Source organism: Miscanthus floridulus, chromosome 9, assembly GCF_019320115.1.
Source record: "Miscanthus floridulus cultivar M001 chromosome 9, ASM1932011v1, whole genome shotgun sequence".
NCBI lineage: Eukaryota > Viridiplantae > Streptophyta > Magnoliopsida > Poales > Poaceae > Miscanthus > Miscanthus floridulus.
The window spans coordinates 106,691,518-106,835,696 of record NC_089588.1 but is presented as its reverse complement, the minus strand read 5'-3'; the positions used below and the strand labels follow the sequence as shown (position 1 = coordinate 106,835,696).

At 45.9% G+C, this 144,179-nt stretch overlaps 3 protein-coding genes and 2 pseudogenes across 3 annotated transcripts; 4 read left to right on the top strand and 1 right to left on the bottom strand.

Moving 5' to 3' along the window:
• Positions 1 to 5,872: 5,872 nt before the first annotated feature.
• On the top strand, positions 5,873 to 9,360 carry LOC136480513 (uncharacterized). Its single transcript, XM_066478036.1, has 7 exons — positions 5,873 to 7,551; positions 7,807 to 8,126; positions 8,205 to 8,468; positions 8,559 to 8,669; positions 8,776 to 8,860; positions 8,944 to 9,036; positions 9,118 to 9,360. The coding sequence occupies exons 1-7, from the start codon at positions 6,169 to 6,171 to the stop codon at positions 9,313 to 9,315; spliced, it is 2,454 nt and encodes an 817-aa protein (XP_066334133.1). The 5' UTR covers positions 5,873 to 6,168; the 3' UTR covers positions 9,316 to 9,360.
• A 19,274-nt stretch (positions 9,361 to 28,634) lies between these two features.
• Positions 28,635 to 41,262, top strand: LOC136483908 (uncharacterized). The gene is made up of 5 exons (XM_066481086.1): positions 28,635 to 31,727; positions 31,849 to 33,555; positions 33,789 to 34,137; positions 34,224 to 35,376; positions 38,389 to 41,262. The coding sequence occupies exons 1-5, from the start codon at positions 31,220 to 31,222 to the stop codon at positions 40,033 to 40,035; spliced, it is 5,364 nt and encodes a 1,787-aa protein (XP_066337183.1). The 5' UTR covers positions 28,635 to 31,219; the 3' UTR covers positions 40,036 to 41,262.
• Positions 41,263 to 60,865: 19,603 nt separating this feature from the next.
• On the top strand, positions 60,866 to 70,994 carry LOC136480512 (uncharacterized; annotated as a pseudogene).
• Positions 70,995 to 81,616: 10,622 nt separating this feature from the next.
• LOC136482559 (mannose-6-phosphate isomerase 2-like) lies at positions 81,617 to 82,603 on the bottom strand. The gene is made up of 2 exons (XM_066479774.1): positions 82,271 to 82,603; positions 81,617 to 81,976 (listed from the first exon to the last, which is right to left on the bottom strand). The coding sequence occupies exons 1-2, from the start codon at positions 82,556 to 82,558 to the stop codon at positions 81,656 to 81,658; spliced, it is 609 nt and encodes a 202-aa protein (XP_066335871.1). The 5' UTR covers positions 82,559 to 82,603; the 3' UTR covers positions 81,617 to 81,655.
• A 996-nt stretch (positions 82,604 to 83,599) lies between these two features.
• Positions 83,600 to 124,483, top strand: LOC136482558 (cysteine-rich receptor-like protein kinase 15; annotated as a pseudogene).
• Positions 124,484 to 144,179: the final 19,696 nt, after the last annotated feature.

Below are 144,179 nucleotides of genomic sequence, written 5' to 3'. Positions count from 1 at the left end.
TGGCTGGTCGGACTGCAGTTTCGATGATCTGTTGTGCCTCATGTCACGGTTGCTCCCACGGCCAAACACAGTTCCCGCCAACACATACCAAGCGAAGAAGGTTATAAGTCCACTCACATTAGGGGTTGAAAAAATCCATGCATGCCCCAACCACTGTATCCTTTTTCAACGTGGCACATCGTTCGAGACTTTAGATACATGTCCTAGGTGTGGGGCTAGTCGGTACAAGAACAATGACCTTCAAAGTGGGGTGGAAGCCTCCACAGGAAAGAGGAAGAAGGGTGGGAAGAAGGTGGTGCAAGAATCTCAGCCCCCAGAGGAAACTCCATTAGGCAACGATACAAATAAGAGAAGAATTCCTGCCTTGGTTATGTGGTACTTGCCAGTGATCGACCGCTTAAGGCGTATGTTCCTAAACCCTAAGGAAGCCGCACTGATGACATGGTGGGATGATGAGCGCAAGGTGGATGATGATATGATCGCACACCCGGCCGATTGTAGCCAGTGGCAAGCGTTCGATGCCAAGTACAAAGCAGAATTTAGTGATGACCCACGGAATGTACGATTCGGCTTGAGCACCGATGGAATGAATCCCTTCAATGAGAGGATGACCGACCACAGCACATGGCCAGTCATCTTGACCATGTACAACCTCCCAACATATTTGTGTCAGAAGAGGAACTACCTTCTCCTCACCATTCTTATCTCCGGCCCCAAACAACCAGGCATTGATATAGACGTGTTCTTGGAGCCTCTGATGCAAGAAATGGAGAGGCTATGGAGGTATGGGGAGCCGATGTACGATGCGTTCCGGCGGGAGGACTTCATATGCAAAGCAATAATATTTGTTACTACCAATGATTACCCCGCGTTGTTTGCCCTGTCTGGACAGTTCAAAGGCAAGACTAGATGCTTAGTCTGTTTGGATGGTACTAAATGGGTGTTCCTAGATGGATCCAGGAAGATAGTTTACATAAGGAACCGGCGCTTCTTAAAGACAGGTCACAAGTACCGCAGCAAATTATACCTAAGATACTATGGCAACATCCCGGAGGATGAACCCCCTCCTGAGAGACGTCATAATGGAGAACATGTGTTCAGAATGGTCCAAAACATACATGTCGTCTATGGAAAGAAGAATCCGGATGGAACGATCAGAGATAGAAGCACACCTCCCATCGAAGGTGTACCATTCAAGAAGCAATCGATCTTCTTTCAGTACCTACCTTATTGGCCAGACTTGGAGGTCCCACATGCCATTGATGCGATGCACGTGCAGAAGAATGTCTTTGAGAGTCTCATGGCTACCTTGATGGAAACGGGCAAGTCAAAGGATGGTCTCAGATCACGGAAAGACATGGTGCAGCTGAACGTGATGCGGGAGCTTTGGCCGGTACAGCAGGATAATGGCAAGTACAGTCTTCCCGCGGCTAGCTTCAACCTAACCCTAGAAGAGAGGAGAGCTATATGCAATTTCCTTAGGGGGGTCAGAGTGCCGACTGGGTTTTCGGCGAACCCGAAGAAGCTAGTGTCGATGAAGGACCTATCATTAACATACTGTAAGGCTCACGATTGTCATGTGATGCTGACAGTGTTCCTACCAATTGCAATCAGGGCTATAAAGCCAGAGTTCCTAAAGATGGCCATCACCCGCATGTGCTACTTCTTTTCGAAGATCTCACAGAAGACGATTCGCAGGCAAGAGCTGAGTGACCTACATGAATTCATGGTGGAGACCCAGAACCAGCTAGAGATGTGTTTACCTCCCGCTTTTTTTGATATAATGGTACATCTCATGATTCACCTGGTACATCAGATCGAGGCGCTGGGCCCTAGCTTCTTGCATGAAATGTGGTCCTACGAGCGGTTCATGTCGGTTCTAAGCCGATACGTGCATAACCGAACACACCCAGAGGGCTCCATGATAGAGGGTTACAATTCCGAAGAAGTCGTCGAGTGCTGCCAAGAGTGGCTAAAAGTACAGAGAGGGATTGGTAATCCCGATTCTCGTCACAAGGGAAGGCTAGCTGGGAAGGGCACAAGTGGTAGGAAAGTGTTCCTTGACAATGATTACAGAGAGGTGAGTCGAGCGCATTACAGTGTCTTACAGAGTATGGCAGTGATGCAACCGTACATTGATGAACACATGGCTATCATTATGGCCGAGAGGAATGGCCGTTCAGATGATTGGGTCATGAAACAACATAAGCAACGCCTGACATCATGGTTGAAGGACCAGAACATACAGCCTGGAGAAACCATAGATTCTATTACCATCAGTCGGTTGGCGGCCGGGCCATCGAAACAGGTGACGTCTTGGAATGCTTATGACATCAATGGGTACACATACTATACCGACACAAAGGACAGGAAATCTGTGAATCAGAACAGCGGCGTCCGAATAGAGGCTCTCGATGGAGTGGGGCGAAAGGTCCTGTACTTTGGCATAATTGAAGATATATGGGAACTTGACTATGGAAGGGATATAAAGGTGGCCCTATTTCGATGCCGCTGGATCAAGCAACATCAATTCAATGAGATCGGACAGAGAGTCGTCGACCTCCAGAATGTAGGCTACCAGGATGACCCTTGGGTGCTCGCTGAACGTGTCGCGCAAGTCTTCTATATGCCTGACCCGCAAAGTAACCTCCCCCCAAAGAAGAAGACAAAGCACGTGGTGGCCTCCGGGAAACAACATATCATCGGAGTTGATGGCGTGGACGATGTTGAAGCTTACAATAAGTGCAATGAGATGCCGCTATTCACAAACTTTTGTAAGAAGATCGAGGCTGTGGAAAAGAACCTGCCCAAAGATGTATTGCCATGGGAACGAAAAGGTGTCAAGGGGAAAGTTATCACGGTGGGCTAGCTAGTTTATGTAAGTGTGTCTGTGTTCATAAGACTATATTCATGTATGTGTATGTGAGACTACATTCATGTATGTAAGACTACATTTATGTATGTGTGTTTGAAACTATATTTATGTGTGTGTTTGAGACTACATTCACGTATGTTTGTGTGAACAATGTGTACTAAGAATTTATCAAATTATGAAATTACCAAAATAAAAGTTGTCAATATATACATATGAAAAGTTTGAGCAATTTAAATTTTTAATTAAAAAAAATGCAACTTCAGACAAGATTTTGGTACCCCAAATGATTTCAGCTGAAAAGGTAATAAATACCAAAGTTGAATAACTCATCAAGATCTACAACTTTTGTATTAGTCATTTCTTCATATGACAAAGTGGTAATGATATTGTTCACAAATGTGACACATCTCTCGTAAGGTTTTATAAACTATGTGAGACATGCGTAAGATTAGTGAACAATGTGTGCTAAGAATTTATCAAATAAATAAATGACCAAAATAAAAGTTGTAGATATTCATGAGTTGAACAACTTTGGTATTCATCACTTTTTATGTTGAAATCAATTTGGATCTCAAATTTTGGTTCGAACTTGTTGCTTTTCAAAATTTCAAATTTGAAAGGTCCAAATTTTGTGAAATGACAAGATGACTAAAATAAGAGTTGTATATATTAATGAGTTGAACAACTTTGGTATTCATCATTTTTTATGTTGAAATCATTTTGGGTCTCAAATTTTGGTTCGAACTTGTCATTTTTCAAATTTAAAAATTTAAAAGGTTCAAATTTAGTCAAATGACAAGAGGACCAAAATAAAAGTTGTAGATCTTGATGAGTTGAACAACTTTTGTATTGATCACTTTTACATCTGAAATCATTTAGGGTTTGAAAATTTGGTTTGAACTTGTCAAATTTCAAATTTTAAATTTTAAAACGTGTAAAACATTATCACATCCAAGTTTGATCATACTTAAATGCTGAAGCATGATTTTAGAAATTTTTAGGAAAAAAATCATCACATTTGGAGATAGTATGAGGGAGAACAACTAGTTACAAAGTTTACCCACAGATTAAAAAGAGAAATCACACTGTTCTAGATGATCCTTACATGATCATAGTGAACAGTGTGATTTCTTTTTTTAATTTGTGGGTCAACTTTGTAACTAGTTTTTCTTCCTCATACTAACTCCAAATCTGATGATTTTTTTCCTAAAATTTTCTAAAATCATGCTCTATCAATTTATTTTGTTGGTTTTGTCAATATATACATATGAAAAGTTTGAGCAATTTAAATTTTGAATTTAAAAAAAATGCAACTTCAGACAAGATTTTGGTACCCCAAATGATTTCAGCTGAAAAAGTGATAAATACCAAAGTTGAATAACTCATCAAGATCTACAACTTTTGTATTGGTCATTTCTTCATATGACAAAGTGGTAATGACATTGTTCACAAATGTGACACATCTCTCGTAAGGTTTTATAAACTATATGAGACATGTGTAAGATTAGTGAACAATGTGTGCTAAGAATTTATCAAATGAATAAATGACCAAAATAAAAGTTGTAGATATTCATGAGTTGAACAACTTTGGTATTCATCACTTTTTATGTTGAAATCAATTTGGGTCTCAAATTTTGGTTCGAACTTGTCGTTTTTCACAATTTCAAATTTGAAAGGTCCAAATTTTGTCAAATGACAAGATGACTAAAATAAAAGTTGTAGATATTAATGAGTTGAACAACTTTGGTATTCATCACTTTTTATGTTGAAATCATTTTGGGTCTCAAATTTTGGTTCGAACTTGTTGCTTTTCAAAATTTCAAAATCGAAAGGTTCAAATTTTGTAAAATGACAAGATGACCAAAATAAAAGTTGTAGATCTTCATGACCTCTACAACTTTGATGTTTATCAAATTTTTATTTGAGATCATTTGTTGTCTCAAAATTATTTTAGTAGTTTTGATTTTAATTTTTAAAATTTAATTTTTTTTTTCAAATTTTTAAATGTTCAATTTTGCAATTTTAAACTGTTGTAGTTGTTTTAGTTATTGTATATGTAAATATATCTATAAAAAAATAAATATAAAATTTTGTATTGTATTACTTATTATTTACATATGAATAATTCATTTTAATTTAGAATTTTGAAAAAAAAATTAACTGTAGGGGCGGCTTATAACCTCAGCCGCCCCTATAGTGGCTAATTCAACTGTAGGGGCGGCTTATAAGGTCAGCCGCCCCTACCGTGGTCTGAGATATATCAAACTCCGCTGGGCACTAGAAGCTGAATTTGGGCGAAATCAGTTACAGACGCCGTCAGGCTGCTCGCCCGCTCCGCCCGCACTCGCCCGCTCCGCGCCGCCACCCGCTCGCCGGCGCTCGCCCCACCACGCCGCTCGCCCGCTCCGCGCCGCCACCCGCTCTCCCCTTCCCCTCCGACCACCACACCACTCTCTCCTCCGCGTAGCTACGAGGTTAGGGTTTGGGACCTCGACCTTCTGAGAACCAAAGCCCGTCCATCCCTCCGGCGCGCGACGCTCGTCAAGAGCTTCTCCACGGCGGAGGCCGACGAGGACCAGCTCACGAGCTTCCTCGCGGAGGTCAGCGAAGCCGAGCGGGACAACGAAGTGCTCAGGTCTTCGTCCCCTCTCTCCCTTTCTCATCTTCTCCACGGCGGTTCCCTTTCGTTGCGAATCACCGTTGCGCGTCATGTAGCTTCAGATCCCATTCGTTTCGGGTTCTTCGTCTCTATTGTGCGGCCTAGTGGATGTAGCAATTGGCTGGGCGCCAAGTCTCGCGGAGGCCAACAGAGGACGAGTTGGACAAGGATTTTGATCCGAACGATGAGGTACGGATAAAGCCTTACAAGCTTGTAAATTTGGCTAATGCTATGGCTATATGTTACCTCTGCTAACACTTTTGACCTGCCGTAAACACAGGTCGTCCCTACTCAACCTCAGAAAAGGCGACGTCGGCCTCCGGCTCATCTTGCCGGACAATACGTAGCGGGGCAAAGGAGATCAGAGGAAGGAGCCATAGATACTCACAATGAGGCCTCCGCTCCACAACCTCAGGACACAACCACGACTGAGACTGCCCAGCCAAAGAGGAAACGAGGGGGGATTAGAAAGCCAAACCAATATCACGACAAGGCATACTATGTGATAACAGAGGTCGGGCCAGACGGGCAGATCCTTGAGCCATATACATATAGGGCGAAATTCCGTAATCACATCGGGTTTGTAGTTAGAGATAAGTTGAACCCAGCTATCCGTGGCTGGAATCTTGTACCTATGAGCCAAAAGGTAGACCTATGGGAGAAGCTGAAGCAGAACTTTAGGTTTCCGGAGGGAACGCACGAGTTGGTACAAGAAAATGCTTTTAAGATAATGGGGCAGAGCTTCCGACGTTGGCGGTCGGATCTGAACAAGAACTTTATCCAACAGAAGTTAACTCCTTTCCACGAGTATGGCAACATAACTCCTAGTCAATGGGAGGAGCTCGTGGCTGAGAAGACTTCAGAGGCATCATTGGCCCTCAGTGCCCGTAACAGCGAGCAGGCGAAGAAGAACCAACATTACCCTCGTCTAGGCCCCGGTGGCTACGCTGGCAAGCAAGAGGTCTTTAGGAAGATGGACGCAGAGGCCGAAGCTGCCGGGAATACGGAAGTGCCGAAGTTGAAGCCACGCCTCAAACAGTGGATATACGCGAGGAGTGTGGATTCATCCGGTAGTAGCCTCCAGTTTGCTAAGCCGGAGACCGGAGAGGTGGTATCAAAGATACTGAAACTTGCTAAAGACAAGGAGAAGGGCGCATTCAACCCTTCCAGAGAGAGGGATGAGCTTACCGTTGCCTTAGGAAACCCCAAGCACACAGGACGCACCAGGGGGCTAGGGAAGAGGATGTCCTGGAAGCACGGATTCGTAGAGGAGAGGCACATGTACAAGAAACATGGCAGAGACCGAGAGTCTAATCTTGAGCGCCAAGTGAAGGCTCTATTTGAAAAGATGTTGGTGGAGAAAGGACTGTCTACGATGGAGCCACAGACACTAATGGGGCCGCCCGGAGAACTGGCGGTAGTTGGCAGCCCTCCGGATGTTCCCAGCAGTCAAGGTTCCAATGCAACCGAAACCCCCGTCGATCGCATACGGGCACCAACCAGTTGCAAATTGGTGGTTCCGATGGGCAGGCAAAACATGATCATTGAGGTGGCAACGGGCGTGGCACATCCTCCAGGAGGCACGTGGCACAATAGGGACATCCCGCAAGACTACACTCGGGTCGAGGTGCATACCGTGAAGCCCGAGTTCATGACTTGGAAGATAGAACACCCTACTCCCGAGGGGCTCGTGTTACTCGGAGACGTCATGAACCAGTTCATCCTCTGGCACAGACGGGACATTGTATTGACCGAGTCTTCACCAACTCCGACTGAAGTTCATCCTCTGGAGCGACCCGTCGAGGACGGGGAGGTATACTCACTGGCCCATGACCATGACCACCACACGCTAGATACTTCTCCACCTCGTACCGATCAAGGGCATGATGACATGCCACATCCTTCTCCACCTCGTACCGAGCATGGGCATGATGACATGCCACGTCCTTCTCCAGCTCGTACCGAGCAAAGGCATGATGAGATGCAACATCCTTCTCAACAAGCGCAGCCGATACATGAACAAGTGTCTCATGAACAACAATTGTCTCGTGAACAGCCGATACGTGAAGAACAAGTGGCCCCTGGAGCAGGTGATGCACAAGTTGACAAGGACGTGCCCAAATGGGAAGCTCGAAACAAAATCCCAATTAAGATAAGGCCATCGTATGTGGGCATTAATGACGTCTCGTCGGTGCACAAGTGGATGGCCCATGACCAGTTAAAGCCTAAGAACCAAGTAAAAGAATTCAGAGCAACAGCTTCTGAGGAGGGCACCACTAGCAAACTGCACAAAGGGTTTAAAAAGTATCCAGCTGTTGATAACCTCAAATGGTCAAATGATTGCCCGGATAAATATGAAAAAGGCAAGAACTTCCTACCAAACCGAGTCATACAGTGCTTGCCACGTGGAATGAGAAAGTTCCACGATTGGTACTTGCGTGCTCAGATAACAGAATTAGAAATCTTACAAGCATGGATCCCTGCCGGCACATTTGGAGCCCCAGGTGGGCAAATTGCCGTTGAGTTTAAGGATATCCAGGCATGCTTCCACCTCGGACGAATGGAAATGAATCTAATTCGCATGTGGTGCCTGTAAGTCCTTGCCCTCTCTATATGATATGAATGTAATCTTTTGATTTTGTTGTAACTAACCCGCGCCGTGATTTATAGAATGCAAGCGGACTTTGTGAGAAAGAGGCCAGCTCTGAAACACGGGTATATAGACCCTTCACCTATAGCATCAACAAATTTTAATTACCCTAAAGAGTGGAAACTAGATTGCAAAGAACTAGGAGGTGGAAAGACACTTAAGGAAAAAGAGGATATCAGGAACAAGAAAATATTGGAAGAGTCCCTCAAGGTTGCGGCATACATTGCCCTATGTTTTAAAAATCTCCAACAACACGATAATATATGGATACCATACCACTTCAAGTAAGTTCGACTGTATACTTAGCTTTGTTCAATATACTTTGTTCGATGCAAAAGAGCTTATGTGTTCTTTCTATGACTAAATTCATGCAGCGATCACTGGATTTGCATAGGCGTCTGGCTCTCACATAGCATGGCATGGGTCTTTGATTCAGCGGATTCCCCAGTCGAGACTTACAAAGACTTCATAGCGATTGTCAAGACGTATACATATCGACAATCCTTATTTTAGCTACTATGTTTGTATACATACTTGTAAGGTTCAATATGGGATACTAACAAGTTGTATTTGCTAAAACCATTGGAACAGGGCATTCAGGCACTATGTCCAGGAACATAAGGGGAGGCATCATCCAAATAGGAAGGAAAAGTTATATGTCAAAACTCTATGTGCGGTAAGTGTCATTTACTTTGGTACTCCATATATTACGTGTCTGTCAATAGCATTACTTAACGTCCCCATATGCAAAACACACAGTGCCCCAAGCAGAAGCCTGGGAGTCTACATTGTGGATACTACACATGTATTATGATGAGTACCATCGGTGGCTACAACAGAAATCCCAATCTGGTAAGTTTGAACCTCTTCGCTCGTAGTATGAAAAGTTCGCATATGTTGTGATATAGTAAACCTAAACTTGTTTTCTTGTAGTTGGAGAAAGATAAAGACACGAGAAGGAACCCATACAAGGATGACGAGCTCTTAGAGATGGTCGGCGACCTTTGCAACTTCATAATGGACCAGATTGTGTACCATAAAGGCACTTACCATCATCTTCTTTCCGACTTAGGTAGTAATCCTCTATACCAACACCTTCGTGAGACTGATAGGCTAGCCCTAGGCCGTTGATGACAATGTGGACTTGTGGTATGTATTGGATCAGACTTTGGAACGGTTTGGACTTTGTTTTGCATGTGGACTTATGGATTTCTTAATGGACTATGTTATAATGATGGACTTCATAATGGACTATGTTGTAATGATGGACTTTTGTGAATTATGACTTGTGATGATGTTCTAAATAATGGTCTTGTGTTTGTGGATGTATATATGTATATTTGTGGCGGCCAGATTCGAATTTGAATTATATATATATGGTCAGATTTAAATTTGAATTATTTTTTTTTGCCTGAAAATCAACTGTAGGGGCGGTTCTTGATTGAACCGCCCTTACAAATACACACAGCAGGGGCGGCTGGTGATACAGCCGCCCTTACAGAAGTACACTACAGGGACGGCTGATATTACCAGCCGCCCCTACAGAGGTCACTGTGGGGGCGGCTGAAAACACAAGCCGCCCCTACAGAGGCACTGCAGGGGCGGCTGAAAACACCAGCCGCCCCTACAGAGTGCACTTCAGGGGCGGCTGAAAACACCAGCCGCCCCTACAGAGGAACTGCAGGGGCGGTCAGGGAACCGCCCCTACAGAGGCAGCCTCTGTAGGAACACCCTGGGAAGGGCGGCTGGCGTAGCCGCCCCTACAGAGGCTCTAGAGCCGCCCCTACAGTTAAATTCTGTAGTAGTGACTCATCGCTGGAGCTCTTTATCCATGAAGACACGCCGCCACTACCGCCACCGGCACCACCAGCTACTTCACCGCCGTTCGCTACACCGCTGCCGAGGTGATGAATCCGTTGACGCTTCCCTTCCTTCTTCTTTTTACCCCGTAGCTCACACAACACACGCGTTGCAGCCGAACTCCCATGGCCAAGCCAGCCGGCGTACATCTACCATCTCAATGAAGCCAGAATCAGTAGAATCAGCGCCATAAGTCTCATCTTGCCTTGGCTCGATCGAGTGTCAAACTATTCATCGAACATACCCTGCTGCTCATCACGTTGCTATGCAAGCACACCTACATGCTCCCAACTCAAGCACCGTGCATACCTGAAAATCTACGTAAGGTACAACACATCTATCCTTCACGTTTTGTTTATAATCCATTCTATCTACCGTATGGTCTTCTCTTTAAATAATTAGCTACAGCTTTAAAATTCGGTAGTTTCAATATCCTAGCTCTGATTTAGTGGCGTTAGTCTCATAATTTAAATGTTAGAAGCGACCATGCCAAATATTTTTGAATTTTATAATTTAAAATATTACTGTTATTGATTCTTCTGTGCAACTAGTTTTCTAATCTAAAAGCAATATAGGTGTTACACTACTGTATTTGATATATAAATAAATGTTAAATATGATTAATTGCTACATGAATATATTTCCTTTATTTATAACTTGATTAGTTAAACCACTTTGCATATACTAAACTCAAAAATAGGTGTTCTCGCATGTCATTTTATTTTGTAAAGTTAAAGTTTAAATAGCTTAATTTATACGGCAACATTTATGAATAAAATGTGACTAGGTTAACCGCTTTTGAATCAAAATATAACTTGAATTAATAACCTTCACATGGTTTTATCTAATTAAAATAAATGAAGCTTATAGGTTTTCTTTTATGTACATATTAGACCATTCGATAGTTGTTTCTTTTATACGTAGCTCTGTTTTTTGCGTTTCTTGCATTTTTCGAAACCATAGCAACGAGCCATCCCTCCTAGTACGTTGTTTTAAAGCTTTTGCTATGTTTGGTGTATTGTTTATAGTTTACTTTGCTTGCTTGCTTGTATGTTTCTCAGTGCTTGGTGTTTGCCATGAGTAGAAGAGAACCGTACGTAAGCAGTGCAGATCAGAAGTTGAGTGCACGAAGCTACAGAATGGAAGATAAAGTTGAAACTTCTCTGAGCAAGTTGCTTTGGGTGTAAAGCAAGTTTAAGGCAAGTATAGCATGGGATATTTCTTGTTGTCCTATACACCATTAATCATTTAATTCATACTACATGTGTCTACCTTGACTGCCACTAAGATTTCTTAGTACTTTGTTACCCTGTACCTTGATATCTTTGGGGTACTGCATTGGGTAGTATGATGCTAGTGCTCAACTAAAGCCATGATCTTGTAACTTGACTAATGGAATATACAATAAACACTAAAATATGCTTTTTAGCAACATGGAACAAGGGGGCGATAGCATTGGGCTATTTTTATGGTGCTCTAGATTCCTCTCCCTAAGGACTTATCTGTAAGTGATCATCCGGGACTTACAGTACAGCTGTGAGGGCTACATGGCTCTGGCTTTAGCTTAGTATGAGAACTTTTTCTAGCTTGTTAGAGGTTACCTTTATGGTGCAAGAGGGGTGTGTTCCGGGTTGGATATAGTGCGGCCTCTGTCCGTCAGTGTATAGGCTACGTGTCATTGTGCCTATCGGAAGGGGAGCCCTACATTCGCAGGCCACAGAAACCTAGCGGCCCCAACTTGTTAGACGAATCTTTGAAAGGATTCATAGTGAACCCTACCGACCTTCCTTGGTAGTGGGTCAAGAGGCTGATCACCTCGGATGAAAGGGTAAATCACGACTCACAGTGAAAGTGTACAACCTCTTCAGAGTGTAAAACTGGTATATTAGCCGTGCTCATAGTCACGAGCGGCCTTGGAACCCTTACGGAATAGATGATGAACACTAATGATACTGATGATAAAGATGCTCACTAATGATTACTGTTTATGCTATTCATTATTCATGTTTACCTGATCATGTATTTTTATGGGCTTATGATAAATTTGTTGCTACTCCTATGCTAAAATTGTGACCATTAAAAGCTAAACGCAGTTAAACCAGTGTCAGCCTTTTGAGCCTCATGAACCCCATGTTATGTTTGTTGAGTATGACATATACTTACGCTTGCTTTACTTTTCAAATATTTGGATGAAAACCCCGGATGGGTACCAGATTGCTAGAGTTTGGAGGAATTAGGCTTGTGATCAACCAGTCAGTTGTCCCTGTTGATTTGGAGTCTTCACCCGAAGATCGGAGTTGTCTTTCCGCTGTTTGCTATCTAAGGTTATGCTCTTTATACTAAGTATGTTATCTATTGAGCATTGTCTATTGATATTACCCTTATTTATAGCTATATGTGAGATTTGACTTCCTGGACTCACATATGGTGTATATCTGGTTTTGTTCTTAAAACCGGGTGCTACAAAACAAATCATATTTATACTTAAAAACTGAGTTGAAGCTAATCATATTTTATTTATAAATATTTTGATATCATTTAGGTCAATACAACTTTAACTTGTAAATACAAACCGACATGTGAGAACATCTAATCAAATTTGATATGTGTGTTTAGACTAAACATATTATAATTTAGAAACATATTTATGTTAGCAACTAATCATGTTAAAACTTATTTGCAAAAGGGCATTGTATATAATTATGTTGCTTTTATTTATAAAAAACTAGTTGCGTGCATATTAATCAAATTAATATTTAAGCATATATATATAAAAGTCACTAGACATGAAAAACGATGACACTAGCATGTAGATCACATCGATATGAATCTAACGCAATTGGAACGACTCAAAACGGACTTAAAACGAAAAACGGTGGAGCTCGATCGTTGATTATTGGTGGTGTATTTCTATAGTATTTCTGGATTTGTTTTTCTATAAGAAAATGGCCATAATGTGTGGGTGACGTGACGATGATGCCATCAAGCTAGCAAGAACAAAACTAGGCACGCATGGCTGCTCTGCTGGCTCTGCCTGCTCGAGCGATATAGCGCGTTTGCGCGCGGGTGTGCATGCCGGAAGGCGGGATGCAAGGGCTGGTGCACTGGTTCAGCAGACTTGGGTCCTAGTGCAGGTGGTGGCGCCATGAACGGGAGCTCGGAGGACATCGTCAAAAGCATGGGGAGAGATGAGGAAGCACGGAGAACTCACCTAGGTCATTCTTGGCGGCTGAGAGGAAACAGGGACGTCCTGGTGCTCGACAGGGTGGCTCTATTGTCCTGCTAACAACGGCGACGTCGGCGCGTGAGAATCAGAGAACAAGAGAGAGGAAGAACAGTGCATGTGGCTTTGTTACCTAGATGCTGGACTCGGCAACGGTCTAGGCACGATGGTGAAGCAGCAGAAGGCGTCCGCGATGGTAGCTCGAGCGAAGGGCTGCTGTCGATGGGAAAAACGGGTACGGTAGGGGGCTCGGGTCGGCTTTTATGGGGCAGTTAGCTTGGAGAACACGGCAAGGCGATGCGGCATGGAGGCAGCGGGCTCCCTAGCGGTGATGCCCGATGTGGTTACGACGTGAGGAGGATTAAGACTGTTCAAAGGACCCCACCTGTCAGCGGCTGCGCGTAGGTCAAGAGGAGGTGTGGTGCGGCGCGGCCTGTGCAGGCTTCGATCTGGGCCGTGATGGCGCTCTGGGCCTGCGGCTTGGCGAGCTACAGCGGGATGAAAGAGAGGGCGTGGGAGAGAAGGCTAGAGCGGAACGGGCTAGGCCAGGAGAAGGCGGCGGGGAGAAGTAAACAGGCCGCTGCTGGGCTAAAACAGAGAGGGAGAGGTTTTCTATTTTTTTCATTTTCAAATATAAATTCTAATCAAATTCCAATTCTTTTAAAATTTTGATCAACCCAAGCATCACAAAAAATAAATATGCATCAGCATGAATGCACAAACATGTTTCTACTCCTTATGATGAATTTTAATAAAATAAAAAATATTCTTTTTCCTATATTTCATGTGCACAAAAATTTGAAATTAAATCGATTTAACTACATTTTCAAAGTAGCAAATTTTAGGGTGTTACAACATTGCATCTAAATTACCCACCATTGCTATTATGTAAGATAACTTAAAATAACCCTCTAGTTTTGTTTCTAGATTATTCACATCTATCATTATGAGAGATAACTTAAAATATAACCTACTAATTTTGTATATAGATTACTCACATACGAAAGATAATTTAAAATAAATAATAATGATTTTGTAAATTATCCACCTTTGTAATTATGAAGGATCATGAAAAATAACCTCCTAAACTTACATTCAAACCTACCCATTATATTTGTATCTATCAGGCATTATAAAAAATATTTCTCAAATGTATGCATGAATAGTAATATGTGCTATTACAAAAAATAAATCCATATCCATAAACTACGAGACCTACATATTTCTAAATTATAAACTTCTCAAGCATGCAATTAGATAACCATAATTTTATACTTCACCATTTATACTAAGAAAACATATATACGTTAGGATATATATTTATTTTAATAGCTTATGAAACATGGAAAAATGTTGACAAACCGCACAAAATTTTTATAAGTTATTATTTTAAATAAGTTTATATATTTTAATTAAAATATTATGTCATATCAGTATTAGTAATTTAATTTTAAACACTATATGATATATAAAACAATACTAGACACATATAAGTCTGTGATATAACAAATTAATTTGTGGAAGACAATACTACTAAGACTTCAGCTCTTTTTAATAAAAAAATATTTTTTGAATAAAAGATGGAAAACACTAGAGTTTCTATCTAATATGTGAAAAAATTACACAACTCGATTGAAAGTCAAAAGCTAAGCTATGATTTATGAAGTCATAGAAAAGGATGCAACTAGAGTTTATATGTATCTTAATATCATGCTTCAACTAAATACATATCATGCTAGAAAAAAAAAAGATAAATACTAGAAATTCTAACTAGAGGTCTTTAAAGGAGCCTCCATGTTAATCCTCATGAGACATGTTAATCCTCATGAGTCACGATTGGAAAAAAAAAGATAGATCCTAGAAATTCTCATAAACTTTAAAATATTTGACTATCAATTTGGTATAACCTAATTACCATTGACAATTACAACTATTGGATCTATTCTATAAATAATTACCCACCTCTACTATTGCATAAAACAACTTAAGGAAACACATGACTCTATATTCAAACTACCCACGTATGCCATTAAGAAACATGATCTAAACTATGTCTAAACTTGCATCTAATTACCCATGTACTCTTATTATCATAGATAATTTATGTAACCCAATCTTTATATTTTTATTTGAAAAATAAATATCCTCTAAAATCTACATCTAAAAATTACCAACATATTTTATTAAAAATATTAAATATCATAGAGCATGTATATATTTATACATTACCCATTTATATTAATATTACCATATTAAGATTTGATCAAAGCAAGCATGCGTGAGCGATAAACAAAGATGTTATGTTTCATCAAAAAAAATATTTTCTTAACAACTCATATCCAATGATACTAACGAATTGATTAAAACCACATTAGTAATCATAACGTATAATTCATATAGGTTGTTGCTTTAGATATATTGATGTATTTTAACTAAATATTTGACATGTCTATTGATATTATAATCATATTTGCACATATAACTCCTTGACAAGAAAATTCAATCATTGTGAGAAGTATGAGAGACTAATAACAGCTATATTTTCTCAACCCTTTAAGTTGGCTTTTGAGTAAAATGTCGATCATTATATAGCTTAACTACTAAAATTCTCTTAAGGTTAGCACTGCTACCCCCATCTGAGATCTCACTTCAAGCTTATCACTTATATGAAATGACATGCTGCAGGTTTCAATGATTGCTTTGCTATTGTAGTATTTAAGAACGTACTCTAAGACCAAAAATCTTTATTGTTAGAAAGTACAAAAAGAAGAGTTAATAAAAAATACAATAATCACAAGAGTTTAAACTTGACCACAAAAAAATTATAGCAGTCGACAAGGATAAAATTTGAAAAATTAAATTGAGATTCATGACTTCATAATATATGTGATGTAGCAAGCCATAGCAACATTTCAAACTAATCACATATTTAAAATAAAAAAGATGTCATGTAATGTAAAAATATGAATATAGATAAAAAATCATATAAATCAGTCCCTTGCAAAAAAATAGTTAGTAAGTTTATGATAATTGGATATAGACTATAAGAAATATCTATTATGTCTATTTTCTAGAAATAAACAAAGATAAAAACATTCAATTTAATACAAACAATTCTTTATTAGTTAGATGTATTAAACAATATATGTCTCAAAAATTCTAGCACGGGTTGATGGACTAGTTTTACAAATTGGGTGTACAAATAGAAAAAAAAATTGACACGGGGAGAAGCCCACCAGCCAAACCCTCGCTGCCACGCATCGCAAGTCACATGCCACACCTCTAGAATTGCAATTCCTACGGGGGTGTTATAGACCACGTCTATTAATAGATACATTTCTATATATGGTTGGAAAAAGATTTTCCGCCCTAGTTTGTAATTTCACCAGCAGTTGTTGGCTTTTCCATTTTAATTTTTTTATGTTCCAAAAATAAGTTTAAAATTCTCATATTTTGATATTAAAATTTTTTATTCTTTTCCAAATGACCACACATGGGGAGACACGCTATAACAAAGTTTATTGCTTAATGAGATCCAAAACTTTTTCTTGAAACATTTTCATTTGAAATTATCTTGGGACCAAAATAATGATTAAAAGATTCAGAGAAGTCAATACAAATGGATAGCGTTCCATGTTTTGTTATATATATAAGTGACCACGTAGCATAGTGTTAGAAGTAGACACGCAGACTTCACATAAAAAAACGCATCACTTATTTGTTTCTTCCAGATTTAAAAGAAATTGCTAATTTACTGCTGGTTTTAATTTTTTTGGGAACATGTTTTTTTAGTGGGAGCCACTTTATAACAATCGTATGGCGGTAGCATACCCATATCCACAAATCAGGCATTCCAGTAGATCTATTTGAAAAACAACGTAACTCAATAATACTTTCGATTCCATCTAATTATTGACCTAATTGCACACGCCACAATGACCAGTTGCGGATGTTTCCAGCATTACCTACAAATTTCTAACGATGAACGTGGCAGTATCTACCTCCCTATCGGTGTTGAACAGATATAGTGGCATACTACTCATGTTTGTTTTGCTGTTTGTTCACGCTAAATCAACGCATCATGTACTTTGGCTGGAGATGTAGTTGTCACGATGGGCAATTAGGATCATCATGTATTCAATCGGACGGAGCTGACAGGAAGCAGAGGATGCAGGCACACCTTGCCAGCATACATACTTAGAAGCGACTCATAAAAGGTAGCTTGATCCGCATGACTTTGCATTGGCAGCTATAAGACACGCCAAACAAATCATGTAACTAAAATACGAGGCCGGACTGTATATATGTGTTCCCAAAACTTGCAGTTCTATTACTAATACTACCAACTAAAGCATAGAGTATCCCATCTGACAAAATTGAACTCTGAACAAGACATTTTCTGCTTGATTCCTTCCATTTTTTCTAGTGATTAGGTTTGGTTCATTTAGAGCTGTGCCAGGGCAATATGTACTAGCCACTACTGCCCGCGCTTCGCTGTGGGTGATGTGCTTGGTATAGGAAAAATATTGAAAAATATGGCTCATATGTCTAATATGTTTTCTCATCGCGTTGCTACGAAAGGTTGGTCTATTTGGTACATTAAATGGGAAAATATGGGAAGGAAAGGTAACACGGATTTTTTCATTACAATATTGTAAACGAACATAAATGTTGGTTGTCATTACATGGTGCCTATTCTAGGCCAGCAAATCAATGACATGTTAGTGGAAAGAAGTATTTGGTGGAGTTGGGCTCAAGCAGCTAACACACTTAGATTCAAAGCACAACATTGGCTAGGATTACATTATAGGTGGAAAGAGCAAAAACTACAACACAAGTACGTCTCGTAACGCGAGGGTTTACAAAAGAGTGAATTAGGATCCACTCCTCTTAGACGAAGCTACAACACATTTCGTAAATCCAGAATTACATGAAAGATTACATGGCGTCGAACACTAAATTACACCGGGATTAAAAGTTACATGGTTAAGAGCAACCTAGTACAACCAAGGCTTACTCCAGAAGTCGGGATAGACAAGGGCAATGGAGAAACAACAAGATAATGATTATCCAAAACATAGCGTATGACCAACAGATCCAGAAACAGGAGACTGAGAAGTCAAACATCGTGAACCCTAAGACCAAACTAACCAACAGTACACTTGAACTTATTCAAAAACTAGATCCTTTCTCAGATTATACCATCACCTCTATCAGACGAACCTAGTTCCACAACGATGACTGGATCTCGTAGCTCTGCTTCGGATTCGAGAGGGATGGGGATGAAGAAGAAGAGCAAGGACCAAGGGCATCTTATAGTGGCGAACGGAGATGTGGCGCAGCGCACCAGAAGTGGAGACGACATGGATGGGATACAGTGCCGGTTCACGCTGTGGGGATACAGTCGGCCATGGTGCGCTCCCTGCGCAAGCGAGCGGAGGGGGGAATAAAGGAGAGGAGAGAGGGTTCGCTCGACGAGGGAGGCATGCGGGCGGCCGTGTCCCCAAAAGAAGAAAGAAGGGAGGGGGTCTGGTACGGGGACGAGGGTGAGGATCAAGAGCGGACCAGAGGGCAGAAAAAGGAGAAGCACATAGTGCACAAGGACGGCGAGTGTGGAAAAGTTACTATTCGAGTAGCCTGGAGTGATTGGAACGCTTAAATTGCCGCACTCGCCTTGTTCACTCGCACAATTTGTTTTCTCTCCTTTTCCCACACCTTGTCGGCTCTCGACTCTCGCCCTCGCCCCCGTACCAGGCCCCTCCTTTTTCTTCTTTTGGGGCACGGCCGCTCGCACGCGCAGGGAGCGCACCATGGCCGATGCTCTCCCCACCTCATGACCCGCCAGTGTTTTCCTTCCACGCCGCCTCCACTTCCCGGATGCTTGGGTGCGCCTGAGTTAGTTACATTTACTCCACACCCATGCAACCAGCAAAGCGCACAACAGACCGCATGCAAATTAAAGCCGCACACACCACCGGTGGCCACTCACCCGCGCTCCTTTCCCCGCACACTGGTGTTGTCCTCTCAGATTCACGCCGCTGTCTCTTCTGCACCGCCACCCACCGCACGTCGCACCACCGCCCCACGACACTGCTAGTGATGTCACCTCCATTGGCCCAATGCTACCGCTGTTGTCCCCCACAAACCTGATTCCCTCGGCCCTTAATGCTGCTCAGTGCCGCCGATAATGGTGTGCACCCACCCTCTAAACCCGCATTCAATCGCCTATATCCCCCTTCACAACAAGACACTCCACACTCAACACTAATCACCAGCATGAGCCCCCTATTCAAATGCCAACCTATTTCAACATTTTAAGAAAAAGCCTGAGATAAGTGTTGCAAGCTGGAGACTATCGAAGAAAACATTAAGCAGGAGCCGGGGTACATTGTCAGAAGCAAGAAGCTAACACTCTCAAGATGTGCTTAGATGAAGATGAGCTCACCATGACCATCTTTGCTATTCTAATTCCTCACTTTTCAATCTGTCAGACAATTTTAAATTTAATCAATGAGATAGAGGGTGTGATTTTAAAGACGTGGCCAGAGATAGCGTGATGTGAACCTCAGGAATTGCCTTCTACTTTGTCAGGACCATACAAAATCTTACAAACACGGTTTACACTTCCAAGGCGTTGAAAAAGTTAGTTCAAATTTGGTCACCTCCATTCTTTTTAGGTTCATACTTCGCTACTTGCGGCCGGGGAGGAGATGTGCCACTGGTGCTCAGATTCTCACCATTAATGGTGTCGCTGTGGCGCCATGGCTGCACAGGACGATGGGACGACGCTGCAGGTGAGCGGTGCGGCGTGTAGCGGGGGTGGATGCTCGGCATGCATGGCCGGTGGCTCGTAGCGCGATGGTCGGCACACATGTGAGTACGAACCGCGTACATGCTGCTGAGGCCTTTGCTTGTGCCTACATGCTAACTTTGCATGGTGTATGTAAATGGACGGCGGCTAGTTAGCGTGATTAAAGGTAACAAGGTGTTGCTGGTGCGTGTGTGGTAAATGTGGTGGTTGTCTGTGTGCGTGCTTGCCTTGCTCTATTTGCTGCGCATATACGGTTGTGCTGCTCGTGTTGCTGCCATGCATGGACAAGGGAGAGGGAGGGAAGGTGGGAGGTGGGACCCGTTGTCGTGGCAGCATGCGAGCTGCCGTAGTCGGCGAGGGGCGTCCGGGTGCTGGTGCGCGGTTAAAGGTAACAAGGTGCGTGGGTGGTAAATGTGGTGGTTGTTTGTCCTCTGGAGCCGAAATCATTAGTAGTAAGATTCTTAAGTTTTTTTGTCCGTCCTCTAGAGCCAAAAGTATTCATCTCTGTGGCTTATAAACCGGCCGATGCTGTTTTGTTGTGAGAGAAAACACTGTATCATGACTTATAAGCATGATTAATATGATCGAGCGAACACGCTAATTAGTAGTAAGATTTTTTTTCTTTTGTCTGCACTCTGGAGGCGCAACCATAAGACTCCCACGTCTATAAGTCTATTCCTGCCTTCCCTTCTCTCAAACGTAAAAATACTACGGCCAACGCTATCCTCACCGGTCTGCCAATATCTGGAAACAGTAGCTATTCCCGTTCATAGTAGCTATTCCTGTTCATAGTAGTGAGCACCTGATTTTAACCGTAAAGGCTGGTTTTCACTTTGCATGCTGCAAAAGCACTGCCACCATGCAATACTATGCATGACAAATCAAATCAATCAAATGCAATGTCAAATCACCTCCTATAAAATTCGTGTGTATCTACTTTATTTACTCCTCTGTTAATTCATTTTTATTCGAGTTACTCATTTTAAATGTTTCTTACCATACTATTAAATTAAATGAGTAATACTAAGTACTAATGGGATCAGTAGCAATAGGGGTAAAGATGATTTTTATAGGAGTAATCCTATAGACGATGCTCGGTACTAATTATTTGACTTTTGCAAACCGTAAAACAGAACAAAAAATAGCTAATCAAATATTTTCAACAAGTAAATTTTACGAATCAATATTTCTATATGCAAACTGATATTACAAAATTCGTTTCTCGACAGTAATTAAAAAAAAGGGAAACGTAGCATCTAAAAGACTCATCAATATATACAAAATCTGGCAAAATCGAAGGATCCTTCACTTTGTACCAAAAAACAATCAAAATCATCTACTGTAAATAATCTCAAATCCAAGAAACCAGTAGGCACAGTTCCTGAACGAAAGAGGTGAGATCCATCACATTTGCACAAAAAATCAATCAGATTCATCGTGAAAAGAAAATTTCTGAAATCAAGCACATCAGTAGCAGTTGAGAGAGAGACAGAGAAAGAGAGAGAGCCGATGCTCTTCAGATCCAGGATGGGAGATGCTATTCGCAAAAAGAAAAGACAGAATCTGCTCCTCCGTTGGCCACCAGAGACCCAGGACGCCGGATCTTGCTACCGGGGGAGAACTAGGACGCCACCGCCATCGTTGTTGTGGTGCAGCCATGCAGGGCCACTGCCGGTCGCCGGGGAGCCATGCCGTCCTGGTTGAGAACAAGATTCGATGACACCGCCGCCGGAGGAGACCACGCCACCAGGGAACGCCGAGCGCGTGGGCCTAGGCACGCCATCGGAGAAGAGGAGGAGCAGCTTCGGAGCGCTGGCCACCCAACGCCGATGCGTCCGGCCTCCTGCGGGGAAAGCCGGGGGATCCACCCGTCAGTGCCGCCACCAACCACGGCACGTAGATGTAGAGACGCCACCGGCAGCATGAGGGCCGCTGACGCCATCGATGGGGTGGAGGATGAAGGCCGGAGCTCGAAGGGGATCAATCCACGGCGGCCCTGCACGGATCCTCCTCATCACCGGAGGGAGGGACGGGGAGGGTGGCCACCACCGGATGCAGGGGGCCCTCGTCGGCGCCAGTACCGGAAGGAGGGGAGGGGGCAGTGCCGCCGGTGGGGTGGGGGCAGAGCCGCTGGCGGCGTTGCAGCCGGGGAAGTCCGTAGCGTGAAGAATATAAAAGGCACCGGCGATTGAATGATGGCGAGGTTTGGGGATGGGATTCCCGGGGCTAGAACGTGGAAAGGACGAAACAAAAACGATGGATGCATGTGTAAGTGCATGGTCGGTGAATCGTACTCGCATGCGTGCCGACCACCATGCTAATTAGGCACCGGCCATACATGTCGAGAATCCACCGTCCCCTGCTACGCGCCACCGTCCATTTGCGTGCCACGTACAATCACCAGGGAAGCCCTGCTTCATTGAATGCATCCATGCACGGAGTAAGGCTGGTTGTAACGCGCCTCATCTGAGCCGTGGAATCTCTATCTAACGCACCAAATAAACAGAACGTACGTGGACACCCTGGGAGGCCGCCGATTCGGCGCGCCATATATCTTTAATCTGCCAACTGTGGTACCAGAAAATAAGGGACTAGGAGTACGTGAGATATTTGACGCAGCTGAAATAAAAGATATTTTGTGGAAGTGGAGAAATTTTATGTCAGAACCGTGCTAATTTTATTCACCAGTCCTTTAAATATATAATTGAATAAACTTGGTTTGCACCCTTTGTATTTACTCAATTTCTTTGTGAAAGCAGTGTAATTGAGTTTTCTAAATGGTACATCGTAGTGAATGGATAGCTCCATAAAGTAATTGAGTTTTCGGTTCCAAAAATACTCAGGGAGATATTTTGCTTCACTAATGGAGACGTGAATTGCCCTATGTGTTAATAGTCGTTAACATGTTGGTTCCAAAAATCCAAACAGAAAAATACGAAAACCCACATGAAAATTGCACATTTTCTATTTGTGATTACCTTGTGGGTATAGTGGAGATGCACAGGGAAATAGAGTGTAATTGTCATGTCGGTTTTCATATTACACACAGGATAGATGTCTTCAGTATGACTCCTATGAACAGCAGATGTGGATATTTCATCACGTAAAAAATGTGTCATTTGTTTGCTTCTTCCAGAATTAAAGGAAATTCCTATTTTCTTCTGCCAAATTTTAATTTCTAGAATATGTTTTTTAAGGTGGCCCAGATTACCTATCGTCTTGTGGATGCATACCTGCGTAGAGAAATCAGTCGTTTGAGCAGAGATGGTAAAAACACTTTCTTTACACAAACATAATCATGCTATCTCTAAAAAACAACTCTTTTATAGTGTGCTGTACCAAAGTTTATTGCTCAATAAGATCTAAAACTTTTTTTTCTTGAAACATTTTTGTTTGAAATTTTTTTTGACCAAAATATTGGGAAAAGATCCATATAAGTTAATACAAAAGGATAGCATTCCATGTTTAATCATATAAGTGACCACATAGCACAGTGTTAGAAGTAGGCACGCAGATTTCACATAAAGAATGAATCACCTGTTTGTATCTTCCCGAATTAAAAGAAATTGCTAATTTCTAAGGCTGTTTTATATTTTTGGGAACATATTTTTTTAAAAGGTGGGCCACCCTCTTGCATGAATTATATATATCGAAGACTTAGCGCAGTAGTGTGCTGGTCTCGGCAAAGCATGTGCCGGTTTGGAGTTAGAGTTTCGACTCATGTACCTCATGTACCTGGCGGAGCATGTACGTTAGGATTAGTGTCCAAGTTGGACACATTTTGGTGTTGTGCCATGGAGTAGGAAAAGGCCCATGACCTGATTTAGAACTGTTCATGGGCTTCTTTGGTGGTTTCTGGTCCGGATGCCCGTGCAGCCAGCCCCGTCCGCCTTCGCCCTGCCCCGTCCGACTCCGCCCCGCCCCGCGCGCGCACTCCGCCCCCGTCTGTGCGCCCACCAGTCCTTCCCCGGACCCCCCTCCTTTCTCTCCGCGCGGGTGGCGAGATGAGTGGCTGAGGACGAGCCCACCCCTGGCGCAACCCGACCGCATCACCCCCGTCCACCGGCCCCCGGCGCGGCGTGCGCCCCAGGCTTTGCCCCTAGCCAAACAACATAAAACACTTGCAACATGAAAAAACATTTGAAAGCAACGTATGTTTGAAAACAGATGAAACATTTAGAACATGCACCTGCAACATGTGTGTGAAACATATCAAACATTGAATTGTAGCACCCAGTTTTAAGAATAAAACCAGATACGCACCATATGTGAGCCCAGAAAGTCAAATCTCATATATAGCTACAAATAAGGGTAACATCAATAGACAATGTTCAATATATAACGTACTTAGTATAAAGAATATAACCTTAGATAGCAAACAGCGGAAAGACAACTCCGAACATCAGGTGAAGATTCCAATTTCACAGGGACAACTGACTGGTTGATCACAAGCCTATTCCCTCCAAACTCTAGCAATCTGTTACCCATCTGGGATTTTTCCAAAGATTTAAAAAGTAAAGCAAGTGTAAGTACATGTCTTACTCAACAAATATAATATGAGGTTCATGAGGCTCAAAATATTGACAATGGTTTAACTGCGATTAGCTTTTAATAAGTTATCTTTTAGCAATTGGGTGGCAACAAGTTTAATGAGCATCTTTATCATCAGTATCATCAGTGTTCATCATCTATTCCGTAAGGGTCCAAGGCCGCTCGTGACCGTGAGCACGGCTGATATACCAATTTTACACTCTACAGAGGTTGTACACTTTCACTGTGAGTCATGATTTACCCTTTCGTCCGAGGCGGCCAACCTCTTGACCCACTATCAAGGAAGGTCGGTAGGGTTCACTATGAAGCATTTCAAAGGTTCATCTAACAAGTTAGGGCCGCTAGGTTCCCCCATCAATAAGCATGAACTCCCTTCCAAGGCGTGACTGACAAAAGACCAAGAAACCAAAATGCACTCAACCTGGCAGGCAAAGGTCATACCTATCGGAGCCCCTCTTGCGCCATAAAGGTAACCACTAACAAGCTAGAAAAGGTCCTCATACTAAGCTAAAGCCAGAGTCATGTTGCCCTCATAGCTGTACTATAAGTCCTGGATGTTCGCTTACAGATAAGTCCTTAGAAAGAGGAATCTAGAGCACCATAAAATAATCCAATGCTCTAACCCCCTTGTTCCATGTTGCTAAAAAGCATCTTTTAGTGTTTATTGCATAATCCATTAGTCAAGTTACAAGATCATGGCTTTAGTTTGAGCACTAGCATCATACTACCCAATGCAATACCCCATAGGTAACAAGGAATCCAGGATATCAAATAGCAAGGAAACTTACTATAGTTGCCAAGGTAGACACATGCATATGATTAAAATGATATTAAGGAGAATAGGACAACAAAGAAGATCACATGCTATACTTGCCTTAAACTCATATCCTTCTTCTATTGAATTGTAACCTCCAAAGGACTTCTTCTGGATCACCAACTTCTTTTATATCACCAACGCAAAGCTCACCGACTGGATATGATCATAAAGCACCACACAAGCATCCATGCAATCATACACGAAGCAAACAATAGATCTAAATTAGAACAGTACACCAAACATAAAATCAAGATGAAAAGTTTGTAAAACGAATCTACATCTCGCTATGAACACACAGACGCGAAAAACACTCTAATCGGAGCTATAATGAAGAAGTTATGTATTAAACAATATTTTCTTTAATAAAATAATAGATTAAATCTAACCTTGAATTTCAAAAGTTTGAAAATATATTTATCAGTAGCTTGAACATGTAGATTACTCAATTACGAATCTAACGCAACTTGAACGGGTCAAATTGGAATTAAAACGAAGAAATTATGGCCAAAATAAGATCAGTGGCACTTCTGTAAATAGCTAGAACTTGATTTTAGAATTTAAATTAATAAAATCGGATTTTAAACTGAGCCAGGGATGGCGGGCATGATAAAGAAGAAGTACAGGGGTTCTTTAGAAAAAGTGCAGGGACGACAGGTTCTATTACGCGAACTGCAGGAGTTCTTTTGAAAGATTGTCGGCCGAAGGGGTACCGACCAATCTCAGCAGTTCGATCGTAGATGGGCAGCGAAGACTAGAAGACCAGGAGGGAGAAGAGATGCTGGCGCCAGAAACGGAGCCGAGGGCGGCGGTGGACATGGCCGGCGGCGAGACACCTCGCCGGCGCGCTTGCAATCGACCCTAGAGGTCACGGGAGAGCAAACCGAAAGCACGGGGAGAAGGAGAAGGAGATGGTGAATTCACCACGAACAAAATCGAAGGCAGGAACAGAACGAGGTTGGCGGGCGGCTCGGCGGGGCGACGGCGACGCCGACGCTAGGGTTTTACGGCGTTGGCTCGGTAGCTTGGGCACGCGGCAGCCGCGGACGGAGCTGGATGGAGGCGGCGGGTGCTCGGGTTTGGCTTTTATGGGGCAGGAAGACGTGGAGTGCACGGCAAGGCGTGGCGTGGGACAACGTCAGACTCTCACGGCGGACAGAGTCTGGGTCGGCTGCTGCGCGAGGAAGAAGAAGGCGGTGTCACTGACGCGTGAGGTCGGGCTAACAGTGACACAGGGCGCGGAGAGAGGGGAACACGGTGATGCGGCTAGATAGGCCCAAGTGAAACTGGGCCGCGGAGAGGGAGCGAAGCGGGGAAGTGGGGAAATAGGCCGGCGGAGAAGGTGGGCCACGCGGGAGGAAAGCTGGTGCTGGGCCGCGGCTCTGATGAGGAGAGGGGAGAGCGGAAGAGCAAGAGCGGCCCGGCTGGCCTTGTTGGGCTGCGCGGGATGGGCTTCCAGCAGGGAGAGGGGAGAGAGGGAGAGTTAAGTTTTCTTTTTTTTCAAATGTTTTTCAAATCCATTTGAATCATTTTGAATTTTAGACAAGGCCACACATTCCAATAATTCCAATTCACCAGCATGTATGCACAAACAAGTTGTTAAACCTTATATTTGATTTTAATTTTAACAAAAAATTTCTAGGTTTAAATGCTCACAAAATACCAAATTAAATCAAATTTACCTATTTTAAAATATTGCAAATTTTAGGGTGTTACAAATGAAACACTTGCAACTTGCACATGAAACCACTTGCTGCAACATAAGACTGAAACAGCTAAAATATTTGGAACATACTGATGCAACATATGTGTAAAACATATGCAACATCCAGATAAAAACAATTGCAACATAGTCTGAAACACAGATGAAACGTCGAACAAATGCTTCCAACATGCCTCTGAAACACTTGCAACATGTGCAACGTCCTTGATCTACTTTTGCAACATCAAGATGAAACAATTACAACATACATCTGAAATGTTAGAAACACTTGAAACATACATATGCAATATAGGGGAGAGGAAGGCCAGGGTCGATCGATTCCGGACGTCAGCGTGGGAGCCAGCAACGAGCCACAACGCGTGACACCACCAGCACTGGCCATGCTCGTGGGTGCCCTTGGCTCGACCGAGGAGGACCTGAGGTGCCACGGCACATGCGCCCTAGCGGCCATGGCGGGGTTAGCAGTGCGAGCGACAATGGGGACGAATGGATGGCGAGGGAGTGAGCAGCGCAGGTGACTAGGATGGGGTGCGGCGTGGCCGGCGATGGGGGCATGGGGTGGTGGCGGGAAGGGCACGGCGCGATAGCCGATGAGCGTGCGGTGCTGGAAGGCGGCGTGGTAGGGCAGAGTGGGGTGGATGGATGTGCGTCCACGCACTCACGCGAGACGGACGGATGAGCGGATAAGAACGGTGGATATATTTGTTTCCGAGAGAGCAGATGATTGGAGGATGAGCGGCCCCGCGCTTACAAAACAACCCAAGATCAGTGCGGTGCAGGCTGATTTTCGTCGGATTGCTATGGTCTCGATTAGGGTATTAGGTTGGGTTGGTTATCCGGTTTGAATGGTTAACACGGGTTGATAGCTCAATCAAAAGGAATTCTCTGGCTCTGTAACGTACAACTGTCCTTTTGTATACATGTAATTTCTTTGGAATCGTGACAAGGGCACAAAAATACTACTCATTTGTAGTTAAAAAAAAAGTAATAACGTTATGGCCGGCTAATAAATTATGGAGTATGTTGCTGGCATTGTGCTAATAAAATATTTTTGGCTTCAAATAAAAATACAGTTCGTTATCGTTATGGCCGGCTCACAACATACTCACTGAAACTGACAGGACGTAGAACATTTTTTTTTTGAAGAGCACGTAGAACATAATATTGAGTATTGAGTATTGACATGCCATGACTACCAAATGTATCCGATTACTAGATCTCAGATTGTCCAGCCATATATACTGTAGTGCTACTAGAAAAACGTCTTTTTCATATTATGTCTAAAATATACTTTCATACTCTAGATCAAAAAATTGATTTCTCCCTAAATAGTAAATCAACTAATCAAAACATGAAGGAACTCCAAAGACATCAGTAACTTTTGGACCAGCAGCACAATGATTTTTCCGAACTTCAGCTAAATCTGCCAAAAAAAAGATAAAATACATAAGTTTGTTCATAATAGAATTTCAAAACAAGTTTATGGGATGTTCACAGACTAATATGCATATTCAGAGTGTACTACTACTGAGAAGATGGTGCCAATTAATAAGATAGTAAATACCATGAAGGCATGTTGGAGTTCAAAGTCTCCTTTTATCACGGATATCGCTAAAACTTAATATTTCAAGAAGTAAACTTTTGTTGTGCAACTACACTGGCATAAAAATTCATGCTCTCACACAAACATAAAACATTCAATTAGGGGTGTGTCTATCATGGAGCAGCCTAAAACTGGTGGTGTCATTGCAAAATATCAAGATCAAGATGAAAGAATCAGAAGTTATTACACCACTACTCGAAACATATAAATTAAAATCTAAGTTCCACAAAGGGATCATCCAAGATCACCTAATATTATATGGTTTTGATCACACCAATTTTATATGGTTTTGATCACCTAAATAGTAATCAGAAGTTTGGCAATGAATAAAACCAAGATCAGATGTGAAGGAAAAGCGACATACCAATGTGATTTTCGCGATCAGTGTTATCCTTAGAGAGAAACTCTTCTCTAATAATATCCTCATATGTTTGAACTCTTTGGCGGCCTCTCTTGCACTTACTTTGATATGAGATGTATGTAGCCAGCTTTATGTTCAAATTAAGGCTGAATGCTAGTTGATAAGTTGCACCGAAGTGGGTCAATAATCCTCCCACCCATGCTAATAGCCAACTCCGAAGGAACAGGACAAGCATATTTTTGAAGTCACTACTCTCATAGTCTAATCATTAGCAATTTCACAGTGACTACTAGTCAACTCTGTCAATTCAGGGTGTGTTTGGATGACTGAATCAATTTCAATTTTACTAGAATTGCTGGAAATGATGCCAAACGGGTTTTCAGCGAAACGATTCTCCTTTCCTTTAGAAATTCTCGGAAGAGAGAAAGGTGGTTTCGCATAGATTCCTCCCTGTAAATTTGGGAAAGGTACTACACTTAGTATAGGGATGGAGGTATGAGATTTCCTCGCTATAAATCTGCATTCTAGGAAAGATGCACCAGAAGTACTGTATGAGGAGCCTCTAAATTTCGGAATTCTTAACGATGTCAATTATATTTTGGTCCTCTCTCTATTGCGCCACCACCATAGCCCATTCCATCCCGATCACTGGTGTGCACAGATAATTAGAAGAGCAGGTATCCAAATTAAATGCCATACATTTCTAATTATTGTGAGAATTTACTGGAATTATTTTTTTTTGTCACACCTTGGGAGAATTGGAGACACTAATTAGTAATATTAATTTTTTTTATTTTTCATGCATGCCCTTTTTATTACAAGGGCGGGCCAAGGGGTATTCAAGCGTTTTCATTGAATACCAATTATTTTTGCTAATTAATTGTATTCAAGGGTTGATCAATTATTATTCATGTTGAAAAATAGGGTTGAACCAATCAAGTCTTTTTTACTTTGAAATTCTGAATACACATTCGTCAAATCTTGGGCCCGTCTGATGCAAGCCTTTAGCAGGGATAAAGGAAAAGATAAAGTTAAAGAGAGGGAATAAATCAAAGCTCCCTTCCGCTGTACCTTGTTATGCATCAAAATTAGCGTAGCTCTATTTTGTCCGCGGAATGGGGGGCAAAAGTTTGTTTGGCTTTCTTGATGGTAAAAAAAAATAGGGGAGAGGCATGACCATGACATTCAAGATTAGAAAACAAAAGATAGGAGTCTGAGTCTGCATGTCCGCGATAATTTGATTGATAAAGATGACAATTGTGTGCATCCTCCCTGACGATCTGTTTGCGCCATAGGTTCAGCATTTCATACCCCCTTAGACCTGGAGGGGTACCAAGATGTGCGATTCAAACCTTGTAGATGTTTAACAATTTTCGATTGTGGTAGAAACCATTTTGTTTCCATCCATTGCATCTAGACCAATAGGTGGCTTAGATAATACTCCCTCCTTTCTTAACTATAAGATGTTTTGGGCTGTCTCAAAAGCCATCCAAAGAGGACATATAATTTGGAGTGGAGGTAGTAGCGCCTAACTGCCTATAGGGACATAATAAGGATGAAAAAATGCTCATCCAACTATAGTTAGCTTTTATCTAAAGAGGAATGGCAGGTTTTACTCCCCTTACTTTATTCCATGCCTTCCTTCATTTGTGGTTTGTCCAATGAGTGAAAAGATGCGAAGAACAGGGAAGGAAAGCAAGCAAAGGATAAAGTCGATCACTGGCAATACCTTGAAGAATCCTCAGTGGAATAGAACGTCCATCTGGCATCTGGTTGCCTTGACCAGAAGAAAAGAGCAGATTAGAAACTAGCAAGCCAGGGCATACCTCTGGCCATGCATTTCTTCAAGAAATAGAGCTGGGTTCCTAGCTAGCACTGGTACAGTGTTGAAGAGAACAGACCTATAGCAAATCAACCACAGACCAAAACTAACCCAATGGATGAGTAATCCATTGCACCATCAGGGAGGCTGTCATCGGCCGTTTCTTGTCGGCCCAACTACAACGCTAAGCTAAGGAGAATTAGGTGTCTCTACTGTCCAACGAGACCACGGCGGCGGTGGCAGAAGCCACCGCCCTGTGTTGTAGCCATGGCGGAGCTGGCGGCTGGAGCCATCAGCTCATTGCTGGGCGTCCTCCGAGCTGAGGCCCAGCTGCTGAGACGCGTCGGTAACGACGTGGAGTTCATCAAGGAGGAGATGGAGAGCATGAACAGCTTCCTAGAGCACCTAGCCAGGACAGCTCCTCCCGGCGGCTCGCATGACGAGCAGGTGCAGACGTGGATGAACCAGGTCCGGCACCTCGCCCACGACTGCAGCAACTGCATCGCCCATTACCTACTACGCGGTGATCCGGCAATCCACCGCGCCAGGGGTGGTCTCAAAGGCCACTTTTGGTGGGCTTACTGGTTCGTGCAGGAGTTGATCGCCAAGAACATAGCAGCCACCCGGCTGCGTGAGCTCATGGAGCGGGCTGGCGACGTTGGCAAGCGCCGGTTGAGGTACGGCGTGGAGATCCCCTGGTGGTGGCGCCACGTCGTCGTCGACACTGATGCTATCATCCTCGTCCTCGTCTCAAGCTGCTGCTGCACTTCCAGCGGCTGCAGAAGACGATGATGAGGATGAAGATGTCAAGCATCAGGCAGGAGCAGTGGCCGAGCATTATTCTTACTACCACCATCTAGCTCTGGAGCCTCCCAATCTGGATAACTACTTCATAGAGAAGATATGCAACTGGGTGGCGAGACTAAGGACCAACGCGGGACCAATGCGTTCCATCGCCATTGTAGTACCAGTAGATACAGACTACATCACTGTAAGTGAAGGTTTGGAGAAAGCGAGCGCACAATTTAAGCGCACGGTGTGGATCAAGCTCCCTTCAGTACACTACCCATCAGATAAGCTAGGACCCAACAAGGTTCTTCTCTTCATCCTGCGTGTATGCAGACTTCAGAAGCAACACAACGATGATAAGAAGTGGAAGGAAGAAAAGGTTACTAGTCGATTCGATGTTTGGAGCAATGGAAGGAAGGAGAAAAGAAGAATCAGGCAGCAATTTGAACGCAGAGTTGAAGGAAAAATTAAACTCAAAAACAAGATTGAAGATATGGAGAGCAAGATCAGTGTTAAAATGAAAATGGCTCGGAGCAACAAGAATGAGGCTACAGAAGGGGGGAATCAGATCACGGTCACAGAGGAATTCAAAGCCAATTTCGACAGCAAGATTAAAGAGCTCGAAAACAAGATTAAAGATATGGAGAGCAAGATCAATGAGAAGACAGGAGGGGGGCACATGACAGGAGGAACAGAGGGGAACATCAAGAATGAAGAAACACAAGGGGGAGACAAGAATGTTGATGAAAAAGGAGGGAGCAACAACGTGACTCAACAAACAGTGGGGGCCAAGGCCAACAACAATGGAGCAACACAAGGGGTAAACAATATTGTTGAACAACTAAGTGTGACAAACACAGCAAGACCCTTAGGTGCACTCTACCTGGCACTGCTAGTGCTATGTAAGGAGGAAAGGAATGAGCAGGAAACCAAGGACGTACTAGAATCGGATGAGCAAAAGATTATAAAGAAAACAGCTATGAAGCTGGCAAAGTATATGAAAAGTGAAGGCGTGAACCTGCACGACAGCCAGTACGAACACATTCTGCAGGAGCTGTTCCTGACCAGTGCAAGTAATCCTGCTCCTGCTCCTGCAGCAGACCAAAGAAATCAGGATCAGATCAAAGAAATCATCATCTGTGTGATTAAAGAAGACGTTTTAGCAGTCACACAGTCTACCAAGTCCCGTGTCCCAGGAGAACAAAATCCTGGTGAAGATCAAATCGCCAGTGCCATCCAATATACCAAGGACAAGATTCCAGAAATGGAGCTCAAGATTAAGCAGCAGATGATGATCAAATGGATAGTGGATCAAATCAATGAGCTTTTAGATGATAAAGATAATCTGCTTATTATCCTGCACGATGAGAATAGAAGACGTGGACCCAAGTGGGAGGATATAATGAATGCGGTGAAGCTATTGAAGTGCGCCAAGGGCAGTGCAATGATAGTCACTACGAGGGACAGCCAGAAGGCCAAAGAGTTTTGCTACCCACCCACAGAGCCAATAACATATTCTCTTGTTGGACTATACCATGATATTGTACTCAAGCTCACACAACATAGGGTGAACAACGAAGATGACAACAGCACCCAGATTTTCCGCGACATCTTGGACAAGTGCCATCCACATGAATTCTGCATGAAGATGTTCGCTGGTGCTTTGTATGCTAATCCCAATAGGAGCAAGAAAGAAGTAGCGAGGCTATCTGAGTGCCTGCAGGTGCAGGATCCTGCAAGTCCAGAAAACACATTGGCCATTAATGCAAAGAAGATATTCAAGTTTTCCTACAAAGATCTGTCTAGAGAGCAAGGTTTTTAAGGCGGTAAAGCGAGGCGAGGCGACCAACTACCGCCTTACACTAAAGCGAGTAAGGCGTAAGGCGAGGCGACGCCTTACGGCCATCCAACAGTAGTATAGACTAGAGAACTGGAAGCATGTCATACCTTGGTGTTGTCCTCTCCTGTGCAGCCCGCAGCCCCAAGTGTGCATCCAACAATACACTGCAATAGAGACAATTCGGGTTAGTACCTAGGTATTTCATAGTACCTGGCTCGAGGGAAGACTGGAGGAGGCGGCTCGGGTCCTGCTCCTGCTCGAGGGAAGACTGGAGGCGGCGGCTCGGGTCCTGCTCCTGCTCGATGTTCACCAGAGGAGGCGGTGGGGAAACAGCAGTCCGCCGGCAGCTGCTCCTCGCGTGGGTGGGGAAGAGGAAAGGGAGAGGCGAAGCGGCTCGTGTCCTGCTCAATGGAGGACCAGAAGAGGCGACGGGGAAACAGCAGCCCGCCGGCGGCTGCTCCTCGCGCAGATGGGGAACAGGGGAGGGGGAGGCGGAGCCTCGGCGGCAGCAGCTTCTACCGGCGGCGCGGGCGAACGCGTTCGCGCGGGCGAGCAGGTAGGTTCGTCTTCCCTGCGAGCGCTCCTCTCTCTGCTCTCTGATTTCTCCTGCGCTCCTCTCTCCCCGCGCGCCTAATCTCCCGCGCGCGCGATGCTTTCCCGCGCGCCTACACTTTCCCCGTCCTTTCTCCCGCGCCCGCGTTTTCCTACCATGGCCATCCCCGTATGGCGCCCGCCTTGCTCGATTTCGACGAATCGGACGCCAAATCGACGACTTCCGGACGCCATGGTAGTAAGGCGGACGCCATACCAATCTGAGGCGAGTCGTCCGCCAAGTCGTCCCGCCTGTAGCGCCTTGCCGATTAGGCGACGCCTTAAAAACATTGCTAGAGAGCACAAGACCTGCTTGGTGTACCTAGCCATCTTCAGCCAAGGTGACAACATCAGGCGGTCAACCTTAATAGGACGATGGCTTATAGAACGGCTCATAAGAAAGGAAGACTGGTCCATTGCAGTTCGCCGTGCTAAGCAATGTTTCGATGCTCTCATCGACCGGTGTCTTGTTTGTCCTGGGGATATTAGTGCTAAAGGAGAGTTCAAGAGCTGCATGGTTGGCCATCTTGTCCATGGATTTATAACCAAAATGGCTAAAAAGCAACACATTTTGGATCCACGCTTGTCACACCTCTTGGCTAGGCACTTCTCCATCTTCAGTGGTCTCCGACTCCGCGCCTCTGATACCATAGAAAAGTTTGTCAAGGAGCTTCATCATTATTCACCTCAGCTATCACTACTCAAATTGCTAGATCTGCAAGGTTGTCTATGTTTTGACGACAAAAACTACTACCTCAAGGCCATATGCAACAACATTCCATTTCTCAAGTATCTAAGCCTAAGGGAAACAAATATTACACATCTACCCAGAGAAATCAACAACCTCCATGACCTAGAAATATTGGACATCCAGCAAACCAGTGTGCCTCCAAAGGAAACAAGGCATGTCCTGCTCCTGAAGCTAAGGCGCCTGCTTGCTGGTGACACTGATTCAAGTGCAAGCGGTAATGGCACAGGCATAACCAATAGGAAGCAGAAGTCAGTATGCTCATGTGTCAGTATCCCATTCAAGGTTGAGAAAATGGAAAACCTAGAGGTGTTGTCTAATGTCATGGCTTCGTCACATGGAAATGAGTTGAAGGACATTAGGAAGTTTTGGCAGCTGAGGAAGCTCGGTGTAGTTATCAATGACAATGACACACACCTCTTGAATTTGCTTCAAGCCATTGGGGACTTGAAAGATGTAACACCCTAAAATTTGAATTTTTGGAAATAGAGCTAAAATGATTTTATTTGGAGTTTTTGTGCTCATGAAAAAATAGGAAAATAAAAAAAATATTAATTTAAAATTTATCATAAGGTAGCAACATGTTTGAGCATCCATGCCGTTGCATTTTATTTGTTGTGATCAGTGGTTTTGTCCAAAATTCAAAATAATTTCAAATGCTTTTGAAATGGTTTGAAAATGGATTGAAAATAGAATTCAGAGAAGAAAAAAAACAAACCTCACTCTCTCCCTTCTCCCCTCGGCCCAGGCGGCCTGCTCCACTCTCCATCTCCCGTGGCCCATTCCAGCAGACAGCCCAGCCCCGCGTCGCCCGCGCCCTTCTCCCCCGCGCCTCCGCTCGTGGGCCGCCCGGCAAGCCAGCCGAAGGCCCGTGCTGCGCAGGCCACATCCCCGCCTCTCTCTCCGCGTGCCGTCGCTGACAACCGGCCCCGTTCTCTCACCCGCTGACGCCCAGGACCCACAGGTCAGCGTCGTCACCTACCTCCCGCTCGTGCCCGATGCGGACTCCACCACCGCCGCTGAGACTCCGCTGCCGCGACGCCGTCCACCTTGCCGTGCACTCCACGTCTCTCCGCCCCCATTCAAGCCGAGCATTGTGTCGCCGCCTCCACCCCGAGCCTTGGAGCTAGCCGCTTGCGCCGAGCCGCCGCACCGTCCACCGCTGGCGCCGCCGAGCGCTGCGCCACCTCGACCCACCCCATGCTGCCAAGATCTGCCATGGTAAGTTCGCCATCATCCCCTCGTTCTCCCGGTACTTTTCTCGTTTTGAATCCATAGCCGTAGGCCGTGTTCCCCTAGCGCCGCCGTCTCCGGCCATGGCGCCACCGTAGCTAGCTCGTCGCCAGCCGGACGCGCCTTCTCTCACCCTCCCTCTTATAATCCTGGCCGACCGAGTTAGATCCAACGGCTGAGATCACGCGTTACCCCTTCGGCCGGCAATCTTTCAAATGAGCCATTGCAGTTTCGCGTAATAGAACCCGCCGTCCCTTCCCTTATTCTAAAGAGCCCCTGCCTTTTCTTTAAATAGTATCCGCAGTCCTCAGGCAGATTTAAAATCAGATTTTAATTATTTTAAATTCGAAAATTAAGTTTCATCTATTTACAAAATTGCCACTACCTTGTGTCGGCCATAAAATCTCCATTTTAACTCCGATATGACCCGTTCAAGTTGCGTTAGATTCGTAATTGTGTAATCTACATGTTTATACTACTGTTAAATATAATTTTAACTTTTGAAATTCGAGGTTAGATTTAATCTATTATTTTATGAAAGAAAATCTTGTTTAATTTATAACTTTTTCGTTATAGCTCCGATTAGAGTGCTTTTCGCGTCTGTGTGTTCATAGCAACCTGTAGAACATCTTTAAAACATTTTTACTTGTTGTTTCATATGTTTGGTGTACTGTTCTAATTTAGTTCTATTGTTTGCGTCGTGCGTGAAGGGCGGGTCTGGTGCAAGCGATAGAGTCTTACCTCCTGTGACCGGAAAGTCCCGGGTTCGAGTCACGGTCTCTTCGCATTGCACAGGCGAAGGTAAGGCTTGCCACTAACACCCTTCCCCAGACCCCGCACAGAGCGGGAGCTCTCTGCACTGGGTATGCCCTTTTTTTGTTTGCTTCATGTGTGATTGTATGGATGCTTGTGTGGTGTTTTATGATCATGTCCAGTCGGTAAGCTTTGCGTTTGTGATATAAAAGTTGGTGATCCAGAAGAAGTCCTTTAGAGGTTACAATTCAGCAAAAGAAGGATCTGAGTTTAAGGCAAGTATAGCATGGGATGTTTCTTATTGTCCTATTCACCTTAATATCATTTTAATCATATACATGTGTCTGCCTTGACAACCGTAGTAATTTTCCTAGCTATTTGATATCTTGGATTCCTTGATACCTATGGGGTATTGTATTGGGTAGTATGATGTTAGTGCAACTCTAACCATGATATTGTAACTTGACTAATGGTATATGCAATAAACACTAAAAGATGTTTTCTAGCAACATGGAACAAGGGGGCTAGAGCATTGGGCTATTTTATGGTGCTCTAGATTACTCTCCCTAAGGACTTATCTGTAAATGATCATCCAGGACTTACAGTACAACTGTGAGGGCTACATGGCTCTGGCTTTAGCTCAGTATGAGGACCTTTTCTAGCTTATTAGAGGTTACCTTTATGGCGTAAGAATGGCTTGCCGAATCGGGTATAGTGCGTCCTCTATCCCCTAATGTATAGGCTGCGCGTCATTGTGCCATCGGGAAGGAGGGCTCTACATCTATTTGCCGAGTGAATCAAATGGCCCTAACTTGTTAGACGAACCTTTGAAAGGCTTCATAGTAAACCCTGACGACCTTCCTTAGTAGTGGGTCAAGAAGCTGATCACCTCGGGCGAAAGGGTAAATCACGACTCACAGTGAAAGTGTACAACCTCTGCAGAGTGTAAAACTGTTATAACAGCAGTGCTCACGATCACGAGCGGCCTTGGAACCCTTATGGAATAGATGATGAACACTAATGATACTGATAATGAAGATGCTCACTAATGATTACTGTTTATGTTATTCATTATTCATGTTTACCTAATCATGTGTTTACATGGGCTGGTGATAAACTTGTTGCTACTCAATTGCTAAAATTGTAACAATTAAAAGCTAATCGCAGTGAAACCAGTGTCAGCATTTGAGCCACATGAACCCTATGTTATATTTGTCAAGTACGACATGTACTTACGCTTGCTTTACTTTTTAAATCTTTGAAAAAAATCTCGAATAGGTACCAGATTGCTAGAGTTTAGAGGAATTAGGCTTGTGATCAACCAATCAGTTGTCCCTGTGGATTAGAGTCTTCACCCGAAGATCGAAGTTGTTTTTCCGTTGTTTGCTGTCTAAGATTATATCCTTTATACTAAGTACGTTATATATTGAGCATTGTCTTTTGATATTACCCTTATTTGTAACTATATGTAAGATTTGACTTCATGGGCTCACATATGGTGCGTATCTGGTTTTGTTCTTAAAACCGGGTGCTACAAAAGAGTGCCTTCAGCCCGTTTCGATCACGATAGCTGAAACCAGGAAGGAGGAAACCTTCATTGAACTAAAGTTACTAACAGACCGTATATACAGCCGCTTGATACAACCACCGAAACTCCTAGAGAGTGTAAGCATCAACGGACGCACAAATAGGGTGCGGATCCTCTCATTATTGGGCAAAGGTAGCAGTGAACTTGCCAAGGTGGTTCTGAGTGGCACCATGTTGGAGCAGAGAAACCTTAAGGTGCTTGACTCTCTTCCCAAGTTACACTGCATCAGGCTCTGTCATTTTGCATACAATGATCCTCAGCTCACCTTCAAAAAGGAAGAATTCGAACATATGAAATGCTTACTTATCGATGGACCCAATATGACTGACATCAACTTTGTAAAGGGAGCAGCTGTTGCACTCGAGAAGATTGTTTTGTCCTCCACCAACATAAAGTATCTTTATGGTGTCGGTCACCTTCCAATGTTGAAGGAGCTCGAGTTGAAGGGCAATGAATTTTTTTATTCCTTCTCCGGAGAAGCACCACCTCAGGAAAGCACTGAACCTGTAAAGGCTACTGAAGATAGAACAGCTCCTCAGAAAAACACTCAACTTGCTTCACTTCCAGAAGATGGAGCAGTTCCTCAGAAAAAGAATCAACTTGTTTCACCTCCTGATGATGGAGCAGTTTCTCAGAAAACTACTGAATCTGTTCAGCCTCCTGAAGATGGAGTAACTCCTCAGATAAACACTGAACTTGGTTCGCCTTCTGAAGTTGAAGCAGCTCCTCAGAAAAGCACTGGACAAGTTTCACAAGCTGAAGATGGAGTAGCTCCACAGAAAATTACTGAGAGAAATATCACCTTCAAGAAGGAAGAATTCCAGCATCTTAGATATTTCCATTTTGAGGACACAACAAAGATCAACATCATATTTGAAAATGGGGCCGCTCCTGAGCTTGAGAAGATCATCTTGTACATGGCCAGCAAAGAGTCCAAACTTACTGTGTCTGGTAACCCTCCAAAACTCAGAGAGATCGAAGTGAAAGGTGACAAGACAATCTTCCTTTCGCTATTTAACAATGCCGATAAGATTAACAAGGTGACTCTCTCTGATACCTTACTCAACAAAGGCGATGATATATATAAACTCCTTTCGAAGAAACGAAGCATGTGCTGCCTAGAGCTCCTAGACAGTTCTTATGATGAAGATGAAAGCCAGCTTACCATTGACAAAGATGAATTCGGTAACCTAAACCTACTTATTATCAAGTGCTCTAAGATAAGAAAAATCAACTTCCACAGCAGATCTTGTCCTAACCTTGAGAAGATCATCTGGTTCTACAATGGGTCTGATCCTCAAGACGAAATCCAAATCTCTGGCATGGAAAACATTGGGAAATTGAAGGACCTTGAGCTGAATGCTGACTCCGTCCCTCGTCAGTTGAGGAAAGACATCAAAGCACACAAAAACAAGCCTGTTCTCACACACAAGAAACCGCCACATAAGGACGACAAAGCACACGAAGAGAAACAGGATGATGTGTCATGCTTTCCACATTTCACCACTAGCTATTTCTCCAAGAAGAAGGATCAGCAGTAGCTGATCGAGGAAGCTAAGGTTTACATTCTGCTTCCATCATCGTTGGCTTGTGTGAGTGTTTGTTTCAGTTCTGTGTGGGTGTTTGTGTTTTGCTTACTCTGAAGTCAGTGGTGTGACTCCAATAATTGCACATCAGTGCATCAGCTGCACGTGCCATCTGAGTGCACGTCTGTGTGTGTGTGTGATTGAGGTGTGGAGCAAGATGCAGCTTCTAAGCTGTGACTGTGCTCATGTGTATCGATTTGGATTTCCATGATTACTGTGTACTTGTGTGTGGCCTTCCTCTCCGGAGGCAGAGGCACGCATGCAGATGCTTGCCTGCCTCGAGTGGTTGCCTCTGTACTGTGTGTGTGAGCATAAAGGCCTTGGTTGCCCATGCATGCTCATGGATTTGGTTGTGTACTATGTGGCCTCCCTCCAGAGCATGTGGTGTGGCTGGCTCCATCTATATAATAAGTGTGATATTTGGCTTGTTAACTGAGTTCCTTTTGTGCTCTGCATGTTTATCATCATCTCACCGAATGGGCCAAGTGACAGGACCGGATGTTTCATACATCTCTGGTGCGCATTTGATGGTGTCTGGGAGTGTGGCGGACCCAGAAACCAAGCAAGAGGGGTCTAAATAATAGAGGGCTAGAACCTGTACTAGTGGCGTACTAATAGATATAACAAAAAACAGAAATGATGATATCAATTCAAAATGCTCAAGCAATATGTACAAATAGAGACCATCCCGTAATCAAAAGATCACACATGTCTTCAAAATTTCACACCATCTTGATGGTCGTGTTTAATTCCACATTAAAATTTTAAAAATGTCAAAGTTGTTGAAAAAACAATATAACATTATGAACTGAAATAAACAAATACAATACCCAACATCCATTTCTTAGCTTATCGCGGGGCAAACATAACATATGGGTTTTTAAGACTTGAGGGTGCTTTAGAATTTGTTTTTTCATCTTCAACAAATACATAATAAGATCAAGCCGTGTTTTTTTTATTCTGAACCCGGTTCTCTTTAGTTCCACCACTACTCTTCGATGCATCATTCTTACTAAAATATCTTTCGATCCTTCCTAGGTTTCTATGCCTACGACATATGAATGAAATATTGCAAACTGGAATGTGAGTATTAGGAACTAGTCAACAGACATTCTAAAATTGAAATCAACAACTAGACCCTAATCCCATATATTGTTCAGTATTCTCAGATCTAACCGTGAGCAGCCTGCAGCAGAGCACAGCAGAGCAGGGGCGGTGCCGTGCGCTGGTGAGTGGTGCCACTTCCCTCCCTCTCGACTTCTGAAATCTGGAGCGCGGACCATGTCACTCTGCCTGCCCGCCTTGGGGAGCGCCTGCTGCTGAAGGGGCGACCTGACACCTGCGGCCGGGCGCCGCCGCGGGGTAAGGCTGCAGTCTGCAGAAGGGGCTGCCAACGAAAGCGTGGCCGGTTGGAGCGTGGAGGGCTGGGGGCGGAGGCAGTGGCGCGGAGCTGTGGATCTTGAGCGCCTGGGCAGCCTCGCCGTGACGCCGTCGCCGGGAACGGGAAGAGAATCGGCGAGCTGCTGGCCAGGCAGGAGCAGGAGTATGGATGTCTTGGGCTGTCTCTGTGTTGGGCTGGCCGTGAGGTACGGCCTCTTCCTTGGTCTGGCATTGGGGTCGCGGGCTGCTGAAGACCTACTCCAACAAACTTTGGGCCTCAGCCCAAGCTGCAGCACCCAGCCCAGGGCCCATGCATGTCCGCCCACACTGTCTGGTCATTTTTCACAGAGCAGAAAATAAAGAGGAAAGACTTGAAAGAAATGAGCAGTATTCTGTTTCCCTTTGTTTCTTCTTATTATAATGGTATACATATCACTGGGATCAGAGTTTAAATTCAAGACATTGAAATTGTTTGGCTATTCCTTTAACGCAATGTTCATGTATGTGTGATTTACGTATCGAGTCTCTTGTAGCATGGTGCATGGAACTACATGAAACATCGCATGGTTTTGAAAAGCATTTGCATGGATCTGTCACTAAGTCTAGCATGATGATGTTTTGCTTAAGTGGTGCCTTTGAGTATCTCATTTTCTGTCCTTCCGTTCAGAAGTGCTTCGTGCTTGTTGTGGTATCCCATTGCGTTCCTAGGGAATATCCATCCACAAGTCGCTGTTATCGTGTTTTTCTTTTGGATGTGATTTTGGGACAGCAGCTTAATATTTCGAAAGAAATTTGAGGCTCCTATTCAAACCCCCCTCCCCCCACTTCCGTCTGATTGTCGTTTTCGGTGTGTGAGAAATGGATTACTTATCTTGTGTGATGTGGCTTGTTGCCAACCTTGAATGAAGGTTAAAGAAGAACCTGTCCTCATGTCAATGGACATCATGGATTTCGCGTCCATTAGCTGAAACCCAAAGGCATGAGCATCATGCTGTTACTTCCTAGCTAGGACATCACTATGAATTAGGTATCATGCATGTAAAGTCGTCCCAGCTGGGGAACGGTTGGTCAAGACGGTGCCATGGGGACTCTCATATCCGGCCTTCCTTGGTCAGTCACGGCCACCCAATGCCGGGAACGCCCCCGGGCTTCAGTCATGGCTGCAGGGCCTGTCTCATAGTATCTACTAAATTAAAGACCTCTCGCCATTTAGGAAGTCGACCGTCATAGGTCTGATGGGCAATTTTTGTTATCTAGTGTCACTATACCACAACCTATCTTTAGCGTCGCCCGGTGGGTCGTTAAAAGCCGTTTTAGCGACATACGGTTGGTTGTTATATCTTTTTAACAACCCTTGTATCTGTTGTTGATACCGGTGTCGTTATAAATCTTTAATGACCGACCAACTTTTAACGACCGACCATCTGATGCCGTGTTGTACATATAGCGACCGACTATCTGACGCCTATTATAAACTTATAGCAACACACTATCTGTTGAGATATATATATAGCGACCAACCACCTAAAGCTAGACATACAAAAAAATTAACCATATAATATCATTTGTTTATACATTAACCATGCAATTAACATTAACCATGTCAGACATTAAGACATACACACTCATGAAACACATAAACCGGAACAAAGTTCACAATTGACAAAACATATATAGCTCGTCATTTTCATTAGAACCATAAGCATTTGTACTTGTACAATTTTTTCACACGAAATACTAAGGCAATAACCAAGCTAGCTCACTCAAGTACCTACACAACTAAGATGTTTGCTTCTACAGCTCACAACTCATGTTTTGCCCGCACAACAAAATCTTTTGTCACTAGAAATCGTGAACGAAAATAGCCACCATGAGCACCTTGATCCTCTTGCAGCAATTCAGAGATGGCCTCAATAAACACCTGCAAAGAATACTTGATCAGGAATAAAACTCACATGTGCAAAAAGGTGCTATCTTTGAAAAAAATGCATGTTCTTTGGCCAAGTTTAAGCTTCTATGGCACAACTATTATTTATTTGAATATCGTTAACTTATTTGAAATAAGACAGGAGCATATTGAGAGCCTAGATAGTCTAGTCCACTATCATGTATCCACACTTGTTACTTAGTTAAAGTAGGCATCTTAACCCATATGTGTAACAGAACTCACCTCTACTATTAGTAGAAAAAGCTACTATTAGTAGAAAAAGAGACTCCACTTGTTGCATTCATAGGACATGAAAAACTCCATAGCAATATATGAAAAACTATAAGCTTTATGAATCTTCCTTGGGGACAGAGATAGGCCTATACAAGATGAGGTGAACATAACCACACAAGCGTCAAAATCATCCTGCTAGCTCAAATCAGCAAATATTGTTTTGAAAAAGTAACCCTACAGTGATTCAACAAGTGTAAAAACATGATGTTGCCTCAGTCAGGTGCTATGAGAGATAACTATCATATACCCACCACTTGTAGATCCTTAAGAAGGAATAATGAACTGGATCACAGAGTAAATCGGATCAATACTTTGCTTTTAACTCAAATGCTCCTTTTTTATCTAGTACTTCGCTTTAAACTAAAATCCACTAAACAAATAGATGGCAAAATGAATCCATTAAACGAGAAAGATCACACATGCAATGGCTGCTGCATCCTAGCAGAAGGGGAGAAAAGAATAAAAAATAAATTACCTTCTCTCTTCTATCTTGTTGTAGGGATTGGTCAATTCTCACGAACTCGTATTCTGCTGCTTAGTGTGCGCCTGCTTCCACTGCTTGCCTTTCCTCCACTTCTGTTGCTTCTTACTATGCTGCCCACTGAGGATAAAAACTTTCTCAGATCTGTACATGTTGATAGAATATCGTCAGCAGTCCTCCAAGGGGTATCCCACGAAGGTAGATTGATCGGTAGAGGAGCGTAAGATCAAGAACAAGAAGGCAACAGAGACACACGAGTTAGACAGGTTCAGGCCGTCAGTATGACGTAATACCCTACTTCCTGTGGTATGTTGGTTTGTATTAGCTATCGTATGATATTGCGTGAGTTTGGAGGGGGTCCCTGCCCACCTTATATAGTCCAGGGAGCAGGGTTACAAGTCGGTTAGATCTGAGAGATAACCAGAAAGTAATAACTGATTACAGGAATCTTGGGATCATACATATCCTAACAGATCTTCGTAGTATCTTTAGGATATCTTTAGATGTCTTGCGGAAGGCGCCGACCAGAGTCGTGCCCCGCAAGGCTTCATCTTATGGGCTGGGCCGCCCTTGAGGGCGTAGCCCATGTGGTCTACCGTGGGTATCCAGGGTCATACCCCCCATAGCTAGTCCTCGAGCGCCTTGTACCCGTAGTGCAACGCCGTCTTGAGCTTGTCCAAGCAGGTGCAAACGAAGCCGAGCAGTCGAACTCATGGTCGACCACCGTGATGAGTTGCTGAGCAGTTGTGAGCAGTTGCTCGAGCAGCGTGTATTGTCTACCGAGCATCACGAACCATAGCCGAGCAGCATAACCCAAGCACGGCTTGCCATAAGGGTGTAAGGAGCTCAAGTTCAGAACCGAAAATTTCTTCGCAGTGGAACAAGTGTGCCCACTTAGAGTCCGACCACGAGAAAAGGAGATAGTCTTCTTCAACTTCAAGAGGCGTGGAGTCTTCTGGAATAAAGCAAGCACATTCACCACGAGGTGAAGTGTGCCCACTTAGTCCCCGAGCCTAACAGTAGATGACATAGTCATGTGGTGCCAGGGTCCAAAGTAGAAGAATAGTAAAAGACCAGCCGAGCAGGCAGCCAGTCCTCGAGCGAAGCCCTAAATGAGAGAGAGCACATTCACCGCAAGGTGAAGTGTGCCCACTTAGTCCCCGAGCCTGATAGTAGGTGACAGCAGTCACATGGTGCCAGGGTCAGAAACATAAAAATAATAAAAAGACCAGCCGAGCAGGCTAGCCAGTCCCCGAGCCGTTTACGAGATATCTGAAAAACCCAACCGTGGAGAAAAAACTAGGAGTAATGGCTGTACAGTAACTGTTACTGAGCCTCAATAAATGGCGGAGAAGTCAGCGATTATTCGGCGAGTGATAACCAACGGTAGCGATAAATGAGCGACATGGGCTGCGGTTGCGTGAAAGCCCAGGTTACGGCCCATTAAGCCGCGTCGAAGAATTCGGAGGGGCGCAAATCGCGGGAACGGTTCCCCAAAAACCCTCGAATGCGAAAGGGTGGGGAAAGTGCTTTATAACTGCGCCGCCGCATCCTTCGCTCCCACCTTTGCCACTTTGCCATTCCGTTTACATCCTCAATCCTCGCGTTTCCTAGATTCGCATCCACATTTGCTTCCGCCGCCAAACCCCAATCACATCTGAGAGATGGCGCCGAAGAAGGGAGCTGCCAAATCGAAGAAAACAAGCCCCAAGAAGGCGAGCGCCGGCGCCCGGCGTGACGAAGAGTGGGTGCCGTCGTGAACGGGAGAGGCGGAGCTTAATAGATTGGTGGAGGCTGGCGTTCTTCCTGACCGTGCTACCGTCGGATGGCGGCCGGCCCTCGGTGAGTCCTTCCCAACGCCTCATACCGATGAAGTGGTGGTATTCGAGGATTATTTCTGGCGGGGTTGGGATTTCCTGTTCATCCTATTCCTGAGGGATCTGTTGGAGCTCTAGGTGGTTAGTCTGTGCAACCTCCATCCCAATACCATTATGCACATCTCAATCTTCATCCATTTCTGTGAGGCATATCTCGGAATCCTCCCCACTTCAACCTCTTCTGTCACCTGTTCTGGCTAAAGAAGAGAGGCGGCGGTGGTTCCAAGGTGGTCGGCTGGGGTGTACCTTCAGCTGCGCGATGGGATGGCGGGCGAGTACCTTACTGTGCCGCTGAACACATCAGTGAAGGGGTGGAATGCTAGGTGGTTCTACATGAAACAGAGCCACCCAGCCATCCGCTGCGACGCCGACCACATCCGGAGAGCCAGAGGAGCTGGTCGGAGACACCGAGCAGCGCTGACATGGAGCAAGTGAGGGAGCTCCTTGCATTAATAAAGGGCATGAGGACCAATGGCGGATTGGTAGTGGCGAGCTTTATAGTACGTCCGCGTGTAGCCCTGTAAGGAGAGGGCACACCCAGCCTTCGAGTTCAAGGGGGAGACCGACGGTACCCGAGAGAGGCTAGAGATGCTGTCGAGGAACATTGTTGAAGAGCGGGCTATAGAGCTATTCGCTCCAGTTTGCCTCATTCATCATGTCAGGGTATACGAAGCTCTTCCACTGCAAAAATCTGCCTCCTCAGGTAAATATCTCAGTTGTGTATTCCTGATGCTTTTTATCCTTTGTCATTACCGAGCAGTGGACTGATTCACTTATGTGAAGATCCACTCGCAAGATAGGGCGGTGCACTTTTCCTATGTGCCAAAGGGCGATTGGCCGCCAGCGATGGATGCACGACCACTCGGCTCAACTTGAAGAAAGTTCCATCGGCGTTTCTTTGGAGTCCAGAGGTATGGATGTTGGTCGGATGGAGAGTCCTCCCTCGGTGTTAGAGAAAGCCCAAGGGAAGAGGGCAGCGGTAGATGAATCGGCCCAGAAGAAGAGGAAGACGGCGACTGCTGCTCCCTTCAAACCAGGCGGCATCTCGCTTGGCGATGATCAGACCACTCGAACATGAAGGACCGTGGTGTTCAATTCATCTAATGACGACAAAGTTCCGATGGCTCCTCCACCGAGCATGAAGGAGCCTCCGCACAACACGCGTGCGGAGGATCAATCAAGGGGAGGTGAAGAAGTCCCTGAGCAACAAATGAGGGAAGTCCCCGAGCAGCGGGTGAGGGAAGCCCCCGCACAGTAGACGACAGGAGTCCCTACGAGGCGAGCGACGGGAGTCCCTGAGTAATAGGCAGAGGTAAACCTAGAGCGGTAGGCGGAGAGGGTCCAGGAGCGGCATGCAGAACAGAGGTCGACTGTGGAGGAGGCAGGACCTCCCCCCAGAGCACGGGAGTCAACCCCACGGCTACGACTGAGGGCTCGGGCAGGCACCGCCGGTTCAAGAAGTTGAACCGGTAGACCAAACCGTAAGTACCCTTGTCTTGGAGTTACTTTGCTATAGTTTATTAATTTTTCTGGCGACTGACGAGCCGATCTGATGCAGTGCAAAGCATACGAAGGATCTGACCCCACCAGTCCGGACTGTCGAACAGCCGGGCGCTGAACCTGGGGTTGAAACAACATCGGCGGAGGAGTCAACCGCCACCGCTGGTGGACTTGGCGCCAACGAACAATTGACGCCAGCAGCAGACGAGTCGGCGACGATACCCAAGGCAGCGGCGGGAACCGTCGGGTCTTCGGGAGCAGAAGCTAGAGCTACCGACGATGCGCCGGAGTCTGGGCGTCGAAACCAGTGGTGGCCAAAGAGCAAACGGCGCCCCTTGAGGCGTCGCCGAGGATGGTCAGACCTGCTGTCCGGCCACAAAGCCCTCCAATGGTGCCTCGAGCTACGACGGAAGAGATCGAGCGCGCTGAACCTCGACTCTAATCCGTCCGAATCCTCCACAAGCGCGGCGATGAGGTGGTGGTTATCGAGGAGGAAGACACCACCAGGGAGATGAAGAGACTGAAATCCGCCGTCGCCGGAGTAATGAAACAAATCAAGGTCAGTACTGCTTTTGGAATGCTCGACTATGATGTTGGAGATCGGACTTCGTCATTAGCATTGTACATTCGTAGGGGATAACTCGGACTACCGAGCAGCGGCACCAGCTGATAAAAAGGATGGAACCCCTCACCGAGGAGAATGAGAAACTCAGGGAGGCGATGAACCTCTTGGAGAGAAACATCCAGAGGGCCCGGTGCGAGCGAGACCTTGCAGAGTCCAACGCGTGGGACCTAGAATATTAGAGAGGGGGTCCTATCTGAGCAGCTGGCGGCTACGTCTGAGCAGCCGCAGAGTAAGTCCGAATAGCTGGCCACTATCTCCAAACAAATGATGGATGCCTCCGAACAGCTGGAACAGAAATCTGAATAGTTCAGAAGTGTATCCGAACAGAAAGCAGGTACGGTATATCGGCAAATGTACTTTGTATTGCTGAACAGCCATATTTTTGTTGATAACTGTTGTGCTTGTAGAGCAAGACGTGGAGCTTAGCCAACTGCGTCAAGCCGTCGAACAACTCCGCAAGAGAAAGCAAAGGAGTCAGACCGAGCAGACAAACTGGCCGAGGAGCTGAAAGGTGAATACCTCCTGGTCGGAGTTACTATTGAAGTAATTTCCTTGTATGATGGAACATTGTAACGCTTGCAGGCTACCATCATAAAGCCAAGGCACAGTTTGATGTGCTGGTGTAGGAGGCCAGGACCTAAAGGGATAACTTCGACGCTGTAGTCACCTCAATTAAATTAGTGCTTGACTGCGTCGACCTAGAACCAACTCCTTCGCCCGTCGACAGGCGGCAACATTCGGACACCATCATCCAAAGGTGCAAAGCGGCGTGGGAGAACTTCAAGATCTTCAACCGTGATGTCATTGTGACCGTTGCTACTCACGCCCTTGCGGTGATTTGGTCCCACTACCCAGCCATCAACCTTCAGGCGATAGGAGGCGGGTTCGCCGAAGGGCTGAGCGAGGCAAAACCCAGCAGCTGGAGGATGAGGTGGAGGATGCAGCGAAGAAGCTAGCCGGTGATATAGACTTCTTTGGCGAGACGGATGGTGATGGTGGAGCACAATGATCTATGCGGAGGGTATTGTCTTTAATTTCTGGACAGTGTAGTTAGAACGTGCGAAAGCACAAAAAACACTTATGTATATGATAAATGTTATAAGGTGCATGTGTATGCAGTTAGCTTGTATTTCGGCGAAAAAATCTTCGTAGTTTTAACGATAACGCAATTATACATAGTACAAGTAGCGTCCAAGCAGTTTGTTCGCTACTTACCCCCATGGCCTCGGCTAGACCATAGTCCATAACGTCGAGCGCGGAGCCTGTGCACGTGTAGGAGGAACAGGTGTGACCAAGGAATCGCAGCCGACCACCCATAACGCAGAGCGCGGAGCCCGTGACATGTGTAGGGAGAGATCGCAGACTGGGTCTTCTCCATAGAGAACAGAGCGGAACGTGTGCTGCTTGGTGGTTATCGAAATAACTTGGAGATATAGGTAGTATAAGCGGCGCCCGAGCAATTAGTTCTGTATTGAGCTCTCGGCCATGGCTAGCCCATAGTCCATAACGTCGAGCACAGAGCCCGTGGACGTGTAGGAGGAATAGGCATGACCAAGGAACCACAGCCGACCACCCAAAACGTAGAGCATGGAGCCCGTGGCATGTGTAGGGAGAGATCGGGGACTGGGTCTTCTCCAAAGAAAATAGAAAAGAAAGTATGTTGCTCGCTGATCGGCGAAATATCTTGGAGATTTGGAGCAAAGTGTTCGGCGATTTGGAGAAAACGTGTGGTGAAATACATTGGCAATTTGGAGAAGACGTGTTCGGCGATTTTGGAGAAATCATTCAGCGATTTGGAGAAAACTTATTCGGCAATTTTTAGCGAAAACGTGTCGGCGATTTGGAGAAATCGTTCGGCAATTTGGAGAAAACCATTCGGCGATAATGTTGGAGATTTGGAGAAATGTGGTCGGCATAGTTATGGCTATTTCATATTGGAGTTCTTTATGGAGTAGCATAGAGCTCGGCGACCGTAAGTGGTGGTTAAATAATAATGGAGAAAAAGTGGAGACAAGTTATGGAGACCAAAACTTTATTCAATATAAAGTGGAGAGTACATATCTAGAGCGTTTCAAGGATAGAAACATATAAGGTGCTCGATGTGCTATGAGTTGGGAACATCGATTCCATCTAAGTCACATAGGCGATAAGACCCTGGTCGGGTGACCTCTTTGACGATGTAAAGCCCTTCCCAAGGGGAGGAGAGCTTGTGCATCCCTTTGGTTTTTTGTTTTCTGCAGAGAACGAGGTCGCCGACAACAAATGAACGACCTTTGACGTTGTGGTTGTAGTACCTCCGCAAGCCTTCTAGATATTTGGCTATGCAAACACAGGTGATTAGGCGTTCTTCCTCGGCCCTAGTCGACGTCCTCTAGTCCGAACAGCTACGGCATGCTCTTCATCATAATTTTCCACCCTAGGTGCTCGGAAGGCAATATCCGCTGGTAGTATGGCTTCTGAGCCATAGACCAAGAAAGTATGGAGACACATCGGTGCTGCGACTAGCTTGAGTATGTAGTCCCCAGACTATAGCTGGTAGCTCCTTGAGCCATCTGCCTGGGTGCTTTTCTTCTTTCTGATATAGTCTCTTTTTGAGGGCATCAAGGATCATGTCATTCGCCCGTTCGACCTGTCCATTGGCTCTAGGATGAGCAACAGAGACGTATTTGATGGAGATGCAATGGTCTTCGCAAAAGTCCCAAAAGTGATGGCCAGTAAATATAGTTCTGAGGTCAGTGATGATGCTGTTCGGGAGACCGAATCTGTGGATGATGTCTTCGAAGAGCTCGACTGCTTTCTTTGTAGTAGCCGAGACAAGCGGTTTATACTCAATCCACTTGGAGAACTTATCAATGGCGACGTACACGTACCGGAAGCCACCTGGTGCTAGCTTAAAAGGGCCAATCATGTCTAGTCCCCAGCATGCAAAGGGCCAGGAAGTTGGAATGGTCTGCAGCTCTTGTGCTGGCATGTGTATTTGCTTGGCGAAAAATTGGCATCCTTCACAACGTCGGACAAGGTCTTCTGCATCGGAGATGTCCACGAGCCAGTAAAAACCAGCTCGGAAAGCTTTGTCGACCAGTGCTCTCGAAGCCGTGTGGTTGCCACAAGAACCAGAATGAATTTCGAGAAGTAACTTCACTCTGTCTTCTTGGATGATGCATTTTTGCAGAATCCCTTCCTTGACACTTTTCCTCATCAAGTTGCCGTCCACCAGCATGTAATGTTTGCTTCGATGGATTAGGCATTCGGTTTCAGTCTTATCGACAGGTACTTCGGCGCTGGTAAGGTACTTGAATTGTTCCCTCTAATCGTTGACCGCAAAGCTACCGCCAGTACCAGCTGCTCGGTGGGGGAACTTCCTTTTCTTCTTTAATGGATGGCACCAAGAGATCTTGAATGAAGACCCCCAGTGGGATCGCAGCATGAGAAGAGCCCAACTTGGATAAATGGTCGGCGAGCTGATTCTGGTCACGTACCATGTGGTGGTACTCGATGCCGTAGAATTTTCCTTCAAGCTTCCTGATTTTGGCGCAATATGCATCCATCTTCTTGCTGGAGCAAGACCAGTCTTTGTTAAGCTAGTTGATGACTAGCGCGGAGTCCCCATATACCATGAGGCGTTTGACGCTGAGCTCAATGGCTATACGGAGTCCGTGGAGACATGCTTCATATTCGGCGGCAATGTTGGAGGCCGGAAAGTGTATCTGAAGAACGTATCGGAGCTTATCCATGGTCGGCATAATGAACAGAATGCCCGCACCAGCACCGTTGATGTTAAGGGCACCATCGAAGTACATCACCCAGTGCTCGAGGCAGGTGGCGGCGATGGGCTCTTGGATCTCGGTCCACTCAGCAATGAAATCAGCAAGCGCCTAAGACTTGATCGTAGGCCTACTTCTGAATTCAATACAGTAAGTGCCGAGCTCGACAGCCCACTTGATGATACGGCCGTTGGCCTCTTTGTTGTGGAGGATGTGCCCCAGAGGGAACTCGGTGACCATGGTGATCTTGTAATACTAAAAGTAGTGATGGAGCTTACACGACGTGATCAAGACGGTGTATAGCAGCTTCTGGACCTGAGGATAACGAGTCTTGGGATCGTTAAGAACCTCACTGATGAAATATACTGGACGTTGCACCTTATAGGCATGCCCAGCCTCCTCACGTTCGACCACAATTGTTGTGCTGACAACGCGAGAAGTAGCGGCGATATAGATCAGGAGAGTTTTGTCTAGCCATGGCGCCGTCATGATCGGAGGCTTTGTTAGGAACAACTTAAGCTGCTCGAAAGTTGTGTCTGCCTCTTCCGACCAGGAAAAGCACTCGGAGGCCTTGAGGAGTTTGAAGAAAGGTAGCCCTTTTTCATCGAGGCGCGATATGAAGCGGCTTAAGGTAGCCATGCAGCCTGTAAGCTTCTGTATATCCTTGACGCATGTTGGTCATTTCATGTTGGTGATGGCAGAGACCTTGTCAGGATTGGGCTCGATGCCTTGTGCGCTGATAATGTAGCCTAGGAGTATACCGGATGGAACTCCAAAGATACACTTTGAAGGGTTCAGCTTCCGTCGGTACTTTTTTAGGTTGGCGAACGTTTCTTCGAGATCGGCGATAAGATCATCGACAGTCTTGGACTTGACGACCACATCGTTGATGTAAGCTTCGACATTGCGGCCAATCTGTTGATCGAGGCACATTTGGATAGCCCTTTGATAAGTCACCCCGGCGTTCTTGAGTCCAAAGGACATGGTGGTGTAGCAATACGCACCGAAGGGCGTGATGAACGATGTCTTGATCTGATCTTCTTCCTTGAGGGAGATCTGGTGATAGCCAGAGTAACAGTCAAGGAAGGAGAGCAGTTCGTAGCTGGTAGTGGAGTCTACAACCTCGTCTATTCGAGGCAAACCGAAGGGGTCTTTAGGGCAGTGTTTGTTAAGATTAGTGTAATCAACGCACATTCTCCATTCTTTATTCTTTTTTGAACGAGAATAGGGTTTGCTAACCACTCAGTATGATACACTTCTTTTATAAATCTGGCAGCTAAGAGCCATTTTATTTCTACCCTAATAGCCTCCTTCTTGTGGCGCGAATCGGCAGAGTTTCTGCTTGATCGATTTGGCGGTCGGTGAGACATTTAAGGAGTGCTCGATCTTCTCCCATGGTACCCTCGGCATGTCTGTAGGTTTCCAACCAAACACATCAGCGTTGGCATGTAGGAAGGAGACGAGCGCGCTTTCCTATTTGGGGTCAAGGTGAGCCCCAATCTTCATGGTCTTGGAGGGGTCATCGAGGCCGAGGCCGACCTCCTTTATTTCCTTGGACTTGGAGGAGATGCAAGGAGGCTCCAGCTCTGGGATCTCCATGTCGTCGGCGGGTACCATCTTAGCTTCGGTGACCACGCTGGCCATCTAGACGGAGAGGTTGGTGGCTTCAGCAAGGGCGAGACTCTCAGTCTCGTAGGCGTAGGCGATGGAGAGGTTGGCCCGCTGGGCCAGGACTCCTGCATGCGAAGGCATCTTCAGCACCAGATACGCGTAGTGTGGTACAACCATGAACTTGGCTAGAGCTAGCTGACCAAGTATGGCATGGTAGGCGGTGTTGAAGTCGGCGATGTAGAAGTTGATGTGTTCAACGCGGTAGTTGCTTGCCGTGCTGAACTGTACTAGTAGTGTGAGCTCTCCAAGCAGTTTGGAGGCCCTACCAGGTACCACACCCCAAAAGGAGGAGTCAGAGGGTGTGAGATCTGATAGCCCAAGGCCCAGCTCCTTTAGGGCTCCAACGAAGAGGAGATTCAGAGCGCTCCCACCGTCGACAAGCACCTTTCTGAAAAGCACCTTCTGGACGGTTGCGTCGAGGACGAGGGGAAAAAGCCCTATGTAGGGGATGTCCACCCACTGGTCAGCCCTGCTGAAGGTGATGGGGACCTCAGACCATGGGCAATAACTGGGGTTGGCGGTGGCGTCTTCCGTAGTGATAGAGAGCACCCGCCGTGCGGTGAGCTTCCGTTCTCTTCTGCTCTTGGTGGAGGCGAGGCCCCCAAAGATGGTGGCGACCACCTTGTCATGGTCCTGGAAGGAGTTGTTGTTGCCCCCAGGTGGTCGGCGGCCTCTGACTCCGTCGTTGGCGTCGTATTCTAGCTTTTTGTCCTGAAACTCCTTAGCCAAGCTGAGGCAGTTCTTCATCTTGTGTTTGGCGTTCTTGTGGAGAGGGCACGGGCCGTCGAGGATCTTTTGGTACTACTTGTCGTAGTTGCGCTTGGCGCGAGGTTGACTAATGGTGGCGATGATGTGGTCTAGCCGGCGGCGACGATTTTGGCTAGACTTGGGTCCTTCTGTTCGATCACGACCGCTATCACAATGGTAACTATGGTCATCGAAGCGGCGGTCATTATGGCATCGGTCATCGAGGCGGTCATCATAGCGGTAAGGTGGGCGATGAGTGCCCGCATCCTCATTGAAGCGCACCTCGGCTTCCTCGACGTCGGCATACTGGTTGGCAGTAGTGATCATCTCGCCAATCCCTGTGGGCGGCTTGCAGTTGAACTTGGAGCGAAGCTCACGATGGTGGAGTCCTCGGATGAAGGCGGTCATAACTTCAGCTTCCGTGATGTTGGGAATAGAATTCCTCATCTCGGAAAAGCGTCGGATGTAACTATGGAGGAGCTCGAACGGCTTCTGATTGATACGGTTGAGATCATGCTTGGAGCCAGGCCGAGTACACGTAGCCATATAAATGTCGGTGAATACTTTTTTAGCTCTTCCCAGGATCCGATGGAGTCCGGGGCAAGGCTGGTAAACCAGCTCATGGCGGCTAGCGTGAGCATGACGGGGAGATAGTTCGCCATGACATTGGTGTCTCCTCTGGCGGCGCGGACAGTGGTGGCGTAAGCCTGTAGACACTCTGTTGGATTCATCCTTCCCTCATAGGGCTCGACTCTAGTGATTTTGAAACCACGGGGCCACTAAAGTGTTTGGAGTGCCCTAGTAAATGCTGGGGGACCTTGGGGGTTGTGGTCGGCGTCGGCTGCAGCGTTGCCGGCGTCGATCGGCTTGAGAGCTGAGTCTGGGTTTTCGTACTCCTACTCGTACTCCTGGCGGCGGCGTATTTCGTCTTCATGGCGACCGAAGTGACGTTGCTCGATACACCGTCGTGCATCCTGGAGGTTGCTGAAGTGCACTCGAGCGTCCTGTTCGACCTCTTGGTCATGTTGGTGATGGTGTTTGGCGTGGTGGCCCCTGGCTTCCCCTGGAGAGGCAGTGAATGGTCAGCGAAATGGCTTTGGCTGGGGCGGCGATTGGATCTCGGCACAGCTGATCAACGAATCATGCTCGTAGAGCACGAAGGTCTCTGATCCTCGCGGATCTCATTAACCTAACAGTGTGCCACTTTAAGCATGGCGGCGACCTTGGCGAGCTCGGGCGTCTGCAGGAGGCGGCCGAGCTCATTGGCGGCCACTACCAGATTGGCGCTTGAAGTCTTGAAGACGTCGTGGCCGTCAACGCGGAGAAACTCTTCGTCGAGGTTGTGGTGGAGCGGGAGTGGCCTTCCTTGTGAGTCGAGCCAATTATTTCGAGTGGCCTCAGCCCTCGCAATGGCTGCCTCATTTTCTCGGCGCTGCGCGTGGTTGACATTCCGGTTCTCACGAGCGACGCGTTCCTCCTCGGTTTCGCTATTCTGAGGAGGGCTGTCGACGCTGACGTTGAAGATCACGCCCCCCAGAAGGGTGGAAGAAGGAGTTGCTCGGTGAAGGTTTCGACGATGGTCTCCGTAGAGCCCTAAGACTCTAAGCCTAGATTTTCCTTCGGGATGGTCTGAAGGGATGCTCCGGGGCACCGGCCTATGTGAAGCATGTTGATGGCTGGCGGAGGCTAGACGGCCATCTGGTCGGCGAGTGGATGGGCGTCTCCCACCTGGTCGGCGAATTTTTCCCTCAGGGCGTCTTGGTAGGTAGCGGCGACGTTGGAGAGCCCGAAGGGTAGAGCAGCAACTCCCGGAGTTTTCCGAGCAGCCTCCGATAGATTTGGATTGGAGGGTGGTCGGCGCTGAACTAAAGTGTCCAGGGCCAATTCAGCGATGGAGAGGCAATAGGCAAGCTTCAGACCGACCCGGTCGATGGACTCGATCAGATCATCATTGTTGATCTGCCTTCTCTAGTAGCGAGGAAGCGGGTGGCGAGTTGCTGATGGAGGCGACCTCGGAGGTGGTTCCGAGATCAGATCTGCAGTCGCAGGTGCGGGGATGATCGGCACAGAAACGATCTGCGCTGGCTCGAGGAGCTCTCCAACTCCGTCAGCATTGATGATCCAGGAGATCGATCCGACCGTGAAGATCTGGCCAGGCTGTGGGAGAGACGAAGAGCCTGTGGAAAAAAGCCATCTTGTTCGACAAGGAAACAACACGCAGCCCCCTACCTGGCGCGCCAACTGTCGACAGAATATTATCGGCGGTCCTCCGAGGGGTATCCCACGAAGGTAGATTGATCGGTAGAGGAGCGTGAGATCAAGAACAAGAAGGCAACAGAGACACACGAGTTAGACAGGTTCAGGCCGTCAGTATGACGTAATACCCTACTCATGTGGTCTGTTGGTTTGTATTAGCTATCGTATGATATTGCGTGTGTTTGGAGGGGGTCCCTACCCGCCTTATATGGTCCGGGGAGCAGGGTTACAAGTTGGTTAGATCTGAGAGATAACCAGAAAATAATAACTGATTACAGGAACCTTGGGATCATACATATCCTAATAGATCTCGTAGTATCTTCAGGATATCTTTCAGATGTCTTGTGGAAGGCGCCGACCAGAGTTGTGCCCCGCAAGGCTTCGTCTTGTGGGCTGGGCCACCCCTGAGGGCGCAGCCCATGTGGTCTGCCGTGGGTATCCGGGGTCATACCCCCACAGTACACATGAGTGAAGCAATGGCAATAGATTCAACGCAATGGCCTGGAGACAGGAGCTACTGATTCAATGGAAATGCGAGACAGAAAAGGAGACATTGTGGCCATGACTCACGGAGATGTCGTGGATGGCAGAGAGCCCCTGCTTGGCATTGCGGCGCCTGTCTTCTCCGGCGTGCTGTCGGCTCCGGCCTGGCCACAGGCACATGGGCACAGGCACGTCCCGGCGGCCGCCACCGTGCCCGTGCACGCGATCTCTCGGTCACTGCCGCCGCCGCTTGCGTGTGTGGGAGAAACTAAATTGTAGGGTTTGGAGGAGGCAGGCTGTTACCAGTTTTGAGCGGCCGAGGGATGGCGTGGACCATTCGATCCGATCGGATGGCCACATGACATCCGGCAACATAACAGACTAGGCCGCCGTGGGGCGCATGGGGAGTTAGCAGGCTGGGCCAAATGTAATCCAGCTCGGGAGATTGGTGCGCAAGTCCAGCCCATTCGTAGCAATGATCGACTCACATGTGATGCTAAAGATGGGCTGTGGTATAGTGCGTGGGCGCACGAGCGCACACGCTGTGTGTAGCCCTCGAACTCGTGACTGTTTAAGGAAATCAATCGGGGTAATCATACTGTCATAGCACTAATTTTGGGGTTTAGGGAACCCTATGGTTAGATACTCAATGCCGTCTATAAAGAAAAATTTACGTGTCAGTAAAAACACCAAAAAATTGGATTGTTCTCCGCGCTAAAACACGCAACCTACTGCTAAGCAGTAACACCTCCCTCCTACTGCACTAGACACTCATGAGTATATATATAGAATTATGTATTTTAAATAAATATTTTGGAATAGTGTGTTGAATAATTTGGCTATTAAATGAACTTGAATCAAAAATTTCAATACAAAGTTTTAAATCTTGTCCATGCAACTGTGATATAGGATGTGTCTCCATCCAAGATTGTTTGGAAAAAAAAATGAATATCAAAATATGTGAATTTTAAAACAAATATTTGACACACTAAATAGCTTCAAATCAAAAACTTATTTAACATAAAAAATGTAGACTAGGTCGGCCACTATAACTTTGTTGTTAACTATATGAACATTCAAGGTTGTTTAAAAATTCTAAATTTTGAATTACAAATTCTATGAACTTAAAATACATATTTGGGACTCTAAATGACTTCAAGTAAAAAATAAATTAACTATAAAGTTGTAGATTTTATTGAGAACTACAACTTTGTTATAGACCATATCAACATTAGAGGTTGTTTGAACATTTTAAATTTTAAATTCAAATTTGTGAATGTAAAACAATATTTTGGGAGACTAAACAGTTTTAAATTAAAAACTTCTCAACTACAAATCTGTAGATCACATTGAGACTTAAATTTTTGATATATAGATCGTCTTAATTTGAGCTCATATGGAAAAATTATGTTTTTTGATACAACTATTTATAGAGGCGATCACCTTGAGATGTCCGCCTCTGCAAAAATGGCCGCCTCTGTTAATATCAATTGTCAGGGACCTCCTAAGACGACGGTATGTGTTAATTCTGATTTTAAGAGGCGGTAGCCTTACAACCCCACCTCTATAAATCAATTTTGGAGACAGACATTTTCTTGTAGACCTTCTGACCATTTACGTACAGACCGTAAATATGTTCATATGTTAATCAGAGAATGGTTATTGTAATAGTGGCAAAGCCACTATATATTTATCGTGGGCACTGTCACATAGATCAATGTCAAGAATCTTTCACAGCATGTCTTGATCACACACAAACCTGACGGCATCCAGCCTGACCACTCAGACTCCCTAAATTTTAGGTAATCTCAACTAGCCACAACAAAAGATCACAAATAAACGTCTTAATTGGGTCACCACAGAATGCGTGTGATTCCCGACATATATACCTTGACCATTGAACAGGTTCTCTCTTAAAAACTCTAGGTTTTTTTTCTTTTCTTTTTTTCACGAGTGTACTGCTGAGGTATGTATTTGATTGAGTAGAAGCAGAGTTTGAAACATTACAAAGACCCGAAAGTAATCTTAGGATTACCACTGCGCAGCAGTCCCAAACAACCGTGCTAACTGGAGAAGATGTTTTCTTCGAGCTCAAGTCTTCTCCTTTTAATTTTATAGGCTAGTCAGGGTCAGGCCACCTGCCTCACAAAGCACGGTCTCAGAATTCCCTAGTTGTCCACCGTGGACCAATGACTACAAAACTAGAGTCTAAATATTGTTTTCTTTTCTGATCGCTACAAAGGCTGCTGTCTTTTAGTTGGATTGAATATATTCAAGTGTTTCGCTCCTGCAGCCACATTTTCATGTGGGTTCTTCTAAATATGACCAAACAAAATGGGAATCACCTAGTTAGGTTCCTTGTGATAAAATCTATGCAACTGTAAGATCTCGAGTTGATGTGAGTGCTTGTATTTTCTACATTTATTTATTTTAGGATTTATGGTGCTAATATTTTAGTGGTAGGTGCCATGCCTATTGATATTGAGCTGAGGTACCTTACCTGCCATGATTTTATCAATCTCGAGACTGTCGGCAGTAGTGATTATGTATGCATGTATACAAGTGCATGCGTATATACAATGATTTTCATATAAATATATAAAAGAAAAACATGGCCAAAAAGGTACCATGGTTCAATTCCGTGTACTAATTATTAGAGCAGCTCCGAGAGACTCTAAATCCTTCCTAATTTATTAGAATAAAGATTTTAATAAAAAAGTATCTTCCAACAGTTTTTTTAATTGGACCTCCAAATATAGACGTCCTCTATTTTGGTTTTCTCGCTAGTCAAAGATGGAGAGTGAGGATTGTCTCTAAAAGAAAAGTTATTGGAGGGTGCAAAGATATAGAATATGATTTTTACTCAAATGATTCTCTAAATAATGATTTAAAGAGGAGTCTTGAAGATACTCCTATACATTTGACACTTGTGGAAAAACTACACAAAGACTCCGACAAACCATATCCGAAGTGAAAACTTGGCCAAAACCAGGGTTTTCTCTACCCGTCCATTGTGTAACGCAAATCCCAGTATATATTTATTGTTGGCACTGTCAGGTAGATCAACATCAAGAATCTTTCACAATATGTCTTGACCACACACAAACCATACGGCATCCAGCCTGACCACTCAGACTCCCTAGATTCGAGGTAATCTCATCTAGCCACACACATGATTGTGCAATACAACTATACATACATATAGTACGCTCAATATCATTATCTTAAAGCTTTGGCCAAGTAAGATCACTGGACTCCTGAGAGCCCCAAATATAGTCCTAAACACGGACTTATGGTAATGGCGTGGTCCTACCATGGTTGGTCTTATAAGGTGAGCAAGGGTTTCAGAGGTTTTCTCAACCTAGTTCTTCAACAATTCTTATTTTTTAAAACTAGCTCAACTCCATGTAAATGGTAAGCTTATATGTAACCATTCCCCCACCGTTGCTACAATAGGAAAGTATGAACAAACAGAGAGGAAGAAAACAGAAAATCTAACTCAAGGCAGGCACGCAAAAAAAAATGTAACTCATTGATACACAATTCATTGATAATTCTAGTAATTTGGATGCACTGCAACAAACAGGTAATTGTGCATATATAGTATGCTGTTTAGAAACATGGTCAAACAAATATCGTTTTCAGTATACTAATAACTTGACCTGTTCATACTCCCACATGACAATTACATTGAAAAAGAATGAAGACAGGGTGCAGACTCCAAACAAGCGGGCCATTCCTACTGAGTAGGTAACAAACTGCCTACCTCCTTGTGGGATATATATCGCCCAATAGAGTGCAAGCTTCAGTGCCATCGAGCTTATACCCTTGCTTATTCACTGAGTTGCTTATCCTCATGTGTGAGATGAATCATATGTCCTTGTTCCTTCCACTCATCTTCTTCATTGTGCTATGTGTTTCAGCCATTGCTAATGGTGAAGACCAATTTTCCTACTCTGGCTTCACTGGTGTTAACCTTACTCTCGACGGTGTGGCCACAGTCACACCAAATGGCCTCCTTGAGTTGACCAATGGAACTCTACGGCTCAAAGGCCATGCCTTCCACTCCACTCTATTCCGCTTCAGCAAGTCTCCCAATGGAACAGCACAATCTTTCTCTGTCTCCTATGTGTTTGCTATCTACTGTATCCTGCCTAGCATCTGCGGCCATGGCATCGCGTTCCTTGTTTCCGCAAGCAGGAACTTCTCAACCGCATTGCAGAGCGAGTACATGGGTGTTATCAATGACCACAACAATGGTAATGCATCCAACCACTTCTTTGCTGTTGAGCTTGACACCAATAAAAATGAGTTGTTCCATGACATAAATAACAATCATGTTGGGATCAACATCAATGGTCTTACTTCGTTGAAATCCAGCACTGCAGGGTACTATGATCACATGGATACTACCTTCCACAATGTTACTCTCACGAGTTATAAAGTGATGCAAGTGTGGGTGGAATACAATGGGGATAGCAAGCAGATAAACGTGACCTTGGCTCCAATACACATGGACAAACCCAGTAAACCATTACTCTCTATGAACTACGACCTCTCAGCAGTGATCCCTGACATGGCGTATATTGGCTTCTCATCATCAACAGGTTCATTTGTTGCACGACACTATCTGCTTGGTTGGAGTTTTGGCATGAATCGACCAGCTCCGGCCATTGACATCACTAAGCTGCCAAACCTACCCCGGGAAGTTCCAGAGCCCCGGTCCAAAGTCTTGGAAATTGTACTGCCATTAGCCACTGCAGCATTTGTTCTTGTGATTGGCACCACTACCATTCTTCTTATTCGAAGGAGATTAAGGTATGCTGAGGTACGGGAGGATTGGGAAGTCGAGTTTGGGCCACATAGATTCTCCTACAAGGATTTGTTTCATGCTACAGAAGGGTTTAAGAACAAGAATCTACTAGGCATAGGAGGGTTTGGAAGGGTATACAAAGGACTGCTTTCAGCATCCAAATTGGAGATTGCGGTGAAGAGAATTTCCCATGACTCTAGGCAAGGCATGAGGGAATTCGTTGCTGAGATTGTCAGCATTGGTTGTCTCCAACACCGCCATCTAGTACAGCTACATGGGTATTGCCGGCGGAAGGGTGAGCTTCTCCTAGTCTATGAGTACATGTCAAAGGGAAGCCTTGACAAATACTTGTATGACCTTGAGGACAAACCTTCATTAAGTTGGGCCCAAAGGTTTCGAATCATCAAAAGCATTGCTTCTGGCTTGCTTTACCTCCATGAGGAGTGGGACAAAGTTGTACTTCATCGAGACATCAAACCAAGCAATGTGCTCCTTGATGATCAGATGAATGGAAGACTAGGTGATTTTGGTTTAGCGAGGTTATATGACCATGGCACTGACCCTCAAACCACACATGTAGTTGGCACCATAGGATACCTAGCTCCAGAGCTAGCACGCACCAGCAGGGCAACCCCTCTTACTGATGTATTTTCCTTTGGAATTTTTGTCCTTGAAGTGATTTGTGGGAGAAAGCCCATCGACCAAACTGCACAAGGCAACAAAATCATGTTGGTTGACTGGGTTCTTGATCATTGCCGCAAAGGACTTCTCTTAGAGTCAGTGGACACCAAGCTTCAAGGTTGCTACAATGTTGATGAGGCATGCCTAACCCTAAAGTTAGGCTTGTTGTGCTCTCACCCTTTCACCAGTTTGAGGCCCAACATGAGGTTGGTTATGCAGCATCTCAATGGAGATATACCACCACCGGAGCTAAACCCAATGCACATGAGCTTCAACGTGCTTTCCTTGATGCAGAACAGAAGTTTTGATCAAGAGAATATAGCAAACCAGTTGACAGTGACGAACAGCAGTGCAATCTCTGATCTCTCAGGAGGTAGATGACTTTCATGTCCTCGCACTGTTGTAACTTGTGCCAGGTTATATCTCATTTCACATGAACACTTGTACAAGATTATGTTAATATATTATGTGTCATACAGTGGAAGTCATTATTTGTGTTGCAAGCCCTACAAAGTAAAGGATGTATTTATGCTTGGTAACTGTTAAAAGATGTTGTTTGTAAGGGTGTACAATAAAAGTTGAAAGAGACAGAGAATGGGCAAGTTCAGGGGAAAACAGCTACTCGTATAGAAATGCAATAGTAATGGTTTAGTCACTGAAATTGAAATTTATTCTCAAGGGGCATCATTGTATTTAATCTTACTATTAGTGATTTAGGCTCCATGACAATTCACATCTAACGCGCTACAAACAAAAATAGGTCTTCGAAATTATCATAATAACCAGAAACAATGGTAGACTCTAAGCATCATAGCCAATAATAGTCACAGGATCTTTTTAGTTTTATAAAAAAAATTACCCACAACTACCATTATTATGAAAAATAAAAAAGTTACACCTTGATTTTGCATATAAATTAGACACCTATGCAATCATAAAAGATAATTTGAAATAACGCTTGAGTTTGTTTCTAAAATTGCCACCTGTGTCATTATCAAAGATAAGTTAAAAATACCGCCCTAATATTCTTTGTAAATTAGCCAGCTCTTCCATTACCAAAGGTAATGCAATGTACACCTAAGTTGGCATCAAATTATCCATATATTACAATATGAAAGTCAATGTAAAGTAACACCTTTTCATTTTGTATCTAAATTATCCACTCATCCGTTATAAAAAAAATAGAAAGTATCTCTCAAATTTACATGTAAATACTAATATCACCTATTATGAAGAATAATTCAATTTTTATGAAATATGATATATATTTCTAAATTACACACTTGTACAATTAGTAAGTTAAAAAGTAAGTATAATGTTGTGTTCCACCATATAGACCAAATGCTTGATAATTTGTGGCATAACCCTCTGAGCCTTGGCAGTTAGTGGAGCAGAGCACGACTAGAGCGTCCATTCATTTGGTGGAGGAGATAGGTGACTATTTCTACATGGACTTACATTTTTCTACACCCACTCTGTTGATGCTAGTAGAGGCACATACTAGGGAGCTATCTGAACAAGCACAACTATGTTGTTTCATTATATAAGTCCGTGTAGATAACACTGGTAATATGTAATCAAGGGGCAACTTGGGTAGTATACCTGCTCATAGCGGTCATGTCTTTCCTCACATTCTGAGTTAGCTTGGATGGCTCTTGTAAAATATATACTTGTCCCCGACAGATTGTATGGATTTGATGATTGTATCTGTATGGTTTGTCCAATATGCTTTTATGCCTTATTTCAATATATATCGTGGAAATGCAATATCATTTCTGGATGAAAGAACATATTATGGCTTGACCCAACCATCGAAGCCGCTAGATCATACTTTCAGCTGACAGTGATTAGGGGATCATTAATGCCAGATAAAACTGCGAACTGCTGCACAGCTGGATCAAATGGCAAATCGGCGGTGACCTGGCGTCCTCAGCCGAATCAAATGCCAAACCGACAGTCACCATGGTGTCCTCATAGCAGGATCAAACATCAAACTAGTGGTGATAACGTCTTATCATAACTGGTTTCAAACCCATGGTGTTAACATGCCCATCATTCCTTACCACTACACTAACTTGTGACTATAGATCATATGGATTCCTTTGGTATTAATTCTATAAAATCTAGTGAATTAAATATTTCAGAATTAAAATGGCTTCAAATAAAAAAAGTCGTGAATTATAAAGTTGCGTAACTTTTTGAGATCTACAACTTTTGTTTTGGCCGTTTCTTCATCCGAGATCATTCCCTACCACTATACACTAACTTGTGACTATAGAGCATATGGATTAAGTTGGACAAACAAACTATCTCAAATAAAAAAAGTATGAACTATGAAGTTGTAGATCTTGTCGAGTACAACTACTTTGATATAAAGTTCATCTTTAGGGGACATCATATGAGAAACTTAAGAAGTTTGTGGTGCAGTTTATCACTGCCGGTTCTTATCACTACCAGTTCTAGCCACGAACCGGCAATGATGATAGTATCACTACTGGTTCACGGCAACAACTGGCAGTGGTGATCTTTTTTTTTTGGCTTGAACCAGCAGTGATAGTTACTAGTAGTCATAACCCTAATATCACTGCCGGTTGGCCTATCATTGCTAGTTCGAGCCACGAACCGACAGTGATAGGCCTAAAGACATTGTCATTGCCGGTTCGTAAGCAACCGACAGTGATGGGGCAGCAGTGAAGGTCAATTCTTTAGCAGTGTAAGAAACAAGGAAAATAGAAGCTGATATGTGGCAGCATACCAACTGAAATCGTGCACCACCAAAGGGCCCATGCCTTGCGACCATTTTTTTAGAAAATGAATAATTTCTGAGCCCTAAGACCACACATAAATAGGAGGAAATCATGTACAAAGTCTACATTTACTTGTCATCCTTTCTTGACAAACACTTCTAAAGTGATAACTTCAATGCTTTGCTTGCATTTTGAAAATTCTCCCTTTTATCTTCATGCTATTGTAGCGCCCCCTCAACCAATATGCTCCTCTAAAAATAGTCTACATAAAAGAAATAATTTTGTTTTTTCAAGGAACAATGTCATCATGTATACACTGTTGGCAGTCCTTAACTCACATTTTTACCACCAACGATTATATATAAACCATCCAAACAAAACACCAAACTTAGTAAATAGGGTTTCTCACTAACATATTCCATAAGTTTTGGTGAGTTGATCATTTTCAGGACATACACATGGAATACATTGGAAAACACGTCAAAAGGTACAAACCAGGAAGCATAAAGTAGAAATGTGCAATGGAATAAAGAAAGACGACATACCTACACATCAAAACTGGGCCAAGCACCGACGTGGGAGCGATCCAGACCCAGCCAGCAGCCCATAGCGCGAAGGCGATGCCGAAGTGGGCCAGGCCTAGTGCGGGCGCACTAGGGGTGCGGGCGCACCGCCCCTAGCTCCGCTCGGCCCCACCTTGCACAGGCGGTGCAATCAATGCCCCTAGGGGTCAGTTCAGGAGGTTTCCATATTTATCTCCACCGAAACTGACCTATAGCTACTATAAAGAGAGGGCTAGAGCTCCACATTTGAACAACACACAAGAGAGCACAAGAGCATCAAAGAGCAAGAGCAAGAGCATCACTCCATGGGCTTAGGCCCTAGCTAGCTCTAGAAGAGAAATAGGGAGAGATGTGTGGGAAGAGTATGGGGAAGAGCTGGGCTTGTCGTGTCTCCCCGCCTTGCACCCCAACGAATGCGTGTGCCTCAACAGGATTTCCCGCTAAGTGAATATTCATGATTCTTTTGGTATAAAGTCTTTGAGTAGTTAAGCTATACTCTTACTTGTTTGTGGGTTCGTCGTCCGTCCCTGTGGCGGATGTTCTAGTAGAGGACTCCTGATAAAGACAGATGTTCCTAGCTGACGTTAGAGTAGTAGTCGATAGCATAGACGTGGTGTCTAGGCTAGAGGCTACCTTCATTTACCTCGTATACTCCGGTTGAGGGATAGGCGGCAGATGGTGACAGCCCTGTCTGTCCCTTGTAATCCTCCACGTTCGGGTACGGCGTAGAGCTGGAGGCCAGCATCATCTGGCAGACCAGGTGAAACCCGATGCCCGAAGTAAGCAAGTATAAGTAGAGTTTATCTATCCTTAGACCCTAAGCCTTAGAAATCCTTCTCTACCCTTACCAACTATCCTTGTGTTGTCCTTAGACAAATTAGTTAGAAGAAATACCTCCGTTCCCTATGAAAATACGATACACTGAATACTTCCGGGTGAAAGCTATAATGGTAATTCCGTACGCTTGCGGATTAATTTCTGTAGGCGTTAAGAAATACCAATATACATCAAATAATGGCAGCAGCCCCAACAAAAAACTATTTTTTATTCTCCCTCCCAATGCCCGTGAGCCAGCCTCCAAGCACGTGAGTAGTAGATCTCGTGAGGTTAACCTAGTAGCAATGTAAACAATATTCCTAATAGTTTTAGCATGCTAGAGTTTATAAAAGGTGCTTTGTTGTATGAGCAATTTTTCTATTTACAAGGATTTTATTAATATGATATCCAGTAAATAAAGGTGGCAAGACCCAATTGATCATGAGAACGACTTAGAGGAACTCATTTGCGGTGGCTACAGGCAATCTAAATAAAGCACCGTATGTTTACATGTAGTTTGGTAGTCTCTTGTTCCTTTTATGCTAGGCAATCATTATAGATCACATATTCAAGTGTCACGATCCAAATACTAATTCCACGGTACATCTCCATTGAAATTAAAACAAAAAATTAGAACTTTAATCACAATCATCATGAAAATAAGTATAAATTAACCATAATCATCAAATGCGACAAAATAACTCACATTGCGATCCAAACACTTGTAGAAGATACGGCCCTTGTTGGGACACTCTTTCCTCACCCGGTACTCCATCACAATCTTCTCCTCACACTTGCCGCATGCAATGAGAGGGAGGTCCGGCCTCAGTCGCTTTAGAACCCGATGAGAGGCCGAGGACCCGGAAGCAGTTGCCATCTACTCTCTATACTCATTTTTAATCTAATATAAATTTCTCATTTTATAAACAAATAAAATTAAAAAAACTCTAAAATTCTCTATATCTCTAAACCATGAAGTGTGCTATGCATGCTAGAAATGAAAGCTGAATACTAGTTTTGAATAACTACTTTAACATTCCTTCATGCAAATATGCAAACTTTAAAGTGATTTTGAGCTTAAATGGCTTACAAATAAAAAAAACCCACCATAAAAACCACATATATCTAGTCCACAAAATGAGATATGCTACTAATGAAACATCAGAGTATAAAGTTGGTAACCTTTAGAACCGAAGAATCGATGAAGGAATCGAAGAAATCTTGTGATTACCGGCGATGAGGAAGAAGAGAGGCCGGCGATGAAGCAAGAACACTGAGCTCGAAGTGGCTCGAGCTCGAGGAGGAAGAAGGGGTATACAGGAGGGGACCTTTAGTCCCGGTTGGAGACAGCAACCGGGACTAAAGGTCCCTTTCTAGTCCCAGACGGAGCCTCCAGCCAGGAGTAGACTTTTACTCCTGGTTGGAGGGACCAACCAGGAGTAAAAGTTAACCTTTAGTCCCGGTTGGTAGCTCAACCGGGACTAAATGTCCCCTGCAGCAAAAGCCTACCGCAGTAGCCGTTGGGCAGGGACTTTTAGTCCCGGTTGGAGCTACCAACCAGGACTAAAGGTTTCTCTAGTCCCGGGAGCGAAAAATACCGGGACTAAAGCTAAATTTCGAAGTGGATCAAAAGTTGTTTCTCCACTAGTGTCTTTGTTCCTTTTATGCTAGGCAATCATTATAGATCACATATTCAAGTGTCACGATCCAAATACTAATTCCACGGTACATCTTGTATTGGTGGAAAAAATGATATCCTAATTTATATCCTGGTTTTGTGTAATTTTTTCCAAGAAAACAGTAAATTCTTCTTGTGGTAGCTACGAGGTCTGAAGCTGGAACTTATGGATTATTTAAATTGAAAACAAAAAAAAAATCGCTTTCTTCGTTTGAAGTGTTAACTACGTCAGACAATGACGTGTGTGGACGACACATGGCACCGAAGCCACTTGGCCTCAATGCGAATCAATTTAAATAGCTTTGTACTCTGCTAGCTTAGCTATGTACAAGCACGAAACAGCATGGCCTATGAAGTGCTTGAGCCTTGCAGCCCACTCACATCTCACCTGAAATTTTTCCTACTCTGCCTCCTCCTTTTCATTGGCCATGAACCTGCACTCTTCACTGCATCAACTCCTGATAACCAACTCCTGTACCTTGGCTTTACAGGCACTAATATCAGCTTGGACGACACTGCCACAGTCACGTCAAACGGACTCCTTGAGTTAACCAACGGTACACTTGATTCCAAAGGCCATGCCTTCCACCCAACTCCATTGCACTTCCGTGGTTCACACAATGATAGAGTGCATTCTTTCTCCGTGACCTTTGTGTTTGCCATCCGCTCTACCTACCAAATCATGTGCCTACATGGCCTGGCCTTTATCATAGCTCCAAGCACAAACTTCTCAGATGCAATGTCCAGCCAATACTTAGGATTCATGAACTCCGATAAGAGAGGCAGCTTGAGCAACCATATCTTGGCCATTGAACTAGACACCGCCCTAAATATCGAGTTCCAAGACATCAACGCCAACCATGTTGGCATCGACATCAACGATCTCCACTCTATACAGTCCTACCCTGCGGGCTACTTTGATGATAGGAATAGTAGCTTCCAAAACATGAGTCTTGTCAGTGGTGATGCCATGCATGTTTGGGTAGACTACAACGGAGAAGCCAAGAAAATCAATGTTACCATGGCTCCACTCCAAATGGCGAAACCGAAGAAGCCACTCATCTCAGCCCATTTGGACCTCTCAGCAGTTCTACACAAGTCATCATATATCGGCTTCTCATCAGCAACCGGCTCAGTTGACGCACGACACTACGTGCTTGGCTGGAGCTTCGGCATGAACAAACCTGCTCCGGTGATCGACATCACCAAACTGCCTAAGCTACCTCCGCAGGGCCCGAAACCTCAATCAATACTTCTGGAAATTATCCTGCCAATAGCATCAGCGACATTCATGGTCGTTGTGGGTGCCATCATCATTTCACTGGTGAGGAGGCAACGGCGATATGCTGAGGTCAAAGAAGACTGGGAAGTTGAATTCAAGCCACACCGTTTCTCGTACAAGGATTTGTATCACGCCACCGAAGGATTCAAGAGCAAGAACCTGCTAGGTGCTGGAGGATTCGGGGAGGTATACAAAGGAGTGCTTCCGTCATCGAAACTGGAAGTTGCTGTGAAGAAGGTTTCCCATGAATCAAGGCAGGGTATGAAGGAGTTCATTGCTGAAGTTGTCAGCATAGGCCGCATTCGACACCGTAACCTTGTTCAGTTGCTTGGCTATTGCAGGCGAAAAGGTGAACTACTTCTAGTATATGCCTACATGTGAAATGGCAGTCTTGATAAGTATCTATACTCCGATGTGGACAAGATAACAGTGAGTTGGGCTCAGAGGTTTCGGGTCATCAAAGGCATTGCTACGGGCCTTCTCTACCTCCACGAGAAGTGGGAGAAAGTTGTCGTCCACCGTGATATCAAGGCGAGTAACGTGCTTCTTGACAGTGAAATGAACGGACACCTAGGTGACTTTGGCCTTGCAAGATTGTACGACCACGGCAGCGATCTACAGACCACGCATGTTGTTGGTACCATGGGTTACCTCGCCCCTGAATTGATAAGCACGGGCAGGGCATCCCCACTCACAGATGTGTTTGCCTTTGGTGCATTCCTTCTTGAGGTTACCTGCGCGAAAAGGCCAGTGAACAACAACATAAGGGATAATAATCAAGTGGTGCTTGTTGACTGGGTACTTGAGCATTGGCACAAAGGATCACTAGCTGATACGGTCGACAGCAAATTACATGGTGATTATAATGTCGACGAAGCATGCCTGGTACTGAAGCTAGGGCTATTATGCTCACACCCATTTACCAATGTAAGGCCTAATATGCAAGAAGTGGTGCGGTACCTTGACGGAGATCTGCCACTCCCAGAGTTGACGCATACAGACATGAGCTTCAGTCTGCTCTCTCTAATGCAGGATGAAGGGTTTGACCCATACGTACTGTCATACCCTTCATCAAAGATACGCAGTGGTACAATATCTGGCATCTCGGGAGGAAGATGATACAAATGGTGTTTGACGTCGTCGTCTCGTCGTCATCATAATAGGACCAAATCATGTATAGTTTTGGGCCTGGATCTGTGTCTCAATGTATCATTACTTATTGTATGGTATGAGGTATGCCTTTTTTAAATAGCTGCAAGAACATCGCAGGTTGCCTTTGTTATTAGAAGTGAAGGACCAAACAGTCGTTGAGGGATAGTCATTGAATTGGAGCCTGTGAGACCCTGATTTTTGAGTTTCTAAAGACAATCAAATTTATATAATGCTCCATAAATGGTTTTAATTTCCGAAGAGAATAGACAATTTATAAAAATAAATAAATTAAAAACTCACAAAGTTAGGAAACATGCTTGACTCATTGGTGCCCTTATATATTTCCGAGATTTTGAATGTCTCCGTAAAAGAAACGATCTTTCCTGCTTTGTTTCTATGCAGCTCTACTTTCGGCCCGCAAATCTTATGTTTTTACTTCCTCACACGCCTCCTTTGCTTCTGGTTTTGGACCGGCCCGGCATTTGGGCTCGTGAAGCAATTCCATTCCCGCAGGCCGCAGCGTCGGCAGAGCTGCCTCTTGTGGACACTGCCGAATGAAAGGTCCCCGCAATCCTGGAGCGACGTGGCCCTTGTTGCCATAGCTTGATTAGCAGACTGAAACCCCAATGAGACTACTGGGCCACCAGTATGGACAGGAACGCCGCGCTCGCGGCCATGAGGCCGTGACTGCTGAGATGCTACTGCCGCTGCGACGTGGGCTTAGCTCTACTTCCTCCGGGCCTGTTGAAGTGTTGAGTTCAATGGTGCACATCAATGTTGGGTGTAAGTAAATAAAGCATCGCGGTCAGAATTGGATCTTGTAGCAGCCAACGAGGCAGTCGTTGGGTGCCTGTGGTGACTTCGTCAATTTCGAGAATTTATTGACCCTGTCTTCGAAGATGCTCGTAGGGTAGGATTTGCATGCATGTACTCATAAGGGTGAGTGTGCGTGCGTTGTCAGCGCCTGCATTGTACTGTGTAATTAAAAAAAAAATCTACAACGGCTAGCTCTCACACCACCACCTCCTCTGCCTTTTTGACATCCATCTTTATGTCCAGCAGTGATACAAAGATATCAATGTCGAGTCAATGCTAGATCCGACAGTGATAGCATTAGGTTCGACACTTATTTTCTCTTTTTTATATACTTTATTATTATGTTTGAATAAAAGTTGGTATCTAATATTTTATATTTGATATTATTAATATATCACACTACCATCACATATATCACACATTCAATAACCAATAAATCATGACAAGAAAATCATACATATATAACATGCAGCGATGAAGTCCATACAAACATAATTACAGCTTATAGTCTCATTAGTCCAAAACAAGTGGAGCACACTCGCTACTACTAATTATTACGTGTCATAACATTGTCCATGTCGCGAACATTTGTAACACCCAAAATACGTTTTGTATATTAGAAAGCGTAAATTGGCAAAATATTGAACAAGGGTTTTAATTTGTGGCAAAAAATGAATTTTTTTTCATCGCTCACATTGATGATAAGAGACTAGATACATAGAGCTCATCGCAATCATTTCGTTTGATTACTTACAGTTCGGATCAAGAAGTTATGGTTGTAGAAGATTGGAGGGAGAAAAAACCTTGTGAATAGTAACCGAATCGGTTTCCTTGGCCGAGTCCTTTTCTTTTCATGCGTGCCTTTCCCTTGAGTCCTTTGCTAAATGCCATGGCTAGAACGGTGCTCATCAGTTCGTTGCTCGACGGTCAGTTGGTGTACCTAATGTGAGCAACTCCACTGCCGCCAGGTGTGATCTTATAGCTTGATCGACGAAGAAGGGCCTTCCTGTGGAACGGCCAATCGCCAGCTTCAGGCGCTCATTGCCTCATCGCCTGGGAGTGTGTCTGCTCGGAACGCACCACTGGAGGCCTTGGAGTCAAAGACCTAGCCATCCATAATGACTATCACTGAGAGCTCGACTTCGTCCTGGGCAATCTGGGTCCCTGAACATGCCTGCATTGCCACTTTGCAGGGCGAGCTCAACAGGTCACAATGGAAGCACTCCTTGCTGCCAGTTTACAGAGCGGTGACCACGGTGAAGCTTGGAAATGGACTCAATACCTCCTGGTTCGACGCCTGGGATATCCTGTTTATCGGTTGGACCCGAAATTGCGAAATTTTTGAGATATCCCGTTTATCGGTTGGGACCAAAATTTTTACTCTATCACCCGAAATTTTCAGAATTTTAAAATTTGTCTTCCTAAATAGACACCAAAGCCCACCCAATGCTCTAACCTTAATCCATGTTTCATTTTCTCTCCTCTTCTCTTCCAGATTCAAGTTGCCACCGCCGCAAACACTCGCATGCTCCAGTTGTGTCGCTGCCCTCCTCGTTGAATGGGCAATTGATAATATGGTTTTATTTAGTTTTTTTATTTTAAATGCGTTAGAAATGATCTATGTGTTTTCCTGAATAAAATGAGCTATTTTTTGTCTAAACTTTTTTCGAAACTTTTTTCTATCACCGATAGAATTCCGATATATCCGATATTCCTGTTTATTAGTGACCACCGATATTTAAAAATATATCTGTAGAGTAAACCTTGGTGATGACTGCCTTGCTGACAGGTTCCTGGTGCTTCTCAGACACTGCAGGAAGCCGACTACAGCCTGTTCGCTTGCTCGTAAACGATCGTAAATTTCCAGCCGGGAACAGTGTTTTTCTCTCACACCAAACCAGCCAGCAGTAAATAATCCATGATACGATACGGCCTCCCGAACAGGCTGTTAGACCATAGCACAGGTTGCGACTTCAGGGAGCATTCGTCACCTTGTGCCACGGTTATCACCACAAGCTACTGAAGAACTTCAGACTGCTCAAGAGTTGCTGCAACAAGTTCAGTTAGCCGATGCACACGATACTAGACAGAACCCGCTCATAACCACGACCGGCACCTTCTCTGCAGCACTGCTATACAAACTTCCGAAATCAGGGCAGCAACAAGACGATCGAGCTAAGTTCATTTGGGGAAGTCACGCAGCACAACGGGTGCAATTCTTCACTTGGCACCTTCGCAACAATCGCATTCAATGCAAAGAAAATTGTTCAAGAAAAAGATAACCTCTAACAGTACTTGCGAAGTCAGTTCTCAGGGGTCTGAAACAGCAGCGCACATTATGCTCGAGTGCCCCTTGGCCAAAGTTTTCTCGGAGTTGATCAAGGTTCAAACGGACAATATCACCTCAGCGGCCGACATACATAAGCTGCCTAGACCCAGCTATATACCTGCAACACACGTTAATGCTACTCTGGAAGATAGAAGGAATGATGTCATTTTCCAAATGCAAGCGTCTACAATGAGACTGTTCATCAGCCAGTGCAGAACAGAAGCTCAGCTTTGGAGCCACAGAATGCTGGCCCAATCAAGAAACGTAGCTTCCCTCTGGTGCTCAGTTTTCACTGCGGCCTTGGAGCAAAACAATGGTGCTAGCCAAGTTGGTATGCAAATAGCAGTCTTTTCAAACGAGAGTATAGAGCTCAGTACTGAATGTAAACTGAAGTGTGTTGCTGTTGTATCTTTGACATCAAGCCACAAGGGCCAATTATCAATATACACAGGTGGGGGACTCTCTCCCCCTCAGATGATTTCATAAAAAAAATGGTTTAGTTAACCAAATCACTTTGACATTTTTGTTGCTCAATGGGCACAATTGGCGAACCAGGCAACCGTGCTCAGATTTACAATCACTAGAACAATAAAGAGCATAAAGAGTGAGGAAACTAAGTACCACCCTGTCTCCCAAATTATAGGTCGTTTTAACTTCTGTAGATATATAGCTTTCGTTATGCACCTAAATATACGATATATCTACTATATATATAATAAAAGCTGTGTATCTAGAAATACCAAAAATAACTTATAAACTGGAAGTGATGGAGTATTACTGAGTCAGGATCTCCTCTCGGAGAATGTAGAATGGTTCTTGCGCCGGCCTCGTGGACATGGTGTCTCTGCGTACAAATTTTATGGATTGGTGGGTCCGAGAAGTGAGGAAAAAAATTCAAAAAACTATTAACTTGCCTACGCATCCAAGAATAAAAAACTCAGCGAAAAGAAACAACTCACCTAGGGATGAGTTTGTTTTCCAAAGGGAAGGGGAAATTACATTAAAACTCGGTACAGTACATCCTAAAATTACATTTGAAAAAACCTGAAATAAATAAGGTATAATAGTCGATCCAGATTCGTCCATCGTCTTCTTTTTCGATGCAGACGATGCTCTAGATGAACATCGCCTTTTTGAACATCGAAGCCAGAGTGCAGTCCTTATGCTAGATCCAGCAATCAACTCCAAAACATTGGACATACCGCAAGATCTAATGTTCTGGAACTAGTCCAAAATGTATCTAAATCGATGAAATAATATCAATAGTTGCATCGTTGGGAACAATATAGGATGCAGATTCATTACCTTCAATCCTTGATTTCCTCTCCGCGACCATCGATGACAAGATCGATGACCAGGAGAAACTGTCCTCATTGGGAGTGCCCAGGAGCATCTCTCCTTTGCAGATAATGGCCACAAATTGACCGTCTGCCGATAAAATCAACACCTGCAATGGCGATCTCGTCGTGGCAATCACCGAAACCATCACAGGTAACAAGATCCTGACAAAAAATCATCTGATTTCGCTGGTGGATTTGTTTGTGCTAAACCCGAAACAAACTAAAACTAAAAACTTGCAGAAAAGAGAGATGGGTCCCCTCTTCTTCTTGAGGCTTTTACTTGTGTGCCATTATAAAAGTTAGTAATTACCCACAAGCCATTAAAAAAGTTGAGTTTTCACAGGTGCCACTGCTCTGAACTCGTTTGCCCTCCACGCCACTTCTGTCAGATTTGGCTCTAACAATGTCAAACTACGGGTGTGAAAAGTCAAAAATACCCTCAGATCTAAATATGCAATTAATTTTTTTAGCATCTTAATGATCTCAAATGAAAAAACTCAAAACTAAAAAGTTGTAGATCTCGTCGAGATCTACAATATTTTTATAAAAATTATCTTCATTTGATTCCGTACAAAAAAATGTGATTTTTCTAAGACATTAATAATATCAAATCATATTTTTTAAAGAATTAAATAAAGATAATTTTTATACAAAAATTGTAGATATTGTCGAGATCTACAACTTTCTAATTTTGAGTTTTTTCATTTGAGGTCATTAAGATGCCTAAAAAATTAATTGCATATTCAGATCTAAGGATATTTTGGACTTTTCACGACCGCGGTTTGACACCGTTAGAGCCAAATCTGACTGAAAGTGGCGTGGAGGACAAAAAAGTTCACAGCAGTGGCACCTGTGAGAACTCAACTTTTTTAATGGCTTGTAGATAATTACCAACTTTTATAACGACACACAGTTAAAAGCCTTCTCCTTCTTACCCGGCAGATGCACCGGAGACAAAGAAGAAGAAGGGCCCTAGGTAGCAAGGGTGGTGGCAGCGTTGCCCTAGGCGGCGGCTCGTGCGTTTCCACCTACGGATGAGTTGATCCAAGGACAATCTGGTGACTTGCGTGCGACTTTGCGAGCAGACAGCGAGAGGAGCATCTTGCGAGAGAACATGGGGCAGCTGTACGTATTATTGCATAAATATAAGTATGGTACACATAAATAAACTATATATATCAAATACGTACAATATATCCACCACACATTGCACCAATCTCGAGGACCAACATCTATGGCTAAAAGATGCCTGCCCGGAAAGGCAGGAAGGCCACCTTCGGAAAAACCGATGCAAAACTCCTAATTCAACCCTGGTACCATCACGTTCAGTCCACACTGGATTCAAAATTTCTTTGTACCGACCACACCCGCTAAATTTCCACGAGGACCCATGCATTAACATTCACGACCTTGATGATGATGGCTGAGCCTGTGACCTGTGACTTTTCCGCGCAGATCCTTGCTTAAGAATTAAGATGCCCCCTCGGTAGCAATCAGTGCAAGCTTTTTCCCCTTTGGCGCAAGGCAGGCAGCCATGCTTCTCATCCTCCTGCTGCCTATCCTTGGCTTCCCGCCGATGATCGCCGCCACAATGCCGTGGCAGATCTGCGGCACCAGCAACGACACGGCCAACAGCACATACCAACACAACGTCGATCGACAGTCTGTCGTCCTCGCTCCTTGCAGTAGGCAGTGACTCCAGGGTTCTATTCGCCAAAGGCTCCTCAGGTGTCGCCCCAAACATTGTGTATGCCATGGCGCTCTGCCGTGGCGACCTCAACCAACGCTTCCTCCTGAAGCACCTGTGTCGATGCCGCGTTCAAGGACGCAAGGCAGCTGTGAAGGCTCAGCAAGGACGCGACCATCTTCTATGACATGTGCATCATCCGCTTTTCGGACATGGACCACATCCTTGACATAGACTCCTCTAGCCGTGTCAATACTTCGGGTGCTGCTGTCCACGATGGTGCGCTCATCCTGATGAATCTCAGCTCAGAGACCATGCTACCCGTTTGATGGGACGCCAAGAACCAGCAGCAGGCGACTCGAAACTTCACAAAATTCTTCAAGACGATGCTGAGTGACACAGTAGCGCAAGTTCTCTCCACGACGAAGCACTACACTGAAATCCGTGTGGACAAGAATGATGGGAGAACCACCGTTCCATAGCTCTACTGCTTGGCGCAGTGCCCTCCTGACCTGGTTGAAGATATCTGCTAAAACTGCATCCACAATTTCAGCGAGCTGGCCACAGCCAACTTTGCCGGGCGGCAAGGGGGACGTATTCTTGGTCTGCAGTGCAGTTTGAGGTACGGTACGAGTAAGTTCTTCGCCGGTGACCCGACATGGAGCTCAGAGTCCTCGAATGCTCTTATTCCAAGTCCATCACCATTACCACAGCCTGTCCGGCTGCTACCATCACCAAAACCCAAGAGTATGCAGTCCTTTCCTTTCTTCCCATAGTACTTAGCATGGAAAAAAATAGCGGGCTATAGCCGTGCTATAACCGCGTTATAGCGGTGGGAGAAACCTGCCGCTAAGCTATTGGTCTTTTTAACGCTATGACGACTTTCGCCGCTATAGCGCCGCTAAAGGCTATAGCTTAGCGTTTTAAATAGCGGCGCTATTCCAAATAGGCCATGTTTTTGGAAACCTGGCAGCCCACTAAAGCCCAAAACCAATGAAACCCTAAATCCTACATACCACGAACAGCATCAGTGAGCGGTTACAGTGTCTCACACACACACTTCCACACCCTTTCAGTCTTTCACGCGGCTGGGCGGCGGCGGCTGGGCGGCTGGGCGCCGACGGGCTGGGTGGCGGCGGCTGCTGAAGACTTTAGCGGCGGCGGCGGCTGCGCAGTTGGGCAACCGCTGCTGGGCAAGCTACCAGGAGCTTGAGTCCGGCGGCTGGGCGGCTGAGCGGCGCCTGCTTGAGTCCGGCAGCCACTGAGCCACCATGAGCTGAGCTGCAAGCCTGCGACTGCAAAGGGGAAGGGATCCCTCTCAAGTTCTCAATATGTCCCAGTCTCAACAAGGTTAGTTCGTGATCCCTCTCCCTCGACTGTACGTAGATTGCTGCATATTGTCTCGATCTGTATATTGTTGAAATTTGCATATGTGAATTTTTAATTTTGTTGCATAGGTGCAGTCGTTGTTGCCTCAAGCACTGCCTCTGCCCCCAACAGATCAGAATGCACGAGCTATTGTTTCCACAAGTGACCCTGGTTGGAAGTACTGTACTCTTCCAGATGTAGCAAAGAAGCATGAGCTCAAGTACAATTTTTGTGACAAGGTGTGCAAAGGTTGCATCACAAGGCTCAAGCTCCATCTAGCCCACATTCCGAAATGCAATGTTAAGAAGTGTGAAAAAGTTCTAGCTGATGTGAAGGCGGAGATGATTGAACTGCTCGCAAAGAAGAATATTATCAAGGAAAACAAAGCCAAAGAACGCAAGAGGGCAAGAGATGAAGTTAACTTGGATCATTCAAAGGGAGAAGCATCAAGTGAAGAAGATGGTGGCAATTCTGTTGTTGTTGTTCACTCAGGGAGAACTAGAAGCGCAAGTAACCCTATGGAGAGGTTCTCCAAGTTCACTCCTGAAGAAGTTGTTGCTGCAAAGAAGGGAGCAAGCCTTAGCAATAAGGTGCAGACTAAGTTGTCAACTCAGAAAAGAGAAGAGAGGCGAGATCGAGTTTGTGAGTACATCTGCCAATTCTTTTATGAAGCTGGCATTGCACACAATACAGGAACACTTCCTAGCTTTCACCTCATGCTTGAGGCAGTTGAAGACTTTGGCAGATCCTTGAGAGGGCCTAGTGCATATGAGATGAGTGGTCCATTTTTACAGAAAGCTAAGAAGAAGGTAGAGGATTCATTGAAGAACCATAAGGAGCAATGGGCACTCATAGGCTGTTCACTTATGACAGATGCATGGACAGATAAGAAAGGTAGGGGAGTAATGAATATTGTAGTTCATAGTGCTTATGGTGTTTATTTCCTAGACTCGGTGGACTGCTCATCTGTTAAGAAAAATGGCCAATATATCTTTGAACTTGTTGACAAATGGATTGAAGAAATAGGAGAGAAAAATGTTGTTCAAGTGGTGACTGACAATGCTAGTGTGAATTGGGCAGCAGCAGATCTATTGAAAGCAAAGAGACCTTCAATTTTCTGGACTGGGTGTGCTGCCCACACTATAGATCTAATGCTGGAGGATATAGGCAAGATTAAGAAAATTGATGACACAATTGTGAGAGCAAGATCTTTGACAACATTCCATTATTCTCCTACATACAAGGGTGCTGACACTCATGAAAAAATGTCTAGGGAAAGATCTAGTGTGTGCTGGTATTACACGCTTTGCTACAGCCTATTTGAACTTGAAGAGCCTGCTGGACAACAAGAAACAGTTGGGAAGGTTGTTTAGGGAAAATGAGCTCAATGAAATGGGTTACTTAACACTAGTAGAGAAACGACCTTTGATCCACTTCGAACTTGTTCAACAATGGCTACCAAAGCTTTCATTTTCTTCTTACTAAAATTTCCTTAAAAATTCCCTACTTTCTTTTTATTTTTCTTTGAAATTCCCTACTTTCTTCTCAGTTTCCTTCAACATCTTAAATATCTATCTAAACAATGTTGTCACATCTCAAATTTCTATCTCAACAATGTTGTCCCTAATTGTGGTCTATATAAAGTTGGAACACTGGTCTCGATTGTAAACTCTTCTATATAGCTATCAATCTCAATGTTCACAGAAGTATTTCTTCTGATTAGATGCATACAAATGTTGTTTCATGTTCATCCATGCAGTGCTAATCAAATGCAAGCTAATGTTGCTTCATGCGTTCATCTATGTAGACTCGGCATGATGAGGAATAACTTGCTCAGAATAGTTCATCAAATGCATGCCTAGTTTCTTCACCTATTTCAGGCGCGAAGCAACAGGAAATTGTTCCATCACACGTTTCTAGCCTTGAGCTTGAAACAGATAGTCTCAATGGGCCTTTTTTCAATCATTCAAGGTTGTGATTGTTCATGCAATTGAGGCTTCAATGGGGTCCATGGTACTTGTCGTCTGGAATTAATTCATTTCTACACTTCTATAAGTCAACCTCCATTTTTTCATGAACACAAAAGGTATATTCAACTTTGAACTCTTTTTTTTTAAATAAGGCAGGAGCTCTGCCACTCAATTAAGTCGAAAGAATTGTATGTAGAAGAAGGGTAGCCCAACGTGGAGCCAACACTGGACACACAAAGGGCTAACCCACCCACGCGGCGTGGAAGAGCACACAAAACTACCATGCATCGTCGCCGAGCATGATTGCAATGCAGCCAGTAGCTCCGACTTCCCATGGCAGACCCCAGACGATCCTATTGAAAATAGGCAGACAACCCAAAGCGAAAGGCCGCAACAGGTCATCGTTGCTGAGCTCAAACCGAAGAGCATCTCCGACTTCCAATCTTGATCCTCCACCCCGCCCCTGGCTTTTGCCCGACCTCCGAAGCAATCCAGTCCACGAAGGGGAGGTTTCACCTCATGTCATCGTTGTCGAGCCACATCCCTTGAAGTAGCAGTTCCAACTTCACGCTGCAAGTCCCTCCCTCCACACGCATACCGAGCGCCAAGAAGCGAAGAGCATAACCCGAAGGCGATGTCGTGGCCGAGACGAACTTCAATAGCGACTCCTTTAGGAAGGGAATGACGTCGGGGACACCACCGTCACTCGTCCGAGATGGACCGAGCTTTCGCCCATGGAAGACAGTGCTGGGGAACGCGACGCCCTCAATAGGGGAAGCGGCGCCCAAGGGTGTCACCGTCACTGAGGCTTTCGCCCAAGATGTCCGTCAGCACAGTGTCAGGCCAAGACCACGGGTCATAGCATGCTGCCCAGCCATCCCGCAGAAACCGTTCAAGAGGGCATGGCAGGGCAAGAGGAGGGCCGCGCAGCCCTGTCGACGGCCTGCTCTGGCGGCGGCGCAGCGGAAGAGGGGAGGGAAGGGGAGGGGGCCAGCGGCTAGGGTTGGCCGCCCAAGCCGCCCGCGTGGGAGGGCGATGCAGGGGCGAGCCATTCTTGCATGCCACCAAAACAAAAGGAGCTAACCTTTTCAACTTTGAACTCAATTACAGATCCATTTGTGATCCAACAGGTCACTGGATATTTGAAAATGTAATACAACATTTTGGGAAAATAAACAAGATATAAAGTGATGAAATTATTCTCCATCTTTCCTATACACTATGATAACCCACCTAATTAACTAACTTTTGAGCAAGTATCAAACATGAAATTTCTTGTGTAGCTGATACCTAACCTACAGATGCCAACCCTAGAAACCAGTTGCCCATCAACTCAGGAAACTGCTGTTTACCCCAGCCCTGTACAGCTGCATGGACCTGGGGGAAGAAGTGTAAAGCTTGACCTTGGTGTGAGCCGGCACAAAGAAAACGTCACCTTCCTTTGCCTTTGCGCTGTCAGTCATGAAGCCTGCCTGGATTTCTCCTTCTCCTGTCATGACGATGAATATGGATGGACCAGGCACTGGAGACATGGTGACTGATTTGCCAGGAGGTAGCAAGTAGCGGTCAACTTCAAATTCATCAGTTGATGGGGTGTAACGAGTCACGTACGGCTGTACAGGCATTCCTTGCAGAATTTCCGGGAAGGCCTGCATGTAGAAAATCAAAAACTTATTACTTATGTGGCAAGATGTTTCAGCGAAGATATGTAAGTTACATGAGAAAGGAACATCATTCATTAGACTATCTTAACTAAGACTAACAAACAAGATGGAATATTAAGATAAGCCCTCCTCCCCCTTAGTACGAATAAGATTGTAATCAAACTCCACATGTTTTGAGCAATCACATTTCATCATCAAATGATGAATAAAGGGGGGTTATAAGCTGGTAGTGATAATAAATGGAGAATGCAAATAAATGGAGGGAGTAAAACAACTGACCTGATTATAAGTCAACATCGAGCAGAGAGTTTGCACATCTCTGTATTTCGGAGTTAGACCTGCACGGACAACATTGTCTGAAGTGGCCATACATTCAATGCACTCCCCTGAGAGATATGCATGAGGTTCGTTCGCACTAACATAAAGTGCTTCACCAGGATTTAGCTTAACAAAATTTAGGAAGAACGCTGCCAGAACACCAACATCTCCTGGGTACTGCTTCTCCAATGACAAAACTAGTTGCTCCTTCTTTGTTAAACTTCTAGCCTGAATACATGGAAGCATCATCAGGATGAATTAGACAGAGTATTAGATTAGCCAGAACAAATTTCATGAATTATTTCTTCAAACATTATATTTCTCTCCATTTTATATAAGTCATGCCCTCACCCTGCCTTAGAGAAGTAGCAGAATAAATGATGTAATTGACCCCTGAGAAACCGGATGAAGATAACATAGCACAAAGGACTATTCTACCTCCACAGGCTTCTAATTTTCTGTAGTTAATTCATGCTTGTAATGGAAAAAAAATCATGAGATATCTAGAAGATGTCTTCAGAAGCAGGCCAGGGATGGATGAAAAGGCTAATAATATCCCACAATTTGTATCGATTCCATGTTTTTCAAGAATACATGGGACTTCAATTAATTTTATGTTGAGAATTACTAGTAAAAAGTTGTTTGGTTCGCACCACTAAATGACTATATATTCAGTAAGCATAAATACAACTTTGTTGGCACATTCAACCATATTTGCTGCCCAATCGGATCAGTTGGCTCGTCTTGCTTGATCTGTCATATTCAACATTACCTACCCAACCTATTCCGGAGGTCGTTTTGCCACTGTAGCACCTTTTGGTGCTAAGAAAGGATCACCGAGTCTGAAATGAAGAACAAATGGTGACATGTTACTACCCCATTGGCCAATATACCATTCTCTCATTTCCACCCTCTCTCTCCCACAGGAATCTTGTCACTGTCCATCTCTAAGCTTTCCACCTCAAGGCCAAACTAGACCAGCAACACAATCAAGGCATTCTAACAGCTAATCAAAGTCATTTCCCTGTAACTCATAAAGGTAACTACTAACTTCCACACGTACTGGATTCAAAATTTCTTGTAACGACCGCACCCGCTAAATTTCCACGAGGACCCATGCATTAACATTCAGTCCGACCCTTTTTCTCGTTGCACTGCTCCTTCTCCTAGACGATGATGGCTGTGAGCCTGTGACCTGTGACTTTTCCACGCAGATCTATCCTTGCTTAAGAATTAAGATGCCCCTCGTTAGCCATCAGTGCAAGCTATCCCCTTTGGCGCAAGCCAGCCATGCTTCTCATCCTCCTGCTTATCCTTGGTTTCCCGCCGATAATCGCCGCTGAGCCGTGGCAGATCTGCGGCACCAGCGACTACACGGCCAACAGCACATACCAATTCAACGTCGACATTCTGTCGTCCTCGCTCCTTACAGTAGGAGGCAGCGACCCAAGCGATCTATTCGCCAAAGGCTCCTCAGGTGTCGCCCCAAACATTGTCTATGCCGTGGCGACCTCAGCGCTTCCTCCTGCAGCCACTGTGTCGATGCCGCGTTCAAGGACGCAAGGCAGCTGTGCAGGCTCAGCAAGGACGCGACCATCTTCTATGACATGTGCATCATCCGCTTTTCGGACATGGATCACATCCTTGACATGGACTCCTCTAGCCGTGTCAATACTTCGGCTGCTGCTGTCGACGATGGTGCGCTCATCCTGATGAATCTCAGCTCAGAGCCCATGCTACCCGTTTGGTGGGACGCCAAGAACCAGCAGCAGGCGAACCGAAACTTCACAAAATTCTTCAAGACGATGCTGAGTGACACAGTGGCGCAAGTTCTCTCCACGACGAAGCACTACACTGCAATCCGTGTGGACAAGAATGATGGGAGCACCACCGTTCCACAGCTCTACTGCTTGGCACAGTGCGCTCCTGACCTGGTTCAAGATATCTGCTACAACTGCATCCACAATTTCAGCGAGCTGGCCATAGCCAACTTCGCCTGGCGGCAAGGGGCAGGGACGTATTCTTGGTCTGCGGTGCAGTTTGAGGTACGGTACCAGTAAGTTCTTCGCCGGTGAGCCGACATGGAGCTCAGAGTCCTCGAATGCTCTCGTTCCAAGTCCATCACCATTACCACAGCCTGTCCAGCTGCTACCATCACCAAAACCCAAGAGTATGCAGTACTTTCCTTTCTTCCCATAGTACTTACATATACTGACTAAATATGAAGCGAACCGGAATTTCAAAACTTGAAATTCCGATTCTCTTACCCCTCTGTGAAAGTCCAGGATACCTCAGCTATCACGGGCGTCCCTTCCCAGATGATTACAAAGTCATACAACACATCAGAGTACAAAATTAAGCCTATTACAATAAACTAGATAGATGCCCTCTGAGCTAAATCAAACAAAACACCGATAATCTAATCGTAGCAGCGAAGCTTGACGAGTCTTCAATCCACAGGCATCCTTGAGAGTAGACTGCAAACCAACTGTAAGGAAAATGGACCCTTGGTCCATTTACTTTGGATTTTGGTGTTTGATGACCAACACAACCAAATTGGACTAATGAATTTACAAATGTTTGTTTTATAGTGCAATAGGGTGCAAGACGTGACTTGGACAAAGACGACGTGATGATCCGATGATCAATACTATAAGCAAAACCTTAGGAGCACAAGAAAAGACACAAGATATCAAGCAAAGTCCAAGCACAAAGATAGGAACCAAGCCGGACGCAAGATCGCGAAGAAACGAGCTCACAGAAGCCACAGGATGCTGCACCGGACGCTACACAGGACGCTGCACAGGATGCTCCGATCAAGCAACAACAGAGTCAACAGTAGCGACCGGACGCTGCACCGGACGCTCCGATGCACAGGACGCTGCACCGGACGCTGCACAGGACGCTGAGTGCCAGAGTCCGGTCAACATCAGTAAGGTTCCAGAGAGCCATTTTCGTGACCGGACGCGTCCGATCAGTACTAACAGGACGCTGGTTAGAGTCTGGTCAGTAGCAGAAAAGCGGGATTTCGTCCCCAACGGCTATTTTCTCAGTGGGGCTTATAAATAGACCCCCCAACCGGCCATTTGAGTAGTGTGGAGCTGAGAAAACATACCAAGGGTGTTGATACACTATTTTAGTGATCTCCACTTGCATAGTGCTTAGTGTTTTATTAGGTGATTAGCATAAGTGCTTTGTGAAGTGCTTAGGTTGATTAGACCACCGCTTATGCGCTTGCTCTAGGTGTTTGCCTAGTGTTTAGTAAGGTTTATACACCTCTTGCCACCCCGTGCTTGCGAGCACAAGTGTTGTACATCGGAGGGGCTTGAAGTCTTGCGAGATCACACCAACCGCGTTTGTGGTGTGGCCGCCACCGTATACTGGAGGGAACAAGGCCCATGGCGTTTCGGCCGGAAGCTTGATAGCGAAGACGGCGGGGAGCATCCGGGAGAGGCTTGCCGAGAGGCACATCGGAGACCCACTTGCGCGTGGAGAAGGCCCAAGGTTATCCATGGAGTTACCCGACCAGGAGCTTTGCCCTTGTGAGAGATTCCTTGCGAGGGGCTCTAACGAGGACTAGGGGGAAGCTTGCGCGCTTCTCAATACCTCGGTAAAAATACCGGAGTCATCGACGGGAGTTTGCATATCTCTACCTTGCTCTTTAGCTTCCGCATTTACATTGATTACTTTATTAAGTTTGCGGTAGAGATAGCAATACACTAGCAAAATCTTAGTTGCACATCTAGATAGTTTATCTTTTGCATAGGTTTTTGCTAAGGTAAGAAAAAGAGGCCATATTTGGAGTTAGGGTTGTAAGTTGCCTAATTCACCCCCCTCTTAGGCGTCATGGTCCCTTCAATTGGTATCAGAGCCGGTTGGCTTATATTTGGACCTTTGGCTTAACCACCATTGAGCCGACGCTATTGTAGAGTGGTTGGGATGGATACCGCTAGGCCTCCTCAATTTGATGGCACTAACTTCCTCTACTATAAGGCTAGAATGGCTTGTCACCTTGAGGCGGTTGATTTAGGTGTATGGAGAGTCACTCGTGACGGGATGAAACCCATTAAGAATCCCGAAAAGCCCACAAAGAGTGACGAAAAAGAAATGCATTTTAATGCTAGAGCTAAGAATTGCTTGTTTGAATCATTTAGCATGGATGTGTTTAACCAAGTGTTCACCTTAAATACGGCACATGAAATTTGGTTAAAACTCCGAGAGCTCCATGACAGCACAAGTATTGTCCGTGAGCAAAAACATTATCTAGCTAAGCAAAACTATGATTCCTTTGCTATGAATGATGATGAGCTTGTTCGTGATATGTATTCTCGATTGAATCTAATTATCAATGAGCTCCATTTAATAGGATTATTAAAGCTAGATGATGCGGACATCATGAGGAAGATCATCTCCGTTCTACCACAAAAGAAATATGCAAGCATCATCACCATTCTTCACAACATGGAGAACTTGAGCACCATGACCCCAGGCATTGTCATTGGTAAGCTAGTGGCATTTGAAATGTCACGTAAGATGGGTCAAGGAGAAGCATCTTCATCAAGCAAAGGCAAAGCTCTCGCTTGTAGCGAGAAGAAAAAGATGAAGGGCACGAAAGTTGAGTCAAGCTCAAGCTCAAGCTCCTCAAGTGAAGAAGAAGATGAGGATGATGATGATGATGAACAAGAATCAAGTGATGATGATCAATCTTCCTCCTCCACCTCCAACCTTGATGAAGAATCAATCAAACTTATCAAAAAGGTGGAGAAGATGATCGTAAGGCTCAATGTCAAGGGTGTGCCCATCCAAATTCAAGACCTCATTTTCACTAATCAAAGAAACGAGCAAAGAAAGAGGGGATGCTATGGATGCGGCGAGTTGGGGCACTTTGTGGAAGTTTGTCCAAACAAGCCCACACCCAAGGCAAAGAAGAAGGCGTGCAAGAACAAAGCCCTCATATCAATAAGGTCATGGGATGATTCTTCAAGTGAAGAAGATCATCACAAGAGGCAAGGGCGCAAGCACTCATCATCAAGCTCTTCTCATGTATGCCTTATGGCACGAGGTAATGAAAGCTCATCCTCTAGTGAGAGCGATAGTGATGATGATTTGCCTTCTTATAATACAATTGTGCAACAAAATCTTAAATATGCTAAAGTTTGCACTAGTCAACAAAAGAAGCTCAAAAATTTAAAAGAAGAGCTAGGTAGTTCACAAGAAGCATACAAAATTTTGCTTGAACAATATGAAAACTTTGCAAATCTCAATGTTGAACTATCTACTAAAATTGAGAAACTTGAGGCTAGTGCAACAACAAATGCATGCACAATCAATGATGAGCAACTTTTAAAGAAAAATGAAAAATTAAAAGAAAAGTTAGCTAGCTCACAAGAAGCATATAATAGTTTGCTTGCTAAAATGGAAACCATGTGCAAACATTGTGATGAGCTAACTAATAAAGTTGCTAATCTTGAAGCCGTTAGCACAAACCCCACCAAGGCATCTAAAAAGAAAAGTTCTATCTTTAACATGTCTAAAAAGGATGCCTCTACTTCTTGTAATGATTTATGTTTAGACTCACCTTTGTGCAACCAAGTTTGTGTTGAGAAAGTTATTGAAGATACATGCACACAAGAGGTTGCAAAGGAGAATGAGCAACTCAAGCAAGAAGTAGCTCGCCTCACCAAGGACTTGACTCAAGTAAAAGGCAAGGCGAAGCAAACCCAACTTCATCAAGATAACACCGTCAAGGGAGTGAAGAAGCTTGATGAAGGACAAACCATGGTTTGTTACGTGTGCCACAAGGAAGGTCACAAGTCCTATGAGTGCAAGGTGAAGAATGGGGGAGGAGCAAAGAAGAAGGAGAAAAAGCAAACAAGCAAGCTCTCCAACACCTACACCAACAAGGTGGACAAGAAGGCCTCCACACCTTATCTCTTAAAGAAGAAGAAAAATGATAAGGTGGTGGCCATCAAGGTGAACAAGCAAGCCAATAATGGGGTCAAATGCTTTTGGGTGCCAAAGGAAATCATTTCCAACATGAAGAGCACCAAGAAGGTTTGGATTCCGAAAGGGAAGTAAGAAGTCCATCGAAAATTGGGGAATTTGGAGACTTGGCAAAGTTTGGGTGCATTTCATGGGGTGCATCATGATGGATAAAGTCATTGCCAAGTAGGTTAGTGAATACTATGGACCTAAATTCCCCTTTCCATGTTAGGTAACTAGATGTCATTACTTTCAATTAGTATTCATTTGAATTGGTTTTGTTTCTCAATAGATATACTCTTAAAGCATCTAGTTATCTTTCATGCCTAATGTTTGCATTTACATGCTTAAATATTTTGTCATGCATTCAATAGGTATATCATTGTTCGATGGATTTTTGCCAAAGTAAAATCCATATGTACACTTTTATTTGTGTGTACCACCGAGCATATAAAAAAGGGAAAATACATACATATACATATATATGCTTGTGTCACGTGCATTCAGGCAAGGAAGCTAATAACCACCGTGTGAGCTTCTGCGTGCTACAGGTCCATGCATGCAGTGTAGGTATGCTCGCGACAAGCAATGGGAGAGAGCTAAACAGGTGCAGTCATGATACGTATGTGCGCTTGTATATATACGTCCAGAATCGGTATGCCGGTCTATACCATGTATTTTCTGCATAATTGTACACCAGCCGGGCCGATGTGACACGGCGCTACTCGGTGCGGGGTCCAGAATATTCTAGAACGTTCGGGGGATATACAGCCGGCAGATCCGTGTACTGATCGCCAGCTAGCATACATGCACGTTTATCAGCCGCAAGCCTCTCTGGATCAAATATACGTACGTATAGTAGGCTCTATAGTCAGCTGGGCCCATGCCTCAGTGACTGCATGTGAGAAGCTAATCCATATCAAGTGCTGGCCCACTGTTCAGCCAAGAAAGGAGATGTTTGTTTGGTATACAAAATAGAAGTGTCCAGGTTCTCGCCAGGATATACACGAGCCGAAGATAATATCGAATGGAAGACAAGTAAATCTCCAAATATCTCGCTCGATGGCAACCAACAAAGGCGGCACGTGCGTGCAGCCCAACAGGCTCGGCATTACCCTAGCTGTTGCCTATATAAAGAGCCCCCAGGACTCTATGAAAGGGTTAATCAGACCTCACCTCCACGCCGTCAGGCTGTTCTTGGCAACAAGAGCTAGAAGCACATCGCCATCCACCACTCCGACGTTCAGCCCTAGACCAGCAGCTAGCCAGCGGCCAGACGTCTTCTTCCTTTGTGAGTTCCTGAAGCCGAGAAGGCGAAAGCCACCAGTAGAAAGAGATGGCATACATGTTCTTCTCCATGGGTAAGAAACTAATCTAGTCAATCTATCTATTAGTTACTGTTTCTTTTGCAATCTTGCATGGATATGAGCACATCGGTCCAATGTCATGATTTGAGCCAAGAAGAGAGCGACGTGGCGGTCTGATGATCGAGACGACGCTAGACTTCGCGTCATGGGAATACGGAGCGCCGACGGCCGGCTTTGGTCCGCTGGCGTCGAACACGCCCGAGTGAAGGCCGAACGCTACCACGACATGAACTTGAAGATGCAAGTTCTTTACCTACACACAAGCAACACCAAGATGCAAGCAAGGCAAGGCTACGTGCATGTGGGCGTGTACAGGGCCATGCATGGATGCATCTACATGTACATGCTCTAGATGTGCTGAAGCCAGGAGGCCACGCCAGCCTCCACAAGAATGCAGCGCCGCGATGCAGCTCTCCATCCACTACTTCAACAACTCCAAGTGAACAAGTTCCACGGCGTACCACAACGACGCGGCTGAGGAAGTCCGATCCGATCCGATCTACACCAACTATGCAAGTGCGATCAAGATGACACCATGTGCTATTCGACACTGATGAAGGCGGACTACATGGGTGGTCATGGCTAATGTTCTAGCCATGTTGTACTGGCTCATGGACCGACGAGGCCCTTACGCCGACGCCACCCACATCTACACCAACACTCTGCATGGAGAAGTGAAGCGAAGATTGAAGACGACGACCACAGCAGCAGAATCGGAGGTACTCTGTGATTCAACTCACAGGGGTAATTAACTGGGAGCCTTCCGAGGCCCCAGGAACCATGGAGACCACATCGCCCAAGTTAGATAGCCATCAGCAGGCCATGGCATGCATTCTTTTCTTAGGAATTTGTACTTGTTACTCGTGATGATTAATAAGATACTATGTTCCTATCTTTTATTTTTGTGTACTATTGTACACTGGCACGCCCGCACACTTCCCACACGAGAAGCCGCTGTAGGCGGATTTTCTGGTGTCCAAACAATCATATGGTAGGCTTGCTCGGTTTCATTATCAACCCTTGGAGCAAACCTACATGGTTTAAAATTGTTTAGGAGCACGGCACATAGCTTGTTTTACAATTAATTATCGAATATGTGCCAAAGTCTAAATTATAGATAATCTCTCCCAAATATCATCTTTCAAGTGGTATTTTGATACTTAAATCAATGTGCACAAATTTGACAAGTATTCAACACTTGTGTGCACAAATTTAGGGGGAGCTTTATCTACAACTTGGATGCTTTAAGACTAACACTTGTTCAAATGGTATCAATTTTTTCAAACCTATCACATGTGTAGTAGTCTCATTGTAAGGAAATTGGAGTCCTCGGAGTTAAGCATCATTCTTCAATTGGCATCATCAAGTTGATTTCATTTCATATTTATATGCTTTCTTCATGCATTATATAGATTAAACTCTCTTGTACAATAAATTGCTAATTATGCATATGCTTTGCTTTCTACCATATGTATGCATATATTTAGTGGGAGCTTAGTCTATATAATGTGAGAGTCAAATTTTGTGATCCATTTCACTCTATACACAAAGGATCACGAAATTTGACCCTCCCTTGTGCTACTAATGTCTTCCTTTTTGGTGTTTGATGCCAAAGGGGGAGAATTTGAAGGACCAAAGACAAGCATTTAGTTACAAGAAGTAATGGTCCGAGAAAGAGAGGGAAGTAAATTATGGGTTAGTCTAAGTAATGGGAGATTTTTTTTAGAAAGCTAGGCTTTAATCCATAATATCACATGGGGACATTTGCAAGGGCAAGACAAGCTTTTAAGTAAAGTTTCAATTAGTATCTATCAATTAGTATCATATAACCTTGCCCTTTGTATTGCATCCGAGCAAGTAGGTAGTTTTTTACTTCCAAATTCTTATTATTTGCTTGCTTTGGTCGTGTTGGCATCAATCACAAAAAAAGGGGAGATTGTAAGGAAAATGGACCCTTGGCCCATTTACTGTGGATTTTGGTGTTTGATGACCAACACACCCAAATTGGACTAATGAATTTGCAAGTGTTTGTTTTATAGTGCAATAGGGTGCAAGACGTGACTTGGACAAAGGCGACATGATGATCCGATGATCAACACCATAAGCAAGACCTTAGGAGCACAAGAAAAGACACAAGATATCAAGCAAAGTCCAAGCACGAAGATAGGAACCAAGCCGGACGCAAGATCACGAAGAAACGAGCTCACAGAAGGCACAGGATGCAGCACCGGATGCTGCACAGGACGCTTGAAAGGATTAAGATACCCAAGAGGGGGGGTGAATTGGGCTAATTCTAAATTCTCTTGCAATAATCAAATCCTACGGATAGCCCAATTAACCCCTTGTGCCTAGAAAAGTGTTTATATCAAACTAATGCACAACAACCTCGCAACCTAAGTTCCAAACTTACTCTAGCAAGCAATTCTATGGATGTAAAAACAAGTATTGAATTGCTCAAAGTAAATGCTCAAAGTAAGTGCTCAAAGTAAATAGAGAGAGAAAGGAACGCGGCGATGTTTTGCCGAGGTATTGGAGAGTCGCCACTCCCCACTAGTCCTCGTTGGAGCACCCGCGCAAGGGTGTAGCTCCCCCTTGATCCGCGCAAGGATCAAGTGCTCTCTATGGGTTGATTCTTCGACACTCCGTCGCGGCGAATCACCCAAAGCCGCTCACAACTTGAGTTGGGTCACCCACAAGCTCTGTCGGGTGAACACCAAACTCCCAATCACCACCAAGCCGTCTAGGTGATGGCGATCACCAAGAGTAACAAGCACGAACTCTCACTTGACCACGCGAAGCCTAATGAGAAGATGGATGCACACTTTGCTACTCTTGATTTGCTAGTGAGGCTACTCTCTTGGATTCTCAAATCACAAACACCTCACTAGGACCTTGCTCTTCTTGGCACTCACAAACGTGTTTCTCAGCTGTTGGAATGAGCAAAAGATACTCCACTCACGAGTGGAGCTTCTATTTATAAGCCAGCCTGAAAAACGAACCGTTATGAGCTTCTTCGGGACGACCGGACGCTCCGATCGCTATGACCGGACGCTCCGATCAGTTCAACCCGCGAACAGTTTTCAAGTGATGACCGGACGCTGTCAGGGTCCGGTCAGTACCGACCGGACGCGTCCGGTCGCTCTTGGATGCTTACTGTAAACGACTGGACGCTGGATACTCAGGGTCCGGTCACACTGACCGGACGCGTCCGGTCACTCTTTCCCAAGTCTGGACCCTTACTGGAGTCGACCGGACGCTAGCCCTCAGCGTCCGGTCACATGACCTCCCAGCGTCCGGTCACACCAGACTTGATCCCCTTGGTCAAATGAACTGACCGGACCCTGCGGCCAGCGTCCGGTCGCACCGGAGCCAGCGTCCGGTCAGTGTTTGACCCTCCATTCACTTCCAACTTCCAAACATATGTGAATGTAGTTTGCTCCAAAAGATCTTAGGCATTCATAGGAGCTACCTAGAGCTAGTTTTAACAAGTGTGCACCACACCTAACTCACTAGACTTAACTAGGTCAAGCTACCCGTTCATACCCCCCTTCATAGTACGGCCAAAGGAAAAACAAAGTCCTAAACTACTCTAAGTGTCTCTCCAACTCCAATTGACACTTAGAACTAGTTATCCTTAACCTTGTCGTCCATCCTTTGAAAACCGAAACGATTTCCATCGTAGGGGCATGACAACCTCGATTGCCCAATCGATCTCCATTACCATGACCTAACTTAATTGCCTCTGCAAAACACATGTTAGTCATAGTAATCTTGTATTGACATTAATCACCGAAATCCAACTAGGGGCCTAGATGCTTTCAATCTCCCCCTTTTTGGTGATTGATGACAATACCACCTCGAGTATGTTATGGAGTGAGGTTTTTGACGGGCTTGGTTCATATAAGCTTTTGTCAATAAGAACAAAAGAGTTATTCAAGCTTATATGACCCAAGCCAACACAATGTACTTAAAGGATATCAATTAAGCATGAGTACAAGTAACAAAGCTCATTTGCTTTGAAGTATAAACGCGGAAGCAAAAGCAAAAGAGCATTACACAAGTGATATGACATATAGATAAAGCAAAGTAGTAGTCACACATGTCAAATATCACAATCACGTAGATAGCACTATCACATATATATAATAGTATGCATGAAAGTAAACACACAAATGCATAAGTAATAGTGTATCACACAAATAAAACTCCAAATGTATATAATAAGCTAATACTAGATAACTCGCTCCCCCTAAGTCTACATACTCAAACCCTCTCCCCCTTTGGCGTCAAACACCAAAACCTAAGGGTCGGACGGCGGGGCTGCAGCGGACGAGTCAGGCGCGGAAGTACGTGGAGCAAGATGGAACTGGACGCCATCATCATCTGACCTTGAGCTCTGAACTGACTGACCCTCTGAAGCAGGAAGTGTCGCTGAAGCGGTCTGGGTCTGAGCTGGGGCTGGTGCTGCCTGTGAAGCTGCATGCATGTCTGTCGTAGGATCTGACGAGGCGACAGACGAGGGGAGCCTCTAAGTAGTCATGATAGCTGGAGCTGCTGTAGACGGACCGGCAGTATGCATGTGAGGCGGAGTAGGCATGCCGGTCAACTCGCTGAATGATGCTCCAAGACTCCTGGAGACTGACGACTCAGGCACGAATAGTGAGGAAGTCTGCTCTAGTGAGAAACCCGTGTGATAAGGAGTGAACTACGGGGCTACACCAGGTGAGGCTAACCACTGGGACACCTGTACAGGAGGTGAAGGAAACTGAGCTGGAGGCTATCCCTGACTCTGAAGCCCGATGGGCTGTACAGCTGGAGTCGTCGAAGTGGTAGGCGGCTGTGCAAGCTGGGGCGAAGTCTGTGGTAGTGGGATCCCAATGGCTGTCACTACATGCTGCATGAATCCCATGAGCTGCTGCTGCATAAGTAACTGCTGGTGCTGAAGAAGCTGCTGCTGCCGCTAAAACTCGTCCTGACGAGCCTGAAATTGTGCGAAGTTGGCAGCTGTCTCCTGTGCCTGTCGTGTCTGATCCTGCTGCATCCGCTCAAGAATAGCAATGAGAGCGGGGTCTGTCTATGGAGCAGGTGGAGCAGAACTGGAGCTACCTGCCTCTGCATTGTGTCTGCGTGGAGGCATCTGAGGTATAGGCTGGTAGTCGTCGTCAGAGCTATCACTGTACTCACTCACCTCCTGCTGTGCCTCTAGCTCCTCCTCCTCAGTGGCTGCAATCCCTCTGATGATCTCATCCTGCTGAGCTGCAGACTCTGGCACGTCGGGGCGACAGCTAGGCTGACTGGGTGCTTGAGGAGTGGCGTGTCTGATTCTTTGTGACAGGTTGTAAGCCGGGAACTCTGTGGTGGCACCTGTATACTCATCCATCATACCAGGGGGCTTATCAAGCACTATTCTACGGGTGAGGAACGTGATCCAGTGAGCATAGGGAAGCTACCTGCGACCCTTGAATCCCTCAGCTATGGTATCCTCCATCTCTGAAAGAAGGAGGTCCCAGATGTCAAAGACTGTCCTCTGCATAATGGCATTGAGAAACCAGAGCTGTAAGCGAGTCAGGCCCTCCCTGTATCCCAACCTGGGAAGCAGTGTCCTCCTGATAATGGCCTCAAGTACTCTCGCTGTAGGAGTCAAGTCACTAGGGTTCCTGCTCGACCCCTCACCAAAGGGCTCCTTGAAGCAATGGCGCACTAAATCTGTAGGGGGCACCAACCCTCCATGGGGACGCCTAGGAGGTCCCTGCTGTCCATAACAGACCTCATGCATCTTTATAGGCTGCTCCTATAGCCTCAGTATCTCTCTGGCCCTGCTACTCGTCACTCTATAGTCTTTGCCTCTGAAAGCAAAGTGAATGAATCTGTGATGTGGATCGATGAAGAGTGAGGCATAAAACTGACGGACCCAAGAAGGTACATATATCCCTATCCGTACAATCAGATCTGACAGTCCTGGCAAATATGACAAGTATGGCCGAATGCTCTCTCCGGCTGCTGCCACAATAGACTCTATCTGACAGACCCTCTGAGATCTGAACACTGCCCCACTGTTAAGATATGCATTGTAGAAATCCTCCTGCAGTGGCGTGTAGAACCCCTCAGCTGCTCTCTCATCCCTCCTTGGAGGAAACCAGACCTCAAACTCAACAAACCGCAACTGCTGAACCTGCCTGGCTGTAGCGGCCCTCAAGTCGAGGTGAACCACTGGAGACGGACCCTGTGGTCTGGGCAAAGGGCGTGAACCCCTACGCTGTGTAATTGGCCTCGGTGGAACTGCAGCACTGGTATGACTCGAGCGGCATAGCTGAGGTGCCGGCTCGGTCTCCTGACTCTCTTGAGTCTCCTAGGCTGGCTGAGGCTCTGCTGGTGGGGGCTGCTGCTGTGCTGACGGACCCTCCTCAATGGCGACCCGTCGTCCTGCAAACGTGGCAGTCCCAGCTGGACTACCGTGACGACGCTCAACCTCCTCAATCGCAGCTCTGACTACGGGTGAAACTGGCTGATCTGCAATGACAACTCCGCTGCGGGTACCACCTCTCTCGGCACGCTCTGCGGCCTCTGCAACAGCTGCTGCTCTCGCTGTCTCTGCATCGGGGTACTTGCGCTTCTTGGATGTCAACTGCTTGGTTGACTTGCCCTTAGATCCGGCTGGCTGGCGAGGCGGGGGCCTCCGATCATCATCACCTGGGCCACCACCAACATTCTTGGTGCGAGCCATCTGAACTGACAAGATGGTGAATTGTCGCTGATGAAGATCAACTGTCAAACTGCCGCTTTCGAGGCTTGGCCTCGATCCTTACTCGCGAGCTGGCTCCGAGTTCACTGCCAACTGCCAGATGAAACACACGGAACCGACTCGCTGCACGATAGAATAGATGGATATACAAATAAATACCATATATCTAATAGATGCGAAATCCTAATAGAGAAAGCAATGTAGATGCGAACTTGAATCGAGTGGCTTTCTACCTGACGATCAGCGATCCGAGAATAGATAAGATGTCACACGGGGGATCCTCAGAACCGGGCTAGGGTTAGGGTAAAAGTCCTGAATGTAATGGAGAATCAGAGACTGCAAATCGATCTAGGTCACCATTGTAGATTGAAAAGTAAAGCTTGCCATACCAATCAAGAGGATGGTAGGGCTAGGTCACTCCGGCGTGAAGATCGGCCACCTTGGCGATGGTGGAGCGGTGAGCTTAGGCGTGAGGTGGCCGATGCGGTGCTGCAGAGGTGAGGCAGGGCTGGAGCTCGGCGGTGCTTGGCTGGCGAGGGGGCCGAGCGCGGTGGCGTGCGGGACGGCGGCGCGTGGCGGCTGTCGAGCGAAGGAGGCGCAGGAGGTGGTGGCTCGGCGAGGCTACGGCGGCGCGGCTAGGCAGGGGCACGGAGGCGCGGGCGCGAGGTGAGGCACGAGGAGGCGGCGGTCGAGACAGTGCGGCGGCTCGGGCTAGGGCACGGCGGCGCTGGTTAGGGGAAGAGGAACACGGCTTGGAAAAATAATCCCCCAAACGCGACAGAAAAGGAAACCGAAAAGAGTCCTTAAGACGCGCGAGATCCACTGACCGGACGCTCCGGTGGTAGCGACCGGATGCTACCACCCAGCGTCCAGTCGATTCTAGAGAGGTCCAAATCCTCTGGAATCGGGACTGGACACGTCCGGTGGTCCATGACCGGACGCAGGCAGGGTCCGGTCAGTACAACTTGATCATCCTTCGATCGACCGGACGTTGAACCCTTCCTGACCGGACGCACAGACGCAGCGTCCGGTCACTCCTTCAGTAGCAGTTCAACTCCTGTGAACTGATCGGACGCAGAACAGCAGCGTCCGGTGCAGCGTCCGGTGCACCTTTTCCAGCAAACCTTCATTCTTCCTTCGCGCTGCCTGTTCCCAATCAAGTCCCAACTTGAATAAGACCCAAATAAACACCAATTGGGACTGATGTGAGTGACCTCTCTCAAACCCTCATATTTTTCAAAATATTTTGCCTTAGGCTATAATTCTTTTTAAGAAAATAGGCAACAAGAAGGGCAAATGGAACAAAACGACAAAAACAACATTCATGCATATGTAATACTTGTAAGTAAATCTAGTTGCTTGTCAAGTTTGATCCAAGGTTAAGCTTCTTCACATGCTTTTCGGCGGTTATCTTAACCATGTTAGACAAGCCCTATATGCATTGCCACAAATTAAACATGTTGTATATTACAATGAATGCAAGGGACAACACAAGCTCAATTTTTAGTGAAGTTACTAAAATCAAGTACATTGAGCTCATTCCGCAATCTACAAAATGTAGCCTCATCTAGCGGTTTAGTGAAGATATCCGCTAATTGATCTTCGGATCTTACACCTTCTAGTGATATATCATTTTTAGCTACATGATCTCTTAGAAAGTGTTGGCGGATATCTATATGCTTGGTGCGAGAGTGTTGAACCGGATTATTTGCAAGTTTTACCGCACTTTCATTGTCGCACAAAAGAGGTACTTTCTCTAGAACTACTCCATAGTCTAGTAAAGTTTGTTTCATGTATAATATTTATGCACAACAAGCACCTACGACAATGTATTCCGCTTCGGCGGTGGACAAAGCCACACTATTTTGTTTCTTAGAGGACCAAGACACAAGTGATCTACCAAGCAAATGGCACCCTCCGGATGTGCTCTTTCTATCAACTTTGCATCCAGCGTAATCCGAATCAGAATAGCCAATTAATTCAAATAAAGCTCTTTTGGGATACCAAAGGCCAATGCTTGGCGTGTGCTTAAGATACCTAAGGATTCTTTTTACGGCAATTAAATGTGTTTCCTTAGGACTAGCTTGAAACCTAGCACACATACACATACTAAACATGATGTCGGGCCTAGATGCGGTTAAATATAACAAGCTACCAATCATAGAACAGTAGAGAGTTTGATCAACCGAGTTACCTCCCTCATCTAGGTCGAGATGTCCATTGGTAGGCATTGGGGTCTTGATTGGCTTACATTCATCCATCTTGAATCTCTTGAGAAGATCTTTTGTGTATTTCTCTTGAGAGATGAAGATGCCTTCTTTCATTTGCTTGACTTGAAAACCAAGAAAGAATGTAAGCTCACCAATCATTGACATCTCGAACTCCTTAGACATCAATTCACCAAATTCTTTGCATGAGTCTTCATTTGATGATCCAAAGATGATATCATCAACATATACTTGACAAATGAAGATATGCACATCAAGCTTCTTGGTGAATAGTGTGGTGTCGACCTTCCTAATGGTGAAGCCCTTCTCAATAAGGAAATCCCGAAGGCGCTCATACCAAGCTCTTGGGGCTTGCTTAAGCCCATATAGTGCCTTGGACAACCTATAAACATGATTAGGATATCTAGGGTCTTCAAACCCTGGAGGTTGATCAACATAGACTAGTTCATTAATAAAGCCATTTAAGAATGCACTTTTCACATCCATTTGATATAGTTTCATTTCATGATGTGATGCATATGCAAGAAGGATACGGATGGCTTCTAATCTTGCAACCGGTGCAAAGGTTTCTCCAAAATCTAAACCTTCAACTTGAGAGAACCCCTTTGTCACTAGTCTTGCCTTGTTCCTCACAACAACACCTTGATCATCTTGCTTGTTGCGGAACACCCACTTTGTTCCAATCACTCTTGCACCTTTTGGTCGCTCTTCAAGATTCCAAACTTCATTGCGAGTGAAGTTGTTCAACTCTTCATGCATGGCATTGATCCAATCCGGATCTTTTAGAGCTTCTTCTACCTTGGTAGGCTCATAGCAAGAGACAAAAGAGTGATGAGCAATAAATGAGGTAAGTTTTTGAGATCGAGTCATCACCCCCTTTGTTGGACTCCCTATGATGAGATCTTGTGGATGATCTTGTAGGAGAGGTGTATTTCTTCTATTGACCACTTGAGGAGGAGGTTGTGGAGCATCAACATCTTGTGCTTGTACCACCATTTGCTCATGGGAGATATGAGTATCTTCATTTTCTACTCTCCCAACTTTTTCACCATCTTGTGGTACATTTGATGAAGAGGGTTGGTTAATAACTTGTACATCATCTTCATCATCTTTTGGCTTGATGTCTCCCACCGGAATATTCTTCATAGCCTCCCTCAATGGTTCATCACCTACATCATCAAGATTCTCATGTGCTCCTTGGGAGCCGTTAGATTCATCAAATTCCATATCATATGTTTCTTCAACCAAGCCGGTGGCATGATTAAATACTCTATATGCTTTGGACTTCAATGAGTAACCAACAAGAAAACCTATATCACAATGCCTTTGAAACTTCCCTAGGTGTTGCCGCTTCTTGTAGATGTAGCACTTGCAACCAAACACCCTAAAGAAGGAGACGTCCGGCTTCTTCCCATTGAGCAACTCATATGGTGTCTTGACAAGGAACTTTTGAAGAAATAGGTGATTGGATGCATAACATGCGGTGTTGATTGCTTCCGCCCATAGAGCTTCGAGGGTGTTGTACTCATCTAGCATTGTCCTTGCAAGAGTGATCAAAGTCCGGTTCTTCCTCTCAACTACACTATTTTGTTGAGGAGTATAGGTTGCGGAGACTTCATGTTTGATTCCAACTTCATCACAATAAGCTTCTATGTTTGTGTTGTCAAACTCTTTGCCATTGTCACTTCTTATCTTCTTGAGCTTCACTTCAAATTCATTTTGAGCTCTCTTGGCAAACTTCTTGAAACAAGATGCAACTTCGGATTTGTCATGAAGGAAGAACACCCATGTATATCTTGAATAGTCATCCACAATCACAAGACAATAGAGATGTCCTCCCAAACTCTTGTATGTTGTTGGTCCAAATAAATCCATGTGTAGGAGTTCTAGCACTCTTGTGGTTGACATGAAAGCTTTGGTTGGATGAGTGTTTGCAACTTGCTTGCCGGCTTGACATGCACTACAAAGCTTGTCCTTCTCAAACTTCACATCCTTCAATCCTCTCACCAAATCATTCTTCATAAGCTTCTTGAGTGAGCTCATCCCAACATGAGCAAGCCTTCTATGCCATAGCCACCCAAGTGTTGTTTTGGTGAATAGGCAAGTCTTCAAGTTTGCATCTTCGGAGGTAAAGTCAACTAGATATAAATTGTTGTATCTAAATCCATTGAATATCACTTGATTGTCATCTACCTTAGATACAACCACCTCCTTCTCGGTGAACAAGCATTGGAAGCCAAGATCACACAATTGTCCAACGGATAGCAAGTTGAAACTCAATGAAGCAACATAGAGCACATTGGAGATAGAATGATCATTTGATATTGCCACTTTGCCCAATCTTTTGACCTTGCCCTTTGAATTATCTCCAAATGTTATTTTCTCTTGTCCATCTACCTCTTCATCTAGTGAGGTGAACATACGAGGATCACCGGTCATATGTTGAGTGCAACCACTATCAATAACCCAATGACTTCCACCGGTCTTGTAGTTCACCTACACACAAGAGATTCAAGCTTTAGGGATCCAAGCTTGTTGAGGGCCCTTCACCTTCTCAACAAGTGACTTAGCCACCCAAATTTTCTTAGGCCTACTCTTGTTGGGGAGACCTAAGAACATGACTTTCATCTTTCCACTCGAATCTTTTCTAAGCATGTAGTGAGCATTGAAAGCAAAGGGTCTAGCATGCTTGGGCAAGGGTTGTGGTGGTGGAGTTTGACACTCATGAGCAAAGTGGCCTTCTTGTCCACACTCAAAACATCTCTTTGGCTTTAGCTTTGCCTTTGATTGTTGGTGTTGAGCTTGAGCCTTCTTCTTCTCTACACTTGCCATATATCCAATGCCACTTCTATCCATCTTCATGACGGTATTCATGAGTAGCTCACTTTGGAGATGCTTGCCTCTAGCAAACTTGCTCAATCCCACCTTGAGATGCTCTTTCTCCATCTTGAGCTTCTTGTTCTCTTCCTTGAGAATATCATTGTTCTTCTCCTCCTTGAGTTTCTTGATTTCTTCTTTTAACTTCTCATTCTCAAGGATCACCTCTTTGTCATGATCAAGAGTTTCTAGCACAATGGTGTTGTGACTTTTCATCTCTTCAAGATCTTTCATGAGCTTCTCATTGTTACTCTTGAGCTTGACATACTCATCATAGTCATTGCACTCAACCACTTGCTTGCCCTTGCTACTAGATCCATGCTCAATGCTTTCATCAATTAAATCATCACATGAGGTAGCTATATCAATCTTAACAACATGGTTAGTAGCATCATGTGGCTCATTTGGTAAGAATTCTTGTGCAATAATAAGGGTATCATAATTGATCTTTAGAGTTGTATATTCATCTTTTAGCTTATTGTGACTAGTGATAAGCTCATTGTGCACCCACTCAAGTTTATCATTTTTATCTTTAAGCCCTTTCTTAGAAGATTTGAGCTCCTTGAGTTTGGATGATATAGAATCATTTATTTCTTTGAGCTCATCATTAGCCTTTTCTAATGTATCACACTTAGCTAAGAGTGAATCATTTTTAGCATCAAGTTTTTCATTTGTAGCTCTACTTTTTCTAATGATCTTAGTATATTTTCTTAGTATTTTGACAAGATCATCATATGTAGGTGAGTCATCATCATCGCTATCACTATCATCATCACTAGCATGTTCATCATCACTACTATCATCACTCTTAGTTACCTTGCATTCACCTTTGGCCATAAGGCATAGGTGTGTAGAGGATGATGGCGATGGTGGCGGTGAAGATGCAAGATCAATAGCAATGGCGGCCACCTTTTCATCGTCACTATCATCATCGGATGATCCACTTGATGAATCAATGTCCGTGAGCCAATCACCGACAATATAGGCCTTGCCACTCTTCTTCTTCTTGTAGAACTCCCTCTTTTTGCCATCTCTCTTCTTGTATGGCTTGTTCTTCTTCTTTTCATCTTCATCATTTGAATCATCTTTCTTGCCCTTGTTCTTGAACTTGTATTTCTTGGGCTTTGTGCATTGATGAGCTAGATGACCAAGTTCGCCACAATTGTAGCAATCCATCTCGGAGATTGGCTTTCTTCTTGAGCTAGTGAAGAACTTCTTCTTCTTGCCATCAAACTTGATGCCACTCTTATTTAGCCTTTTTAGCATCTTGGTGGTCTTCTTCACCATGAGGGCAAGGCTTTCTTCATCATCTTCATCACTTGAGCTCTCATACTCAAATCTTGCTTTGCCCTTGTCTTGGCTAGCTTTGAATGCTAAGTCCTTCTCTTTCTTCTTTGTAGAGGATGAGCCATCTTGTGGTGTGATGTGCATGTACATCTCATGAGCATTGATCTTTCCCAAGATTTGTGTTGGTGTAGTGGCGGAAAGATCACCTTGATGTAGCACGGTCACAATGTGCCCATATTTGTCAATGGGGAGGACACTCAAGATTTTTCTCACAACGTCGGATGGTGACATTTGAGTGAGTCCAAGCCCATTGACTTCCTCTACAAGAACATTTAATCGAGAATACATCTCATTAGCACTTTCTTTGGGAAACATCTCAAAAGAATTTAGCTTTTTAGTCACAAGATGATAGCGTTCCTCACGCTCACTCTTGGTTCCCTCATGGAGTGCACAAACATCCGACCATAGTGCATGGGCGTCTTTGTGGTTCCTTACACGATTAAACACATCTTTGCAAAGGCCTCTAAAGATGGTGTTGCGAGCCTTTGCATTCCATTTTTCATAATTCACTTCAGCGCCTTGAAGTTGTGCGGCATTCCTAGGTGCTGGGAACCCTTGAGAGGCGGCTTTAAGAATTCCAACATCTAGAGCTTCTAAGTAAGCCTCCATGCAGATTTTCCAATATGGAAAATCATCTCCCTCAAAGATAGGAGGAGATCCATCCCCGTGAGACATCTTGCTCTAAGCGATTAAGCTTAAAAACGTGAGCACGAGGCTCTGATACCAATTGAAAGGATCAAGATGCCCAAGAGGGGGGTGAATTGGGCTAATTCTAAATTCTCTTGCAATAATCAAATCCTACGGATAGCCCAATTAACCCCTTGTGCCTAGAAAAGTGTTTATATCAAACTAATGCACAACAACCTCGCAACCTAAGTTCCAAACTTACTCTAGCAAGCAATTCTATGGATGTAAAAACAAGTATTGAATTGCTCAAAGTAAATGCTCAAAGTAAGTGCTCAAAGTAAATAGAGAGAGAAAGGAACGCGGCAATGTTTTGCCGAGGTATCGGAGAGTCGCCACTCCCCACTAGTCCTCGTTGGAGCACCCACGCAAGGGTGTAGCTCCCCCTTGATCCGCGCAAGGATCAAGTGCTCTCTACGGGTTGATTCTTCGATACTCCGTCGTGGCGAATCACCCAAAGCCGCTCACAACTTGAGTTGGGTCACCCACAAGCTCCGCCGGGTGAACACCAAACTCCCAATCACCACCAAGCCGTCTAGGTGATGGCGATCACCAAGAGTAACAAGCACGAACTCTCACTTGACCACGCGAAGCCTAATGAGAAGATGGATGCACACTTTGCTACTCTTGATTTGCTAGTGAGGCTACTATCTTGGATTCTCAAATCACAAACACCTCACTAGGACCTTGCTCTTCTTGGCACTCACAAACGTGTTTCTCAGCTGTTGGAATGAGTAAAAGATACTCCACTCACGAGTGGAGCTTCTATTTATAAGCCAGCCTGAAAAACGAACCGTTATGAGCTTCTGCGGGACGACCGGACGCTCCGATCGCTATGACCGGACGCTCCGGTCAGTTCAACCCACGAACAGTTTTCAAGTGATGACCGGACGCTGTCAGGGTCCGGTCAGTACCGACCGGACGCATCTGGTCGCTCTTGGATGCTTACTGTAAACGACCGGACGCTGGATACTCAGGGTTCGGTCACACTGACCGGACGTGTCTGGTCACTCTTTCCCAAGTCTGGACCCTTACTGGAGTCGACCAGACGCTGGCCCTCAGCGTTCGATCACATGACCTCCCAGCGTCCGGTCACACCAGACTTGATCCCCTTGGTCAAATGAACTGACCGGACCCTGCGGCCAGCGTCCGGTCGCACTGGAGCCAGCGTCCGGTCAGTGTTTGACCCTCCATTCACTTCCAACTTCCGAACATATGTGAATGTAGTTTGCTCCAAAAGATCTTAGGCATTCATAGGAGCTACCTAGAGCTAGTTTTAACAAGTGTGCACCACACCTAACTCACTAGACTTAACTAGGTCAAGCTACCCGTTCATACCCCCCTTCATAGTACGGCCAAAGGAAAAATAAAGTCCTAAACTACTCTAAGTGTCTCTCCAACTCCAATTGACACTTAGAACTAGTTATCCTTAACCTTATCGTCCATCCTTTGAAAACCAAAACGATTTCCATCGTAGGGGCATGACAACCTCGATTGCCCAATCGATCTCCATTACCATGACCTAACTTAATTGCCTCTGCAAAACACACGTTAGTCATAGTAATCTTGTATTGACATTAATCACCGAAATCCAACTAGGGGCCTAGATGCTTTCAACGTTGTACAGGACGCTCCGATCAAGCAATAGCAGAGTCAACAGCAGCGACCGGACGCTGCACCGGACGCTCCGATGCACAGGATGCTGCACCGGACGCTGCACAGGACGCTGAGTGCCAGAGTCCGGTCAACATTAGTAAGGTTCTAGAGAGCCATTTTTGTGACCGGACGCGTCCGGTCTGTACTGACAGGACGCTGGTCAGAGTCCAGTCAGTAGCAGAAAAGCGGGATTTCGTCCCCAACGGCTATTTTCTCAGTGGGGCTTATAAATAGACCCCCCAACCGGCCATTTGAGTAGTGTGGAGCTAAGGAAACATACCAAGGGTGTTGATACACCATTTTAGTGATCTCCACTTGCATAGTACTTAGTGTTTTATTAGGTGATTAGCATAAGTGCTTTGCGAAGTGCTTAGGTTAATTAGACCACCGCTTGTGCGCTTGCTCTAGGTATTTGCCTAGTGTTTAGTGAGGTTTATACACCTCTTGCCGCCCCGTGCTTGCGAGCACAAGTGTTGTACATCAAAGGGGCTTGAAGTCTTGCGAGATCACACCAACCACGTTTGTGGTGTGGCCGCCACAGTGTACTGGAGGGAACAAGGCCCGCGGCGTTTCGGCTGGAAGCTTGATAGTGAAGACGGCGGGGAGCATCCGGGAGAGGCTTGCCGAGAGGCACATCGGAGACCCACTTGCACGTGGGGAAGGCCCGAGGCTATCCACGGTGTTACCCGACCGGGAGCTTGGCCCTTGTGAGGGATTCCTTGCGAGGGGCTCCAACAAGGACTAGGGGGAAGCTTACGCGCTTCTCGATACCTCGGTAAAAATACCGGAGTCGTCGACGGGAGTTTGCATATCTCTACCTTGCTCTTTAGCTTCCGCATTTACATTGATTACTTTATTAAGTTTGCGGTAGAGATAGCAATACACTAGCAAAACCTTAGTTGCACATCTAGATAGTTTATCTTTTGCATATGTTTTTGCTAAGGTAAGAAAAAGAGGCCATATTTGGAGTTAGGGTTGTAAGTTGCCTAATTCACCCCCCCCCTCTTAGGCTTCATGGTCCCTTCACCACCAACTAATCTCAGCACCACTGCAAGTTAGGAAAATCTGCACACCACCAGATGTGTCCACCAGTCGGAGCGAAGATATATAGATGCCACTATATAAGCTAGGGTCATGTCGTCGAGGTAACATGGAGTAGCCTCCACCTTCCTAACACTAATTGCATAGGGCCACAGACCGCATGCCTACTAACTCCCACAGAGACTGTTGGTCGTCTGCACTACTTGGGCAACGGGCCGTACCCACTTAGGCATGTGGTGTGCACGAAAAGAACCTGTAATTTATGGTTGCAACCTACCAAGTCCTTAATTTAGCTAGAGCGAGCACCTTCCACCAAACCGTGTGCCTCAGAGCACAAGACACACCCCTCAGAGGTGATCTATCCACAAACTCCTTATCCCACTATCCCTCGAGGATGGGCGTCCCTCCAGGACTCTGTGTTCCCGCCATAGGAACTACCCTTAGTGCACTCCATACACCACAGCAACCTCTCGCTCTAGCCGGTATCTCCAAGAATCAGGTCAAGGGCAAGGAAATATGTATAGAACTCCTCACATCACCACCACCCACTCAGGATTCACCGCTCCCGTCGCGTATCATACCATATACCTCATGGGGATGCCTTGCGGTTAAACCCTCAACCACCATCCACATGTCACCAAACCATCACACATCACATATCAAGGCATATATGTAAGTATGATGGAGTAAATGCAAGCAAGCAGACATGCAGATATAATAGTGAGAGCGCGGAGCTGGGTAATCAGGGGGAAGTGGTTTCAATCATGGCAAACAGGGCTCAGACAACGGCATGCATCACATATTCTAGCAAAGGAATAAATATAAAGCGCTAGCATTTCTACTTTGCAATGCCTAATATTCTCTAAGTAAAGGTGCTGCCATGACACCTGTGGTGTAGAGGAAGTAGTGGTATGTGTCTCCAGAAGTCGATGTAGCCGATCAGCGGGAGTCTCCTTCTCCATCTGAAGCGTCCTTGGATTCATCCGAGCTCGAACCGAGGCTACGCAAGAAAATGCCGAGAACGGCCACCAATAAGAAGCAATAAAACTGCAATAAAACCTAACACAAATAAACTCAAGAACAGCATTAGGAGGTAGATTAGGATTTTATAAAAATTATGAAACTGGTTTCATAATTTTTGGAGCTGAGATGAATTTGCTGTGAATTTTTGAAGTTAGGAAGGTGTTCTGAAAACAGGAAAAGGAAAAAGGGCAAGGAATGGATGGGCCTGCATCGGTGGGCTCAGCTAGACTCGGCTGGGCCGCCTGAAAGAGGGAGTCCAATCGCCTGATGCTGGCCCGACAGCAAGGAAGGAGAGGGGAGCCGAGTTGGGCTGGTTGGCCAGTTTCGGCCCAAGTCGGAGCACCCTGCAGGTGTTCGGCAGTCTGCCGGTCAGGCTTGGCCGTGCGCACATCCATGCTCCACTCGGCTGTCGGCAAGGCCTGGCGACGGGTTCAGCAGCAGTACGCGGCGGGGCCCTGGTCGCAAAGGCAGCGAGGTAGGGCCGACGATCAGGGCTGCTCACAGCGTGTCGAGTGTGGAAGAAGGCTGCGACGCACTGTGCTCATGCGGCTACAAGGGCATGGCGACCATGGCGTTTTGCAGTCAGCAGCTCGGGACTGCAAACGACGGCCGTGACGACGAGACTGAGGTTCGAGCTTGTGCGAGGTGGTGATTTGGTCATGAAGGCGGTAGGACAAGGCTGGCGTCCGTGCGGTGCAAGGTCACGGTCGTGGCGGGGTCACGGCTCCGCCGGCGAAGCAGTGGCAAAGAAAGTAAGGGAAGCGTGAACCTCCGCTTGCACGAGGGCTTGTGCAGGTGTCCGTGATCGCGTCGGCGCGTGCTTGTGCCGATGCTTGTGCCGGTGTGCTCGTGGTGCACCGTGCACCCTTAAGGCTTCAGCTTTCGATCGGGATTGTGTGGCCCGGGCGGCGGCAGCAAGGAAAGGCCTCGCCTTGGCCTTCTGGGGACCGGTTTGTGTGTGCGCGTGCCCAGCAGGTGCCCAGCCGACTGTCCCAAGAACTGGCTGCGGCGTGCCCGCGACTGCGGGTGCTCGACAGTGGAAAACCGAAGGGGCGTGACAGCAAACGGGCGAAGCCGGCGTCGAGGACCGGGACAGGCACGCGACAAGGTAATGCACAAAAGGTGAGGGCTTTGTGGCTGGGGTGCTCACCGGCGGGCTTGACGGCGGCGGTTCGCGCGGCGCAGGCAGGGCTTGGTGCAGGCATAACGCGCGACGTCGCTGGTGGGCGTCTCGATACGGCGCGGCTCGACTCCGGGGTGTTAGGATCGACGATGTGTATGTACCTTTCTGTGTAACCCGTATATCCGGATAGGCTCCTCGCCCTTTCAGTAGATGCACCGCAGCCGGTGCCGCGGTGTAGAAGACGTTCAGCTCCGGCGAGATGAAGTCCAGTGACGCCAGCGGTGTCCTGCAGAGGGAGACGGCGGTGGTTGGGGCACATCCCGTCGCTGGCAGCATCTCTTTAGATCGGTATTAGGGTTTCTCTTTGGGTGGGTGTGGCGGCTCCGGTCAACCTCGTAGTCCGAGCTCTCACCCCCACCTTCCTTTTATGTGTGTTGTGCGACAGGAGCCCTCCAACCGAACTAGGGTTGGGCTCCCCCGATCAGGGAGCAGAGATAGGGCCCAATAGGCCGTTGGGCCTATTGGTGGAGATCAACTAACATTCTCCCCCTTGATCTCATTCCATCTTTCACTTTCATATCATTTGCTTTTGTTCATTCCATTACAGATTAGCTCATAGAGCATGTCTCATCGTCACGGTCCATTGCCGATAGACTTAACAGCTACAACTCACTACTCTGTTCTGAAATAGATACTTACTTTGGGCCTTTTTTTATCCAGGAATATTTTAGGCTTTCCCTTAAACCCAAGCTAGCTACATGTTCTCTGAACACCACGTCCTCTGAACATGTTGGGTGGTAAGCCTTTTGTAAGCGGATCCGTGAACATCCTTTCTGTTCTCATATGCTCAAGACTTATGACTTGATCCTGGACTTATCTTTCACAACATAATACTCTATGTCAATGTGTTTGGCAGCACCACTTGACTTATGTTGTGAGCATATTGTACTGCCAGATTATAATCGCAGTATTACTTTAAGTGGTCCATAGATGTCGTCAACCACCTTCAAACCGGGTATGAACTTCGTTAGTTAGTTCACCTGCCCGTTGCCTCATAACATGCTACAAACCGTTATACATTGTGGACGATATAGTGACAGTTTGCTTTGAGCTTTTCCATGAAATAGCTCCCTTTTGCGAGATAATAGAAAATCCACGTCTGGATATGCATTCACTCTCGCATAATTAGAATCTGAATATCACACTATGTGGAGTGAATCAGATCTTCTATATGTCATCATGAGGCCTTTCGTTCCTTGCAAATAACGCAAGATTTTCTTTATCAATTTTAATGTTCTATTCCAGAGTTCCTCTGGAATCTGCCAAGTAAAACCCGGTAACAAATGCCAAGTCAGGGCGTGTTCATACTTGAGCATGTTGCAAGCTTCCGACAACTAAAACATATGGAACCACTTTCACTTTATCGATTGAGCTCATATTGGTTCCTGGGGCATTTAAAATCCCCATATCTGTCGCCCTTGACTATAGGAGCAGGTGATGGACTATATTTGTGCATACTGAATTTCTTTAAGATCTTTTCCACGTATGCCTTTTGTGACAGTCCTTATACCATTTTTCTTTTATCTTGGTGAATCTCGATCCCTAGAACGAACGAGGCTTCATCAAGATCTTTCATATCAAGTTTTGAGGACAAAACTTCTTTATCTCCTATAGTAGACTGACATCACTACTAGCAAGTAAGATATCATCCACATACAGGACAAGGAAGATAAACTTCCCATTCTTAAACTTTGCATAGACACAATTGTCCTCTACATTCTCTTTTAAAACCCAAAATTCTTTATTGACTGATCAAACTTTAAGTACCACTGTCTTGAAGCTTGCTTTAATCCATAAATGGATTTCTTTAGGCGGCATCTCATTCGTTCTTTTCCTTCCATGACAAAACCTTTCGGTTGTGCCATGTAAACATTTTTCTCTAAGTCGCTGTTGAGAAATGCCGTCTTTACATCCACATGATGTAATTCTTAATCGTAATGTGCCACTAATGCCATTATGATTCTGAAGGAAACTTTACATGAGACTGAAGAAAATATCTCATTGTAATCAATCCCTTCTCTTTGCATATAGCCTTTTGCCACAAGTCGTGCTTTATATTTCTCTATATTCCTTTGAGAGCCAAGTTTTGTTCTGTAGACCCATTTACAGCCTACTGTTTTGACTCCTTTAGGAATTATTTCCAAAACCCAAACTTTGTTGACATTCATTGTTTTCATTTCATCTTCCATGGCTTCAAGCCACTTTGATGAATGATCACTTCTCATGGCTTCTTCAAATGAGGTGGGATCATCCTCCATTTGAAATTCCTTAGTGTTGTACACTTCATAATCAGCAGGAATAGCTGATTTTCTAACTCTTTGAGATCTTCTAGGGGCCTCCACATTTGGCACATCTTCTGTTTGAGGCTGTTGTTGCTCCCCCTCATGTGTGGCAATTGGTTCTATTGAATCCTGAAGAACAGGTTCCTCATTTTCATTCATTGTTGCCACAGGTGGGATAACAACTGGTGCTGGCACCACAGTATCTAGCACTGTCGGTGCAGCTACAGCAGGTAGTGAGAAAATTGGCTCATGAATCATTAGAGTGGGCGCTTGCACCTGCTTCACTTCAAGGTCAATTTCTCGAGCTACCATGCTCCCCCTCATTAATTCGTCCTCTAGGAAGACAGCATGTCTCGTTTCCACAAACTTTGTATGTCTCTCTAGACAGTAGAAACGAAAACCTTTTGACTTTTCTGTGTAGCCAAATAAATGACAACTTACTGTTTTGGGATATAACTTCCCAATGTTTGGGTTAAACACTTTAGCCTCAGCAGGGCTCCCCCCCACACACGCAAGTGGTTAAGTGAGGGTATTCTTTCTGTCCACAACTCATACAGTGTTTTGAGCACCGACTTTCTTAATACTCTATTGAGAATATGAATAGAGGTTTTAACGCCTCCATCCACAGGCTCAACTATAAGGTGGAGTAAATTATTATACTGCCCACCATATCCATCAGGGTACGATCGATTCTTTTAGCTTCTTTATTCTGCTGAGGTTCGCCCGGTATTGAATACTGGGCTACTATACCATTCTTTTAGGGTATGCTGACCGTAGTACTCCACCACGGTCAGATCTGACTGTCTTTAATCTTTAATGTCTTAAATTTATCCAATACATCTTTTCTTTCTTTGATTGGATAAATATAGTCATAATGGGAGTAATCATCTGTGAATGGATCATAACCATCCACACTCTTTACAGGAAACTGACCACAGATGTCTGTGTGAATAATCTATAAAATTCCTGCGCTTCATTTAGCATCTTTCTTTACATACTTTTCTTTTATGCATTCTCTGCATTGTTCTTAATCTGAGAGCTCTAATGGAGGAAGAACATCATTCTTAACTTGTCTTTCTATTCTCCCCCTCGAAATATGGCCTGAACGATAGTGCCATAATTTCGACAACGCATCGTGAGCTCTCTTATGCCACCATTTCCAGAGTTACACTCTGTCACCAGCTGCTTTATCAGCTGAGTAGCATATGTCTTTGAAGTGTCAGTGAACTGACTCTTTATTCTATCGAGGTACTCGGTGACCGTGTCACACTTTGAGATTTAGCCTACAATTGCAGGTTCAATCATGTTCTTTATCACAGCCAAACTTTTTCTTGTTGGTAGTGATTCATTTCCTATGCCCAAGGAGTCATAGGATATCTTTTTGGGATTCAAAATCCCTCTCTTTAGTTGCCCAAATGGCATCATTCACTTTTGTCTCCCTCACCGGTGCCACAAACTCAGTGGAATACGGTGAGGTGACTACCCAGTCCACCTTAGACAAGATGAGAAAACCAGGTTAAAACTTTTCTTAACATAAAATAACACATCATTTGCATGCCTTGATTCCAACGTTGGTCAAAATCAAAACATACAATTATTCTTATACACTAATTCTACATCATCGTTGGGCAGAAATAGAATTAATGCATAAATCTTTAACTTTCACAAGTGTTCTTACACACTAATTCTACATCACCGTTGGGCAGAAGTAGAATTAATGCATAAATCATTAAAATTAACATCTGTTCTTATACACTAATTCTACATCACCGTTGGGCAGAAGTAGAATTAATACATAAATCATTAACATTACGATATTGTTATTATCAACGTTGGTCAGAAAATAACAACATCATAATCATGTCAAATCTCTTTTTCTCTCCAATTAAATACCACATTGGTTCAAAATAACTGGAGAATCAACGTTTTCTTTAGCAGCGGAATAACTTTCTTTTTCTCCGATTAAATACCACGTTGGTACAAAATTAATTGGAGAATAAACAATTTCTCTTTAGCAGTGGAAAAACTTCTCCTTTTCTTGAATTTTACCCACAGGAAAAAAATATTTTCTATTTCCTTTAATCTATTAATCAATTTCCAGGGAATAAACGTTTTCTGGAAAATCTTTTCTTTTCTCCAGTTAAATATCATGTCGGTTCAAAATCACTGGAGGATGTACTTTTCTTTCGCAGCGGGAAACATATGCTCAATTTCTTGAATTTTACCCATAGGTAAAATCACTTTTCATATTTTCTTTGATATATTTTTTTCATTTTCCAGAAATTAGCAATTACTGGAAAAGAAAAAACTGATCTTGATTCTTTCCTTTTTTTTCGGCCCAACCGGTAAAACCAGCTCGGCCCAGCTATTCTCCGTTCGCGCTGCCGCACCCAGGCCGCAACCTGGGCCTGGGCCGGCAAAGCGACTCGGCCGCGCGCGCCCGCTTGGGCCGCATCGCTGGCCCGTTCCATCTCGGCCGTCCGATGGAGATCGACGGCTGCGCGTCGATTTCGCACGAACAAAACCGCGGCCGCGTCCTCTGACTGGAAACCCTAGGCCATTCGAAGTCTCTGCTTCTCTCTCTTCTTTCTCTCTCAGCGCCGCTCTCTCCTCTCTCTACCTTGCTCTCTCTTCTCAGCCGAGCAGAACCGAGCCAGACGAGAGCGAGTGGTGGAGCGAGGCGGGCATCCATGGCACCGCCGCCGGCCCCTCGCCGGCGTGCGCGCTCCCCAGCGGGTGAGCGCGCCGCCGTCGAGCGGCCTGGCCGCGGTGACCCCTTTGCCGAGCCCGGCGAGCAGCAGCACCGGTTCGGCGGTCTTTCTTCTCCCGCGCCGGCGAAAGGTTTTCGCGACGCCCGGCGAGGTTTTTTCTTTTCCCGTTCTTCCCCGTCTCCTTCTCTCTTCATACCGACGCACAGGAATTAGGGTTAGGGTTTGGGAATGGGGTTTTCACTGTTTTCTTTTCGCTTGTTCATCCGAATGGGATTAGGGTTAGGGTTTCAGTGTCCCGACCCCTGTTCTTTTCCCCTTCCCCTTTCGGATTTGGATGCTTTTCTTTGTTTGACCGATTGGGGTTAGCCCTTTCTCCATGCGAGTTAGGGTTAGGTCTTAGGGTTCTTGAGATCTCTTTTCCCCTTTCTTTTCTCTGACATCCGAATGGTTCTAGGGTTCGATTCTGTTTTCTTTTATGTCTTTTCTTTCTTTTGATTCGACCGATTCGGTTTTCCTTTTTGGAGTTCATCCGAATCGGGATCTAGGGTTAGGGTTAGTTTTCCGACCCTTCTTTTTCTCTTTGTTCTTTTCTGTTTTCCTTTCTTTTCTTTGATTTCTTTTTCTCTTTTGGATTTAGGGTTCGGCTTTGTTCATCTCAAGGCCGAAACCTTTTCTTTCTTTTCATCCATTCTTTAACCCAGTTAGGGTTAGAGTTCAAGTGCCGATGGCCCTTCCTTTTCTACGATCCGAATGGATCTTGTTTACTTTTCTTATTCTTCTCTGATCCGAACACGGATCTGTTCTTTCCTTTACTTTTGCCGTGCGCCGTCGAACGGTGTGGCTCCTTTCCCCCACGCGCGATGGCGGTGATGACTGGTAGACCGTGAGCCGGTCTCTCTTTCTTTTGCTTTTACCCGGTTAGGGTTAGGGACACACAGAGGTAACCTGCTCTGGTACCATTGTTAGGATCGACGATGTGTATGTACCTTTCTGTGTAACCCGTATATCCGAATAGGCTCCTCGCCCTTTCAGTAGATGCACCGCAGCCGGTGCCGCGGTGTAGAAGACGTTCAGCTCCGGCGAGATGAAGTCCAGTGACGCCGGCGGTGTCCTGCAGAGGGAGACGGCGGTGGTTGGGGCACATCCCGTCGCTGGCAGCATCTCTTTAGATCGGTATTAGGGTTTCTCTTTGGGTGGGTGTGGCGGCTCCGGTCAACCTCGTAGTCCGAGCCCTCACCCCCACCTTCCTTTTATGTGTGCTGTGCGACAGGGGCCCTCCAACCGAATTAGGGTTGGGCTCCCCCGATCAGGGAGCAGAGATAGGGCCCAATATGCCGTTGGGTCTATTGGTAGAGATCAACTAACACGGGTGCCGTGTACTATGGCGACCGGGGGCTGGTTCGGTGTGGTGCAGCATCGCGATGGGGACGGCTTGGACCAGAAGCGGGCTTGGACCGGCGCGGTTCCGCTCCCGTGGTTCCGGCTTCGCATCGCGGTTGCGGCGAGTGAAAGCGACGGCGCGACTCCAGGGCGGCTATGCCATGGAGGACGGGGGGGTGTGGCTTCTCTGCAACTCACAGAACACAGCACGAAGGCCGATTCAGACAAGATCGACGATAGAGAGGGGAAAAGGTGGAGACTTGGCAAGGATGGGCTCACCGATGGCTGGCCGGTGGCACAGGAGGCAAGGCCGTGGCGTCGCGGCACGACTCGGTGATGAGACGAGGTCGAGCAGTGACGGTGGCGGTTGGCGTTCGCTGCGGCTTGTTTGGGCTTCTGCTCGGCGTGCATCCGGAGCTGGGAGTGGTTGGCCGGGCTCGGAAGCTTCGAGAAGGCATGTCGGGCTCCAGTGCGGTCAAGGGCGCGGTCTCGGGCGCACCCGGCAATCGCGGCGCGGGGTGCGCCCTGGGGGCGGGCCCGTGCTGGCGTCACGCGAGGGCACCCGAGGGCGAGCGTCGAGCGGTTCAGGCGTTCGGCTTCATCCGGGCGGAAAACAGAGGAGCGCGGTCGTACGGAGGTAGGAGACGACGCTATTTCTGACGGGGGCGATGGAAAGGAGCAACGGCGGAAAACGTTTGGATGGCAACTGGTCTCTGCCCTGTAGGTCCCCCTGGTTACGGCTTCGACTCCTGCTCGTGCCGCGTGCGTGAGTGCGGCGGACGCGCGCTTCCAAGCCCGTGTGCAGCGCACGTGGTGGGCATAGAAGAGGAGCCAGCTACGTGCTGGTCCTGGGCCGGAAGCGGAGAGAATTGGGGTGCTTAGGCGGCTTCGTACTGGGCCGATGGGAGCTCGGCGGGGCCTGGGACAAGGCAAGGCCGAGCCAGGCCGGCTGGGCTAGATGGGGAGGAGGGAAGGCGGGCCTGGCTTGGTTTCTGGGCCGCGGGCAGAGGGGGTTGGGCCATTCGGCAGCAGTGCCCGGGAGCACGAACTGGGCTACAGAGAAGAGGGCGAGTTGGGCTTGAGGGGGTCTGCTAGCCAGGAGACTCGGAAAGGATTTTCCTATTTGCCATAGAGTTAGAAGAGAGGGCTACCTCCATGCACAACCAAGAACAAGAACCAAAACACACATGCATCTATAAACTATATGGATGTATCAAGGTTAATTGTAAACTCGGTTGAACAAGATGAGAGAGAAAGTTAGGGTTTTTGTTTTAGGAGTATTGCATTGCCATGATGTTGACTTGGTCAACAATAGACAATGGTGTTATTGTTGCAAATTTTTGAAGTCCTAGATTGTGACATCAGGGCTAGAAGGGGAAACGGTTGACTTAAGTTGACCTACCAGCTACATGCAACACACATTGCAATGAAAATTTTTGAAAGCTCGGATTTTTATATTACATAGAAACACGGGATGTTACAAAATACAATATTACTTTCATTGTCACCATATAGCTTTGCAACCAACTAACTGTTTACACTCAATATATAGCACCTATAGGTAAAGTTGTGGCCATTTCCTTGGTGTTTCTACTACTACTGGTATTGTTTGTCTGCATCATCGTTTTTTGCAGAATGCGACGGAACACAAAAGGTCAGCAAATCTACAGAAAAATCTTTCATTTATGAGTGTATAAAGTACATTAACTCGCATCACACTGAGTCTTAATTAGGCAACACGAACACGAATGAAGACGAAGCACAGATTTTGGGACTAGATGCAAGGAATTCAGAATTAAATATTTATGAATTCTCACAAGTATTAGAGGCCACAGGTAATTTCTCTGAAGAAAACAAACTTGGGCAAGGAGGCTTCGGTCCTGTATACAAGGTAAGATGGTAAAGAAAACACAAGCATGAGCTTACAAGAAGGGACAAAATCAGTAAATGACTGAATGCTAAGAAACAGATTTATATACTGTGCAACACTCTGCATTAGCCTATTGTCTTGGCCAGAGTGTTAGTCAAGTGTCAAAGGACAAATGAAATTACAAAATTGTGTCTCTAATCCCATCTCTTTTGCACTTGTCTCTAGGGCCAATTTCTTGATGGGGTGGAGATAGCAGTTAAAAGACTTGCTTCTCATTCTGGGCAAGGCCTAACAGAGTTCGAAAACCAAACTCAACTCATAGCTAAGCTCCAGCACACAAATCTGGTCAGGCTCTTGAGATGTTGTTATCAGGGGCAAGAAAAAATACTAATATATGAATATTTGTCAAATAAAAGCTTGGATTTCTTCATTTTTAGTATTAGCTCTCACAGTACCACAATTTCTTTGTTCATTAAGTTCAAAATGTTTTTACTTTTATATATGTTTATGTTATATTGGTTTGCAGATGAAACAAGGAGAGCTTTATTAGATTGGAGTAAACGCCTAGCGATAATAGATGGGATAGCACAAGGACTTCTTTATTTACATAAGCACTCTCGGCTGCGTGTTATCCATAGAGATCTCAAAGCAAGCAACATTCTATTGGACAGTGAAATGAGCCATAAAATTTCAAATTTTGGGCTTGCAAAAATATTTAGCACAAATGATACTAAGGGAATACGAAACGGATCGCTGGGACATAGTAAGATTTTCATATGAATTACTTGTTAGGATCGGAATGTGTATACCTCTCTGTGTAACCCGTAGATCTGTAGTTAGGCTCCTCGACCTTGCGGAGCTTCACCGCAGTGGCAGTGTGGACGCCGATGCCGCCCTGGATGCAGTCTCGCGGATGCAGTGCTCGGCGTGGTGGTGAGGAGGCGAGGAGGTGATACAGTGGGGCGTTGGAGAACCTGCATAGGCGACGGCAGTGGTGGCGGCGGGCTCATCCCGTCGCTGGCAGCACTCTTTAGGATCGGATTAGGGTTTTCTCTTTAGGTGGGTGGCGGCTCCGTTCAACCTCATTATCCGAGCCCTCACCCCACCTTCCTTTTATGTGTGCTGTGCGATAGGGGCCCACCAACCGGATTAGGGTTTGGCTCCCCCGATCAGGGAGCAGAGATAAGGGCCCAATAGGCCGTTGGGCCTATTGGTGAAGATCAACTAACATTCTCCCCCTTGATCTCATTCCATCTTTCACTTTCATATCATTTACTTTTGTTCATTCCATTACAGATTAGCTCATAGAGCATGTCTCATCGTCACGGTCCATTACCGATAGACTTAACAGCTACAACTCACTACTCTGTTCTGAAATAGATACTTATCTTTGGGCCTTCTTTTGTCCAGAAATTTTATAGGCTTTCCCTTAAACCCATGCTAGCTACATGTTCTCTGAACACCATGTCCTCTGAACATGTTGGGTGGTAAGCCTTTTGTAAGCGGATCCGCGAGCATCCTTTTCTGTACTTATATGCTCAAGACTTATGACTTGATCCCAGACTTTATCTTTCACAACATAATACTCTATGTCAATGTGTTTGGCAGCACCACTTGACTTATGTTGTGGGCATCATGTACTGCCAGATTATAATCGCAGTATTACTTTAGTGGTCTATAGATGTCGTCAACCACCTTCAAACCGGGTATGAACTTCGTTAGTTAGTTCACCTGCCCGTTGCCTCATAACATGCTACAAACTGTCATACATTGTGGACGATGTAGTGATAGTTTGCTTTGAGCTTTTCCATGAAATAGCTCCCCTTTGCGAGATGATAGAAAATCCACGTCTGGATATGCATTCACTCTCGCATAATCAGAATCTGAATATCCCACCATGTGGAGTGAATCAGATCTTCTATATGTCATCATGAGGCATTTCGTTCCTTGCAAATAATGCAAGACTTTCTTTACTAATTTCAGTGTTCTATTCCAGAATTGCTCTAGAATCTGCCAAGTGAAACCCGGTAACAAATGCCAAGTCAGGGCGCGTATATACTTGAGCATGTTGCAAGCTTCCGACAGCTGAAGCATATGGAACCACTTTCACTTTATCGATTGAGCTCATATTGGATCCTGGGGCATTTAAAATCCCCATATCTGTCGCCCTTGACTATAGGAGCAGGTGAGGGACTACATTTGTGCATACTGAATTTCTTTAAGATCTTTTCCATGTATGCCTTTTGTGGCAGTCCTTATACCCTTTTTCTTCTATCTTGGTGAATCTCGATCCCTAAAACTAACGAGTCTTCGTCAAGATCTTTCATATCAAGTTTTGAGGATAAAACTTCTTTGTCTCCTGTAGTAGACTGACATCACTACTAGTAAGTAAGATATCATCCACATACAGGACAAGAAAGATAAACTTCCCATTGTTAAACTTTGCATAGACACAATTGTCCTCTACATTCTCTTTTAAAACCCAAAATTCTTTATTGACTGATCAAACTTCAAGCACCACTGTCTTGAAGCTTGCTTTAATCTATAAATGGATTTCTTTAGGCGACATCCCATTTGTTCTTTTCCTTCCATGACAAAACCTTTCGGTTGTGCCATGTAAACATTTTCCTCCAAGTCTCCGTTGAGAAATGTCGTCTTTACATCCATCTGATGTAATTCTCAATCGTAATGTGCCACTAATGTCATTATGATTCTGAAGGAAACTTTATATGAGACTGGAGAAAAGGTCTCATTGTAATCAATCCCTTCTCTTTGCATAAAGCCTTTTGCCACAAGTCACGCTTTATATGTTTCTATATTTTCTTGAGAGTCAAGTTTTGTTCTGTAGACCCATTTACAGCCTACTGTATTGGCTACTTTAGGAATTATTTCAAATCCCAAACTTTATTGACATTCATCGATTTAATTTCATCTTCCATGGCCTCAAGTCACTTTAATAAATGATCACTTCTCATGGCTTCTTCAAATGAGGTGGGATCATCCTCCATTTGAAATTCCTTAGTGTTATACACTTCATAATCAGCATAAATAGCTGATTTTCTAACTCTTTGAGACCTTCTAGGGGCCTCCACATTTGGCACATTTACTGTTTGAGGCTGTTGTTGCTCCCCCTCATGTGTGGCAATAGGTTCTATAGGATCCTTAAGAACAGGTTTCTTATTTTCATTTATTGTTGCCACAGATGGAATAACAACTGGTGCTAACACCATAGTATCTTGCACTGTCGGTGCAGCGACAGCATGTAGTGAGAAAATTGGCTCATAAATCATTGGAGTGGGCGCATACACCCGCTTCACTTCAAGGTCAATTTCTTGAGCTACCATGCTCCCCCTCATCTTTTCATCCTCTAGGAAAAACAGCGTGTCTCATTTCCATAAACTTTGTATGTCTCTCTGGACAGTAGAAACGAAAACCTTTTGACTTTTCTGTGTTGCCAATGAAATGGCACCTTACTCTTTTGAGATCTAACTTTCCAATATTTGGGTTAAATACTTTAGCCTCAGCAGGGCTTCCCCACACACACGCAAGTGGTTTAGTGAGGGTACACTTTCTGGCCACAACTCATACGGTGTTTTGAGCACCGACTTTCTTGATACTCTATTGAGAATATGAATGGCGATTTTATCGCCTCCATCCACAGGCTCAACTGTAAGGTGGAGTAACTTATCATACTGCCCACCATTTCCATCAGGGTACGATTGATTCTTTTAGCTACTTTATTCTGCTGAGGTTCACCCAGTGTAGAATACTGGGGTACTATGCCATTCTTTTAGGGTATGCCGACCGTAGTACTCCCCCATGGTCAGACCTGACTATCTTAATCTTTAATATCTTAAATTTATCCAATGCTTCTATTCTTTCTTTGATTGGATAAATATAGCCATAATGGGAGTAATCATCTGTGAATGTTATGAACGAATCATTACCATCCACACTCTTTACAGGAAACTGACCATAGATATCTGTGTGAATAATCTGTAGAATTCCTGCGTTTCGTTTATCATCTTTTCTTAATTCTTTTTACATACTTTTCTTTTATTCATTCTCTACATTGAACTTAATCTGAGAGCTCTAATGGAGGAAGAATATCATTCTTAACTTGTCTTTCTATTCTCCTCCTCGAAATATGGCCTAAACGACAGTGCCATAATTTCGACAACGCATCGTGAGTTCTCTTATGCCACCTTTTCCAGATTAACACTCTGTGACCAGCTGTTTTATCAACTAAGTGGCATATATCTTTGAAGAGCCAGTGAACTGACTCTTTATTCTATCGAGGTACTCGGTGACCGTGTCACATTCTGGGATTGAGCCCACAATTGCAGGTTCAATTATGTTCTTTATCACAGCCAAAACATTTCTTGTTTGCAGTGACCCACTTCCTATGCTCAAAAGCCATAGGATATCTTTTGGGATTCAAAATCCCTTTCTTTAGTTGCCCAAGTGGCATCATTCTCTTTTGTCTCACTCACCGGTGCCACAATCTCAGTGGAACTTGGTGAGATGACTACCTAGTCCACCTTAGACAAGATGAAAATTAGGTCAAAACTTTTCTTAACACAAAATTAACACCATTTGCATGCTTTGATTCCAACGTTGGTCAAAATCAAAACATATAATTATTCTTATACACTAATTCTACATCACCGTTGGACAGAAATAGAATTAATGCATAAATTTTTAACTTTCACAATTGTTCTTACACACTAATTCTACATTACCGTTGGGCAGAAGTAGAATTAATGCATAAATCATTAAAATTAACATATGTTCTTATACACTAATTCTACATCACCGTTGGACAGAAGTAGAATTAATGCATAAATCAGTAACATTACGATATTGTTATTATCAACGTTGGTCAGAAAACAACATCATAATCATATCAAAACTCTTTTTCTCCAATTAAATACCACATTGGTTCAAAATAATAGGAGAATCAACATTTTCTTTAGCAGCAGAAAAAATCTATTTTTCTCCAATTAAATACCACATTGGTTCAAAATAACTGGAGTATAAACAACTTTTCTTTGGCTGTGGAAAAACTCACCTTTTCTTGAATTTTACCCACAGGGAAAATTTCTTTTTCTATTTCCTTTAATCCATTAATCAATTTCCAGGAAATAAACATTTTCTGGAAAAACTTTTCTTTTCTCCAGTTAAATATCATGTCGATTCAAAATCACTAGAGAATGTACTTTTCTTTCGCAGCGGAAAACGTATACTCAATTTGTTGAATTTTACCCATAGGATAAAATACCTTTTCATATTTTCTTTAAGCCTTTTATCCATTTTCCCAGAAATGAAACCTTTACTGGAAAATGAAAAAACAAAAAAAAATATGACTCAAAAGTTTCACTGTTCTTTCGGCCCGGCCGCCAAAACAGCCCGGCCCAACTGCTTTGACGCGAGCACTGTGCCCGGCCCAACTCCTTTGACGCGAGTACTGTAGCTCCCAGGCCGCAACCTAGGCCTGGGCTGCCAAAGCTGTGTGGCCGTGCGCGGCCCCTTGGGCCGATCGCTGGCCCGTGCAATCTCGGCCGTCCGATGGAGATCGACGGCTGCGCGTCGATTTCATGCGAACAAAACTGCGGCCGCGTCCTCCGACCAGAAACCCTAGGCCATTCGCACTCTCTGCTTCTCTCTCTTCTTTCTCTCTCAGCGCCGCTCCCTCCTCTCTCTTCCTCGCTCTCTCTTCTCAGCCGAGCACAACCGAGCCAGCGACGAGAGCGAGTGGTGGAGCGAGGCGGGCATCCATGGCACCGCCGCTGGCCCCCTCGCCGGCGTGCGCGCTCCCCAGCGGGTGAGCGCGCCGCCGTCGAGCGGCCTGGCCGCGGTGACCCCTTGGCCGAGCCCGGCAAAAAAAAATTCCCGGCTCGGTCTTCTCCCTCGCCGGCGAAACAGATTCGCTCGGTTCACGGCGAGGTCTCTTTCCATTCTTTTCCTTTTCTTTTTCCCTTTCGGATTTGATTTGTATCTTCTTTCTTCTCTTTTCGCTTGTTCACCCGAAAAGGAGATCTAGAGTTAGGGTTCGGTTGAACCCGAACCATGTTTTCTTTTGTTCGATTCGAGATCGAGATGCTAGGGTTCCTTTTCTTTCATCTCGGATTGAACCAATTAGTGATGGGGATTCTTTCTAGGGTTAGGGTTCGTGTGCCGACCCTGTTCTTTTTCTCTTCTTTGGATTTTCTTTCTTTTCTCTTTTGGAGTTCATCCGAATGGCTTTCCCCTTTTCCTTTCTCCATGCGAGTTAGGGTTAGGTTCAGTTGAACCCGGATTCTTTCCCCTTCCCCTTTTTCTTTTGGGATTAACCCGATTTGGGATTGGGGTTAAAATTAGGGTTAGGTCTTAGGGTTCGGCCAAAACTGAACCCATCCTTCTTCATTCCTTAGATCCGAATTGGATCTGTTCGGTTCTTTACTTTTGCCGTGCGCCATCGAACGGTGCGGCTCCTTTCCCCCACGCGCGGTGGCGGTGATGACCGGTAGGCCGTGAGCCGGTCTCTCTTTCTTTTGCTTTTACCCGGTTAGGGTTATGGATACACAGAGGTAACCTGGCTCTGGTACCATTGTTAGGATAGGAATGTGTATACCTCTCTGTGTAACCCGTAGATCCGTAGTTAGGCTCTTCGACCTTGCGGAGCTTCACCGCAGCGGCAGCGTGGACGCTGATGCCGCCCTGGATGCAGTCTCGCGGACGCCAGTGCTCGGCATGGTGGTGAGGAGGCGATACAGTGGGGCGTCGGAGAACCTGCATAGGCGACGGCAGTGGTGGCGGCGGGCTCATCCCGTCGGTGGCAGCACGCTTTAGGATCGGATTAGGGTTTTCTCTTTAGGTGGGTGGCGGCTCCGTTCAACCTCATTATCCGAGCCCTCACCCCACCTTCCTTTTATGTGTGCTGTGCGACAGGGGCCCACCAACCAGATTAGGGTTGGGCTCCCCCGATCAGGGAGCAGAGATAAGGGCCCAATAGGCCGTTGGGCCTATTAGTGGAGATCAACTAACATTACTACGATCCATCCTTGTTGTAATACTGCCAATACTGTTATGGCATTTCATTGTTTCTGATACACATCCTTTCAGCGGTTATATGGCTCCGGAGTATGCCAGTGAGGGCCTCTTTTCAGTCAAATCTGAAGTATTCAGCTTTGGTGTCCTAATGCTTGAGATTGTCGGTGGAAAAAGAACATCAAGTTTTTATCGATGTGGAGAATTCATTAACCTTCTTGGACACGTAAGTATGTTTACGATATAAATATGTAGTGATTCATGTTTCCATATAGTCCCATAAATGGAAAGCACAAAGCTTTGAATGGCATCACTGGCAGTGTCTTAGACAATCCACTACTCACTAACGACAGTACTGCTTAATGTCTTGTTTTCTCTCCCTTCTTTTGGAGATCATTGGAAGCAAGCTACTGAAATCATTAAGATTGTCTACATATTTTGATACTGTACACTTTCACTTTGCAGGCATGACAGATGTGGGATGACGGAACATGGCTTCAAACTTGTAGATACATCACTATTAGTCAGTGACTCTCATACACTAGAGATGATGAGATGTATCAACATAGCTCTGCTTTGTGTGCAAGAGAGTGCAACTGATCGACCCACCATGTCAGAGGTTGTTGCAATGCTTAGCAACGACAGTGTGACCCTACCTGCGCCGAAGCACCCAGCATTTTTCAACCTCAGGGTGACAAACGAAGAGCCGTCAACTGTTGTTGTGGCATCCAGTGCTAATGGAATGACAATTTCCGCTGTAGATGGCAGATAGTTTTCAATGGTAGTGGTTATCACCTTCAAGAAGGAAGAATTCCAGCATCTTAGATATTTCCATTTTGAGGACACAAGAAAGATCAACATCATATTTGAAAATGGGGCCGCTCCTGAGCTTGAGAAGATCATCTTGTACATGGCCAGCAGAGTCCAAACTTACTGTGCCTGGTAGCCTTCCAAAACTGAGAGAGGTCGAAGTGAAAGGTGACAAGTCTCCTTTCGCTATTCAACAATGCCAATAAACTTAACAAGGTGACTCTCTTTGATGCCTTACTCAAAAAAGGTGATGATCTATATAAACTACTTTCGAAGAACCCAAGCATGTTCTGCCACTAGTGGAGAAACAGGCTGTACTCCTGGTTCTCAACCGCCTTCAGTTCCGGTTTTGGAACCGGGAGTACCAAATCAGGACTAAAGGTCCTCTCCTTTAGTCCCGGTTTCGCGCCTGGGATTAAAGGTGCACCTTTAGTCCCGGTTGGTAAGACCAACCGGGACTAAAGGGCCTCCCGGCTTGGCCACGTGGGGCGGCCTTTTAGTCCCGGTTGGTAATACCGGGACTAAAGGTTTCCTTTTTTTTTCTTTCTATTTTCAATTGATGATTCGTTTTGGTTTTCGAATAGGTTTTCGAATACGCATTCTACGCTGCTAATAATATATGTATTCTACACGTTTATAATGTTCGAACATTTTGTACAAACTAAAGTATGAAACTAACGTATATATTACATGCATATACATATAGTGTACGTTATTTTATGTACATATAATATGTATGTATGTGTGTGTATATATATATATATTTATTACAAATAAAGGTTGCATTGTATATTCTATCATATCATTGGGATAACAAAATCACTCCATCTAGTTTGGCTTCTATGTTTCGTTGACGTCATTGTAGAACTCGCTGGCGGGGTTGAAGACCTGGTCATTAAGAAATCCTGCTATGGTCTCTTGAATTGCTTTCAGTTGGTCACGTCATATGACTTTTTCCTTCAACCATAGAGTCTTCAATAAAAGTTAAAGGAAAAGTATTAATATATATATATGTGTGTGTTGGTCACTTGATTACTTATATATATGAGCAACAAAAGAAATTATGAATATATGAATATATTTATATAACATACTTCGAGATCTCTTCAGGAGTTCTTTTTGTGTACGCCCCGATAAACTCGCAAACATAGTATCTGCAGTAGTTGTTCCCCTGTTCTTGCCTCAGAACCCACTTTTACGAGAAAAAAGATCCGGTGAATTGAAAGCATGCATGGTGTTAATTGAATTATATATATATATATATATATATATATATATATATATATATATATATATATATAAATGTAGATAGTACTTACTTTGTATGCGATTACATCCAGTGGCGCTTTGCAATGTTTCATGTGGTGATTCTCAATGAAACTTTTCCAAACACTGCGTCCAATAAAATAAAATATTAATTTGGTCTTTAATAATTGTTGCAGTTAAGAGATCGGGGTATATATAATTGCTAGAGAGACCATATTACCCTTGGATAATATCTATCATGTCTTGGTACTCTGTTTGCTCTTTTCTTAACGAGTCTAAGATTCTCAACCGACTATTAGCCATATCGATGACCATCAATATCCAGTGATTGCTGCATATGTTTTTATACACAAATATGATCGACATTAACTAGAGTCAACATATATGTATATATATGGGAGATAGCTTAGCTAGTAAGCAAATAATTGAACAAATGTCCATATGATCGACATTAATTATTTAACACTCACTTGAAGTTGTAAGGGAAGAGTATGTCCTTGTTTTGTTGGTTCACTAAGAACCTCATGAGATTTTTCTTGAGTTTAGCTTTCCATTGAGGGGGGGATTAGGGTGTTTGAATACAACATTTGGATCAACGAAACCAACATCATTATCCTTTCTCTTTCTAAGTTCTATCATCTCATATCTGCATATATAAAAATATAGTGTGAGGATATATAATGTATATATATACATGTAGCTTTATATATACACACTTTAATAGTAGAAAATAATCACACTTACAGACAATAGCAGCTAATGAGACTTTTGTCGAGAGAGTCTAGGTGGCATAGTTGGTGTAATTCTTCAAACTCGACATATATAACGTCATCGCCACAGAAGTAATGTTGGTTTCTAACTCTGACAGTAACAAAGGCCTCTCCCCGTTCACATGCCGCCATGTACCACTTGTTTAGCAGGTACATTTGTGTACCCAGTTCACCTAAGGCCTCAGGGTTGTATAGACTCTTTCCACTTTCAAATTTCTTCCAAGGATCCACTTTCGGAGCATGTGGTCCTTCAGCGAGCACTTGGGCAAGGTCCAAACCAGTTTCCTCGTAAAACCGAGCTAGCTCCTCAAAATTGACGTCTAAGTCTAAGTTCGAACCATATTGATTACGAACGACAAGAGGGGGGACTGATTGTTGCGATTGTTGTCCGAGTTGTGCAACACCTTTCCCTGGTCTAGTCTTTTTCTGTGCCGCCTCAAATGACTTGGTGAGAGAGCGGTCGTAGTCCGATTTTGGCCAGGTCTTTTGAGATTCCCGCTTTTTCTGGTCCACCTTCTTTCTTAGAAGATCTGTAGGTAGGTAGAAGTATGATTTCTCCGGGTTCTCCCTCTCTTCTCGTTGCTTTTTTACTTTTTCGAAGAAACTGTTCACATCTTTTTTTACTGTAGCTTTTAATTCCTTTTCACTTTTCTCGAAAGACAGTTTTTGGGGAATAACTGGATTAGATGAGGCTTTCTTCTTTACCGGCTGGTGGGACAATGACTTTGTTTGCGAGGCGGACCTCTTAGTAGCTGGCTTCCTCTTAGTCATCAAGGGAGGCGAGGCAGCCGTTGGAGGCGTTGGAGACCTCCTTGGAGGTGGCGGCAATGGCGGCGTTGCCACCTGATTGCCCGGAGCACTATGATGATCTAGAGATTGAATAATTGGACTTAGGTTGGCGGAGGCCCTGCTGTGTGATTACAAAAAAGAATAATTAGGTATAAGAAATTGTTATTATAAATCATGCATGTCAATAGAAAGTTTGTGAAAAAATTGTTTCGTTCACTTTTGTCTGCACCTATTGTCTGGCAGTTGAGGAAGCGGCGGTGGACTAGAGACCCCGGGAATAAGGATGTAGCACTTGCGCCATAGTATGAATGTTTTCTCTGCTTCTCCTAGAGTCTTCTCCCCATCACCTCCTGGAATGTCAAGAGGCAGGTCACTAAAACCTTTGTTAACTCTATCAACTGAGACGCTAACATATCTAGGTGGTATTATTGCCCCATGGATTCTTGGTGTCTTGGTTGGATCTAGAGGAGAAAAAACACCGAGAGCCACCATGATTGTGGCATTCTCTTTTGGAATATGTAGCTCACATGATGTAAACGGTGCAGTGATGTCATCCACGGGGAAACGTAGCATTGTGTCATCTTGATTTGGCAACTCCATGGAAGCGCAACTGCTTTTCAACTGATCAAGGGGCTAATATTAATGTTCATTCCTAGATCTGATGCCTGCCTCTGGGCACTCATTGCTATTTGTACTTGCTTTATGATTTCATCCTGCATTCTAGCTTGTATGTTTTTTTGCGCTCCTGTGCTTGAAGCAACGCCTCCCGTGACTCACGAACCAATTCCTCCAACCTGCTGATCCACGCTGCATCCTCATCCTTCCTTCTCTGCCGGCTTCTGTAGGTATCTCTGTCATTAGGGAAACCATGCTCCCAAGAAATATTCTGTCCTAAACCTCTCGTTCGGCCACTGTGTTCAGCGATCTCGAGGGCATACGTCAGTTCATCCTTCTCTCTATTGGGCCTGAACGCACTAATAGTTTTAGCTTGTAGAGCATAAGATAATCTTTGTGTTGCTCTTTCGAGTTTTGAGCCATGAACCAGCTTCCCGGTCTCTAGGTCCAGTCTTCCCCCATGAGCGAAAAACCAATTCTTCGCGCGTTTGGGCCAATTGAGTGATTCTGGTGTGATACCCTTGGCAAGAATGTCCACTTCCATTTTTTCCCACTTGGGAATGGCAGTCGCGTAGCCACCAGATCCCATGCCATGGTGGTATACCTTCTGTTGGGCATTCTCTTGGTTCCTTCTCACCCGTTCCTCACCCTCTTCCGATGTCTTGTACTGTACAAAAATCATTCCAGTAGGGCCTCAACATCGTGAGCGGGCCACTAGTATTGAAATTGGGCGTTACGTTCTTCTTGACGTATTTCATGTATAGGGATTTCTTCCAAGTCTGAAATTGTGTGGCCATCTTCTTCATAGCCTAATTTCGAACTAGTTTCTTCAATTCATCATCGTTGATAGCATCATAAATCATCCGCTTGCAACGTGAAACATTGAAGAATATCATCCCAAATTAAATTCTTATCAAGATCAGAGACAAAACTAACATGAGGCTCGTTGATCTTTTGCTTCCATTCATGGGCACTGATCAGAAGTCTATCCCTTACAAGGCATCCACAGTGTTGCACGAATTTCCTTGCGTGTGGACCAAGTGGTTCGCCTGTCTCGATATTGAATTCCGATATTATGTAGCGCCCCTCCAATGGCTTTTTCGGGCCTCGAATTTTTTTGCTTTTTGTCGTTGTTGTCGTCGATCTAGAGGGCTACGTATAATAGATGATAGATATTCATATATATATATATATAATATTCAAATATATATATATAAATATATATACCTCGCCTGTATTTTCTTGCACAATATTTTCTTGGTTATCTTCAAGAGCTAGGTATTGACTCCCGTCATCTACATCCTGCTGGTCACCATCGGCAAATTGAGTGCCGGTGTTGATAATATTCATCATTTCTTCATCCATGTTGTCTGTCGGGGCAGGCATCTAGCTTTTACACCACCAGATATATCTATAAAAAATAAAAACTATATCTATAAAATGAACTCCTGCAAGACCTCAAGGATAGTAATATTTGTAAAAATCATTTCTGTATCTATACTAGTGATAGAATCTAGCATAAGCCTTATTTAAGTGCCTAGCTTGTTTGAAGGGGAAATCTTAACTGACAAAGTTTAAAGGTTTCCAGAGCGTTTAACACTACTCTGCTTGCCGAGAAAGTTGCTAGTGTTGTGTCGTTGGCATTTTTCATGGCCGTGGCCATGGTCATTATGTTCTCGTCTTTTACTGCGGCAGGTAAGTAATTCACATGATATTTCTGCAAATTAACAGAAGAATAGGAGTGTACACACATAACAATCAATTATCACTTATATTTATATATACTACGTTTGGGTACGGTGATTGACAGACTACTGCGACGATATCGGGACGTGTGAATAAATAACCATCCATACTAGTTGACCTTGCTTACGTGATCATCTCGACGAGCATTTCTCCACCGGACGGCACCGTACTTGGCCACGGAAGAGCTCCGATTCTACGAGGAAGGGAACACGGTCTTCCACGACTGTTGCCGCTCTCCCTCGTAGAATCAAAGCTCCTCCTTGACGTCCGTTACCGCTCGGTAGAGAACATGCTCGCCGAGTTGAACACGGTCCGCAAGTTCAACTAGTATGGATTTTCTACAATTTTCTAACTAGTCGTCATAAGCTACCGCGCAAAAAGGAGGAAACGACGAGACACCGGTCGTGCCCGTGCTCCACTGAGCTCGATGGCTCAGCGCAAAATCGCATTACAAGATTGCTGGCACGAGGGCTCGGCACACGCATCCATCCGATTACAAAAGGTTGGAGCAATTAATCCATCATAAACGGATTATATATGGTGGCGGCAGTGGCTCGCATCCAAGGTGTCAAACACGAGGTCCAGCTCCTGCAGCCAAAAAAACATGTTAGAGACTTAGACTTTACTAAAAAAATATGTTACAGAAGTATGCACCAAATTGATGAGCCAAATTGATACTAATGGAAATCAGTAGACTATTGTTTATAACAGCAAAATGTACAAAACAAATGCAAAAGCAAGCATCTCACTATATCTTCAAAAATGCTTCCAGTGTCAATGCTGCTCTCATCAACATAGAGATTTTGTCGCAAAAAGTTTCTACCACTCAGGTTCCAATCCAAACTTCAAAGATCATGCACAGATTCTAGATTCATACAGAAGCATCTTTTTTTATGACTTGTAGAAATTGCAAAAGCTCATGATATCAGCCATAACTGCTACCAGATCAAAGTTAGCTCCTGCCCAGATTCTAGATTCATACAAAAGCTCATTTGCAACAAGTATGTACAAATGTATAAAATCATAATTCTATTAAACATGATCATCTAGTGGAGAAGATGAGGCCCTTCTACACTTGAGCATGCTACCACGTTTTTAGTCTAATCTAACTGAACCTGACGACGAATCCTGATCAGGGCATTTAGCACCTTAAATAGAACAAAGATTAGTACATAAATATAATACGTTATCCGAACAATAGCAACACACACAACTATCATGCACAACACTGATCATCTCGCAACATCATGCCATAGCTACGGCACATCATGCCACAGCTACGGCACATCACGCCAACCTAGCCCGGCGATCGGAGCAATCTTTGACCGTTCCGAGGGAAGGAGCCTACTGCGACGCGTGCAACACCATCGACACCCACAGATGCACCTACGGTGACCCGAGGGAAGGAGCCTACCACGGCTATCACCCTCGACGCGGCAGACGCTACGACAATGGCGAGGACCGAAGCCCGAGCCCCGGCCTGCCAGGCCCTCAGGCCTTCGGCCGGCACATCCTCAACGCTGCATTCCCACCAAGGTATCGACCACCTACCAACATCCCTAAGTACTCCGTGGAGACAAACTTCGGACTTTGGCTTGAAGACTATCGGCTTGCCTGTCAAGCCAATGGTGCGGATAATGACAACTTCATTATCCGCAACCTTCCACTGTTCCACGCCGATTCGGCACGAGCATGGTTGGAGCACCATCCGTCCGACGCCATCCAATGTAGGGTAGACCTAAGGGATATCTTTGTAGGGAACTTCCAAGGCACGTACAAATGTCCTAGAAACCCCTAGGACCTCAAGAACTATCGCCAGAAGGCCGGCAAAACCCTTCGTGGGTACATCCAGCGCTTCTCCCAACAGTGCAACGAGCTCCCCAACGTCGCCGACGCTGATGTGATAGGAGCCTTCCTGTCCAGGACAACCTACGAGTCTTTGGTTCACCAGCTAGGATGCAAGGGCCCGCGAAACCACCAAGGAGCTCCTGGACATCACCACCAGCCATGCCTCAGGAGAAGAGGCGGTCGGAGCAATCTTTGACCGTTCCAACGGCAAGGCAAGGCGGGACGAGGGCGCCGGCGAAGGCGCCTCCAACCGTTCTGCCAAAAGAAAGAATAAGAAGCAACGACCCGATGACTCGCTCATGGCCGCTGGCGACCGCAAGGGTGGTCAGAAGTCTATGGAGGACACTCCGAACCACTTCAAAAAAATGCTCGAAGGGCCGTGCTCGAACCACGCCTTTCCCGTAAAACACCTACTCAAGGACTGCAGCCTCATGTGAAAGTTCTTGGCTAGAAACGCCAACAAGGGGGAGTAGGGGAAGGAACCTACCCCCACTGCCGACGACGCCAAGGAGAAGGATGACGGCTTTCCAACGCTAGACGACTGCCTCATGATCTTTGGAGGATCAATGGCCTACGACTCCAAACATCATCAGAAGGTCACACGCCGCCAAGTCTACACGGCCCAACCGACCACACCTCTTTTTCTCCGGTGGTCGGAGTCCGCCATAACCTTCGATCGGACCGACCATCCGGACGCCATCCCGCACCTAGGAAGGTATCCGCTTGTCGTCGACCCAATCGTTAGCCCAACCGGCCACACCTCTTTTTCTCCGATGGTTGGAGTCCGCCATAACCTTCGATCGGACCGACCATCCGGACACCATCTCATACCCAAGAAGGTATCCGCTTGTTGTTGACCCGATCATCGGCCCAAAGCGCCTCACCAAAGTTCTGATGGATGGAGGCAGTGGCCTCAACATCATGTACGTGAAGATGCTTGACGTAATGGGCGTCGATCGAACGCACCTCCGCCTAGTCCGAGTGCCTTTCCATGGCGTTGTCCTCAAAAAGCAGGCCATGCCACTCGGACAGATTGATCTGCCCATTACCTTTAGGGATCAGTTCAATTACAGGACTGAGACCCTCACGTTCGTGGTAGTAGGGTTCTACGGAACCTTCCACGCCATCCTAGGACGTCCATTCTACACAAAGTTCATGGCCATCCCCAACTACACATACCTCAAGCTGAAAATGCCAGGCCCACACGGGGTCATCATCGTTGGCACCTCCTTCTAGTGGGCCTATGAGTGCAAGGTCGAGTGCTGCGGCCACGCCACAGCAATTGTCGCCTTCGGGGAACTCACCGCCCTCAAGGAAGAGGTCGCCGAAGAAGCGCCCGACATGAAGAAATCAACCGAGTCATTCGAATTGGCAGAGGGCTCCAAGGAGGTCCTCATAGACCCCTATAGCTCCGAGGGTAAAACGGTACGCATTGGTACCGTGCTCTCCTTTGAATAGGAAAGTGCACTCGTCGACTTCCTCCGCGACAACAAAGACATCTTTGCGTGGAAACCCTCGGACATGCCAGGCATCCCGAGGGAGGTCGCCGAGCATACCTTGAAAATCCACCCAGGCTCCAAGCCGGTAAAGCAATGCCTATGTCGCTTCGATGAGGAAAAGCGTGGGGCCATCAATGAAGAGATAGCAAAACTGTTGATCGTCGGATTCATCAGGGAAGTACACCACCTAGAGTGGTTAGCAAATCCCGTTCATTTACGAAAGAAGAGCGAGAAATGGAGGATATGTGTTGACTACATGGGTCTCAACAAGGCATTCCCAAAGGACCCATTTCATTTACCACGCATAGACCAAATAGTCAACTCTACCTCAGGGTGCGAAACCCTCAGCTTCCTTGACGCGTACTCCAGCTACCACCAAATCGCGATGAAAGAGTCCGACCAACTTGTGACATCTTTTATCACCCCCTTCAGATCGTTCTGCTACATCTCAATGCCGTTCTGTCTGAAGAACGCTAGGGCAACTTACTAGCGTTGTATGCTCAACTGCTTCGGGGACCTCATCGGGCGAACCGTTGAGGCCTACATCGACGACATCGTTGTTAAGTCCAAATGGGCTAGCCACCTTGTCGTCGATCTTGAACAAACCTTTGCGAAACTCCAGGCAAATGGCATCAAACTCAATCTCAAGAAGTGTGTTTTTAGGGTCCCGAGGGGCATGCTGCTCGGCTTCATCGTCTCCGAGCATGGCATCGAAGCCAACCCAGAAAAAATCATAGCCATCACAAGGATGGGCCCGATCCAGAACATAAAGGGGGTTCAGCGGATCACCGGGTGCCTCGCCGCCCTCAGCCGATTCATCTCACGCCTCGACGAACGAGGACTCCCCCTTTATCGACTCCTGAAGAAAGCCGACCACTTCGAGTGGACAGCCGAGGCCTAGGAGGCGCTTGACATGGTCAAGCTACTTCTAACAAAACCCCCGGTCCTAGTTCCTCCAAGCGATGGAGAATCCCTCCTGCTATACATAGCGGCCACCACGCAAGTGGTCAGCGCCGACCTGGTGGTAGAACGGGAAGAAGAGGGGCACGCCCTCAAGGTACAGCGCCCAATGTACTTCATCAGTGAGGTACTATCTGACTCCAAAACCCGCTACTCCTAGATCTAGAAACTCCTATATGCCGTCCTCATCACCAAGAGAAAGCTACGCCATTACTTCGAGTCACACCCTGTGACTGTCATAACATCATTCCCCCTTGGCAAGGTCATCCATAGCTAGTACACCATGGGAAGAACCGCAAAGTGGGCACTCGAGCTGATGGATCAAGGCATCACGTATGCCCCCCGAACGGCGATCAAGTCCCAGGTGCTGGCTGACTTCATCGCAGAGTGGACCGAGGTCTAGATGCCACCGGCGGTCGATGATCAAGAATACTGGACAATGTACTTTGATAGGTCGCTGATGAAGAAGGGCGCCGGCTTGGGGCTGGTCTTCATATCACCCCTCGGGGTCCGCTTGAGGTACATGGTTCGGCTCCATTTTCCCTCATCAAATAATGTGGCCGAACACGAGGCACTCGTCAACGGCCTACGCATCGCCATCGAGCTAGGCATCCGACGCCTCGACATTCGGGGTGATTCTCAGCTGGTCATTAACCAAGTCATGAAGGAGTCCAGCTGCCATGATGCCAAGATGGCTACATACTACCAAGAAGTTCGATGGCTGGAGGACAAGTTCGACGGCCTCGAACTTAATCATGTCCCGAGGTGCCTCAATGAGGCAGCCGACGCACTCGCGAAGGTGACGTCTAGTCAAGAACCGGTGCCAACGAGCATCTTTGCCAGTGACCAACATAAACCCTTGATGCGCTACGAAGGGTTGGAACAGGCTGAGGATGGCCCGTCAGATCTAGCCCTGAGGGCTGACACGCCGATTGCTCTGTCCGACCCCGAGGTCATGGAGCTTGAAGAGGATCCGGCTGTAGAGTTTGACCGTCCGGACGACTAGAGAATGCCCTACCTCGACTACCTCCTCCGCGACACACTGTCGATGGACAAGACGGAATATCGACGGCTCGCACGTCGCGCCAAGTCTTTCATTTTGTAGAGGGCAAACTCTACAGACAAAGCCACACTAGGATCCTGCAGCTCTGCATCCCCAGCGAATAGGGAAGACTTTTGTTGAGCGACATCCATGGTGGGGTCTGCAGTCACCATGCCACGTCGAGGACCTTGGTTGGAAACGCATTCCGATAGGGCTTCTACTGGCCAACTGCAGTAGCCGACGCCAAGCAAATCGTACGCACCTACGAAGGGTGTTAGTACTACGCTCGACAAACTCACCTCCTAGCCCAGGCACTCCAGATGATCCCCATCATGTGGCCCTTCGTGGTCTGGGGGCTCGACCTGGTTGGGCCACTCAAAAAGGCACCTAGGGGCTTCACCCACCTGCTTGTCACCATAGACAAGTTTATGAAATGGATCGAAGCTCGACCGATCTCCACGATCAAATCCGAGCAAGCTGTGCTATTCTTCCTTGACATCATCCATCGCTTTGGAGTACCAAACTCCATCATCACAGGCAATGGCACACAGTTCACCAGCAAGAAATTCATTCGATTTTGCGATGAATAATACATCCGGATCGATTGGGCGGCCATCGTGCACCCTCGGACGAATGGGCAGGTCAAGCGCGCAAATGGCATGCTCCTTCAGGGCCTCAAGCCCAGGATCTTCAACCGGTTGAACAAGTTCGGTGCACGCTGGGTTGCCGAGCTCCCGGCGGTGCTCTAGAGCCTAAGGACAAATCCCAGTCGGGCCACTAGCTACACACCTTTCTTCATGGTCTACGGTTTCGAGGCCATTCTCCCAATGGACCTTGACTATGGAGCGCCAAGAATCAGAGCATACAACGAGCAGGGAGCTGAGGCATCCCACCAAGACACCATGGACCAACTAGACAAAGCCCGCGACATCGCCCTCCTCTGTTCGGCCAAGTACCAGCAGGCATTGTGATGGTACCACAGCCAACGGGTGCGGGGCCGAGCCTTCAACATCGGGGACCTTGTCCTCTGCCTCATGCAGAGCAACAAGGACCACCACGAGCTCTCCCCACCCTGGGAGGGGCCATATGTCATCGCAAAAGTACTCTGCCTAGGCGCTTACAAGTTGAAAATCATCAACGGCGAGGTCTTCACCAACGCCTGGAACATCGAGCAGCTACGTCATTTTTACCCTTAAATAAATGCATACTTCTTCTTACAGTTCTTGTCTTTACAAATCCCCGACCTTTAGTGACATCCGACCCCTGCAAATTGTGAGGGGTCGGACCTCACTCAGGGGCTGATACAAATGATACAAGTACGTTTATCTTGCAAACACTTCCTATGTTACCTTTGCGAACATTCTCTAAGTTTTCCACTCTTCCCGTAACAAGTCCTAAGGGCTAGGATTTTGGAAACAATTTCTGATTACAACTGGTAGGACTGCGGGAAACCTACGCCCCAGCGGCTACAACCTCCGTGCTCACCAACATGATCAGAACTTTTTCACCCGCACTCCTAGCCTTTACAACCTGAGCCATGGGAAGGGTCGGAGGGCACCGAAACCTCTTCTACAAAGAGAGGAACTGAAAAGACTATTTTTCGCAACAAAAGATGAAAATTTGTTCATTATTCATTCTTTCCACAAATTTGCCACTTACAAAGTGATTTCATCACAAAAAGGACTAATGTACTCTTAAATTCAAAGGACTGTTCACTCGGGGGCTCCCCCACAAACTTATTCAATTAGAGTCTTTGCCTAGCTTTACTACAAGTACTACACCAGTGGTGTCCTACCGCTCCGTGGGATCCTCGAAGACACCGTCATCTGCAACGTCGAGCACCATGCTTTCCAACGAGCCTCCTAGCTCTATCAGGCGGCCTAGGCAAAACAACGAACGAACGACTGCTGAAAGATAAGCACCCCTATTTTCTTACTTTGAGTGTTAATTTCTTTACCGAGCCTCCGACCCTAGCAACAGCAATGGCACGGACATTGCTCGGGGGCTACCAAGGGTGTCTATTTGTTTAAAACCCTCTTCGCCCAACCCCTCCTTACGTTCAGAACCAGAAGCGCGGTGTGTGGGTATAAAACTTTGAATACAACTGGGTGAACCGCCAGACCCTATGCCTCGATGGCTACAGTGTTTTTTGTTCACCAGCATAAAAACCAAACTCACAGTTCCCCGCACCGCAAGCCTCGGCTCCCACTTAACCAAAGGGTTTGGAGGGGTCCCCCTGCAGAACCTCCCTTGAGGAGAAGCTGTTAGGTCGACTAAATCAATCAAGCTACTCAGATTGCCACTGAGAGACAGGAAACAAAAAATAGCAATGCTTATGTAGGTTATGCCGACCTCATCGCAAACATTAGGCCCGAACCCCACACAGACATGTCTGGTAGGAGCTTCCCATCGCTCATATCACCAAGGTAACGTTGCCAAACCTCACTTTCATTTCAATTAAGTGATACATTAAAACCATACATCCAAGCATTGCATATGCAAATATCTGCATCTCAACGCTTCGTGTCGCATCACGAAGCGGCAGCCGCCTCATTCAATATGAGCGGTGACTGACCGAGGTTCGAAGGCCAGCCCGCGAAGGGCTTGAGGCCACCTCAAGTCAAACAGAGCCAGGGGAGAAAAACAGAGACGAGCCCCAGCGGCCTTGCCTGACCCCGCTCAAAAGCGGACAGGGATGTCTTGACCTTTCTCATTCGATTCTAACCCTGAGCCAAACCCATAGAATCTCCATTGAGGAGAGGCCAACGGGCCATCTGAGCCTATCGAATGGCTCACGCATCTGCCGGGAGGTGGGTTAAGAAGTAGTGAAAGGCCACATGAGGGCTCTACCAACCCCGTCAGTGAATGATGGACCTGGATTTCACATGAACATACCCGTTAGTGAGCTCATTGAGTGCGACACTCGAGCCATCGAGGCAAGTGTTGTCAACTCAGCCCCACCGATTGCGGAAACCGAGGATGGGGTAATGCGTGAAAACATGGCCGACCCCATCAGACCCTAAAGGGCTCGGGGGCTCGAGCCGATCGATCCAAGATCGAGAGACCAAGGTTCGAAGGCTGACCCGCAAAGGGTCCGGGGCCACCCTGCGTCGAACAAGAGCCAAGGGACAAAACGCAAATGAGCCTCGACGGCCTTTGTCCAACCCGCATTGAGGCGGATAGGGTCATCTCAACCTTCTAGTTCAATCCAGCCCCTAGCCAAGCCCATAGAAACCCCATTGAGGGGGAATCTATTGGAAGGTGGGGCAAGGAGCAATGGAATGCCACCCGAGGGCTTTGCCGACTCTATCGCAAAGCGACAGGATTGGATTCTGCCTAAACATCCCTGATAGCAAGCTCATGAAGCATGTCACTCGAGCCATTAAGGCAACTGACGTTGTTGGGGCCCCTTCAGTTGTGAAAAACCATTGATGGGGCGACAGTCACAAAATGAGCCGGCCCTTGACCTAATCCCCACCACGTGCGGGGGCTCGGGGAAGGCCGAACCAGCAATGAGACCGAATGTACGGTCACGCAGTGATCGTCGAAATCCCAAGTAAGGGGTAAGTGCGAAAACAAACGTAAGTTTGCTTCCCTCGCTTCGGTCTCCAGTAACATCCAACCCCCAACAACCACAAGGGGTTGGATCTCACCTGGGGGCTGATAAAGGTACGGGTACCTCCTTTCTTTTTTTGAAAAAGTCATTACAACAGACCTCTTCCTCGCACCAAGACTGGCAGCAAAGTTTGGTGGAACAGATTAGTAAGACCGCAAAAGGCCTACGCCCAGATGGATATAGTAATTTTGCTCACCAGCATAATCAAAATTTCCCCTAAGCACCTCGGGCCCTACGGTCTTAACAAACGGAAGAGTCGATCGTGTAAATCTTTTTTCATCGCAAAAAGGGAAGATGGTAAGATCAAACAAATGAAACAAAATTGCGAAACAAAGCCACGAATCCATTTTCAGACAGAAAAGAACCGACACTTGTTCACAAATTACGGATAAATGTTTATCGAACTGATTCAACTAACTACTTCCACGGAGGGAGAAACATTTCTTTCAGCCTGTTCGCCAAGTTCTGCGCAAGGGGAGTCACCGCCCTCTCCATCTCGTCCAGCTTAGCATCTTCATAGACAGGCGCAAAGCCTTGGCTCATTACCTCCAAGTTGATCTCCTGATCATAATGGGAATGGGCAACGACGAAGGCCTAGGTAATCCCGGCGTGAAAGGCATCCTCCTCAAGTTGGCCTACCCACACCATGATAACCACGACACGAGCCACGAGCGAGCTGGTTCCTTCTGGCTGTGCCACCCTCAGGGCATCGATGACCACCCCGACAGCGGCTTGCAGAAGGTCGTGCTCGTCACTCTCGGTTTGAAGGATCCCTCGCACTTCGGCGAGCTCCTCGACCAGCCCGGCTGAGACGATCTCGGTGTCCAACCTTTGGCTCACTGTGGCTCCAAGATCCACCCGGAGGGAGTTGGCCACCTGATGCACCTCGTCGTGCTCTCGAACAGCCCAGTCGCGCTCCTCGTGGGCCATGCCGTGCTTCGACCGAAGTCTTTCTTTGGTTCAGCGCAACTCGTCCTGCTCCCCGCGCAACCGGGTGATCACCTCGGCGTCCCGGTCCGCCCTCTGCTGCAAGGCCATGGACCAATCCTTGGCCTTCTGCCTGAGATCCTGCTCTATCTCTAGCTCAGCTAGGACCTCGATGGCCCACTCACTGGCCGTGGCATCCTTCTGGAGTAGCTCATCCCGCTCCTTTCGGATCCTAGCGGCCGCCTCCTTGTCTAGCTTCACCCTCGCCGACAAGTCCTCGAACATCCCATGGATCTTCTCCGCGTCCCGACACGCCTCGGCCTCCCGCTGCTGGGCGGTAGCAAGCTACATGCCCACATCTCCTCGCAGCTGGGCCTCCTTGGTAAGGCGGTCCCATCCCACCTTTTGCTCATGAAGGAACTAGGACTTGTTCCGGTTACGAGCAACGATACACTAAAAAGAAGACTGGTATCAAAAATACGAAAACACAAAAATGCATGAAGAAAGAAGAAAACAAGGGAGAAGATCAAGCGGATACCTGGCTAGTAGGAATGAGGATTTCGCACAAGGAACCACTGGCCTAGTTCAAGGCATTCATCACAGCCGAGAACCCGATGTCAAGATTTTCCCGCTCCAAGCTCTCGGCAGCATCGACAAGCGAGAAAAGAGCCGATGTTGGGTCCTCGGCGGCCATCCACTAGAGCGGCGGCTCCCCCCGCATGGGGGAGCGGCTGCCCTCTGACAACAAGGCCGGGGGCAACCTCCTACGGGTCCTCTCCACCACCGCCATGACACCCGGAGACCCTCCGGCCGTGTCCACCTTCATCCGGCCCGCCTCGGGCACCGTAGCCTGGGCCGCCGGTGGCATGGATTACGCCTCCCCCTCGGACACCACCACGGCTGCGTTCGACTATGCCTGGCTCATTGGGGTTGGGGACTCTCCGACCGCATCCTCCTCCGCCCGGCCCACGTCTGGCGCCATCGCTTGGGCCGCTGGAGGTGCAGATTGTGCCGCCCCCTCGGACACCACCATGGCCACGTCCGGCTGCTCTAGGCTTAGCGCGGTCACAGCCACCCCCACTGGCGACACTGGACCCCTGGCTAGTGGTGCCGCACCCACCACAGAAGACACCGCCTGCTCGGCAACCACCAAGGGCGCAGGCGCCACCACGGGGCCACCGGATCGGCCAACGTGGCCGCAGCATCAGCGCCGCTCCTGCCCGAAACAGGGGCAACGTCGGGCAGCGTCGTCCATCCCACCTGAAGGGCAAGGCTTTTCTTGGGCGCCAACCCCAGAGAGTGGCCCCGTCGCAAGAATCTGCAAGAGGAAAAAGGCATAAGGTCGAAACTAAAAAATAAAAGGGGGAAAATAGGAGAGTCAGTGGACTACTCTGACGCCTTTGGGCGGTGGGAATGTTTTGGGAACGAACCCCCAGACCCCCGCCTCGAGCCATCTAGGCGAGACCGCTTCGAGCCTGCCCCCTACTCCCGGGTAGGGGGGCTTGTCTCCCTCATCTCCGAGGGTGTGGCAATGGAGCCGCCCCTCTCCGTCGATGCCTCGGACATGGTGGCAGACCCGCTCGCCCCCGTCAGCTCGTGGGGCGTGGCAACAGAGCTGCCCCCCTCCATCAGCACCACGGGGGCGGTGTGTGACCCATCTCCCCCATCCACCGATCCTCCGGCGGCACCCCAAATGGGGCAGCAGACTCTCCTGCTCCCACCGGTCCTGAGGACTCGCTTCCCTCCACGTGGAAGGGGAGGGGTCCCTGCATGGGTTGGTGGGCGACTATCAGCATACCTTCATCCTCCAGGACATCCCAATCCATGCCAATGGCTACCTCATCATCGTCGTCGTCATCATCATCGTCACTGTCTTGCTCCTCTCCTTGATCACGCGCTTGCTACTTCCGTAGCCGCTCCTTCTTCTGGAGCTCCCTCGTCCTTTTGTCCCAGGCGACCGCGATACGATTCATGGCTGCCAGGATCCGGTCCTTCGACAGTGGAGCCAAGCTATCCATGAGGACAAGACTCCTCAGCTAGTCCCACAATCCCAAGGTTAGCGTCAAAGGGTCGGAAGTTTAAGTAAAGAAAAAGACACGGGAAAGGAGAACTTACAAAATCGATGAACCCCAGTTCCGGCCGCATCGGAGGATGTCCCGGCACCGGATACACAAAGTCAAGGACAACACCGTCAGTGTCTTTTGAAAGCTCCATCGCCTCCTTAATCCGCTGCACCACTTCGTTGGGAGGGAGCGCTCCGTCGGTGAGCGTCGTCCCTTCAAGCGACGCCTCGGGCGCCATCAGGTATAGGGGGAGCGCGCGGCTCATCAGCGGCGCTACCCTCCGCGTGTGGTAGGCGCCGATGATCCCCGACCCCTTCATGCCCCTATCCTTAAGAATTTGGAGGGCGGCGAGGTGGTCCTTGATCCTCTTCTTATCTTTGTCCGGGACACCCCACCTCCACGACCCCAGAGCCTATTCGAGGAGGCGCCTGGTGTACACCGGCAAAGGGGCGGTCACGTCATTCTTGATGTAGAACCACTGCGAGTGCCACCCCTTGTTGGAGCTTGACAAGCACATCAATGGGTAGTCGGATGCTGGTTGTTGCGTAGATGAATGCTGGCACAACCTATCGGCGTGCTCAGCTCCTGCTTCCCGACCCGCTTCTTCGATAGACTGACGGTGAAGAAGTGCCATCACAGATCGAAGTGGGGACTAATCCCCAAGAACCCCTCACACAGGGCACGAATGCCGCGATATGCTAGATCCCATTGGGATTAAGATGCTACAACTCCACCTGGTAGTAATCCAACAGCCCCTGAAGAAACATATGGGTAGGGACGGCGAATCCCCGCTCATGGAAGAGAGCGAAGGACACAACATACCCCTTGGGCGGCGACGGCTCATCCTCATCACCAGGAAGCAGCCACTGCGTGAAGGCGAACAACAGACGAAGGAGGCCACGGCGGACGAGGCCCTCTAGGCGCTGAGAGGTAATGTTGGATCTACACCATGGCTCCATTGAAACGGCAGCTGTGATGCGGATGTGAGCTCGACGGTGGCTGTGATGTGGATGCGAGCCTGACGGTGGCTGCGATGTGGATGCAAGCTCGACGGCAGCGGTAGTACTGGTGCGGGAAGCTCTAGCGATTGGCGGCGGAGGTTGGTGATGCGAAGGTGAAAAGACGGAGTACGAAATCCTAGGGGCGAACCTTGTGGTTTTATAGGGGCGACGGATGCGAGAAGCGCAACCATCCGCCTCGATCTCCGAGCCCGCCATGACATGCCGCCACGTCACATCGCGGGATATGCGCCCGCGATCCCTATCCTTTCCCACGAAACTTGCCCTAGACGCTTTGCCTTCCCGAACGAATCGGACTCTCCCCCTGCGGAGGGGATACGGGCCAGAAAATCTCTTCGACAGCCCAGGAGGGCCCAGAAAGCCCAAGGGTCGGCCCGCCGGTCTCAATGGCCATCCCAACGAGGGACGGGGCCGCGGGCGACTAAGACCCAGGTACGTGAACATCAGCAGGGGGGTCTCGATCCACAATCGAGTCCCAGCCAGACTGACCCTGGATGCAATCCCCGCGAATGGGATACCAGGGTCCCCTTAAAACTATCCAGCTAACAAAAACCAAATCCCACAACCTTACCCGCGAAGGATCCAAAATTGACGAATCGAAATACCCCCCGGGCGATTCTATCCGAATCACCCGGGGGCTCGGGGGCTACACCCATTGGGTGCGCTCGCGCGCACCTCCTGACGAATCGAAATACCCCCCCGGGCGATTCTATCCGAATCACCCGGGGGCTACACCCGACGGGTGCGCTCGTGCGCACCCTCTGGCGAATCGAAATACCCTCCGGGCAATTCTATCCGAATCACCCGGGGGCTTGGGGGCTATTGTCGGGGACCTAATACCGGGGTATCCAATGAGGTGGGACTAATAACCATCGAACGTTGACGCTTCCGGTCAAACAAGAACGCTACTACGCTTCTTGCCCGAACGACGGAAGATTGGTTCTGCCTCGCTTGACCCCCAAGAGCTGGCTCTGCCTCACCCGACCCCCAAGGGCCGGCTCTACCTCGCTCGACCCCCGAGGGCTGGCTCCGCCTCGTCCGACCCCAAGGGCTGGCTCCACCTCGCCCGGCGACCGGGGACGGGCTCTGCCTCGCCCGATGTCTGAGGACAGGCTCCGCCTCGCTCGATGGCTGAGGGCCGGCTCCGCCTCGCTCGACGTCCGAGGGTGGGCTCCGCCTAGCTCGACGTCCGAGGGCGGGCTTCGCCTCGCCCGACGGCCAAGGGCAGACTCCGCCTCGCCCGGCAAGTACACCCCGCGCCTTCATAAAGATGAGCACAGGGTACGACATGACATTCGAGTCAACGCCATACCGAGGACCATGCCCTGCACGCCTGCGGGAAGGTACCGTCAGGATACGATGGGACGAGCGCTTTAAGCCCTATCTGACCTAACAGTACTCGAATAGTGTTGTAGGTGCCGACTTTTGTCCCACAGTGTTGTAGGCGCCGCCACCAGCCCTCGGGCGCGGATACTAACATCGGCATACAACAACCACT

What these genes read in the sequence shown, in the direction of transcription:
- LOC136483908 (XM_066481086.1), top strand. Translation starts at nt 31,220, where the DNA reads ATGGCGGAGCTGGCGGCTGGAGCCATCAGCTCATTGCTGGGCGTCCTC. An exon ending in CTGCTGCTGCACTTCCAGCG is followed by an intron (nt 31,728 to 31,848) that starts GCTGCAGAAGAC and finishes ACTACTTCATAG; the next exon opens with AGAAGATATGCAACTGGGTG. An exon ending in AGATCTGTCTAGAGAGCAAG is followed by an intron (nt 33,556 to 33,788) that starts GTTTTTAAGGCG and finishes GGTATTTCATAG; the next exon opens with TACCTGGCTCGAGGGAAGAC.
- LOC136482559 (XM_066479774.1), bottom strand. Translation starts at nt 82,558, where the DNA reads ATGATGCTTCCATGTATTCAGGCTAGAAGTTTAACAAAGAAGGAGCAA. An exon ending in CGATGTTGACTTATAATCAG is followed by an intron (nt 81,977 to 82,270) that starts GTCAGTTGTTTT and finishes TTCTACATGCAG; the next exon opens with GCCTTCCCGGAAATTCTGCA.
- LOC136480513 (XM_066478036.1), top strand. Translation starts at nt 6,169, where the DNA reads ATGAGCCAAAAGGTAGACCTATGGGAGAAGCTGAAGCAGAACTTTAGG. An exon ending in ATGTCAAAACTCTATGTGCG is followed by an intron (nt 8,861 to 8,943) that starts GTAAGTGTCATT and finishes CAAAACACACAG; the next exon opens with TGCCCCAAGCAGAAGCCTGG. An exon ending in ACAACAGAAATCCCAATCTG is followed by an intron (nt 9,037 to 9,117) that starts GTAAGTTTGAAC and finishes GTTTTCTTGTAG; the next exon opens with TTGGAGAAAGATAAAGACAC.